Source organism: Chanodichthys erythropterus, chromosome 10, assembly GCF_024489055.1.
Source record: "Chanodichthys erythropterus isolate Z2021 chromosome 10, ASM2448905v1, whole genome shotgun sequence".
Lineage (NCBI taxonomy): Eukaryota > Metazoa > Chordata > Actinopteri > Cypriniformes > Xenocyprididae > Chanodichthys > Chanodichthys erythropterus.
In genome coordinates this window covers 58,564,940-58,709,118 of record NC_090230.1, presented here as the reverse complement: position 1 = coordinate 58,709,118, position 144,179 = coordinate 58,564,940, and the positions used below count along the sequence as shown (strand labels likewise).

Below are 144,179 nucleotides of genomic sequence, written 5' to 3'. Positions count from 1 at the left end.
CTGGTTGAAACTTTCTTCACATCCTGATAGCAGTCAATTGTAGAAGTGGTAGATTTTCATCCAATCTTTGCACTTGGTCCGAATGCAATCACATGTCCTCAGACTCGGATTTATGCATTTCTGTGTCAACACTATCAACGCCAAATCTTCAGCAATCAGGTGGTACAAGCAAGAGCTATGTAAGTTGTTTACATTCATATATTATTGTAATGTTATATGCTTTGAGACAAGAGTTAATTTAATAAGTCTCTCTTAATGCTTTGTTGACTCTACTCTGGCTGTGTGCGTTCATGTGTTTTGGAGGAGCCGTGGCTTTGGAGACAATCTTAAGGGAGGGTGGGATCATATGCTTTCAAAGCTAACTTTCTATTGCTAGCCTCTCTGACTGTAACGAAGGCAGGACTCAGAGTAAGATCCACATGCAAAGCTTTATTAAGACAGGCAGGATCGTAGTCAAAGTACAGGCAGTGGTCAAAAGGCAGGCAGCTATCAATCACAGAACAGGAGAACCAGACAGGGATCGGGAACAAGGACCGGAACAGACAGGGAAACAGGATAAACACTTGGAAATGCAACACTCAGGAAAACAAGACCTCGCAGTGAGGTGATGTGTGTATGAGTCTTTTATAGTCTGTGTAATGAGCTGCAGCTGGGTGTGGTGATTAGTGATTAGTGTGAAGTGTGTGCAGGTGACTGGGATGATGGGAAATGTAGTCCGGGAACTGACAGGAACTGGCAGTGATCATGACACTGACATTGCCTGCCTTACCTTAATTTTAATTGTATTTTAAATGAACTAAATTGCAATGTCACCATTACAGATATATTTAAATACATGACAAACGAGATTTAAATGACATAAAAGTATATTTTGGTTTACCATTAATTCTTTTTTTTTTTATTACATTAATCATTTATAATAAATAATGCAATATTCCAAATATTGATAAATGTTTAAATAATAATAAAATAATAAAAATAATTATTATTTTAGATTTCATAGTGACTTTGATATACATTTATACTATAATTTTAATTTCATTGCAAATAACACAAGTGTCTGAAAACATTACAAACATTACATTCTGTTCGTAGTGTATTCTTTTAAAGTACATTAATTCCATAAGTACTCTTTTTAAAAGTATGCTACAGTATGAACACGGCACACAAAGATCTTGGAAAAAAAGAAAGTGGATGAAACAAATCAGTGAAAAAGTTTCTGGCAAATTTCATCAGAGTTTTAACAGCATTTTTTCAATATTAAGTCAGAACATCATCATATGTGTGAATATACAAAATTTTATGCAATGGAAAATTTTGTGATATTGAATAAAAAATGATGGACAGAAACACCAAGATATCAAAACAATGCACATACAAAACTTCCACTCATATATTCCACTGGATACAGTTTTTGTTTGAAAACACTACATTCATATAAAAAACATCATGTGAAAGTAAAATTGTGTTTGGTATGAACAGCACTATCAATTCATGTGGAGTGACATGATCTTTTGTTACAATTTCAGTATAGTGTGTAGTCTGCATACACATTTACATAGTGTGCGGTTACGCAGTTTGTCTATATTTATTAAATTACATTTACTGTACCATTTGACAGACACTTAAAAGTGACTCACTGTGCATGGTATGCACTGTTTACAAGCTGTGTGGATTAATGTACAACCTAAAAACTTGAAAGTAAACTTTGTATGCTAATGTAACATGACATCAGACTGCGATGGTACTGGTGGTTAAAGATGTTGGCTGCTGCTCCAGCTGTGCCTGCAGAAAGTGAGCTGTAGATTTGATAGCATTTGCTTGATTGGTTGTTGAATGCTTCAGTGTCATTGCATGTGAATTAGTATGATTGTATACAAAATGTTTTGTATGTAGATCATGGGCTCAGGAAGTTTTGAAATAGTTGTCCTGGGAGGTTAAGTTACAACATGCATCAATCTACAGAGCCTAAGTTTGAGGTTTTGAATTTAAAGACCTTCTTATTTTTGATTAACCAAAGACGTCAAAACTTTGGAATGCCACAAAGTGGAAAAACTCACATGAGAGAAACTTGACAAAGGTAGTCTGCTTCTTAACAACTACCTGTTGACACCTTAATTATATCTGATTATTTCATGATCTGCAATCATTCAGTGAAACAGTTTTGAAAAAGAACAGATACAGTTGCTTCAATGGTTTTAGTTAAAGGTGAAGTGAGTCATTTTCGTTGTGTCATTTACTAGTTCCCTTTGGAATGGGAACTCGTGTTGTGTCCCCTAGAGCAGTGGTTCTCAAACTTTTTAGAGTGGCGTACCCCTGAAGGGATTACCATCCTTCTGCATACCCTTTCTATTCCACTTAGACTGCAGTCACACCTTTTCCATTAAGGGATAATATTTGCCCCCTAAATTGATTTTTCAGTGTGTATTTCGACCTTTATGAATAACTTTATAAAATAAATAATGTTTTAAATGAAAAATGTTCAATAGAGAAATATGCAATAATGGTAAAACGAAGTGATACTTTTAAATATTAAATTAAAACCGCCAGTAGGTGGCAGTAAGTCACTGTTTTTTGAGTGAGTCATCGAGTCATTCATTCAGTAACGAATCATGTGGCTGTGAATCTTTAAATCACTGACTCTCACAAGTCATTCAAAGCCATAGCCGCATTTGTGTGTTGTAGTTCTGCTGTGGTTTCAGTAATGTGTTTAAAATGTACGTTTTGTTTTTTGACCTGTTGTATAATAATGTTACGTTTGCAGTCATGTGGATATTTGGGAACAATTGCATTCTTGCTTGTCATCAACATTAAATACAAGAACTCACACAAGGTATGTTTTTGTATAGAAGAAAGTTTGAGTCTTAAATCAATATCAATCCACTATCTGTGTCTATTTTGTTCTTCATGCAAGTAAGTGCAAAATCACCACTTTTACAAAGGTGCATTGTCGAGAACGGCAGTTTTGACTGCAAAAGATAAAGTAATTTGATTAAATGTAATCGATTTACGACATTTTGCCAGTTAGGAATATATGCTCGGTTTTAATATTATTTTAAGGTATAGTGGAGTTAAATGAACTACTCAGCATTTTGATCGCATACCCCCTTTTGTCACCTCGCGTACCCCCAGGGGTACGCATACCCCAGTTTGAGAACCATTGCCCGAGAGGGCACTAATGGGGAGTGCCTCCGGCATGACAGGTGTCTGAAACATGAGTGTAAACATGACAATGAACCTGACATTAGCAGGCGGCAGCCCATGACATCACAACTGGTGCAACTGAGAGAATAAAAGGGCACCTGTGAAACACGTCATCTTCTTCTTGTCTTCAGGGGACCATTTGTGTGTATATGAGTAGGAGCATATGCATTTAGCTGAGAGAGCTGGATGCGAACATTGTGAGGATTTCTTAATGAAAGCTTCATTCGCACTGTCCCTATTCTCGAGAGATGTGGGACATGCATTTGAGTGGAAGGCTGCCTTCTATTCTAGTAAGCTGGATGCCCTAGGTATGATGCATTCACAAAACTGACTACAAGACACAGGAAATGATTTTTTTTCTCCTTTGGGATAGTAGTTAATATTTGCATAAGCATGTTTGGCTCTCGAGGGAGTTTAAGGCACTCATATACCTCTTTTCCAACAGCGTAAACCGGGTGCTAGTTCAGAGCTAGTGCTATTGCCAGTTCGGAGTTGGTTCAAAGAACTGGTTTGCCTTTCCATGGGCTAGAGAGCCAGCACAGAGGCTGCACAGAACTAGGTCTTACGTCACTGTATACGTCTCATCTTTCACATCAACCCAAAACACAAACACACCTAGCTTGTTTGAGATGCATCCGAGCCACACAGACCTATCGGTGCATGACACCAAAGCACAGTGAGAGCGATCCTAAAGCACAAGGAGTCATATGCCCTACGAATGCTCCCGCAGACCCACAGCACTCCGATGTCACGCCGATTGGTCCGCGCAGCTCCGATGCATCTCGAACAAGCCTTCCATCAACAGTGGCAGATGTTGCATTACTATTGATGCTCATGGCTTTGCGAACCTACATTGGCATCCAAACACAGCGAATCCAATTTGTGTAGACAGAGATTACAATCAAGCTTGTTTAGCTTGATTAGATGCTATTTCAAAAATGGTGGTCACAAGTTTCTTGTTGGTCACAGTAAACCTGCCCCCAGCCCCTGACGCAAGCGGTTCTTACTTCTAGACCAGCAATGTTTTGGTGCTTTGGGTGTCGAAAGACAAAGAACTGATTTGAAACTAGGCTCTGGCTCTGAACAAGTACTCAAACTGCGGAACTCAAACTGTGGAAAAGGTGTAATAGTGATGCATTTGCGTTTGTTATCGTGTGATAGAATCTGTCAGTTGAACTAGTGCGCTTGAGTTTAAATGTGTGCTTTTTGTGATGCGGTCGCAGTGAATGGTTCCACCTGGGCTTGACTCTCTTTTAAGGGATGAGAGTTGAGTGGCTGCACCCTGCGGTTTGGGTTCCGCGGCTGCAAATACGTTGAGGGGGGATTGAGCTTCAAGGTTGTAGGCAGAGCATGGATGAGTCAAACAGGAAGTTTTCCTTTTTTGCCTCCTTTTGTTGACTCAAATAGTATTATTTGTTCTGTGTTATGTGTTTAATTCTGACGACTTAAAGTGTTCTAGTTGTCATCATTATAACAATTAGAAATGTGTGATGCTGAGCTCCACCTGGATAGCAGTATCGAGTCGTTAGGCTTTCTGTAAGCCTCCTTGGTTAGCTGTCCTGTTCGTAGGACATAGGCCTCCTCTCAATTTAGAGAGTCGTAATGTGGAGATCTCTGTCCTCGGAGCTCAGCTGGGCAGTATGCCAGATTGCTAGGCTCTCTGTGAGCCTCTTTGGCTGCTGCCTTTACTGTAGTGGAGCATTGTTAGGCCTCCTCTCATTATAGAGGGTCATTCTTCTGAGCCCTCCACTCCCTAGCGCTCAGCCTGAATAGCAATTCCAAGTTGTAGGCTCTCTCAAGAGAGTCGTTATGCCACTGCCTCCATCCTCCAAGCTCAGCCAGGGGCTAAGTTGCTAGGCTCGCTGTAAGCCTCCTTGGCTACTGCGCTTAAATCAGAGCAATGCTAGGCCTCCTCTCGTTATAGAGAGTTGTTCTGTTAGAGGCCTCCTCTCCCCTGAGCTCTGACCGATATTGTGTCAAGCTGCTGGCACTATGATATAGCCTCATTGACAGGCGTAGGACGTAGTGCTGAGGCCTCCGTCCCATGAGCTCAGCCATAGGCTAAATGGTTAGGCTTTCTGTGAGACTCCTTGGCTACTGCCTTTACAGAGGAGCATGGCTCCCTATCGTTATAGAGGCATCCAGCTCCTTCAATTCAGCTAATGAAGCAAGTAATCCCTCAGCATGGCAGAGTAGGTATTTGTTCCCCATAGCATCGATCCGAGACTGTGATGATGTACATTGCAGGTGCCCTCTTATACACACACGATCCAGTAGCAACGTCATGGACTGTCATCTGCCAAATTAAATTGTTGTTTTGGCACACATGCTTTAGACACAAGTCACTCTGATGGCGCCCCCATAATGTCAATCAAAGACGCAGTGTCTCTTTCTTCTTCTCAGGGAACCATGGTTACAGTTTTCCATAGTTAGACATTCTTTAGATGTGGGCGTTACAGAAGGCCATCTGCTGTGCTTGCATGCATCACGTATGACATATATGTTTTTTTTTTTATTAACTACTTAACGAGTTTGTTTGCCCATATAATCTTTAGGATATTAGGTTAGCTAATTTGGCTTGCTGTCCACTGAGGAGGGGCTCGATGAAGCATCTTCAACTCGAGCTCTGATACACCCCCCAGTGAATAAATATAGGATGTGATTACATAGGGCAAGGTACCTGAAATGAAGGTGGAGTTTGGGGAGGTGGAGGGATGCTGAAACAGCTGAGACTGAAGAGAGGTAAGCAGCTGCTTATATACTCTGGCTGTTGATTGGAAGATTAGATGGGCTCGCTCCTCCCTAAATTACGTTTAGGAACTTCACTTAACGAGTTTGTTTGCCCATATAATCTTTAGGATATTAGGTTAGCTAATTTGGCTTGCTGTCCACTGAGGAGGGGCTCGATGAAGCATCTTCAACTCGAGCTCTGATACACCCCCAAAAAGTGCAGAATAAATTTGGGACAGCAAGTTGGATGGTGAAAATGCTTAAGGATTTAATGTATATGGGATACCCAGATGCTTAATGCTTGTTACCCCCCCAAAATGAGCGAAAGATTAAAGCGACATGAAGAATAGAGTTGAGGTGAGGAGTGGCACTAGTGTTTCCTATGCCGGAACACAAGGTGGTTGTGATTAATTGGCCTGGAGTCATGAATGAATACTGCTGCGGCAGTGATATTTAATGAGGCTCCTGTGGGAGCTGGGCTGGAACGCGTCGCCCTACTATGTCCACCATGTGGAGCTATGAGCAGGCTTCTGCTGCGGCAATGTTATTTAAGGAACTCTGTCGGGAGCTTGCGTTTATTGCTGCTGTGTGAGTTTGACTAGGATGCATCTCGCCGCTGCACTGCTGCGGCAGTGACTTCTAAAATTACTCCTGCGGGAGTGTTTTTTGGGACTGGAGGTTTGAGTACGTGGTTGGAGAACGTCCCGCCGCAACGTCTGCAACATGGGGGCCCATGAATTCAGAAGTACATGGGGCCCCCAGCTGCCAACAGGGGGGAAGGAGGTCCTCGTCCCAAAACGGGAAAACGGGCCACTGATATCCAGAGCGAACCTGCCTGCCGTAGAAAAAGGGAGCCTACGGTATATAGATAAAACGCAGAGCTACCGTCCTTCCAAGGTGGTTTGGATCACATAAGGACATGAGGGCCCACTGCAATCCTTATGGGACATACGATCCTTGGTACCTCCAGTCCGCTTGTTCAGATAGGAGGGCCCACACTGCGATCCGAACGGGAGGGCCTCCATGGTTAAGAACATGAAGAATCACACTGCGATTCAGAAAGGGAGAGCCCCCACGGCGCCTGAACGGAAGCTCACACTGCGATTCGACCGGGAGAGCTCCCGCTGCGTTTCGAAGGAGAGAGCCCCCGATAAAATAAACGGGAAGCTCACTCTGCAAGTCGAACGGGAGAGCCCACACTGCAAGTCGAACGGGAGAGCCTGCACAGTATCTGGACGGGGGAGCCCACACAGCAATTCGAATGGGAAAGCCCACTCCAGGAGTGGTAGCTAACACACATCCGAAAAGGGAGAGCTCTCACTGCATCCAGATGAATATGAGCCCTGCGGGGCTTGGTAAGCGGGGAGATGCAAAAATAGTAGGGAGAAGCGGGCCAGACTCAGAAAGATGCTAGTGTTTGTGATGTAGAACTGATCGAACATATGTTGTTTTAAAGGCGGGGCATCGACCGATCATTTTAATTTGGTGTTCGGATAGGCCCCTCTGGGCTGCTGTGATGGCTGCACCTTTGCAGAAAGATAAGAAAAATGGATGGTTACAAGGTTGTCTGGTGTTTGGCTGAGGGGGATTGGTTTTGTAAACCTTTGATGAGGAGGGATATCTGGGGACTTGAAGAGTCGGGGCACTGTTGGCCATGGATGAACTTGGAGAGCAATGTATGCCACTGAGGTAGATTTTGATTGTTCCTGAATTAAATTGGTATGATGGAGGTAAGAGATGAAGGATACTGAAAGGAGGGAAAACTCCTGGAAAGCTCTGTGGAAGTTTTTTGAAGGAACTCCAAGCTGTCCAGTAGGTTTGGAGTGTTCTGAGAGAAACGGCTTGCAGTATGGTATTTGTGGATGCGTTATGAAGAGGTCTTGAGGGAATGGACCAGACGAATGAGAGTTCTGAATCAGGAGGAATTGAAGTTGATTGGAGTCTGCTTCCAGAGCCAATGTTCTAAATTTGAAAAAGAAGATAAAACATCTGTGATTTTATTTTGGTGACCTGGGATATGTTCATCTATGATGATGAACTGGTAACAGGCGGAAATTCTAAGGGGCAATTAACATTTCGGAACCCCATAGATTGGCTGTTACTACTATGGGATACAGGTTTATGAGAATGATTGCTTGGTCTATGTTGTGGTGGTGGAGAATTCATCTAATTTGGTTACTCCAATTGGGCTTATGCGGAATAAGGTGGAGAATCAAAATGGGCCGATCATGAATCTGGAATCTAGTTCTTTTTGATGAGGCCTTCCACTATATCAGGTCCAGCTGTTGCAGATTATAAGTTATTGCAGATCAAGCTGGAGTCAGGTATACTTTCCAGACTGCGGCTGAAATGTTCTGTCAGGCCTGAAAAAGAACTGGTTGGAAATTGTCTGGATGGTGTCCATTTCACTAACTAACTGGGAAATAATGATTGAAGAAGAGAGAGGCTGCTCACTTAGCTGCAAAGCTTGAGGTAGATATAAAAATGACTGCTCCAAAGGAAGAAGATCAAATGTCTGCACCTGATGGAATTAGGGAACAGTTATGGGTTGAGAATGTTGGTTGTTCCATGTTAACTGCGTTGGGAGGAGCTGGAAGAGGGACTGCTGTTGCGAGAGAATGGGCTGGCAAGCGGCTCAGACCTGAAGAAGTGTTTGGTGTTGGAAAAAGATGGATGCTGGGAGGAGGGCTCCATTACTGACTAGTGTCCAAGATGGCTGAAGTGAGAGAAAGGGGTTGGTGGGCAAAAAGTGTGTTGAGATCATTTGCGGAGACAACCTCATGCTAGGATCTGTGCCAAGAAGAATGTTAGAAGAAATTGGGGAACAGAAGGGAGGGGAGGAATGAGGTAAGTTGTAAACGGATAGAGGGTGAGGGATGACTAGCGGAGGCAGCCTCACGCTAGGATCCGCTTCCTGGGTGAGCAAGAAGTAACCATCTGCGAGGGCATCCTGGCGCATGGGTTTATCATGATGAAGATTGAAAAAGAACTGAAAAAGCAGAAGTAATTAGTGATGTTACATATGAAACTGAAGCTTCAAATCTCATATCGAATACACAGCTCAATTATAATGAATGCATATGTTTTCAGAGGAGCGGTGATAAATGAAAGACGTCTCAACTATCTTTCCAGTCACATGAATGCCGTGCGTTTCAGAATGTTGAACCCAGACCACTACTCTACAGGTTTACGGAATTTAAAGTCCATTTACTAATATATATATATATATATATATATATTACATTACAGTACATTACATTACATTACATGATCGTACATTCTGCCATAAAGACAGTATAAAACCCTATCATAATTAGAGCATGATTTACTTGCATCAAACTCTGTTAGTATTTTTATTGTTATATTTAAGTTTATTGCAACACATTAGTATGGAAAATATATTATCAGAAATCTACACGTTTAACATTGCCAGGCTTTAATTTGCTTAATGGAATGACTGAGCTGTACATCTATATTCTTTGGCTGCACTGGCTGGTTTATGGCTGCTGTAAATGTATTTATTTTTAAAAGCTTCAAGATTCAAGAGGCTTCATTTCATAATCCATAGAAGGAAGTAAAGTGCGGGAGACAGGAGTAAGTTTGGATAGTTCTTGCCTGAGGAGTGGAGCTGCATATGGGAAGAGCTGGAAAAGCGGGACTGTTTTTGCGGCAGCTGTTGTTGATCGGGCGGAAAAACGGCGGACGAGGAAGTGCGTGCGGCAGCAACGGACTGTGGATTAGCGTGCTGTAAATGCACTGGTGTCAAAAGTATTCACATTCATTACTCAAGTAGAAGTATAGATACTAGGGTTTAAAAATACTTCTGTAGAAGTTGAAGTATCAACTCAAGCTTTTTACTCAAGTAAAAGTATAAAAGTACTGGTTTCAAAACTACTTAAAGTATAAAAGTAAAAGTAATGTAGGGGAAAAAATGCCATTAAGGACAAAAGCTTAGGCCGTGCCACAGGGGCCTATTGTGTACTCCACCTCCTCAAAAAAACATTTTTCTAAAGGCCATAATGACCATAATGTTATATTAAAATGTTAATGTTGAAAAATTTGGGATGCACTAGGCTACCCGTTTCAGCCGCATATATGTCCATTGAAAATGAACGCATTTTAGTACAATGCAAATACATTAAAGCACCATATATGTGTACTACTGACCATTAACATGGGTTTCATGGAGTGGAAGATATCATGACTAGTTGCCTATAAGTATTCTAATGGTGCAAAAAGTCAAAATTCAGAGACATTAATAACCTTTATTGGAATGTAAATGTACATCCAAGCTTAACTGCAGAAATTTGTGAGGGCAACGGACAAGAAAAATGCGGGTAGTTTTGGTGTACCCAGGGCAGGCTTAGTAACAATCAGGGCTTGACATTAACACCTGCCAGCTGTTTTCAGCTGTTTCAGTTCACACCGCACCAACAAACGCCAGCAAACTCTCTGTTGGAGTTTGTTGGATAGGTGTTGGCGTTGGTCGGAGTCTGTTTACCCGACTGAACATGTTTAAAGGTGCCATCGAATGTTTTTTTACAAGATGTAATATAAGTCTAAGGTGTCCCCTGAATGTGTCTGTGAAGTTTCAGCTCAAAATACTCCATAGATTTTTTTAATTAATTTTTTTAACTACCTATTTTGGGGCATCATTAAATATGAGCCGATTTATGCTACTGCCCCTTTAATTCTCATGCTCTCTGCCCCCAAGCTTGCGCTTTGCCTTAAACAGTACATAAACAAAGTTTACACCCTCAAATGGATCTTTACAAAGTGTTCGTCATGCATGCGGCATGTATGCGTCGGATTATGTGAGTATTGTATACTGTTATATTGTTTACATTCTGAATGAATTTGAGGCTGTGCTCTGTGGCTAACAGCTAATGCTACACTGTTGGAGAGATTTATAAAGAATGAAGTTGTGTTTATGAATTATACAGACTGCAAGTGTTTAAAAATGAAAATAACGACGGCTCTTGTCTCCGTGAATACAGTAAGAAACGATGGTAACTTTAACCACATTTAACAGTACATTAGCAACATGCTAACAAAACATTTAGAAATACAGTTTACAAATATCACTAAAAATATGATGTTATCATGAATCATGTCAGTTATTATTGTTCCATCTGCCATTTTTCTCTATTGTTCTTGCTTGCTTACCTAGTCTGATGGTTCGGTTGTGCTGCTCCAGACATTAATGCCTGCCCTTGTCTAATGCCTTTCATAATGTTGGGAACATGGGCGGGCATATGCAAATATTGGGGCGTACACCCCGACTGTTACATGACAGTGGGTGTTATGTTGAGATTCGCCTGTTCTTCGGAGGTCTTTTAAACAAATGAGATTTATATAAGAAGGAGGAAACAATGGAGTTTGAGACTCACTGTATGTCATTTCCATGTACTGAACTCTTGTCATTTAACTATGCCAAGATAAATTCAATTTTTGAATCTAGGGCACCTTTAATCGGCGTTTGTTTGGTCGTCTGAGCATCCAACAAACTCTGACGTAATCTGACCTGTTCACGAACCGTTGCCATGACGACGAGGCAAGCCCCCTTTAAAGACAGCTGTTTGATCGCGCCTGCGCCTCACGCGCACACAACAAAGCACTGGAAACGTGACATCGCAGCTTGTTCGTTATGAAAAATAAAATACAGTTTTAAAAAAAAAACATATAAAAGGTACAATAGTCTGTAGTGCAATCCGTGCCATTCAGCAAGAGCACTGCTCCACTTCACTGAAAGAGAGAGGTATACCATGAGAGCAATGCAGGTTTACCTTAAGTTTCGTTTTAATTAATTCGTTTTGGCTTGTTTAGTTACATGGTTGTATATGACTATGTGTCACATAAATAAAAGGGTCGCGCTTAAAAAAAAAAAAAAAAAAAGTTTAAAAACCGGTATACGATTTAAACGTCTCTCTATCGAACTAACATTACGTTACCTACCTTAATTTGCAGAGGACGAAGAGAAAGCACCCGTTTGATAGCCTAAATGTATGGAGGACCAGGGGTGCCACTTAAAAATAAAAAGAAGAATCAATTAATTAATTTAATAATTCAAACATAAAAATGTATATAAATGATTCACTTTTTATATGGGCAAATTAATAGACATATTTAAAGTTGTTTATTTAATTCCTGTTTTTAAATGTAGTTTAATAAAACAATAAAACAATAAATTTTAAAAATCTTTTTTGAATGTATAAATAAATAGACAAATTTGAAATTGGATATTTAATTCATTTTTTAAAACGTAGATCAATAAAACAATAAAAAGTTCATTAGTAAATCATTTTAAATGCGCATTTAAATCGCTTTTTTAAAAAGAATTTGGCAAATGCTTTTCTTTCTCTATTTACCAATTGCTTTTCTTTGTCGGTTTGCCAAATGCTTTTCTTTATCCATTTGTCAATCGAGTGGTAAAATGCCATTGGACAGTACACACGTGGGAGCAACCAATCAACTTTCGCCTCAATTTGAAGAGCCAATCCTCTCTCACTTGTAACACTCACTGTCATTGGACAGTTAGTACGGTGACCGGGAGGGGACATGTTCGGTTCATTTAGTTTTGTCGTGGCCACAACATATAAACTCGTGTGAACGTGATAATATGCCGTGGCCAAAGATTAATTCGTGGGAACGGCCACGAGATCGTTTTGTCGAGGTAACGACATCCTTATGTCGTGGCCACGCCATGTAAAGTCGTGGCCTCGAGATCATATGTTGAGGGAACGATATATTGTTCTCATGGCCACGAGTTAAATGTGTAAACAACCTGTGCAACCATAGCAAACTGGAATTATCACAAATGGACAATACCATAATAATATTTTTAATTAAGAAAAAGAACGGAATTAAGAAAATTATTATATTAACATAGTGCATATTATATTGTATTGCGCGCGATGTTGCAAACAGCATTCTTTTAAATCCATTCACTTATCGTTTATTTTTTATTTAATATTTTTATATTATTAGTTACATCTGTATATTCAGGGTGCGATTTGTGAAAAAACCGTAGGAGGTGGATGTTTTGAAAAGTTTTTTTTTTTTGTTTTGTTAAAAACCACAGTGGAGCTATATACTATTTTTGGCAGCTGTTACAGAAACATTTTTACAAAAAAATTCTGATTTAACTTTGAGATTTGAAGTATTAGATATAGCTTAGATATTTATATAGCTATGATAGAAATGCAAAATCAATCGGTAGTTATTAATAGAATAACGAGACACAACCCTTTACATTCAATCGCGTTTGGTCCCATTTATTTATACACGTTTACCTCAGATTTCATTAGATAGAATATAAGCTGTGCTGTACACAGAGTTTCATAATTTACCGAGGTCAGAAAATGTAGTTTACTAGGGGGGTACAGGGGCATGCTCCCCCGAGAAAATTTAGATTTCCCTGGTGTACATATGTGCATTTTTAAGACTTTTAAAGGCCAACAAATTGGATAACAATAGCTTTAAAACCATGTCAACAAATACATGCATGCACAGTTTTGAGGCAGCTTTAATCGCATGTGTGGTAATTTCATGACTTAACTTACAACAGAACACCGAAAGCCATTGCTCATAGTTTCTTTTGTGCTTTATTTATGCTATAATAAAGTAATTATGCAGCGCGCCGGCGCATTTGCTCATGCAATTTTTGAGTGCGCGCCACGAGCACAGTATAACGGCTGATTGGACAGTCGTGTTCATTTTTCTGAGTGTTTATTTTTCTTACTAACATCATCCGACCGCAGTTCACTGTTGTTCAGCTGAAGCTCACTCGTTGTCACCGGCACCTTTTCCGCGCTTGTTTGACTTGTCGGAATGCGCGTCTGAAAAGTGTCCCATTTGTTGTGGTGGTAAAGAGACAGTTCTATATAAACGCAGCGTTTTATTTTGCGATGTTTTAAAAAAAGATTTTTATTTTTGGTATTTTATATGCTCTTGGTGGTTTGTGGAGTAGCATCACCCAGGGGGGATATTTTTTTTTTATCCCCACCGGTCTGTTTTCTCTTGTAGCCCCTCGTGCCTGTGACAGCATTCGAATTAATTCAGAGTTTAAGTTTTAAAAATGTGTTACTATTTTAGAATATTTTGTTTATTATTTGTATATAACCTATGAAAGCTTTATTTATGATTTTATTTTATTTCTGTAGGCGCACGGGAATTTTACAAGATCATTTACGGGAATATTATTTATATATAGGCCTATATATATATATATATATATATATATATATATATATATACCACCCTTATTTTTCATTCTTAATTAGAAATATTATTATGGTATTGTCCATTTGTGATAATTCCAGGTTGCTATGTGCTATGGTAGCGCAGGTTGTTTACACAACTCGTGGCCATGAGAAATTATGTCGTTCCCTCAACATATGATCTCGAGGCCACGACATAAGGATGTCGTTACCTCGACAAAATGATCTTGTGGCCACAACTTATTATCACATTCCCACGAATTAATATCTTGTGGCCACGAGTTTATATGTTGTGGCCACGACAAAACTAAATGAACCGAACATGTCCCCTCCCGGTCACCGTACTAACTGTCCAATGACAGTGAGGGTTACAAGTGAGATAGGATTGGCTCTTCAAATTGAGGCGAAAGTTGATTGGTTGCTCCCACGTGTGTACTGTCCAATGGCATTTTACCACTCGATTGACAAATGGATAAAGAAAAGCATTTGGCAAACCGACAAAGAAAAGCAATTGGTAAATAGAGAAAGAAAAGCATTTGCCAAATTCTTTTTAAAAAAGCGATTTAAATGCGCATTTAAAATGATTTACTAATGAACTTTTTATTGTTTTATTGATCTACGTTTTAAAAAATGAATTAAATATCCCATTTCAAATTTGTCTATTTATTTATACATTCAAAAAAGATTTTTAAACGTTATTGTTTTATTAAACTACATTTAAAAACAGGAATTAAATAAACAACTTTAAATATGTCTATTAATTTGCCCATATAAAAAGTGATTCATTTATATACATTTTTATGTTTGAATTATTAAATTAATTAATTGATTCTTCTTTTTATTTTTAAGTGGCACCCCTGGTCCTCCATATAAATGAGCCAGTAGTGTAGAAATAATAACTTATAAGAAATCATCTTTTTTGAGCAATGCCCCCAACACTGACTATTACTATTATAATCTTGACATGACAACACGTGACGTTATATTCGGAGCTGTTCACGTCCTTTTGGTCCTTGGACTAGGAATTATGCGTTTCCATGACACCACTATCAACACCTAAATGAATCTACAGCGGTCAGGTGGAACATGTGGGAGATCTCAGAAAACTACCAGCTTACAAGCTGTAATTACGATCTCTACGAGGACGTGAACGCTTTTTACAAGCTCGAATCTCGTAACTACAGGAATTACAAGGCCGCGTGAACGCACCTTTTAGTCCTCCTTGCTGGAGTGTGACGTGATTTGATGTGCAGGTGTGATGGATTACGTACAAACCAATAGGGTGTCAGAATGGTACGTTATATGTTTTATCTTCTCATCCAACCACAATCAAATTCACTCTATCCGGATGGCGCGATTTATCTGGATAGTTTTTTTTTTTTTTTTTAAAGCCGGAATGAAAACAAGCCGAAATGAAATAAGAGTAACGAGGCTATTTTTAAAATGTAAGGAGTAGAAAGTACAGATAATTGCGTGAAAATGTAAGGAGTAGAAGTAAAAAGTAAGCTGAAAAATAATTACTCCAGTAAAGTATAGATACCCGAAATTTCTACTTAAGGTAACGAAGTATTTGTACTTCGTTACTTGACACCTCTGTGTAAATGTTTATGTTCAGGACATCAGGTCAGAAGAGAAACTTCTGAGTCTTGCTTTTATGATGCTGAAGTGTTTGTTGGCATGCTGGAACTGTTGTTAGAACTAAAGAAGATCGTAGAGTTTAGCTTTTGATGATCTGCGGGAGAAATTAATTCCAGAGCTGGAGAGGACTTGACGTAGGCTGTTGGCGGACCATTTGAAATGGGTAGAATCAGTGTATTAGCGGCGGTAGAATGAGGAGATGAAGTCTGTGAAGAAGACAGATGAGGCGCAGTTAAACGGGCGATCCTGAGCGTGGAGGAGAGAGTGGCTATCCGCAGCGTGGTCTTTATGAGCACTCAGAAAGAGCATCCGTGTTTGGATCTGTGAGATCCGATCTTACGCGAGATGTGACTGTTGGTGTCTCGGGGAAAGTTCGTCGTCTGAAGGGGGATGGTGGAATTTCCGTGGTGTTGGACATTGTTCAGTACGGCACTACCGGATGCTGAAACAGCTGAGACTGAAGAGAGGTAAGCAGCTGCTTATATACTCTGGCTGTTGATTGGAAGATTAGATGGGCTCGCTCCTCCCTAAATTACGTTTAGGAACTTCACTTATTGATACAACTTTAATTTATTATTAAAACTCTATTTTAATATACTTCACATGAGTTTATAGAAGTGGCTGTGTAAAATATACCCACATAGAGACAAATAGACAAGTATCTTACCTAGTTTCTGCAATTTGGCACTATTTATTAATTTTAATAATTAGGGTTGTTTTTGTCAGATATCATCCATATTGAAATGAAATGAAAGACAATCTCTGTGAAAGTATATGAAAGACTGGTATGCAAATGGTAGCTCAGGTAGGTCAAAAAACACACAAGGAGAAGTGTTAGTATAATAAAATATAGGCAATCACAGACATTCGCATTCAGATAGGATTAGATTTCTCAAAGGACTGTTAGTTTGCCAAAAAACAGTAAATAATTTGCCCTGCAATTTTTACTGAGGTTGTGTGAGAAAAACACAGACATGGCAGATTGGATTGGTTCCACCAGAAACCATCGACCATACGGCTTCTCTGGGCTCCTCATCAATCTGGCTCCGCCTTGGTCAGCCGTCGACCTGCCTGTGCCTTCGGTTTCATCTGGCTCCGGCTTTCCCACGGCTCTGCCTCCGTCCTCTGTCCCACCTGCTCAGCCTCTGTTCACTGGTTATCCGTCTCCACCTTGGACGCTCATCGCCGTGGCTCCACCTCAGTCTCCAGTACCATTGGTCTTGCGTGGACTCATCGACCTGTCAGCTCCACCAGGGTCTCCATCTTTGGTGGTGGTACTTTCGTCGGTCATCCCCAAGGTGCACCTCAAGTTGTCTACACCATGGCTCCTCCTGCCTTAGACTCCACCCTGGGGCCTCGTCCTGGCTGGCCTCTGGCTTTACATCTGGCTTCTCCTGCTCCAGGCTCGCCCTTGGCTCCTCCCACCCTCCACTCCCCATGGACTTATACTTTGGACTTGTTTTTATTTTTCCCCTCTCTAATTCCTCGCCCTCCTCCAGAGCCCCCTCCCTCCCTCCTCTATTGGACTCTATACGGCACGAGGCCACGCCTTCGCAGGGAGGGCGAACTGTTAGATGTATGCTCTGTCCTGTGTTTCTTAGTTTGACCTAGTTTTCCCCAGTCAGTTTGATTAGTCATTTCTTTCACCTGTGTTCTGTTAATTACCTGATTTGCTCCCTTGTTTGCTTCATGTATTTAGTCGCTGTGTTCTTCCTCAGTCTTGGTCCGTTCTCATCTATGTTATACGTGCTTGTGTTCTCCCTTTTCTGGATTTTGTTTATTAAATTCTATTTCTTGGACTATTCCTGTCGTGCGCTTCATTCTAAACACGCGTTCCGTGACGCAATGGGAGTCAAGCCCGTTTTCTCTTAACATCAACCATAGCAACAGTCACAAAAGTCATATCATAGATGGAGACGTCTGTAAAATCAAAAGACTTTTCTTTTTTTTTATTCAATAAGATTCCAAATGAGTTCATCCGTAAAATTTTCATTAACCGACAGCAGCTTTTATATCTGGGTGGAGAGCAGAGCATTTGAGTTGCGCGTGGAACACAGAACTGACAGCTCTAGTGGAGAACAGTGACTTTATCTAAAACCTTCAGATGACACACAGCTCATATCTGCGTTGATGTAAGTTACCGAAACCAAACATGAAAACCCGCTACACATGGTGAACTGTCACGTGTATGTTCTGTTTACCTCTATTCTGTCTTGTCTGCATTAGTCCTCATTAGTCATTATGGTTTCTAATTAAGTCTCGTCAGCTGTTCCCGTTTAGTAGTCATTATCTGTGTATTTAAGTTCCTGCCTGTTCTGTGTTCTTGGTCAGTCATGGTATATAATGTAAGATGTTACTGGTGTAACCCGTTATGCTCTTCTGTTGGATTAAATACTGTGTTTTCTGCTATTACCTACGTCATGAGTTTTCTAAGATACCAGAACCGTAACAGAATGACTGACCCTCAAATTGAGTAACGAAGATGGACTCACCAGCGCTGCGTTTCCTCCTCCTCTCGGAGAGCAGGCCATATTTGGAATACCTGGTCTGGACCCTCCGCCACGACGGCCTCTTTCCCTCAGCCAGCGAGCCTGAGCTTGTTTCAAGACCGGAGAACCGGAGCTCCTCGGCTCTGTCCCTGCCGCTCACACTGTGCGACTCATCCTCTTCGCCTCGGGCATCACCTCCATCAGCTTGGCTTGAGACCGAGTCCCCGCCTCCACTTCGGGCCTCCAGGCCCACGTCTCCATCTTGACCCGTCAGCCTGTCTCCATCGCTGTCTGTCCGGATGCTCTGCTTGGCTCACTCGTCACTCCAGGTCGGCCTCCGGCGATCGACGCCCAGCTTCCACTACGGACTTCCGGGATTCTCTTTATAGACTTTGTTACGGCGCGAGGACACGCCTTTCCGAGGGGGGGGGCGTAATGTCACGTGTATGTTCTGTTTACCTCTATTCTGTCTTGTCTGCATTAGTCCTCACTAGTCATTATGGTTTCTAATTAAGTCTCGTCAGCTGTTCCCGTTTAGTAGTCATTATCTGTGTATTTAAGTTCCTGCCTGTTCTGTGTTCTTGGTCAGTCATGGTGTATAATGTAAGATGTTACTGGTGTAACCTGTTATGCTCTTCTGTTGGATTAAAGACTGTGTTTTCTGCTTTTACCTACGTCGTGAGTTTTCTAAGATACCAGAACCGTAACATGAACATGTTTGTGCGTAACTAAGCAACATGTGAGGCTCTCACGACTGTATGACTTGACAGACAACAAGGCTAGTTGTCCAGTCCGATTCTTTTCACAAAAGGTTTTCCTAGAATGAAGTTGTGAGTACTGAAAATTTACAGGTGTGAGTTTGGTTATTGAATGTGGTTGTCACTCCCATAAATAACTGAATTTTGTGAGATTTCTCTAATGTCTTCCATGAAAACTAGTCCCGTCCAAATAGAGCTTTCCCAGCTTAATATGCAGACAGCTATAACTACAACATTCGTAGGATTTACCTGAAAAGTGTAAGCACTTTGACTCGGTGATGCTTCATTGAAACTTAATTGATTTAATTCATTGAAACTTAATTTAGTTCCGGCTGACCTAATTTATGTAGCCTAACAATCCTTTACGGATGTGAAAACATAAATTGATAATGTGTTATGTGTATGCCAGGTTAAAGAGATGCATTTTTAGTCTAGATTTAAACTGACAGAGTGTGTCTGCTTCCCAAACAATGCTAGGAAAATTGTCCAAAAGTTTGGGTGCCAAATAGGAGAAGGATCTGCATTATGCATATCATGTCACCTTTATGGTAACAGATTATTTAAACTCACCCCATTTAGATTTTCACTAAATATCCTACAACATATTTGATCAAATTCTGTGCTTTACATACTATATTATGAGTCACATCTTTCTATACAGCGCTGAATCCCACAACCTTATCATAATTATGAGTGACAGTAGAGGAGACCTTTATAAGGCTGTTATCACATATTCATTCAGCTGGCCCATACACCACTGTGACATGCTGAATTATTGCATGTGCCAAGATATGTGCTCAAACTCTGCCTTCTGGTTAAGCAAACTGCTCTGGCCTCCTGTTGCTAATATAACACCTGTGCTGGTTTTATGGGATGTTGATGAAAAACTGGAAAATGCAGAGTTCTCATTGGTACACAAAACAGCTTTTATTTGTTCAGCTGTGAAATAAGCCACTGCTACAGAAAGACACTATAGAGGATAAAGTTACAAAACTCTCTCTCTCTCTCTGTCTCTGTCTCTTTCTCTCTCTCTCTGTGTGTGTGTGTGTGTGTGTGTGTGTGTGCGTGCGTGCGTGTGTGTTGGTGTGGGTGTGGGTGTGTGTGTCTGTGGGTGGGTGTGTACATCACCATGCATGTATATTTGAGAATGGTCTTCTCTGGGAATGGAAGATTAAATCGCTTGAAAAGACTGTTACATCCACTACAAAATACAGCTCAGAAGAGAGCACACTGCTGTAGGATTACATTTACATTTCCCTTATAAAAATTCAGTGTTCTGGCAAACCCCTCAACTAAACTTGTGGTAAATTTCCTGCAAGCTCATATTTTCACATGCAAATAAGCTTTGTGTGGTAAAATGTTTGCAACAGTTTTGTGGCAAGCAGTGGTAACAAACCTTTGATGAGCACAAGTGCAATACAGGGTTACTGCATTAAATGCGCACATGTAAAAGTGTACCTAAAAAAAAAAATAAGTATATATTTTTTAAAAGGGTCATGAAACCCCAAAACACATTTTTTGAGATGTGAACAGATATGCTGCACATCACTGAAAACACTAAAATCACTCTTTAAATGTATTATTTATTTTATTTTTGCATTTTTCTGAGCAATTTCGTTCTTTCGCGTTGAAAAGCAAAGTTGAAGCAATGTCACGGTATCTTATGTAGAAGCGTGCCTCCGGAGTGTGTGATTGGCTGCTGGGGCTGGAGTGGTTCTGAGCACTTCTCTGCATTTATTCATGAGAATGAACTCTTTTATCCCAATCAATGTGCTGTATTATGCAAGAGATTGCATTACAGCGGAGAATTCAAACAGCATGTAACAACATGCGGAGCGCCCATAAGAGCGGTTACTGTGCAGAACGCTGCCATGAGTTTAACAACACTCGCAACGCAGATCAAAGATCATATACGGACTGGAGTAAGCATGTTTTTACGTTTTTATAGACATAACTAATAACTAATAAGTAAAAAGTAATAAGTATAATAAGTTCTCTGTTTAAAAGTATTCTAAAGTGTACTTTTTCACAAGGGGTTCCTCTTTTTGGTGCTGATTCAGGGCAATATTTGTTTAGATTATATCAGGCTGCACTATAGAATTAAAAAAAAAAAAAGATTAATTTTAATTAGTTTAATCAACTGACAGCCCTAAAAAATGAGTAATAATCTGCATTATCATGAGGAGGAACAGTCTGTATGTAGGTGTGCTGAACGTTGTTACAGGAAATGTCTGAGCAGTAATATATAGAATGTTTTTTCTAACCAGCATTTTTGCCTGAGCTTCTGAGGATGGCCGTGACTATCACATGAGCAAATGATAGCTCTCTTACAACTGTGCTTTAATCTGTAGTTACAGTAAATGCAAGAACAACCAGTGATACACCTGCCACTACTGAAACAAAACACTTTCATTGTGTGGAAACATTACCTTTATTTTCTTTATTATAAGATAAAAGTGTAACATTTTACTGGTATTACTTATTGGACTTGAAGAAAACTTTTTAGGGGTCTGAAGTCTTATAAAGTGTTCCTGTAGCTCAAACTGTAGAGCATGGCTCTAGCAATGTTAATTAAGGTTATGGGTTTGATTCCCAGGAAATGCATGTTCCAATAAAATGTATATTTTAGGGGATTTTCAAACTGATCTGTGGTGAAATTATATTGTATGCCACTTCTTTCTCAGATCGGCTTGGGATGGATTAAACGTAATGTTTTCTTGACTTGTTGGACACAATGTTGTGAGTATTTTTTCTCCTGTTTTTGAAAAGGTCACTATTTTTAAATCTTGTGGACACTCGTTTTAAGTTGTGTTCATGGAACTAGACATTATTTGAAACCGGAAGTATGTGACAGAGCTCAGTACAGACCACTGGAATTACAATGATTAGGATAAATTGGAATGCCCAACATCATTGCTTTAGTAAAGGGTTAGGGTCCCACCTTCTAAATAAAAGAGCCGATCACTATTTGATTTGATACTGCTTATTTGAAATGTGTTTATAGTTTTTGAGATTTAAGTATTAAGTATATATATAAGCATGCTTCCAAGATGGACTCCAGGTGAACTGACTTGCCTTGAAGGGGACTTTGGTCCAAGTAGTCCATTAGTAGGGTTGTGTCTGTATAATGTAACTGACTTTTCAGAATAAACAATCAAGTGACAACCTTTGTAGTGCTGCATAGAATTTTACAACTAGACCTGACAAAACATCTCCACCAACCAACAACCCATTGGTCGATTCGACCACTGAAAGTGTCTAGCAATATCTGGTTGTAATGTACTGTAATGTAAGTAAACAGGCATGCCATGTGTACTTCTGACGGTTTCTTCTTTCTATAATCTCTATTGTATATGTTTTTCTTTTATTCTGGCCACAGGCAATGTTTTCATGCTGCTATACATTTGCACCATTTGTGCAGCTACTGTAGATAATGATTAATAGAAAAGCATTGAGTAACACTTTAACACTTTATTTTGATGGTCCCCAACAGACATTCTACTGAAAGTAAAAGTAACTTCACAACTATGTGCCAACTTATTCTACTAACCCTAACACCTAACCCTAACCTAGCAGTCTACTAATGCTGTGATGAGAGTTAGTTGACATGTAGTTGAAAAGTTACATATAGCTAGTAGAATGTCTAAAGTTGACCTTTGAAATAAAGTGTAATCAAGCATTCATCCAGAAAACCATTCAGAAATGATAGCCTTTCCTGCATCGATATGACCACTCATTAAATCTCTGTCTTTCATTGCAGGATTTTGTGCTGCCCTAAGCAGCCTTTGTATTCTGTTGACTGCAAATCATCTAGAGGTTGGCAAAGTTTACTGCAGGGGAAAAAGGCCCTTTTCAAAGCCTCCTTTTGTCTTTTCCTTTCTTTCTCCTCCACGCCCAGCCTACACTCTCTCCTCCCTCCCCTGCCTTTCTTTCTCTGCCACACAAATCACAAAAAAAGTGGCAGCTTCAGGTCAGGTCATGTAAAACGAGCAGACATCAGTTTCTTCTTTGTCTTGGGGGAGAATACCACAGGTTGAGGGTACAGCTGCATTTGTGAGATAATGACCATTCATTGGCCTGAGGGTGATGCTATTGAACTACAGCAACTATACAATGTCTTAAGCCCGGGATACACTGCACGATTTTTGGCTGTCCCAGACAATAGATTGTCATCGTGAAACAATCGTGGCGATTTCTGTGATCGTGGCTCTTAATCGGTGGTCCTATGTCATATAGTGAGAGAGGTTCAAAGGATTTTCCAGTGTCAGAAATTCATCATGATCAACGCACAGTGTGTTTGCTGCTACGATCTACGTCTACTGACCAGCCAATAAAAATGCGACATGAAATCAACACGACATGGCGCTAAAACTGAAAACTGCCTAACTCAAGCTCTTTTCCCTTCTTCTTTCGCCGCTTCCTTTTTATTTTCAGCACACATAAAATCTACAACTGCAAAGTGTGATTCAACATGGTATTTTTGTTAACCATTAGCGCATGCTGATGACGTTTTATTCTTCTATAGAAACTTGCATCGTAGCCTATGAGTCAACAGGTACCCGAGTTCAATGGATCCATGTCGCACAGTGTGATTTGTAATGATCTTAAAGGATTGCGAAAATCCTTTAGAGTTGAGATCCCTCCTGAGGAAACTTTTAGAGTTCAGAAGCTTAGACTTATTGGAGACCTTGACTTTGTTTTAGATATTTCTCTTCAAATTTCTTATGAGAAATAAAAATGGAAATAAATTAGTCACTTGTTGACATAGACAGTAAGGGCATGGGTGTCCAGTCCTGCTTCTGGGGTCCACTTTCCTGCAGAAATTAGCTGGATGTTTTTAGTGATCTTGAAGACCTGGATTAGCTGGTTCAGGTGTGTTTAATTAGGGCTAGAGCTAAACTTGGTTATTCTTTATTTTGATGGTCCCCTTCAGGGTGTACTCACACTAGGCCATTTGAACCGTGCCAAAGCACCCAAACCCCAAAGTCTGGTTCGTTTGACTAGTGTGATCACACCGTATTGTGCCCTGGGCCACTTGAAGAGGTGGGCTTCAAACATCATCTGTTACTGCTTAGATCATACACTTTTCAATTAATTTCAGTATATTTAGGTTTATAACAGGTCTGGTTCTCACCTTACTGATGAACAGGAATTGTAGTTTGCAAGTAAAGTTGCAAAATCTTCCATCAACATCAGCTGCCTCTGTAATAATCTTCTGATTAGGCAGTTTATTAGAGATCGTAAATGACGTAAGCATGTTTTGGCCCGGAACGTTAAGTGCAATGGGAGTGCAGGCCAGCAGGTGGGGAGGGGGGAAAATTGCGCCAGGGCACTGTACAAGGCAACCGTGCCTGGTGCGAGTACACCCTCAGACATTCTGTTGACTATAAATGCTGTACCTACATGTCAAATAACTCTCCATAGAGTATTTGTAGAGTATTAGTAGACTCTAAGGGGTAGAGGTAGAATAAGGGGTTCAGGATAGAATAAGTTGAGATGTACTTGCAAAGTTACTTATAGTCAGTAGAATGTTTGTTGGGGGAGCATCATAATAAAGTGTTAACATATATTAAGCAGACTAAAACTCTAAAAGAGTTAGAGTTAGTTGACATGTAGGTGCAACATTACTTATAGTCAAAAGAATGTCTAAAGGGGACCATCAAAATAAAGTGTTACCTTAAACTCTGCTGGATAGTGGCCCTCCAGGAGTAGGACAGCCCTGAGTATGGGTATACAATTAATGGGGTTATAAATCAGGGACTGTATCCACAAAACATTTTATCTTACCACTAAGAGTTCTCCTAAATAGTTCAAAGTTATTAAATAGTATTAAATAGTTCTCCTAGTTCAAAGTTCTTAGCTAAGAGTTTTCTCTTAAAACCTATTCACAAAGCTGCTAAGACAAACTTTTACTAAGGAATAGACTGAAGTCTTAAGCTAAGAGTAAGGGCGGGGTTGACCTCGTTGCTATGGAGTAAACACACAGTGATTGGCTGATGGGGAAGGAGTCAGCGATTTAATCATAGAAATATTGTAGAATGTTTCCATATTAAAATAAAGGTTTTAAAACACAAATGTTGCCCTATTCAAAAAAAAATTTTTTTTTTTTTGTTTGTTTTTTTAATCGTCCGCCTCTTGGATGTCTGCATTTCAAGAGAATGCAAAATGCAAGCAACAAAGAGCCGACTCGCCTATAGTTACTTCGTCAGTTTTCTGTATCTCTCCACCACCCCGCTCCTCACTCTCGGCTGGGGATATGGGGAGAACTTTGGGCTTGGGCTGAATTCCAAGCTCGGCGCCCTCGATCCCCTTGGACAGCACACCAAATATGCTTAGCCTATTAATTCTTTTTTTTTTTTTTTTTACTCTATTCAATCATTTGTAAATGTTAAAACTCATGAAAACCACTGCCACATGTAATCGGACAATATTTTTTTATTTGTTAAAGATTTATTTTTGGCGTCTCATCGTAGATTCATATCTAGAAATCAAAATATATTACATTTATGAAGAAAAAGTTGAGCACCTAAGGCTCTATCGCTATCGCCTCAACATCTATCATTTTTATTTAAGAATGAGAAAGTTATTTCTAGACCTGAAAATGTCATGGACATTAATACAAAAAGGAATATAATGGAAATTTAATTTCTAAAATCATGTTTTTATGTCAAGCTTTAAAATATTTTAGCAGGTAGAAATTGCTGAGAAATTGTTATTTTTGAGGAACTATTATTAATTAAACATTTCTGTTTTTTTATCACAACTGTAAAATTAATGTAAATTAATTTATCATAAATTCATTGTTCCTGAACCCTGTGAACATCTGGAATTACAGAATTTAAATAACTTTAATTTTAATTATTTATTTTAATTCATTATAATTAGTTTATTTGATTGTTTTACTGAAGGCATAGTTTCTGTAAATACAAAATGACCAGCTCTGTCTTTACAGCAGGAGTACCAGAAATATCTTTGGAGGCCTATAAATGCTGTTTTGGACAGTGGAGAGCCTTCAAGTCAAGAAGGTTGAGAATCACTGCAATAGAACATCCAACCAATAATGCACTTTTCATATAGCATTTGCATGCGAGAACAAACAAATGTATGGAATCTGCTTATTATCAGACCATTCACGTAACTATGTTAGTGGGTCCACAAGCAAGTGGAGTTAGCATATAACAATCACACAAAAGAAGCACATCTTGAACATCAATGAAAAGCTTGGCTCAATCAATTAGTCATTGAAAAGGGAACAAGGACCCATGTGAAGCAGGTTGATTGAGGGGGTTAAAGAGGGTTACAGGGTGAGTGAACAGCACAAAGGAAAATAGGAATTCCGCCTTGATTTGTTTACCAAGATCAAATGTTGGGTTCAGACATATATTTAGTTCTATTAACTTGAACCCAGAGTGTCTCCAACTGAATTTAAAGGAGCAATTTACAGAAACACACAGATATATTTGCCAGTAGGTTAATACCCTGGGACATAGGAGATTCTTTGCTTTGAATCTTTGCAATAAATCCACACACAAAAATGTCCACAATGACACAAACCCTATCTGAAGACATGAGGATATGACTCTTTTGACTTAGGCCAGTAATTAAAAGCATAGCACCTTCCTAGAAACCACCCCATACATCATAGTAACCGCCTAGTTACCAATCAGAACACCTATGAGGTGTACCATATAGCTTACATGATAAAATTTTTGGTAATGCGTATGTAACTGTATGTCATTTATTTATTTGCCAAACAATGGTAATTTTCTTCAAATCTGCCAGTTACAGAAGGTTTCAAGTAAGCAGATCCACAACAGCTTTGGCGCCTATGCTCTGTATCGTCCAACTTCTCATTGATTTGTTGGCAAATGGGGGATTTCATGTACAGGGAAAGCTGTCCGCAAAATATTTGCTGTTGCTGCCAGATCTCGATCACTGAAAATCACATTATATTTGATACAAAACTAACTACACTAAATCAAATGGGAAAAAGTAATCATTTATCCACTCTCCATACCTGAGCAGAAGGTCATGGAAAAATATAGCCAACTGGAAGAATACATCCAAGAATACATCCCAGGTGTTCCAGCAAGGATACATTAGGCCATCAACCTCCACTGCTGCTTCCAGCTTCTTTTTCATTGCTAAAAGGAGGATTGAGGCCATATTGATTACTGGGCATTGAACAAGATCACAATCAAATTCAGGTATCCCCTTCCTCTCGTCCAAAGCAGCCTTGGAACATCTTCATGGTGCCTCTATCTTCACAAAGCTGGACCTCTGTAACACATACAACCTCATCCGGATACAAGAGGGGGATGAATGGAAAACAGCTTTTGTGACTCCTACATGCATGAGGTGTTTCGAGAGTTCCTCCACCTCAACTTTGTTAATAAAACATAATTTCAATTACTCAGTTAACAATCAAAGTGGTATCTGAGGCAATCTGAGACTGGCCAACCCCATCCACTATCAAATAGCTCCAGAGATTCCTTGGTTTCACAAACTTCTATCATTCCATCGATCATCCACTTACCTCACTACTCCTCTGCAAACCCAAGTCTCTGTCCTGGACCACCAAAACCGATAATGCCTTCAAGCAGCTGAAGCTGGCATTCAGCAGTGCACCATTCCTGACACACCCTGATCCATCTAAGCCCTTCATTGCAGAAGTGGATGCTTCTACCACCAAATTCGGAGCAGTGCATTCCCAGCAGCAGGTGAAGCCTCTAACACTGCATTTATGTGTCTTCTTCTCTCGCAAACTAAGTCTAGCGGAGAGGAATTATGGGGGCCACCATTGTCTGCTCTCCGACTAGGACTGTCTAAACGCTATTGTGCTACTTACGTGTGATTACTTACCTCTGTGTTGAAAATCACCGCTTGCCAATGATTTATACCAGTACGATATTATACTGTACCCACATTGGACCAACAATTTGGAAAATGGATGGATGAAAGACTCTGGCAGATGACTAGCAGATCAACGTGCTACCTCTTTTCTCTCTTATATGGTGGGGAATTAAATGAAATGAAATGTGGAAGATGTTAACCATGACAAAATGATTGTCAGGCCAGTTTGCATGCATGGAAACTGGCATGTAACTGCATGTGAGCATGTAAGACAGAGCATCCATTAAAGCCATGATTTTATGACATGATAGTATGTCCCAAAGCTTGTGTACACTTCTGTTACACACACAAATGGTTTTTGTTGTTGTTTGTTTTTTCACAAAATGAGTACATACTTTTAAGGTGTAGAATGTGAAATGTAAAGCAAGATAACCCAGGATTGTGTTAAAAATGACCAAGATTTATATTTTCTTTTATCTGTGTAGGCGAGATGACTTGTGGAGTTACACCCCACCACAAAGGCAAAATGTGGTGCATCTGCAGCTGCTGGTGCCCTACCATCAAAGAAGAAGAGGCTTTTAATTCCTCTTTTCCTTCACATGAGGGTAAATTTGACATGCTCTCTACAACTGCTTCTTACTTTTTTCAAGGTCATTTTGATGCTGTGTGTAATGTTGGGAGTCGTGATGACAAGGGGTAGGTCCAAATGCAGGTTTATTAGAATGAGCATAGTCGTACAAGCAAGGGTCAAACACCAGCAAACAGAAACATAAGGGCAAGGCAGAAGAGTAATCCGAGTCACAGGCAAAAGTCAAGACAGGCAGCAAACAATCATCAAACAAGGGATAAAAAGTTCAGGGTCAAAAACAAGGCAAGGCTAGGAACTTGGAACAAGGATTAACATGGAAAACATACGACTAAACAATACTCAGCCCTGTGTGTGTGTCTGGGTGCAGCTTATAAAGGGTCCACTAATGGGAAACAGGCATGAGTGTGTGATTGGTTCCTAGATGGGGAATAATGGGAAATGTAGTCCAGAGTGATGTAGTTCCACCCCCCACCAGCTTCCAGATGCTCCCAAAACAGTATCACCCCGGAGGATGGTGGAGCAGAAGGGGAGGAGGGATGGAGGGCCAGGACCATGTGGTGGGACAAGGACTGAAGGCAGAAACAGGATCGAGGGCTGAGACAGGAGCGGACTCGTGGGCTTAGACAGAAACCCCTCTGGGTTCGGGACAGAGACAGAAGCCCCCTCAGAGCTCGGGGTGGAGACTGGAGCCCCCTCTGGGCTCGGGGCAGAGACTGGAGCCGACTTGGCAACTGAAGCAGAGTCTGTAGACACTGGTGAAGCGGCCATCTTGTCCGTAGACACTGGTGAAGTAGCCATCTTGTCCGTAGACACTGGCGGAGGAGCCATCTTGTCCATAGACACTGACGGAGGTGCCATCTTGTCTGTAGACACTGGCGGAGAGGCCATCTTGTCCGTAGACAATGACTTGATGGTCATGACGGGATGAAACTCTGAACATTCAGCGGAGACGTGACGTGACTCTGGACAATCAGCGGAGATGTGACGTGACTCTGGACGTAACTCTGAACGATCAGCGGAGACGTGACGTGATTCTGGACGATCAGCGGAGAAGTGACGTGACTCTGGGCGATCAGTGGAGACGTGACGTGGCTCTGGAAGATCAGAGGAGATGTGACGTGGCTCTGGACAATCAGCGGAGACGTGACAGGGCTCTGGAAGATCAGTGAAGACGTGACAGGGTTCTGGAAGATCAGTGAAGACATGACAGGGCTCTGGAATAGATTCATGGGCAGGAGCGGATTTAAGGACTGGAGTGGGCTCATGGGCTGGAATCGATGTGTGAGCAGCCTATACACACCAGATGGCTGTGACCATAATGGCCAGCGCTGCAATCTCTCCAGGCTCAGGAATGGTAGCCATCTCGTCGGAAGGCTCAGGAGGATCATCTGTGACTTGACTTGACTCAGGAAGATCAACTGTGACTTGACTAGGTTCAGGAAGATCAACTGCGACTTGACTAGGTTCAGGAAGATCAACTGCGACTTGACTAGGTTCAGGAAGATCAACTGTGACTTGACTAGGTTCAGGAAGATCAACTGTGACTTGACTTGACTCTGGGAGATCAACTGTGACTTGACTAGGTTCAGGAAGATCAACTGTGACTTGACTAGGTTCAGGAAGATCAACTGTGACTTGACTAGGTTCAGGAAGATCAACTGTGACTTGACTTGACTCTGGGAGATCAACTGTGACTTGACTAGGTTCAGGAAGATCAACTGTGACTTGACTAGGTTCAGGAAGATCAACTGTGACTTGACTTGACTCAGGAATATCAACTGTGACTTGACTAGGTTCAAGAATGGCAACCATCTTAGCTGAGGGCTCAAACGTGGCAGCCATCTTAGCTGAGGGCTCAGACATGGCAATTGCAGGGCAGGAAGAGGCATAAAGCACAGGGCTAGTAATCTTTAAAACAGTACATGCTGGTAATAAAGATGGGCCAAGCTCCGCTCCAAAAACAAGGCAAGGCTAGGAGCTAGGAACTAGGAACAAGGATTAACACAGAAAACATACGACTAAACAATACTCAGCCCTGTGTGTGTGTCTGGGTGCAGCTTATAAAGGGTCCACTGATGGGGTGCGAGTGTGTGATAGGTTGCTAGATGGGGAATTATGGGGAAAGTAGTCACGAGTGATGTATAACTGTGTTTGCAATGAAATGGTGATACATAATACGTATACATGGATGCGTAACACTGTGGATGTTGCTGGGCAACCATCCCCCCATGAGGCTCATACTGTTTTTTAACAGCTGGGGTTCTAGTGGGGATTCGATTCAGTCAGGACTAACTCTGTCCTCCTCAGATGACACTCCAGATGGCAGTTGCTCACTTGGGACTAAACAACTCACCTGCACAACCAGCCCTGTCCAAAATCATTTTTAGGAAGTTTTCAGCTGGATCTTCTTTTGATATGCCACCATAAAAGGATTTTGTAGCAGAATAGTGGTGTCACCTGATAAGGACCTACGGGGCAATGTGTGTTACTCCAGTGCCCAATGACTTGTTACTGAAAAAATCAATATAAGCAAACAATATGTCAATAACTCCTCACCCTTACCAGCACATTGGAGTCAGCAAATATTGACCCCTCAGTTTTACAATTGCTCCAAACTGCTTTTCTTACTATGGGCTATGTCACCTGTGAACTGGGTGCTCTTACCGCCACGTTTCTGCCAAGTGTGGTTCACCCAGGCGGAACTACCTGAGGATTGTAAGAATTTTCTACAAGCACTCTCAAACATTCCTGGACACCTCTTTGCACCTAATGTTCCAGAACATCTGGAAAAAAGGGCAAAGTTGTCTGAGGCCACTCATCAAATGACATAGGTACCATGCATACATGCCTTTAGGGTACAGAAGTTTGTCATTTCTTCGCAATGCCAGAGCAACGATTCCACAGTGTCCCCATGCTGCTGTGGACACTCAGGTTTCTGACCTCTTTGTAGCTGCTAGGGGGTCTATGTCAGCAAATTGTTGCCTGATTCCATTGCAATTGATTACTTACGATGAAATAACTCTGGACTCCTGTTCAATGTTTGTCACCCTATCACAGTGGTTCCCAACCACATTCCTGGAGTACCCCCAACACTGCACATTTTGCATGTCTCCTTGATCAAGCACACCTGAATCAAATCATCAATTCATTAGCAGAGACTCCAAGACCAGAAATGGGTGTGTCAGACAAAGGAGACATGGAAAATGTGCAGTGTTGGGGGTACTCCAGGAATGTGGTTGGGAACCACTGCCCTATCACATGATTCGGTAGACAATATTCTACAGCTCCTTGCCATACTGAGTGTTGTTAAAACTCTTTTGGATGCTGACTGCCAACACTTCTGTGATTCCACTGGGCTTGCTCCATCTCAGGCCTTTCCAGTGCTGGAAAAACAGTTTGAGGTTGAACCCCACCAGACAACATTGTCAGCTGACTGTTGTCTCACACCGTTGTGTTTAGGCATTAATACAATATAATTGCTGGTAATTTTCTTGTTGGCCATTGGTCTCCAGTTTAGTCCAGGGACCACATCAGCCTACTAGAGTTGAGTGTGGTTTTCCTAGCTCAACATTATTTCTTGCCGGTTCTGGCAGGCCGTCATGTGCTCAGTCTGACAAAACTTTGACGGTGTTTCACCTGAACCATTAAGGTGGCACAGATTTGCTCAAATCCCTGCATCTCACTCACAAGATTCTCACTTGGTCTCTTCCTCAACTAGCATCACTGAGGACAGTTCACAGGTAGCAGGCAACCACTCACTGTCACTTGTAGTTTGTGAGAACAGACACATCCAGCCTGTTGGGGCAGGATGCTCTTTCTCACAAGTGGCCAAACTGATGGCCAGCCAGGCCTTAGTTTCTCATGCTTCTGAGACTATTGGTGGGCAGGCCATGGTAGCTTCTGCTCTGGAAGGATCTGTTATCACAGATGGATGGCACTGTTTGACACATGGATCCAGCCTGCCTACAGCTTGGGTGTGGCCTTTGGGTCCAACACTCTCTTAACTGATTGTGAACCTGGGGGCTGCTATATCAAAACAGAGATTGTCACATTGGATTGTGGAGGTGATCACTTTGACATACAAGAAAGCTCAAAAGCTTTTGCCAGGAGGTATCTCTTGTCATTTCAATAAGGGCTGTGTATACATCTTGGGCTGCTTTTAGAGGAGTCTCTATGGCGGTTATCTGTGCAGCTGCTACTTGGGCTTCTCCATGTAATTTTGCCCACTTCTCTAAGTTCAACATTGCTACCCTTCTTCCTGTCAGTTCAGCGGTTCTTCAGGAGCAACCTTGGCTGAATTCCAAATGGCACACTTCTATGCACTTTTGGTCTTGTGGACTTACATTAGCAACACACTGTGGTCTCGTGGACTTAACGGACATGCGCACGTGGCAGCCATTGTAAGTCCACAAGACCAAAAGTGCATAGAAGTGTGCCAAAAAAGAAAAAGTATACTTCAGTAACAGTAGTAAACTTTAAGTGCACAACTAGTTCACAGCTACGTTTCTCACTTGTACTGCATCTGTACTAGAAGTAAACTTATAAGTATACTAGTGTATACTTTTCATGAATTCTTTTTTTATCAACACTTGAATGTGGGTGTTTAATTTTAAAAAAGAGACAACATTTTAAACAAAAAGCTGAGAAAATTGCATTTTTGTCAAAGACTATGTCTGGATGGGATTTAGAACGATGATCAAAACAAAGATGGAGTAGATCCAGTCCATCAACACCCCCAAAGCTTCACAGTCCTATAGTTCGTCCTAGGTCAACATTTCATTCGGTAAGGTTAGGCAGTTTTGATTTACATGCTATTAAATGATTGCGTTATTTTACATTTGCGTGATTGTTTCATCTTCTACTTCTGCTGTGTTTTGATCTGGAGATTCTGTACTCTTTCAGAATATGCGTCATAGCGCCCCCTACTGTATAACAGTAAGAACACTGATAGCCTGAAAATTCTGTCAATGGTGGGGAAAGAGTTAAGCTGCCAGAATCCTAACAAGGACAAGAACTCGAGAGCATATCACTCCTATCTTGGAGTCCCTACATTGGCTTCCCGTCAGGTTTCGAATAGATTTTAAAATTCTCATGTTGACTTATAAGGCCTTACATGGCTTAGCCCCACACTATTTATCTGAGCTTTTAACAGTTTACACTCCCAGGCGTGAGCTCCGTTCTTCGGAGTTAGGCATCCTGACCGTTCCCACTACTTGCATGCGCTCTATGGGTGACAGGGCTTTCTTTTCCTTTGATCCAAAACTGGAACTCTCTCCCCTGTGATATTAGACATGCAAACTCTCTTAGTGCTTTTAAAGTTTCTCTTAAAACTTATTTCTTTAGACTGGCTTATATGTAATCTTTTTTTTTTATTTATTTTCTTATTTTGTATTGACTGTTTTTTAACTTTGTACTATGTGTAAAGCGCTTTGAGAATATCCTTTTAAAGGTGCTATATAAAATAAAGTTTATTATTATTATTGTTAAGCAAATTTGAAGTAAATTCCTATGTACACTACAAGTGGACTAGCCTACACAAAAATTCAGACACTCAGAATCAGGAATATATATATATTACCAATATTTTCAAACAAATGTAATACAATGTTTATAATAATGTTCATAAGTACGTAAAATGATGGGAAAAAAGTATTTAATAGGCTACTTATGCAAAAGATTAAACGTAACTACAAGCCAAGTATACTTAGAATGCTTAATTATACTTTTAAGTATATTTCAATCAATCAAAAGATTGAGTACTAGTATAGGCAAAATATACTTTAATAGTCTTTTCTGTCAGTATAAGTCAAGTATACTTATGTGCAATTTTAAGTATATTTCTGAGAAGTACATAAAAAGTAGACTGAAAGTATACTTTATTTTTTTTTTTAGTTTAAAAAAAGTATACTAATAGTAAACTTCAGTAAACTTCTTATTCATGAGGGTAAGCACCGCCTCTGGAGGTCATCCGAAATTCACAGAACCACAGTTACAGAAAAAAGTTCCCAACAGATTTTGCTCAGATTCAAGTTGGTGGCTGCGCTGACCAGCAAATAGCTGCTTGGTTTAAAAGTGACTTCCCATGTGAGCTGTGCTTCATACATCTCTACATTATTAACAATAGGCAATGGACCTTTTTTAAAGTGGTCGAACATTTAGTATTCCTTTAGTTTAGATGTACATCAAGACTTCTGCCCCACTGAAATCTGACTTGAACAGTAAGTGAGGTACGTTGAAAGTCACTTGAGAGATCAAAGTTCTTGTTCAACCTCAAATCTGAAACTCATATGGCAAATAAATAACATAAACATTTCCTTGATAGTGACCTATCGATGTGCATGACCTTGTACAGATAAGAGTGGGCTGTGGAGGGATGTATTAATGAGAAGAGGATGTGTGCTACATCCACCAGCAGGACTTCCCTCCACACACTTCCTGATCAGGAGTTTTCCCCGTTTCACTTGGCAGACACTCTAGAAGCTTTTTTGTGATGCTCATCCAAAAACGCCCCAGTAGTGCTGGCACTGCCATTTCAAAAAATGCTTAGAGAGGGAATATCAAAGTCATTTCTGAAAAAAACAACCCTGGTCAGATGCAAAACACTGGAACATTCCTTGTTCTCTCATGTTCTATTTTACATCTGAGAAACCCCAAGGTTATTTTAATAGTATAATGCATAATTACAAATATATTTAAATGACATACACATTTCAATGGAAATTACCTTACCATAAATGTAATTACATTTTTAAAAAATAATTTAGCATAAATTAAATAATTTTGATAATTATTTTATTTAACTATTTTTTAAAAATTACTTAAATTTGCTAAAGGGCTACTTAAGTGGCTCTTTTGTTGAACTAATAGCATTTAATATAAATTTAATTTTCATTTCAGTTGGAAAAATAGGACATTGTTTTATATTATAGCAAATTCTTTTATCTAATATATTTTAAAGTATATATTTTCAAAGTATGCTAAAGTACTTCTTTGTCATTAGGGACACTGTCATTAGTTGTCATTAGTTGTCTATTTTCATATATTATCATCATTATTTATTTATTTATATATTTGTTTGTTTGTTATTATTTAGAAAGTCAGTTTCACAATCTCATCATGTAAATATTTCTGACACATGATGAATGTCCATTAGAATGGAAAAAGGCACATAAGTTTTATCACATAACACTATTAAAAACCTTCTGAATGTCCATAAATGCATGTACTGTATACCCACTGTACTGTCTCTGCTCCTCCCATCCCCCTAAAATTCACCCACCCTGCTCTGTCTGGCATCTGGGAGAAGCCAGACATCTCCCACACAACTGACATTCCCATTTCAAATTCCAAGGAACAAAAGAGGCTGCCTACAGCCGGCACAGACAAACAGCCGGCCTGCAGTGCTCCAGTGGACACAGGGCCCTTGGCAGAAAGCCACTCACTGTAAAGAGGGAAAGAAATAGATCCCCCTTTTTGACAAAATGAAGAGAACAGGGGTGAGTACCCCCACCTCTTTAAAGGAATGTGTTAATAATTCACTTCATAAAGATGAAAGGGCCTTTGATATGACAAGGAGGGGGGAAAAACATTAACATATCTCAAAGTCTCTTTCCAGTGCATAGTGCTTATACAGTTGTAAGGATCAGTCCATTGAAGGTGAGCTTGATGAACCCATGTGCAGTTTATTATAATCCAGAAATGAACAAACAAAGCAACCATTTGACTAGAATATGAACAGACTTGACAATGAGCAGACTTGACTTGACTTGACTTGACCATGACACTCACCAACAGCAGGGTTACATTATCAATACACGGCAAAATAACATGGAAGACAATGGCTTTAATGGTGCATTCACGCGGCCTCACTGCGGTAATTCCTGTAGTGACGAGATTCTAGCTTGTAAAAAGTGTTCACGTCCTCATAGAGCTCGTAATTACAGCTTGTAAGCTGGGTGTTTTCTGAAAGCTCCCACATGTACCACGTGGCCACTGTACCACCTGACCGCTGTAGATTCATAGGCGTTGATAGTGGTGCCATGGAAACGCATAATTCCCAGTCCAAGGACATGAACAGCTCTGAATATAACGTCACGTATTGTTATCTCAAGATTCCGGTAAATACGAGATGGCGTGAATGCAGCATAAATACAAGAACTTAGTGAACACGTGACTAAGACAACCAATGGGCAAGTGACACAAGGGACAAGGGAACCAATGACAGAACAGAACTGAAAACCACATGACCATAAACAACCAATCAGAACATGACACATAGACTAAGGGAGCACATGAGGAGCAAGGGAAGCATGACACAAACAAGCAACATAAATAAAACTACAAAAAAAAGACACCCAAAACAAGACATCCCCTCTAAGGGCGGCTCCCAATGCCCAACAATAACCAAAACAAGGCATTAAGTCCAGGAGGGTGGTGGAGCGGAGGTGGTCTTGGGGGAGGGATGCTGGGCCAGGGCCGTGCAGGGGGACAGGACCTGGACCACGGCATGACAATGGCAGACCAGGTCCGTGGAGCATGGGAGGACCTGGGCCTTGGAGCATGGGAAGACTTGGACTTTGGAGCATGGGTGGACCTGGTCCGTGGAGCATGGGCGGACTTGGACCTTGGAGCATAGAGTCCCGGTGCACTGGAGGACCTGTGCCGTGGTGCAGTGGTGGACGAAGCCGCAGGAGCGTGGTACCTATAGCCCCCCCAAATCTCCAGGGGAAACTTGGGCAGACATGATGGAAGGGGGCTCTGGCGTAGCAGCCGTGGCATGACGAGGCTCTGTAATGGCGGCCATCTTGGGACAAGACTCTGGAATGGCGGCCATCTTGGGACGAGGCTCTGGAATGGTGGCCATATTGTGAAGAGTCTCTGATGTGGAGGCCATGCAGTGAACAGGCCTGGCATCCCAGGCATGGCGTGAACAGGCCCTGGTGTGGCAGTTGTGGCGTGCACAACTCCAGACATTACAGATGGGGTGTGGATACACTCTGGTATGGATGGTACTGTGGGATTGTGGGGCTCCTCATCCACAAAACCCACAGTAAATAATAAGCCACTCAAAAGAAGGGTGTGATCAAAATCAATTCTTCCCCCTGGCAGCTGTGAACGTATGGGTTCATTCAGACCCATACGAAAAATGTCTTTTAGAGCTATATCATTAAATTCTACATAGCTGCACAATCCACAAAATTTCTCCACATAGTCCTCAATGGCCTGGTTCCCCTGGCGCAAATGTAGCAGGGCAACTGCTGGGTTCATTGTAGCAGGTCGTGTATTCTGTAACGATCAGTCCACTGAAGGCGAGCTTGATGAACCCATGTGCAGTTTATTATAATCCAGAAGTGCACAAACAAACAAAGCAACCATTTAACTAGAATATGAGCAATATGACTTGACAATGAGCAGACTTGACTTGACTTGACTACAAAATAAAAGACATGAACCATGACACCCAAAACAAGTTCTAGTTACTATTTGTTCAAAAATGCTCACAATAACGTCAATGTTGTTCACACTCATTTTATAGCCAGCGTATCTCCATTAAAAAATAGCAAAATTATATGTTGTTTATATATTATATGAATGTTCATATCGTGCTTCTCTTCTCTTCTCTTCTCTTCTCTTCTCTTCTTTTTTTCTTTTTTTTTTTTGACAGTGACATCATTTTTCGGTACTTTCTGTTATTCTTTGATTTCATCTGTTTATATAAGAATGTTTATTCACCATAATTGCTCGAACTTCCAGTGAGCTCATAAAGGCGGGTTGAGGTAACTTCAGCCATGATACAGTTTCACAAATATCAAAGACCTCTTAGCCCATTATACACACAGACCAGTGCTGAAATTGTGAATAAAATACTGAATAATACGTTTTATTTAAGGCTGCATAGCCATGTCAAAATATAACATCTATTGACATTTGACATGATTGGCCTTTATTTATTTGCTTGTGTATTTCGCCATCTGCTGGACCAAAGGTGGTTATGCGGTTTCTAAGATGCACTAAAGCGTTCAGTGTAGTTAAATGTCAGCTAAAGTGGCAATAACCTTTACGTAAATAATTCATTTTTGACTTTTGCTGTTGTTGTTGTTGTTGTTGTTTGTATCCAGTTACCTTATAAACATGTACAGAGAACATTACTATGTTTAATGAGCTCAGAATTTATTTGACCTTGCACCATCTTAGTACCATTAGGCTTATTATATTAAGATGGTGTATGGTCAAATAAATTCTCATTATAAAAACACATAATACAGCCTAAATCTACAAATAAAAAAAAAATAAAACTCTCTCTCTCTCTCTCTCTCTCTCTCTCTCTCTTCTGGAACGCCCCCTTCCACTAGCAGAATGCAGCTGCTGCTGTTATGAATGAAACATTTCATTCTATTCATTGACGTCACTATCCGAGAGTCTGATTAGAATCACAATTGAATTGGCACCCTGTCAAAAACGGGCTTTATTCTACATGTGACTGATTCTTAAAGAGAATTATGATGTGGAGGTCGTGAGATATTTGAGTTCATCTCTGGAATCAGTGCTTGTAGGCATGGACTCACTGCTGCACAGTGACTGCTTCTCATGATGTCCTCTAGGGTTCCCATGGTGACAGGCTGCATGATACATATGAATGAAATGAAAATATGTGTGAAGGACTTATATGGTGATTCTGTTTTAACAAGATCATAATAGGTTTAGCTTTGACATGAAGACCTGACAAATTCATGAAATTACTACAATGGCACAATACATAGAATAGAATAGAATAGAATAGAATAGAATAGAATAGAATAACAGAAGATTGTAAAAAAATAACATGGGACATATAATAAAGTAATATAGAACATAGTAGAGAACAACAGAATAGAACAGAATAAGTAATGTGACTCCAGTGGTTTAACCTCAAATTTATTTGCGCAAAAAACCCATATAATTTACCACTTTATTTACAAAATATTATCTTCAACACCCGTTCACCAGAGCACCACGATGTGTTGACGCGAGAGCAGACGTTGTTTCATGAACGCTCATCGGTAAGAGCTAAATTATATTGTTTTTTGCGCAAACAAAGCACCCACTTTCATAAAATTTAGGTCAAAACCACTGGAGTCACATGGATTACTTTAATAATGTCTTCACTACCTTTCTGGGGCTTGAAAGTTGTATGTGTGGGCTGTGGAGGGATGGAAAGATTTCATTAAAAAAAATGTCATTTGTGTTCCGTAGATAAACGAAAGTCTTAAGAGTTTAGAACTACATGAGGGTGAGGAATTGATGACAGAATTTTCTTTATGGGGTGAACTAACCCATTAAAGGAATAACCGATTTAGTGAAGAACACGCGGCAGTACGCTACTGTCTCTACCGCGTTCAATGTTCTCTGAACACGGCAACACTAGTAATGCCACCAGGCTTCTGCTTCTGCACATGCTCAGTGTGTTTCCCCATCACATCACGCAAAATCAAACGGAGCAGCCTTTCCAGCCGCCTCCAGGAACCGATGCTCACGCATCTGCGACACCTGCAGACGCGCTCTCAGCCTCTCCTGTCCCAGCAGCCGTTTTCTCTTTCCGTGTCTATCGCTCTCTCCTTTTTTGCTGTCTCCATGCGAGATTTTTGAGTCGTTGTTTGCGGACAGTGCTGGAATCAGGAGCGGAGGGACATCATCATGTCGTGGGCACTAGAGGGATTTCTCTGAAAGCTGCATTTGACAATGGAGTTCAACTCTTCATCCGTATTTGAGCAGCACAAAGGTAAAGCACTGCACACACACATACACACACATGTACACACATACACACACGAGCTGATAACAAGGAGGTGGTAGTGCCGCTGCCACTGTTGCCATGGTAATGCTTATCAGCGGGCTTTGCCATAGCCCATCATTTGTTTGGGTTGCCATCTGTTTGTGTGTAGGACTGAAGGTAACCTACCAGATTAAAGAGTACTAGCGAATATGACTATATTGATTTGTAAAACATGGGGTGAGGGCCACCATCTAACCCTAGGGTTTTCTGTTGTAGTCTAATGAAGTCTCTGGTAGAAGCTCTGTCAGCGGATCTTCTGCGTTGTTATGTATGTACACCCAACAAGCACCCTAGACAATATATATAAGCCCAAAGGAACATAATTTGATTTCTCAAGTGGTTGTTCAAGCCATAATGATTTCTCAGTATGTTTAATTTCATCAACATTCTCTCCATATCTCCTTAGTTCATTAATTTTCCAGTTGTTGACAACAGAAAGAGTACTGAGCTCATTTGGGAAGAATTTAGAGAGAAATGTTTTGAGTTTATATTAATATTTCACACTTTTGATTTCAGCTCTACAGAAAAAAACTGGAGTGACATTTGAAAAGCAAAATTCTCCATTTGCTGTCTCTATAATCTCATTGGTTTCTAGGAGAAACATCTGATAGATCTTAATTCTATTCTATAGAAAATCCCATAACTTCAAACACCTGCTTCTCTCTGCCTCGGACAAGTCAATGATAAGCAAGACCTAAAGGTTCTTGTGGCATTGACAACTTCCACTTATTCTTCTGTAAAGCAGACCTGAAATGTTCAAGAAAAAATGTTTCCGTATATACAGCATTTTATTTACACCCAGCAGATGTTATTTAGTGATCCGTTTCATACGTTTTCCTCTCAGAAGCTGCTGAGGAGGTTGATCTGAATGTGGTGTACCAGGCGGCAGCAAACGGCGACGTCAACACGCTGACCGCCACCATACGAGAGGACCCGTCCATCCTGGAGTGCTGTGATGGCGAAGGTATTCTTTCACCCAACATTCTGCACTACATTTTAACCATATTTCAGAGAAGTAATTATGAATGACATATGAGTATATACTTTGTCCAACTTAAGCAGGTCAAAAAGCACTTAAAAGTTAATTTTATACAAATTATATATAATTCCAGTTCCAACATGCAGTTAAGTATCCGAAAACTTCACATTCCGTTTACAATTAAGTATATTACTTAAGTTTATTATTACCGTACTAAGTACTCTTTTAAAAGTACGATAAAGTGTACTGCCTTCTTGTTGATGCATCACACCTGTCCTGACACTAAAGGCTGCGGTATTTCAGATGCAAGTTGACAATTGTGATTGTGTTATTAGTGGTGTTTGCCAAATTAAAGGGATAGTTCACCCAAAAATGAAAATTTGATGTTTATCTGCTTACCCCCAGTGCATCCAAGATGTAGGTGACATTTTTTCTTCAGTCGATCACAAATGATGATTTTTATATGCAACCGCTGCCCTCTGTCAGTCAAATAATGGCGGTTGATGGGAACTTCATCTATAAGAGTGAATAAACCTTGCTTAGACAAATCCAAATTAAACCCTGCGGCTCGTGACGACACATTATTTTATTCTTATCTTATTTAAGACACGAAACGATCGGTTTGTGAGAGAAACCGAAAAGTATTTATATCATTTTTTTACCTCTAATACACCACTATGTCCAACTCCGTTCAGGACTCCTTTAGTGATGTCTGATCGCACTCTGTCAACGGCAGTGATGTCTCGCACATATACTTCAATGAGTGTCAGACATCACTGCCGTTGACAGAGTGCGATCAGACATCACTAAAGGAGTCCTGAACGGAGTTGGACATAGTGGTGTATTAGAAGTAAAAAATGATATAAATACTTTTCGGTTTCTCTCACAAACCGATCGTTTCGTGTCTTAGGACATTAATGTGTCGTCACGAGCCGCAGGGTTTTATTTGGATTTGTCTAAGCAAGGTTTATTCACTCTTATAGATGAAGTTCCCATCTACTGCTATTATTTGACTGACAGACGGCAGCGGTTGCAGTTAAAAATCATCATTTGTGATCGACTGAAGAAAAAAAGTCACCTACATCTTGGATGCACTGGGGGTAAGCAGATAAACATCAAATTTTCATTTTTGGGTGAACTATCCCTTTAACTATCTAGGGCTGTCAACTTTAGTCGTTTAGTCGACTAATCGGTCGATGCCGTTTTGGTCGACTGACATTCTCATTGGTCGACCAGTTGCAAATTTTTTTTTTTTTTTTTTTTTTACCAATAAAGAAATTTTCATTGATTTACTCCTTGATATTTATTCCTTTTATTAGCAGTTATATATTACTGTATTCTAAATATAATTAGCCTATGTTTTATACCAAACTTTAAATGCTTTAATTTAGGCTATTTTATAACGGCGCCGTAGTTAAGCGCACCACGTGAACACTCGGGAACCGCACCTGTGGCTGGCTGCACTGCTGCTTCGCGCTCCTTAAGGAATATAGGTAGTTCATTCAGTTAGAACGCTACTTGTTTTGGGCTTTAGTCGAAAAAATGTCCAAGAAATGTAAATCTTTTGTTTGGCTGCATTTTACAAAAAAATACGACAAGACTGTGGAGTGCAAGCTATGCAGCCTAAAGCTAACTTACCATAGCTCAACGACCAATATGACCTTTCACCTAAAAGCGGTAAGCGAGATATAAATGTGTCAGACAGCTTTGCTATGTCTAATGTCGAAAAGTTTATATATTTTATTGGTTATGTACTAGGCGTATCCACAGGCCATGCCACAGGCGTTTGTTTGTGTTTGTTTTAAAACGCCTAGATCGTTTGGACAAAAGTTAACCCATAGCTTTGAAAGTAAAGAAGAATATACAGCCTGTATAATCGAGAGCTTTTGTTAGGATTTTTCATTATTTGGCAGTTTTAGCAGTTATATTTTTTGTAGCGTGTGGTGTGGTCAGGTGCGCGATTGTGACGGTCACTATAGACCTAGGACAGAACTCCTCACTTTGCAGTTTAAAAAATAACCTAATTTCCAAAGAATTGTATTATTATTATAGTTTTATGTATTATTGATGTTTTTCGTTGTTGTTTTATAAATGCTCTATTATAATTGTTTAATAAATGTTCAATCAAAAAAGTCTTTTTTTTTTTTTTTTTTTTTTTTAGTCGACTGATCGTTGCGCAGGACAGGACTTTGGTCGACTAAGCATTTCTTTGGTTGACTACAGCCCTATAACTATCACTGTTGCTCATAGCTAGGGTTACCAATTTGAACAAACCCTAACCCTAAGTTTTAAACTTTAATTAAAGGCTATTCAGATGAGATACATCAAATTATGAAGAATGTTGAGGAGAGGTGAGCTTTACATTGGTGTAATATTTAGAAACCTAAATGTGATTGAGGGTGGGATGTTTTGCTGTGCCAAGCAACCACTTAGCAAAGCCTGGCAGCCATCCACAACCCTAATTAGAAAAAGGTATTTCGTCATTCAAAATTTGAAAACCTTTGATCATTGTCATATAATCCGCATATTCAACAAAGCTGAGACAGAAATAAGCCATCAACATAAACAGATTACAGAAGGGCTGACCTACATTTTAATTTTAATGAAAACCATTGTTGAGTGTTTCTGACTGCTTATGTCTCGACGACAGGCTCCACACCTCTGATGCATGCTGTGTCTGGGAGACAGGTTGATACTGTGAAACTGCTGCTGAAGATGGGAGCTTCTATCAACACACAAGATGCCTGTGGACGGACGTCCCTCTCTCTAGCGACATACCTTGTATGAAAACACTCTCAGGATCACTGATTAGCTGGATTCCTTTAAAGAGGCCATATTATGCCATTTTACAAAGTCTTGTTTTTTTTTTTGGGCTCTACTAGAATAAGTTTTCATTGTTGAATGTTTAAAAAAAACACTCTTCCCAGTCTTAGTTCCTGTCACTATGAAGCCCCTCCTTCCGAAAAGCGCACTGTGCTTTGATTGGTCGACTAGACCAGTGTGTTGTGATTGGTCAACCGCTTCAGGCACGTTTGGGAAATGCCACACCCCTTACTATACTGTTGGGTAGAAGTCTGCTGTGGAGCTTGCTTCAGTGCGGGCTCGGCAAAAGTGTGCATCGAGGGCGCATATTGACCGCAAACTTGCAAGAACCCTTCTGAAACATAAAATGACAAATGGGACACCCTACGGTCTTGTGGACTTAATAATCACATGCACGCGGCGGCCATTGTAAGTACACAAGACCGTAAGTTGGGTTGGTAATTGAAAAACGATTCCAATTCTGGAATACTTGTTATAAAATTAAAATTTCAATTACTTTTATCGATTTCATTTCTGTGCATTTTAATATGACTTTATACCATCCGTGCTCAAGAAGACCTGTGCACTGAATTCTGCACTGTGTGCTGCAAACACATCCAAAGCAGGCATACAGAAAAAAGGAATTTTAATGTAATGTTAAACCATTCAAGTGCAAGAAGACTTGTGCGTTGTTTTCTGTGGTGTGCTCAAATCCAAAACGTGTGCACAGAAAGCCACCTCTCATACTGTATAGTGCACAATACCGAACTGAGTTCTCTTAAGCCCAAAGTATACTTCGGCCATCCGCATCCATGCACCGCCCGCATGACGTAATTTATGTCATCAGGAGGGTCGTAGACGTGCGCACACCCCATCCGCTTGCAAGCCGATTTTTGAGACCGCGCGGACGGTCCGTGTACAACAGCGCAGGTGCGAGTGACTTGAGCACTTGAAAACAGCAGTCCACTATGTAGTGTGCGTCTTTATGTGCTCACAGCCATGCTTACTTTGAAAGGCTCACATCCTTAACTGTTTGTGTGACGCAGCAGAACCCAGAAAATGAAGTACATCCGGGCCTTTACGTGTCTTTTTAACGGACAAGTTTACACAAAAATATATGTCAATATATTCTCGTAAACAGTCGGTTATGTCTTAAGTGAACGTAAACCGTTGACAAAGAAAGCGCATAACAGTATATTGGATCCCTGCAGCTCTTAAAGTGACAGCAGCCTAATAGTCCTGCTGTTGTCTTTATAATAATGTTAATCAAACAACAAAAGACAAAGAAAATTCACTCGCTATTGTGTAGTGTTATTTTATATTTGATTACAGTTTCTGTACCTGAATACCTGAAAATCTTAAAACACCATTTATTTTGATCGTATCTTTGTTCAGTTGTATTTATTTGTGAGACTGCTAATGTTTATTTGTTCTTTTTTAATTACTGAGTGTTTACTTGTCTTTAATAATGCTTGAAATTTATATTAGTTAGGCTAGTTGTTTTTGCTATGATATTTTTAAACCATAGGTAAAAGTTCCTTGTTTAAGTGTTCTTTAGTCTCTTTAGCCTCTTTAGCCTCTTTAGCCTCATGGTATTCAGCTACAATGAAATGTTTTGCAATAAATTTAGAATGAGTGTAAATGATAGAGTAAGTTGAGTAAGTTGGCCTGTAACGTGTCCGTTCCTGCAAGAAAACTCAAGTTTCAAACACACTGTTTGATCAGGGTTGGATCTGAACTCAAGCACCCCTGATATAGAGAATAACTCCATTTGGAGTGACTTTTTGCTTTGTAACTTTGCAGACCTATTTCATTATCAAACAGCAACATTACACACTAAAGAACACTGAACATGCGAAAAAGCATAATAGGTCCTCTTTAAAAACGTACATTTCTAACTTGTTTGTGTGCACTGTTTATGAACTGTCATGTACGAAGTTGCAGTGACCTTCATTACTTTGATTTAAATGGTTGTTTATTGTTTGAATGACTTTTACTGGAATTTGAGCTGGTGGTTTTTATCTTCTGCAGGGTTGGCTGGAAGGCTGTGTGTGTTTGCTTCGGAACGGGGCAAAACAAAACATTCCAGATAAGAACGGACGCTTGCCAATTCATGCTGCTACTGCTGAAACTGACTTCAGGTAATGAGGAGAATAAGTAGAATTTTGTTATTGCAAATAGGTTATTGAAACAAGAAGTAGTGAGTTTTACAGCAAAATTACCATAAACACAAAAACGTTACATTGTCCACCCTGCATTATTTTGTAATGAAATCATTGCAGAATTGTGTTACACATGTTACACAGCAAAGCCATTTCCATTTTCTTTAATCAGTTATCTTCATCAGTTGACTTTTGGAATTCAACCCATGTCAGCTATCAATTTGTGTGAACAACAATAGATGCAGTGTAGTGAAACTCACTCCTTCTTACTGTCCATTTAGCAGAAAACTTGCTGTGCATTTGTCAAATGACGAGAGGGAAATTAGAAAACAGATTTCAGAGATGGAAAGCAAATCTCACCCAATAAATTTGACAACATCGATCAATAAACTTAAAATGTACTGGAAATATCTGAGTTAAGACAAGATAATAAGATATGTTGTTAAAATCAACCTGAAACCAAAAATCAACCCTATTAATTTTCTTAATGCACATTCCTTGATTAAAAAAATTGGAAAAATTGAAATTTTCTTTAAAATAATATTTATAATTGTCACATTGTTGTGTTTAGGTTCATTGTCATGTTCTGTTTAGTTTTCACTTCTCATGTATTTGCCTGAGTTCTTGTTGATTGTTTGTTGTTATGGTTTCTGATTAGTTCACACCTGTTTCCTGTTCCATTGCTGTTCCACTCCTGATTTAGAAAATCAACTTCTGTTGTACATTTTTTTTTTTCTGATTGGTTATCTGGTTTGTGTTCTATTATGGAATTAAAATGATGCATGCAGCATTTATGGAATAATAAACATGCTGTGTTTGTTTGCTTAAGGCTCATGGCTGTGCTGCTACAGCAGTCAACACTGTGTGAAATCAATCATCAAGACAATGAGGTGAGTCAGAGCAGGTGTACTCAGTCATTTGACTTTTAGCTTTGTAAAACAGAAGTGTGCTTAATTATATTGAATGTGCGCTTGTAGAGTACTTTAAATCTTAAAAAATGTATATATTATTTAAAAAAACTACTTGCAGGTAATATATATTATTGAAATAAAAGTCCACTTAAATGTACTTAAAGAGAATACACTTTCATGACTGTTTCTTAACACACTTAACATGTTCATGGGACATGTTCACTTCACTTAGTTTTGTCATAGCCATGACACATTAACTCTTGGGAACATGATAAGTCTGTGGCGGTGTCTCCATCTTAGGATGATCGCTGTCCTCTACTGATACTGAAATTAATACCGATACCTGCACCTTTTGTTTTGTTTTTGCCTTTAAATTAAATATTCACATTCTCCATGGCATTGTTTGCATGGAAGAGAAGCTATTTTATTATGGTAGAAATGTCCAAATAAAAATGTGTTCAACAAGCTGACAGAATTTGACCCATTTCTTCGTTGGAAACGTTTAAATGTAACTGAACTTTGATTGTTGTCATAGTAAATACTTACTTTCCCATGGCCATGCTGGGGAATCAGAGATTCTGTGTCGCATTCAGAGGACAGACACTGACACTTTGGTTTTTAAATATTTATTTCAACACATGACAACCAAAATCAAATCCCTGTGAACAGTTTTGCAGTGGCTATGTGCAAGTTTTGATAATTCACAAGCAGACAAACTGTGAGAGTCATACTCGCAAAGGTAATTTCAAACCAAACAAAATACAAAACTTTCAAAAACACTCAGCAATGTGATTATTTGATTGATTAATTTTTGAGTAATAGGCAGTGGGTTTAATCAGTGACATTATTAATAGATTTGCTATCTGACATCATCTCGCCATCCCCTCAACCTGCTTCCCTTAGTGTTTTTACACGTAGAAAAAGCGTTTTCTCCCTGAATGTTGATCTGAGTTACTATGGAGGTTCTGATGCTGCCTGAATGACCTACAATATTGACATTTTTCACAATTACTACAGAAACACTGCCTTAAAGGGGGACTCAGTAGTATTTCAAAAACACTCTTTGGAAGTTAGTCTGGCTGATACCAACAACAAACGTCTAAATAATCAGCATTAGGGGGCGTATGGCGGTCAAGGAGAGAGAACGAGCAAGAGGGAGATTTGAAAATAATAAGAAAAAAAAACTGCAAAATGAGAGATGGGACAAGAGCTCAAAAGAATATCACTGGAATAAAGGTTTATGACTGGGCAAAACGCTTTAGGAACCGCTTTTATATTAGAAAATCTTTCAAGCGCTGGAGAGAGCTAAGTGGGAAGGCTTGAAAACAGACGCGGAGGCTGCTTTGATCCCGCTCGTGAGTAACACTGGGTTTTGATTGTCTGGAGCTGCTGTTCTGTTTACGACTAACAACGATCACTTTGTATTTACTCTTGTGTACTGTATGTTCATTTTTTGTGCTTCCTTGTCATTCATTCATCAACTGCGCTTTATTTTTTGTGAAGCATTTTTTTGTACGTCAGCTGTGATAAACTTGGATTGCGTGTGTAACAGATAGTCAGAGTTGTGCAGGAAAACTACTGCACACTGACGACCGCTAGAGAATGAGGTGTTTAGCGTTATTGAATACTCACTCACTCGGAGCAGGGTGGTTAGGATTGGAGAGTGAGTTTTGGAGGTGGAGCAATGAAGAGAGGGGTGGGTTTGTTTGGGTTGATTTCAAATATCAACAATGTTTTACAGCCATAGACTGCAAAGAAATATGGACGTAGCGTCAGTGAGGTCACCCATAGAGTTCTGAACAGCAGTTTTGACGCGTAAATGAGGCCGCGGCCATCTTAGCTGCGCGTCACCGCACGTCACTCCCGGATAACTGAAAATGGGCAAAGAGGCAGGGAGGTGGTTTGAGCTGATGTGACTGGTTGATGAAACCACGCCCGCCTAGCTCGACGTGACCATGTTAGCAAGCAAAGGAGCTATCTATCTAGATACTATCTAAATTATTAATGAAGCTAAGTTTTATCGACAGAAAGTTCTAAAGGTTTACTGTCAATTTACTGTGTTTTTTTAAGATATAGATGCTCCAACACCAGTAATTTGTGTTGGGTGTGCAAATAACAACATGGAAAATCAAATGGGACTTCATACCTTTATTCACATTTCTTCTGAATGATCTGCTCTCTGTCATCGTTCTTCAAGAAAGGATGCAATCTGAGCATCGTATCTAACAAACAAATCAGCCTGTGTCCAAAGTATATATATATTTTTTAAATAGTGCACTAGTTTTAGTTATAATATCCAAGCAGTGCTGTCAGAGTTGTATATCCTCCTGGTATTGTCATTGTAGTAAATCTCGCAATCAAAACTTTCAGCCAATGCCACGATCCAACAACGTGTGTCTGTGTCTCTTCCCCATGCACGCACACAGACACACATCAGTCTCGAATATTATGCAGCAAGCCATATTTTATAATTGTATAAAATAATCGAGAAAAATAAGCACAAAATGGCTGATATGCCAAATTCAGCGGCAGCTGAGGTAACATGACGGCTCACAAACAGCAGCGCAATCTACCTGTCACTCAAGTGACCACGCCCTTAATTATGCAGAACTTTTACGGCTTAATATAATTTAAACGGATAAGTTATAAAAAAATTTACCCCCCTCAGAGTTGTCATGAAGGGCATAAATAGCAGTATAGACCAAAACCACAATTTGAACCAACTTGTAAACATGTTTTTTTCTGCTATAAACTTGGCCAATTTAACATGGGACTCTATGAGATTCTGCTCTCTTTTGGAGCCTGTCCCTAGCGGCCAGTCGATGAATCGCAGTTTAAGTTACTTACGTATTGGCTTCACGAGACAAAGGGGGAGGTTGCCGCTTGTTTACAGCGTAGTTCAAATTCTACTTACAGCACCTTTAATACGGTGTCTAAACAAGACAGTTACCCAGAACTCAGCACACCGTGACGTCAGCTTCACATTCTCTATAGGTACCATTGTGCGCAATACAATATAATAGGCAATATGTTAATTTAATCATTTGTTAATTCCACACTTATTCTTAATTAAAAATAAATAATTTTAAAGGCCTATTCATTTATGACAATTCCAGGCTGCTATGGTAGCGTAGGTTGTTTACGCATTTAAAGGGTTAGTTCACCCAAAAATGAAAATAATGTCATTTATTACTCACCCTCATGCCGTTCCACACACGTAAGATTTTCGTTAATCTTCGGAACACAAATTAAGATATTTTTGTTGAAATCCGATGGCTCAGTGAGGCCTTCATAGCCAGCAATGACATGTCCTCTCTCAAGATCCATTAATGTACTAAAAACATATTTAAATTAGTTCATGTGAGTACAGTGGTTCAATATTAACATTATAAAGTGACAAGAATATTTTTGGTGCACCAAAAAAACAAAATAACGACTTATATAGTGATTTCAAAACACCGCTTCAGGAAGCTTCGGAGCATAATGAATCAGTGTATCGAATCATGATTCGGATCGTGTGTCAAACTGCCAAACTGCTGAAATCACGTGACTTTGGTGCTCCAAACCGCTGATTTGACATCTAATCTAAGTTATATTATTAACCTTACTTAACCTACATGTTATAAGTTAAACAGATGTTATATAAAACTTATCTTATCAACATTTGGAAATTGTTTTTGTGTTCATTGAGATATTGTTTAAAATGTTACTTTTTAAAGGGGGTGTACTCATTTACTGTACGCTAAGCACTGTATGGACATGATATAATTTCTTTAGCAGAAAAATATATCTTGAAAGTACAGCGGGACCAATTAGAGAGCAGATAGCTCCATATGCTTTCAAATCGCTCTCAAGATACTTTGATGTCATACACCGCAGTGTATCGCCGCAGTCGAACACACTGTCATAAAAGTAACGTTCTATAATAGGCTTCTATTTCTTTATTTTTGATTGTAGGGTGACCGACATTAATGACCTGGATTAATATTGCCAGGTTTCATGAGAATCACCCTATAAAAAATAAATAAATAAATGTTTGCCTATGGTCATACTTATAAGTTTTCATACAATTTTATTCATTTGTAAAAATCATGGTTATTGTATCATGCTGTACTGTCATTTTGTCCTTTTAGATAACAGTAGGTTTGTTATATTTTTGCAGTTTTTCATTTGTTATCTGATGCTCCATTTGCTACTATAGAGTAAGAGCCATGAGCACTTGTGTAATCTGTGTAACCATCTGATTGTGCTTTGGCAGGGAATGACAGCTCTTCACTGGGCTTCTTTCCATAACCGACCAGAGCATGTGCAGGCCCTGCTGCAGAAAGGAGCTGACCCGACGCTTGTGGACAAAGACTTTAAAACAGCACTTCATTGGGCTGTGCAGGTACAAATCATAAACAAAGACTTGAGTCTTGAGTCTTACTAAAGTATGGTTTTCTGGGGCCGGATTCACAAAAATCTTCTTAAGAAAGAAGTTAAGAAAATTCTTAAGATAAATTCTAAGAAGTTCGTAAGAATGTGCAACTCTGAAAAGTTCTCAAATATTTTCTTAAGAACACCTTAATTTTTTTCTTAAGAAAGTTAAGAATGTTTTTTGATTGAAAGGTGAATATTGCTGAAGACTTGCAGAATGAAAAACACCTCAAAGTTTTTTTGCACTCCCTGCAGATTACCGTAGATATCGTAATAAACACGCAGACTATATCGTACATCTGGCTTGATGGGAGTTAATCGCTCAGCCTTATGTTTTTAAAGCACCTTGTCAAGTTAAAATAGTTATTTTAAAAGAGCCTGTCTAAATGCAGCAGTCTTTCCCATTTATTTGCACTCCCTCTCTCTCTTGACTGAATGTGTCCTTTATCTGTGCTCTGCCTCGCTAGTTCTAATTTAAGTGAACGCATCATGTATAGATGCAAATGATCAATCGGTGCCACTTCAGACATGTTACTTGTCCACATACGGTACTAGTAGTAATATGAATTATATTTAGCTAGCTAGTGTTATGTTGTAATGGTTAATATTTGAAAAAACTGAATAAATTCATAAAAAATCTTACATTTGGGTATTTAAGACAGTTTGGAGGTTATTCTAATTTTAAAAAGTAATTCACAATGATAAATGATAAAAACATTCTTTTTGGGAAAATTAATACTTCTTAAATTTTATCTTAACAATCTTAAGGAAAAACGATAAGAAAATACTTATGAAAAGTTTTTGGAAACAAAATATTCTTTTTTCTTGAGTAAGAAAATAAGAAATTGGCAAAGAATGTTTTGTGAATCTTGCCGCTGGTTATGTGTTATATTGTATTGGTATACTATAGCAAACTAATTCATACTGTTTTATACATTATATATTTAGATCTATATAAATACATAATTAATACATATTAGTATTTTTATTTCCTTGTAAGGTAGACATGTCATGTTTCATCAGGCAATTTAATACTGTATATGTCTTAAACATTTATTGTAAAATATGGTTTATGTATGTACATAGCAAGTTGATTATTAATTTATATGTCTCATTGTTTTTTAACTATGTGGCAGAGTGGCAGCCAGTTAATGTGTTCCCTCATTCTTGACCATAATCTGGGCTCCTCTGTGATCAATTATGATGACGAAAATGGGAAGACCTGCGTTCACATTGCCGCTGCTGCAGGTTTCAGTGACATCATCTATGAACTGTCTCGAATTCCTGAGACCAACTTGCAAGCTTTAGACGTGGATGAACGGTACAGTAAACATGTTGTGTGACATGTGAGTGGAGTGTCACATCAGTTTTTAAGCATGTCTGTGTTCATATGGAGTGTTTACCAGTGTTTTTGTTTACCAGACGGACTACGGCAAAAATTGGTTTTGCTTGCAATGTTTAACAGAGAATTTTCGCAATTGGTTTGGAGGACATTATCAATACATGTACTTTTTAAACAATATCTCAATGAACACAAAAACAATTTCTAAAATGTTGACAAGACTAAGTTTAAAGGGATAGTTCACCCTAAATTGAAAATTGTCAACATTTACTCACCCTCATGTTGTTCCAAACCTGTATAAATTTATTTGTTCTGTTGAACACAAAGGTATATATTTTGAAGAATGCGTTAAACTGAGCAGTTTTGGGGCACCATTGACTTCTGTAGTAGTTTTTATCCTACTATGGAAGTCAATGGTGCCCCAAAGTGGCCTAGTTACAAACTTTCTTCAAAATATCTTCCTTTGTGATCAACAGAACAAAGAAATTTGGGTGATGCAAAAATTAGTACACCCCGCAACAAAAACTACTACATCTAGTACAGTACTTTGTATGGACTCCATGATTTTTAATGACAGCACCAAGTCTTCTAGGCATGGAATGAACAAGTTGGTGACATTTTGCAACGTCTATCTTTTTCCATTCTTCAAGAATGACCTCTTTTAGAGACTGGATGCTGGATGGAGAGTGATGTTCAACTTGTCTCTTCAGAATTCCCCATAGGTGTTCAATTGGGTTCAGTTCAGGAACCACTGAATCAGTTTCATCCTGTTCTTCTTCAGAAATCCAACAGTGGTCTCAGATGTGTGTTTAGGATCATTGTCATGTTGGAAAAGTACACAAAGACCAAGGGCACAGAGTGATGGTAGCATCTTCTCTTTCAGTATAGAGCAGTACATCTGTGAATTCAACAGTGAATTCATGAATTCATGAATACCAGGCAGAGCTGGAGAGTGATAGCAGGCACCAAGAGTGGGTGGGGCAGATGAAGGCTCCTACCTCATAGCTCAAAGGCAAAATGGTATCAGGAAGTGGGAGAGAGCATCTGGTTTGGTATTTTTGCAGCCGGACGATTAGTCAAGTCAAACATCCACATCAAATTGCCCATAGGTCCTGCCTCAAATATAGTCTTTTGGCTGACCTGATGTATTTGATGTTCCTGTGATTGGTCCACACCACAGATGGGACCACAGACCCTTACGGCTAATGGCGCCACTCACTCAAAGCCAGCCAAAGACTCCTTGGTGCTTACACTGCATTTTTGTTCTGTGGGGGACAGACGATGGGAGGAGTAGTGGAATTGGTCACCTTACTATCCTCTGGGAACCTCTGACAGAAAACTGACCCAACTACTACATACCTCTAACACATCCACTTCTACAATGAACTGCCTTCCAGGCTTAGTAGTCCTCAAGACAGTGGCCAAAGTAAGTGTGCCTTAAGACTGGGCAGAGACGACGACTGGAAGGAATTGATGATAAAAGTTGTCAAAGCCAAGGCCATATTCAAAATCCCTGGGGAGTTGTTAAATGCCATCTTCCAACTCTTTTTGCCTTCTCTAAACAAGACCAGACCAAGCATTATGGAGGTGTTGTTTCATGAATTACCTTGCCACTGCAAGATCTTGAAGGCTAATGACATGAGAGGTAGGGGTACCTGTTCTTAACAGTTCAGGCCCCAATAATCAGTGCAGGGCTGTGAGGAGCCACCCTTCTTCTTCACAAAACAGATAAACCTATTCTGAAATGTTTGTTCCTGGAAGAAAAGTCAGTACTACAATGGAGGCATTTCAGGGAGTTCAGAAACTGTGTTTACTGATATATAAATTAACTCCCTTTGGAGGGTCTTTGCTTTGGATCTTTGCAGATCTTTTTCATGCTCAAACAGCAACATTACATATAAACGAAAGCTAATAATAGGACCCCTTTAGTAAGCATAGTGCACTTTTATTATAAACACTCTTTTTCAAAAGTTACAGTATAGTTAGCTGACAATACTTCACTTTTAGAACACGATACTGATGGATAACAGTGGCAGTTCCTGAGTCGTACTTATTATAATGATGTCATATTCTTAACTATGAGCCCAACACCCCCATGTTCTTTGTTATTATACAACATAATATCTGTTTTTCTGTCAGGACCCCTCTTCACTGGGCTGCTGCAGCAGGTAAAGATGACTGTGTGCAGGTATTGTTGGAGCTGGGAGTGGAGCCCAACCCTCGAGATATTAATGAGAATACGCCTCTCACATACGCAATGTACTGTGGTCATACTGCATGCATTAAACTCCTCTCCACTGAAAACAGGTTTGTCATTTTGATTTTTCTTCAAATTTTGTTCAGTTTTTTTGGAAATAAAAAAATTGTCAATTGGCACTTATCTGTTGGGTACATATTGACATATCTGTGACTTTTTAGATCGTAAGAAGCAATGCCCCCTTAATGTCAATAACTAGCTACTCCCCATTAGCATTAGTAATTGCAAAAAAACACTCCCTGTAGTAGAGTTTCACACCAGTGTTGAGGAATTGGCAAAACAATTTTAGCGAAACTTCCCCCACAAGTTTATTGAAAATTTAGGCAAAAGCACATAGAAGGCAGATCCCCAGTCTTAGAGACAGAATCAAAACCAGTAGTTGACTGGAGGTGGAGACAAATGGGAAACAACTGACGGCGCGAGAGCCAGGAGAACAGTCCATAAGACAACCAATCCAAATAGCCAGGCCAGTGTCACATCAAAAGAATGGCAGTGTGTCATAACCAGGGAGAGCACTCTGAATACCAGGCAGAGCTGGAGAGTGATAGCAGGCACCAAGAGTGGGTGGGGCAGATGAAGGCTCCCACCTCATAGCTCAAAGGCAAAATGGTATCAGGAAGTGGGAGAGAGCATCTTGTTTGGTATTTTTGCAGCCGGATGATTAGTCACGTCAAAGACACACATCAAATTGCCCATAGGTCCTGCCTCAGATGTAGTCTTTTGGCTGACCTGATGCATTTGATTCTCCTGTGACTGGTCCACACCACAGATGGGACTACAGACCCTTACAACTAATAAAGTTAATAAACTTGGTGCTTACACTGCATTTTTGTTCTGTGGGGGACAGACGGTGGGAGGAGTAGAGGAATTGGTCACCTTACTATCCTCTGGGAACCTCTGACAGAAAACTGACCCAACTACTACATACCTCTAACACATCCACTTCTACAGTGAACTGCTTTCCAGGCTTAGTAGTCCTCAAGAAAGTGGCCAAAGTAAGTGTGCCTTAAGTCTGGGCGGAGACGACGACTGGAAGGAAGTGATGATACAGTTAGCCTGCTATGCGGCCAAGAGAGCAGGGACAGGCCAGGATTGGACAGAACAGTGGTCAGAGAAGACAAACTGAGTAGTGGTTTGAGGAGAACCAGTGGAGAACAGGCCAGGAGACCAGTGTTAGCTTATAGATATACACGTTAGCTAATGATATATAACACTGTGCTCAGATCACAATATTGTACAGTACAGACTCCTTGATTTTAGCAATCCTACAAGATTATTACAAATCACACTGTGCGGCATGGATCTATTAAACTTGGGTGCGACAAGCATGTAGATTATTTCTATAGAAGAATAAATGTCATCAGCATGTGCTAGTGGTAAACAAAAAACAAAAAAAGTTTTAGTGTCATCTCACGTTGATTTCATATCGCATTTTTATTGGGTGGTCAGTACATGTAGGTCGTAGCAGCAAACACACTGCGCAATGATTATGCTGAATTTCTGACACTCAGAAAATTATCATAGGCTATCTTTGGTTGCAAGACTGTGACAACGGCTGTCTTTGAACATCTCTTACTGTATGACACATAGGACCACCGATTAGGAGCCATGATCACAGAAATCGACACAATTGATTCACAATGCCAATCTTTCTTCTGGGACAGCCGAAACTTGTGCAGTGTGTCCCGGGCTTAAGGCTAAAGCAGTATACTCTACACACAATCTATCATATGCACGCTGCTTGTGTGGATGCAGTCAGTTTTGACCACAAAAGGTGAGGTAATTAGATTGGATACATAGTCATGTATTTACGCCATACTGCCTGTTACTAACTGAACTATATCCTCGGTTTTAATGTTATTTTAAGGTGGGGTAGAATTAACTGAACATGCATTTTGTTCGCATACCCCCTCTGTCACATACCCCAGTTTGGGAACCACTGCTCTAGACAATGTTCTGCTGGGAAACCTTGGGTCCTGGCATTCATATGGATATTACTTTGACACATACTACCTACCTTGTTGTAGACCATGTACACCCCTTCATGGCAATAGTGTTCCCTGATGAGGCTTCTGTGGCCTCTTCCAGCAGGATAATGTACTCTGCCACACTGCAAAAATGGTTTGTGAATGGTTTGAGGAACATGACAAAAAGGTGTTGCCTTGGCCAGATTCCCCAGATCTCAAACTGATTTGAGTATCTTTGGGATGTGCTGGCCCATCAATCCGATGATCCGACTGATCAGTCAGTGTATGATTATTACTATATGTAATAGATGTAATGACATACCCAGTTTGCCTCTTGAGAGACAGTGACAGTTAATAGGTCATCATTTCACTGACACTTCATTATAAATGGAACAAAAATGTGACTTCAAGTGTGTTTTACATGCTTTCTTATCAGTGTAATGATATATTGCAGTCAACACTTTTTTGTTTATGTCTCATGAAATATGGAGCATAAAAATAAGAAGTATACTTTGTTCTTGTATCATTCAGATGTAAAATGCGTTGAGAGTTCCCATAAAGTATTTATAAACTAAAGATGGCCATACTTTTTTTACAGGTCTGATTCAAGCAGGCCAATGCATGCTCAAAACAGTGACCCTTGTATACGCAAGGAGGGGAAATTTCGCATGCTGAATCACATCTTCTGCAAGAAGAAAAAAGAACTGCATCCTTCTCAGCAGATAGACTTGAGTCAAGAATGTCAGCTCAAAGAAGAGACGTCTGAGGTGGACGACATCATTACTATGTTCGACTGTGTTGTTGAACCATTAGCCAGAGATGAGAGTGAAAACAGCTCTACTGTCAGAAAACGAAATAATGCATCTGAGAAAGCCCACCTCATTGAGGACACATCCAGCAAAGACTTCATAAGTCTCCCACCCATACGCACTCAGAGTCTTCCTCCAATCACTCTAGGTAAGTCTTTGCTGGCAAATTCTCAGACTTTGGCCCACAAGACCAGTGGAGGTCATGTGGTAGGACATTTAGCACACAGGTCGCAGAAAAGCAAGAGCGAGCATGACCTTTTTGATGGTAAAACTAAAGACCAAGCTTTTGGGCATGCATGGAAGACTGAATCCAGTCAGATACTGACTCACAAAGCATGGATCTCAGCTCCATCTGAAAGACTGCTTGACAAGCTGCTGCATGGAACTTCAAGTCCTTTAGACGTACTGTGCTCAAATCACTCACCGTACATACAGAGAAATGACCAAGGTAAGGTATTCCATATTGGCACTTAGGTGATTCTTCAGTTAGATAAACTAAAACAGTCAAAAATGTTCATTCATTTTAAAGCTGCCAACTGTAACTGTTCAAAATTTACAAAATTTATAAAATGAGCAAGAACATCATGAATCCATTTTCCAAACCGTGTTTTTTTTCGTACACCTATAATAAGTGTTTATATGTGGACTATTTTAGACTGGTTGGGTTGCCACTGCTGTGGAGTAGCCCATTACCTGTGTGACTCATCATAGACATAGACTCAACATAGAGAGTAGTTCCGCCTATAAGGTTCTTCTACAAGATGCATGCAGTTTTGTTTATTAACCGCTAGAAAATTATTTTTCCTAGTTTTTTACACATTTTGCATGTAGATGAGGCTTTACATGTCACAATATCACCCTGTTTGGACATAATGAATATGTAATATGGTGCATATATTTAGCTAAATGAGTTCATTTTTCTAGCTGACTAACGAATTTATGGTCACTGAATATATTTGTTCTGAGGTAAATGTGACGTTAGGCTACGTTACATTGTTTACAAGCTATTTTATTAATGTCTTTCCGCGGTTGAAACACTGATTGAGCTATTACACAAGACTATACGGATTTCAGTAAGTTGTACTGTATCTTTTAACATACCTTTAGATGTTCATTCATGTTTATTTCGCACTGTAACTGGTATTAAAGCGGAGGAGAGGATCAGTTCACGTGCGCTTCACGAGCTGCCGCTTCTTTTGAACTGAGGCGCTACAGCGATCTGTCACGCCTCATTAAACAATGCAGTATTTTTTTTTTTTTTATTTCTTAGTAAAATCAGCAGAATGTAAAATATGAGTTTTCTCAGTGTGTTCCACACCATCGGCTAAAGTTGGTCCTCGTTGGCTTTTTTTTTGGCTGATTCGACATGTTGAATCGGCGTTAGATCTCGTCGGCCTGATTATTCTGACTGGCTGTTCAGCTACTGCCACCTGCTGGTATGGAAAGGCATTTCATCTTACGCAGGTGCAGAACGGACGTGCTACTTGGCCGTCGGCTGTAGAGTTGGTGGCGGTTTGGTGTGTCAGGGCAACATTGGACCCAAACGCTGCCGACTTGAGCCAACCCCGCAGTCTGCTTTTGTCGCCACTAGTTCATTGGCGTCGGCTTGTTGTGTTCTGGGCTTTAAACAGATAAAACATAACCCGGATGGTACTTTACATGTGATTAGTATGTTAGTCAACACATCAAAATATACTTCTTTAAAGCACGCAAATGAATTGTTAAAACAATTATATAACGTACTTTTTTTCATCAACATTTTTACAGTTTAAAATGTACTTTTAAGTTTTGCACTACAAGTACATGCTTTATCATATGAAACATTATTTTAATAAGTTTAAATTTTCAAGATTTCAAGTAGTCAAGTGTCTCTGACTGAAGAACCACCCAGATATAAAATAGTGAATTAGTCTTGCCGTTTTTTGTGTTTTCTTTAAACAGCTCAAAATCATCTTTTACCCCTGAGGGTTAGAGAAACTGCTCTCACACGCAACAGTCTTGCTCCCATCCGAGACCACTGTACTCACAGATGTAAGTCTAATCCTTATGCCCTAATATAATATTTTCATGGTTCATAAGACTCTTTGTAATGCAATACCATGTTCATGATGCTAAAAAAGCTGAATTATTAGACTATTACGGAGTGTTATAGCACACATAAAAGTCTCTGTAAAAATGTAAAAGATTTGTGATAAGCAATTTTTAAGTAAGAAAGTAAAAATTGGTTTGAAAGTAAAACATCAGTTTTGAATTGCAATGATGTTAATGAGTTAAACAATGCTGTAGTATGAAATAGCAGGTTCTATTGATTAATTTGATAGATAACATCCACAAAAGTTTTTCATCTAAATGTTTGAAATAAAAATAGAAATATCACGGCTGACCAGACATCATATATTTACCCGGTATTTGTTTTTTTGCTGTAGCCTACATGTTTATTATTAAAATGGTTACAATTTGAAGTTTAAACAAAATGTGTAAACACTTCAAGATCTTTCTTGCATAACAAACATATACTGTATTAGAATCAAATATGATGCACCCCTGGTATTTTTGCTGAACATGAGCATCGTTCACATCTTCGGTTTAACAAAACCACCTTTCATGTCGTCCACAGTTTCCTTACCACCGGACCAGGTCTCCCAGGGAGTGAAGAAGTCAAAATCCTCTCTAGGAGCGAGTCTGGCAGTACTTCCACCTCCGTTTGCATCCAAACTGCATCGATCCGGCATTCCCCAAAGCCAGTCGCTCGGTTCCTTCCCAACTCCACTGACAGGAGAACCGTTACGGAACATTCAAGTTCTTCCAGCCATTCCGCCACAAAGAAAACGCAGCCCATCTCCTCTCACGACCCAGAGGCCGGAGAATTACTCTGAGAGCAGAAACTAATAGAAATTTGCCTAAAATAAGCAAACAATTGAAAATTGTAATACTGTTCAGCTTTTCATGGGTCGTTTGGATTCATTTCAATCACGAGGACACTGAAGTATCACTGTTTGATAAAATTACTGAGTCTTAACAGGTTATTTTTTCATACGATTTTACAGCTATGACCTTTTTCTATGGTATGCATATGGTTGAACTTTTAAATGTAAACACATGCTTTAAGCTTATTGTTTACTGTTATTAATAAAGGAAACTGTTGAAGTATCAAATAGCAATAACTTATATCAGTATGATAATAGGGTCTTAATTTGATACTTTTAAAATTAAAGGATTCGTTTACCCAAAAATGAAAATAATGTCATTAATTACTCACCCTCATATGATTCTACACCCGTATAACCTTTGTTCATCTTCGGAACACAATTTAAGATATTTCTGATGAAATCCGATGGCTCAGTGAGGCCTTTGTCAGCAATGCCACTGAACCCTCTCAAGATCCAGAAAGGTACTCAAAACATATTAAAACAGTTCATGTGAGTATTCTCGTCGCTTTATAATATTAAGGTAGAACCACTGAACTCACATGATCTGTTTTAAATATTGAGTACCTTTCTGGATCTTGAGAGGTTCGGTGCCATTGCTGAGCCTCACTGAGCAAAAAAAATCTTCATTTGTGTTCTGAAGGTCTTACGGGTGTGGAACGACATGAGGGTGAGTAATAAATGACATTATTTTCATTTTTGGGTGAACTAACTCTTTAAGGCATTAAAATAGTCTTAAATGCATAATATTAAATGAAATGTTGTACGAGAGTATACAGCACTCTTTGGCATACAATAACATATGGTTGTTTCTGTGCTGTATTCGGTTGTTAAGTCTGACGTCACTCGGCAGCGCTTCCGGGTCCAAACGCTCTTATCTCATACCACAAGAAAACAACAAATGGTGCTAATATACACACACAATGTGGTGTAATACTACAAAAAATATATAATTATAACCTTTATCTCCATACCAAAATCCCAGATGGCCAGACAATAATTCTTTTATAAATCGTTAAAATATTAATGTCTGTGACGCTGTGAGCACGGAGACTGTTGTGTAGACTGTAAGTATTTAAAATGTTTAACTTTTTAAAATGTTTGATGTTTATTATGAATAAATAGCGCTCATAAACGGCCATCGACGGCATTCTCAAGTGAAACGAGTCAAGGCTTGGACCCGGAAACGGCGTTCCTTACGTCCCGCCCCAAACTCATGCCATTGATTGTATCAGAAGTTGACCCCACACAAAAATAGAAATGCTCTGAAATCATCAGCACTCTTCCGGAAATCAAAATACTAATGGTTTACTTATGGTTGCCTGCGCACATTAAACTGGGTTGGGAGAGAGTGATCTGTTAATTGATTTAAAACATTTAGTCACGATTCATCTCATATAACAGTTAATGCATTCAGTTCCTTTTAAAGAGAGTCAGTTCTAGATGAGTCTGCGCTGTTCTTGGGTTTTAGGGGACGTGCTCTGACTCAACCCAATCCCAGCAGTAACCCTAGCCTTACTCTTACAGGGCCTTAACACTCCACCCCATCCTGACACCAACCAAAAAGGCCCAAATAAAACAAGATCAAATCAGATTTTCTTAATAATTGTTCAAGAGATATAGTTTTGTTTTTTTTTTCCTGCATTTTAAGCCACACAATTTCTTTGTAAGAGGGAATTAAAAACATTCTCCACTTTGACTGATATTTTGCATTTATGTATTTGACAGATGGTCTTATCCCTGGCAACTTTCATTCAGGTTCACATTTTATCAGTTCAGTTCATTCATTCCCTGGGAATCAAACCCATGACTTTAGCATTGCTAGCGCCATTTTATACTAGAGCTTTAAATGAATAGGCCTACATAAATTAATAAGGCATGTTCTTATTGTGGATTTATATTAAAAATATTTACAAATTGCTATATTATATATATATAGGTTTATATATTTTGCTCTCTTCAGCAGTCCTCTTTAGCTTCAAGCAGCAGTGTTTTGTGTAAATGTGTTTAAATTATTCATATTGCTCACAATGATCTCTTCATCATCAGCTAAGTGTTAACCCTCAGCAATCACGTTTCACATAGAAGAAGAAGAAGAAGAAGAAGAAGATTTATTTATATAGCGCCCTTCCATAGCTCAAGGTTGCTTCACCTAGTGCTATGCAATACATTTGCACATCCACAATACAAACACATAAGGCCAGATTTAGCCACATTATCCAAAATACATATTGAAAAGATATGTTTTTAGCTGAGTCTTGAAGGTAAGCAAAGATGATATATTACGAAGTGTAAGAGGTAGCGAATTCCATAATTTAGGAGCATTAACACTAAATGACCTACCACAGTGGACAGCCGAAAACGAGGAATGGACAAAAGACCAAGCTCAGATCTGAGGGACCGGGTAGGAGTAGAGTAGGTCAGACAGATATGGAGGCGCATAACATTTAATGCCTTAAATGTTAGAAATAATATCTTAAAGTGAATATGTGATGCCACAGGTAGCCAGTGAAGATCATGCAGTAGAGGAGTAATGTGAGCAGAACACCTGGTAGAAGTGAGAACTCTTGCTGCTGAGTTTTGAACATGCTATAACCTTGCTATGAGTTTTTAGGCAGACCAAGAAATAGAGCATTGCAATAATCCAGACGTGATGTGATCAATGCATGAATTAACATTTCAGCATCAGCTAAAGTGAGAGAAGATCGAAGACGTGCAATATTACGAAGATGGAAAAAAAGAGTTTTTAACCACAGAAGAAATATGAGAGGCAAAAGATAGAGATGAGTCAAATAAGACACCAAGATTACAGACAGATGAAGAAGGCTTAACATGAACCCCATCAATTTTAAAGGACAGGTCCATCCTTTTGACTAAGGTATCAGAGCCAATCATCAATATTTCAGTTTTGTTATTATTTAAAGAAAATTCAAGGACATCCAATGCTTGATATCCCTGATGCAGTAAGGGAGTCAGGTATGGATAGCCTATCAGAGCTGGTGGTAAGGTAGATTTGAATGTCATCAGCATAGCAATGAAATTGAAGTCCATGCATGCATATGATGTCACCAAGTGGAGAAATATAAATGATAAACAGAAGTGGACCCAGAACTGAACCTTAAGGAACACCCTGTGAGACCGGAGCAGTGGCAGATTTATACCCTTGTATGGTGACATACTATTTTCTGTCGCTGATGTAGAGGTGAGAGATGAGTATTTCATGGCAGACCGTCAAATGCAGAGCTTAGATCGAGAAGAATCAGGATGTTTATTAACCCAGAATCCATGGACAGAAGAATGTCATTAACCACACGAAGAGCAGTTTCAGTGCTATGTGAAGAGTGAAATCCTGACTGAAAAGGTTCTGAAAAGATCTCAATTGTGAAGCCACAACTTTTTCAAGAATTTTACTTAAGAATGGTAAATTTGAGATTGGCCTGTAATTATTCATGTTTAGATGGTCAAGGTTTTTTAAGAATGGGGGTCACTGCAGCCATTTTTAATTCTGCTGGAACAATGGCAGATGCTAAACTACAGTTTATGTGTTATGAAAGGTTCAATCTCCGGAACACACATCTTAAGCAAAACAGTAGGTGGAATTGTAGAATTAGAAGGCAGGATGTAGAATTAAAGGCAGGATGTAAAATTAGACTTCACAATTAGATCACTTATGGCAGCAGAAGTAGTGAGAGTAAAAGCAGAGAGAGAGGTTGTTGAGTGAGCTGAGTCAGCTGACATCAAGTGAACGTTCAGTTACAATGTAACCTTTGTTCTCTCAGTGAAGAGACTATCTCTCCATACATATTCCATATGTATGGGAATTTGATTCTCCATATTTGGTCACGTGGATACTCTTTAAGACAATCCGGCTGTGCTGGTCACACCCTAATTAGTGCCCTATAAAACACTCATCGTGGCGTGTACTCATTGCTATCCTTTGATAGGAACTTGTCCCAGAGCAGCCTCAAGGTGGAGAGATAGTCTCTTCACTCAGAGTACAAAGGTTACATCGTAACCGAATGTTCTGTATCGTATCGAGACTATCTCTCCTCATTACATATTCCATATGTATGGTAAACTCTGTAAGACACCCCGCGAAGGGACGGTGCAGCGACCAATGAACTATTTACAATATTTACATATTTACAAACTTGAGCCAGGTGCCAATGCTACCAAAGGCTCACCTCCGCTGACTTATTGAGGAATGGAGGGCAGAGACTTTGCTAATGCACAAATGACTATTCATCTGGACCTTAAGACCAGTTTAGATGGAATGTTCCTTTCTAGTTGCTCCCAGCACCAACTCCCCAAAGGAGGGGCTAGCTGCAACATTCAGTCTATAAAACTTAGTAAAAGTGGATGGAGAAGGCCACGTGGCTGCCTCACAGATTTCCTTCAAAGAGGCTCCCCACCACAAAGCCCACGAGGTAGCAACGCTTCGAGTTGAGTGTGCCCTCAGTCCTGGCAATGATGGTCCATCCGTTTCCTTGTAAGCCTTCTGGATTGTTTCTACAACCCAATGTGGGTTGATAGTCGATAGTGGCTTGCCTTGACACTCTGGTTTAAAACATACAAACATCTGATCCGTTTGTCTAACTGCTTTAGTCCACTGTAAATATATAGACAGCGTCCTCAATGGGCAAATTAGTGACTTCCTTCTTCCCGTTTCCTCGTGTTCTTGTGGGAGACAGAGTGTGTGAAGTTCGACGGACTGGTTCAGGTGTAGATCAGAAAGCACTTTAGGCAGAAAAGCTGGGTTGGGTCGCAATATAACTCCTGTACCCTCTGGCATAAATCTACAGCAGCTTTCATGCACTGATAGCACATGGAGTTCCCCAATCCTTTTGGCAGAGGTTATTGCCAGGAGGAAGGCAGTCTTTAAGGACAGCCATTTTAGGTCTGCCAATTCAAGGGGCTCAAATGGGGGTTGCTGAAGTACCCTTAGGACTCGATCTAAGTCACACTGAGGTACAACACGCCTAGTACTGCTTGTTGTACATCTTAGCGCACCTTTGAGGAATTGAGAAATTAGGCTAACACGGCTCTCTGATAGTTTGTAATTCCCCACTCGAGCAGCCTTAATTGCAGCCATGATACCTCTGAGAGTGGAAGCCGATTTGCCTGCATCCAACTGTTCCTGCAGAAACTGTAGGATATCACGGGATGTAGATGTGGAAGGATTTATATTGTGCCCCTCGCACCAGGATTGAAACATACCCCATCTAAATGAATAGGCTGCCCTTGTAGAGGGAGCACGAGCTTCTTCCAGTGTCTTAACCACTCTGTCTAATAATCCCATAGCAATTGACCCAGCCAAAGCTTGAGACCCTGAGGGAAGGGGTGGAACAATTTGCCCTGTGCCTGAGATAGTAAATCCCTTTTTACCATCAGATTTTACAATAAGTGAGCATTTATTCACAGGTGATATAGATGTAGGAAAACTAAAACTGAAGTTTGTGATCTGAAAAAGCAAAATCAGTTCCACTAACAAGAATATTATATACAGTAAGCCAGATGTACATATAAGATCCAATATATGACCCCTGGAGTGAGTAGCAAAAGTTACATATTGAGTTAGACTGAAACAATCCAGAACAGACATCAGTTTGTTGCATTGTACAGTGTTCATGTGTTCAGTGTTCAGTGTCCTTGAACTGGGAATTATGCGTTTCCATGGCAGCACTATCGACGCCTAAATGAATCTACAGTGGTCAGGTGTTACAGTGCTTTCAGGAAACTCCCAACTTACAAGCTGTAATTACAGGGCTCTCAAGTTTTGGAGACAGGCAAGTTCAGACACTCATGAAAAACTGATGCTGATTATCTGATTATCTAACAGCAGTCAAGTTGTCATTGTTTGTGTCAAACAAGCTGTGAATTTGTTGTAACATTAAAATAGATCATGACTTACTCTGTGCTCAAAGTGATGCTCAGAGCTCCAGTGTTTTCCTATGTGGGTGAACGAGGATGATGGTGAACAATTCCAGGATATGCTTTTTTTTTTTTTTTTCATTGGTTGTTGCGTTAAATCTTACCCAGATACAAAAGTGCTATTTTCTGATTGGCTATTGAGACACACTTGATTCCTTCCCGGTTCCAGAGATACATTTTGTGCGCTGCGGCATATTAAATGTATGATAAATAGTTTTTCTGCGTGAGAAATGCAATGTGTGGCAGGAGTGCGTGACAAAAGACCGAAATGCGTGACACTTGAGAGCCCATTACGAGCTCTACGAGGACGTGAACGCTTTTTACAAGCTAGAATCTCGTAACTACAGAAATTACGAGGCCACGTGAACGCACCTTTAACTTGTGCAGCGATGGGTGGAAACAAACATACCTCTACTAATATTTTTTTTTAAGTTGAAGTGACATCCAATAATTTCCTCAGTGCATAATTTACATTGCACAGACATATTCTCCATCTGTAAATGTTAGAAAGTCGAGAAATATTTCCATTTTGCAGTCAGGCGTGGACAAGCCTTCAGCAAGCACAAACTTCCATGAACAAGCGCCATCGCGTGCATGCGCACCAAACAGACGGAGTTAAATCTGAGTAAAAAACAATTTGCTAAAAATATTTGTTGTTGATTTTTTTTTTTTTTTTTTTTTTTTTTGGCGAACATAATAATTATGCCATATGTAGAATTTCGAACCTACAAACCTTTTTAGATCCCAGCCCTAAGGTATGCTTTAAATACGCAATGTTACATGTTTTAGATAAGCAGTAAAGATACATTATTATATCACTTGTTAAATGGTTATTTAACAATTAGCCTATTCATTCCTGCATTTCTACATTTTTTGTAGATAACTGGATTCTCTTACGCGTTTTTCAAATGTAATTAAAGGTAGAACCAGGGTGTTAAGGTGCGTTCACGTGGCCTCGTAATTCCTGTAGTTACAAGATTAGCTTGTAAAAAGCGTTCACGTCCTCGTAGAGCTCGTAATTACAGCTTGTAAGCTGGGAGTTTTCTGAAAGCTCCCAGATGTACCCACGTGGCCGCTGTACCACCTGACCGCTGTAGATTGATTTATTAGGCGTTGATAGTGGTGCCATGGAAACGCATAATCCCCTATGATAATTCCCAGTCCAAGGACCAAAAGGACGTGAACAGCTCCGAATATAACGTCACGTGTTGTCATTTCAAGATTCCGGTAAATACGAGGTGACGTGAATGCAGCATCAACCAATAAAACGGCTTCAACACCCCCCCATTTCTGCTCTCTTATGTCTGCATTCAAGTGCTCAAGTCAGTTTTGTAACAGGAATATCGCAAGAGTAGCAAAAGTCAAAGCGCCAGGAACTGAACTTGTACTGCCAGATCTGAGAGGTTGTAAGCGCCGACTTGAAGCTGTACAGCAAAACTGAAGTAAGGTGCAAAAGTAAATATTTCTCACACATTTTTGTCTGTCATTTAACAGCGCAAAGTTGATTCTGTGCTAATTTTAATCTAATATTTGTTGTTTTTTTTTAAAGTGTTGTAGATTTTAGTAGCAAATGAGAATTGCTATAATTGAATATATTTTGAGTTTTTCAATAATGGAACAATATGTAAAAGTATGGTATTTTGGGTGAAAAAAGTGCCTCCTGCTGTTGGGGCAAAAGGCAATAATTAACATGATAAACAGCTGACTGACTCTTCCATTTGTTGACTTGACATGGTTGGGTAAATAATATCATATATTAAATTGGGTGTCCACCTTAGAGATAATCACAATATTTATAATGAAACCATCATATTTAAAATCGTATCATATAATAAAATATCATTTATTGTTACTACTGTAAATCTATATTAAATTATTATGGGATCTCCTTCAATGCTTTCAGAATCTTTGGTTTCTAAAAATAATTTTGTTTGGAGCCACCTTCTTGACCTAAAGTTGTGAAAACATGTAGTTTAACCTCTTATAAAGACTTACATTATAAGGATATGAAATGTATTAAATAGTAGATATGACCACTATCTGTATTCACTATCTATATCTTTTGATGTCCATCTTTTCTCAGATACCAGTCTTGATGTGACAATGGACACTTTACATAATTTCTTCTTACTCTTGATGTTTATGCATTATGCAGTAGGTAAGTCATGTCACCAGTCATTTACTCCCAATTAACAGTTTCTTAATTGTTCTCTTGTGATACTCAATTTAGTGTTTTGTCCACACAGGTTCCAATAGTACCTGTCTAAAAATTCTTCCAGACTCCATGAGTAGCATTCCTGTTGAGGTGGGAAAGAACTTCACAGCGACATGTCACCTGCTGGAGGGATCTGGTTACACCCCAGATGACATTGAATGCGTTTTAGGAAACCTCAGCATTCCAAAGCAGTATTATCATAAAATAAATGAAACGTCCGTCAGTGTTACTGTTAAAGTCAACAGCAACAAGAAAAGTTGGTTGATTTGCAAAGCCAGCAGGAAGCCCTTGTCGAACCAAAGTCCCTGTACCTATGGAATCTCACTCGATGCAGGATGTGAGTATCTTCTCACCACAATCACATCATGTGTTACTTTCTAATTAAAAGGCTGGAATTCTTCCACACACCAGCTGTTTTATTTTTTTATATATTGTCCCCTAAATGGTGAAGGGACAAAAATGAGGAAAAGTTATATGTCAATGCTTTTGCGTTCTCTCGCAAAACTTTTGAGTTCTTTTCTGGGTGAACGCAAAGTAATTGCAGTGTATTCCAAAACATTTGTGTCAGGAAAAGACTGACATTTCAGATGTTAAAAGCTTCCCCTCTGCCTTAGATTTAAAATTTCATTAGTGCTCAAGTTCAATTTCAAATAAAGTATTTTTTCTTCTAATCCAATAATCGGTTATCTGATGTCATACCTGCCAAGACAATCTGAAAAACCCTTATTTGAATTAAATGAGATTCAAGAATGTTTTCAGCAAAAAAACTGAATCATGAAATTTTCATTGAATTTTTTTACACAGAAAGCTAATGTATGGCTTCAGAATATTTGGTTAATAATGACAAGTTTCAGTTATCTATTTGTTTATAAAATATGTAGGAGAAAAGCAGCCCTTCTGTTGTAGGAAATGCCAGAAATGTTTTTCTCTTTAAAATGTTCTCATTATTTAAAAGCTAATGTATTATTTACCAAAGAGGAATTTCAACTTCAAGAAACTTCATTATGTATTTATTGTTTTTCTGTTTATAACCTCCAGACCCTCCGCTGAAACCGGAGAATCTGACGTGCGTTGCTGTGCAGGAGGGCACGGATATTTCCTCTGACTTAAAATGCAGTTGGGAATCAGAATCACGGGATCCGCTGCTTGACACCGCTTACACCCTTTATGCTACAATATGTCTGTAAGAGTATCTTTTATGCCTGATAACACTATCATTTTTACACATTTTTGTTTTTGGGTTTGTTATTGTCAAATGACTCAAAATGAAAGACTGGAGTGTCAATTACTTCCTCTTCTTTGTCTTTTTATAGAACTAACTCAACTTATACCGCCACTTGTAAACAGCGTCTTGCAAAAAACTGCGTTGTCAACCTGGACACTTTTCCATTTTCTTTGGATGTGACAGTGTGGGTTGAAGCGAAGAACGCGCTGGGGTCAGTGCGGTCAGACAAACTTCTGTGCAATGATGCTTTGAATTTTGGTATGATTTCAGCTTTTGCATTAGGAAAGAATTCATTTAACACTATATGGATGCATAACTTCAATTATCTTCTGTTTCGTACAACTGCTTTTTAGTGAAACCCAATCCACCATTGGATGTCCAAGTTCTTGCAGAAGTTAACTTCTCCACATCTCTCATGGTTACTTGGAAACATCCCATTGACAGGACCATGATGAAACTCTCGTATGTCATCAGATACCGCCAAGTAGACTCTGATGTTTGGACCGAGGTACAAAAAAGCAATTCAGATTTTAAAATTGTCAAGACAAAAATTATGATTTTTTTTATGTGAATAATGATTGTTAGTGAAACTTGGATGTGATCTGATGCAGTCTATGTTCTTTTGTTTTGACCTATTTATTTACCTTCCAAAACATTTCATTATGGTTCATTGGGGGTTTTCTTATTTCAAACAATGCAGTACAAGCTTGAATTATTTTAATCTTGCTTTGCATTTAGTTCTCACATCAAGTCACATCCTCTTTTATTCATGAATTTGATTCCTCTTTTAGGTGCCTGAGAGCTTCATCCAACCGCACACGGAGTCGTTTAGACTGCAGTCGCTGGAGCCTTACACTGAATATGTGGTACAGATGCGATGCATTCAAGAACGGCATCAAAGCTACTGGAGTAAATGGAGTGCTTCTGCTACAGTTCGCACTGCAGAAGCCAGTATGACCTGTATTATTCCTAAAATGATTGAATTTCTCTGAAGTAGTTGTTTGTATTTGTACAGCCAAAAGAAGGATCCCAGAATTGTGTAATAAAAAAAAATATTCCTAAACTCTGAGGATGACTTCAGAACAAGTTGTGAGGAAGCTACTTTGAAAATGTAGCTTGCTAAAGTAGCTACATGTAATAATTTTCATGCATTAATCGCTTTTTATTGCCAATGTATGAACAACTTGTAACTTAAAAAGGGGCTGATTTTTATGTGAAGGACTCGAGCTGTTTTTGCCGGGAAAATTAGAAGGATGTGACGTTTATGCTCCCAAAAGCCTCTCTTCCGACACATTAAATCAATGCTTATACAATATTATGTATTGTATAATGCTGAAAGAGCCATTCTGTACTGTACTGTAATGTCAATGTGTCATGAAAACAAAAGGGATTAATTCAAACTATAGTCTCACATAGCCAGATCTATATAGTCTCAAATATACTTTATAATCAAACTATCATAACAGTGTAACTTTAATGACCTCATTTACATATTCAACATAAACAATTTTAAAGTAAGAAAGTACAAATTGGTTTGAAAGTAAAACTACTACATCTGCAACAACTGAGAGAGAGGCTAATTAGAGTATGTTGATTGTATTTGTTTCATATTTACCAGGCACAGTATTTGCTGTCTACATGTTTATTATTAAAATTAGAAGTTTAAACAAAATGTGTTAAATACTTCAAGATCTTTCTTGCATGACAAACATATACTGTAGTAGAATGAAATATGGTACACTCCTGGTATTTTTGCTAAACATGAGCATTGTTCACACCTTCGGTTTAATAAAACCAGTTTTCATGTCGTCCACAGTTTCTGCACCACCCGACCAGGTCTCCCAGGGAGTGAAGAAGTGAAAATCCTCTCTAGGACTGCATCAATCCAGCATTCCCCAAAGTCAGTCGCAAAGGCCACAAAATCAGTCTGAGAGCAGAAAATGATGGAAATTTCCCTGAAATAAGCAACCAATTGAAAATTGTAACAGTGTTCAGCTTCTCATGGTTCATTTGGATTCATTTCAATCACGAGTTTGATTGATTAGTCTTAACAGGTTATTTTTTCATACTATTTTACAACTATGACCTTTTTCTATGGTATGCATATGGTTGAACTTTTAACTGTAAACATATGCTTTTTGTTTACTGTTCTTAATAAAGGAAATTGTTGAAGTATTGAATAGCAATAACTTGTATGTTATTGTATGTCAGTATGATAATTGTCACACAATGGAAGGGATCGGATGGGTGAGTTGTAGAAAAGTGTTTACTGAAACAGAACTGGAACAGGAGAGGCGGGGGGCTCTCTAATAATATAAAAAAGGGGTGTATTGAAAAAAAGAATTGATAGAAAGTATGAAGCATAAAAGATTTTTAGACAATTTGAGGCATATCACTTTGCTTAACCCTTTGAAGCGTACGATCACGCCGGTGTGATCGGTCTTGGCTGGTCCCAGGAGCGTACGATCACACCGGTGTGATTAGAATGTTCAGCGCATAATGTGATCAACTGCCAAATTCAAATGTGCATGCGCGCTTTGGCTGGCGCTAAACCAGAGATGGATGGCGGTTGGAACGAGCAGGCGCTCATCACCACCTATCGACAAGGTCTGGATCCCAGGGTGCGGTTGCATCTCGCTGCATACGAGGCCTCCATCCGCTTTGGCACTCGTATGCAGTTGTGTATCGAAGAACACCAGGGCCAGCCACTGTTTCACACCCTCCTCCGTCGGTCCGAACCCATCAGCCTTCCAGAACCAGCCAACGAGCCCATGCAAGTGGAGAACTCAAGACTCTCATCGACTGAACGCCAACTCTGCCTGTATTGTGGTGCTCCTGGGCATGTGATATCCGCATGCCCAATCCGTCCTCCTCGCCCCACGGTGAGTGCCATCTTTCCATCCATTAAGAAGATGAAACCACTCACTACTGTTGTAAATCTTACTGCCGCTAATATATCTATTCCAGTGGTGGCACTCCTCGATTCAGGGTCAGCAGGAAACTTCATCTCCAGCGCCCTCTGTCGACAACTCCAGCTCAAGACCTCGCCCTCTCTGACCATCTACCAGATTCACTCCATCACGGGCAAACCCCTGAGCCGAAGAAAGGTCAGTTGTTGCGTTGGTCCCCTCCAACTAAGAGTCGGAGAACTACATCACGAAGACATACACCTGCTGGTTCTGGAGAAATCCACCTCTGACGTGGTTCTAGGGCACCCATGGTTGGAGCAGCACAACCCTACCATCTCTTGGACCACCGGTGAGATCCTGAAGTGGGGCGTAAGTTGTTTCTCCAACTGTTTCTCTGATTTTCCAGTTCTCAAGTCTCCTCGTTCCAAAGACATCTCCATCTGTGCAACCTCCATCGAAAGCCCGGTTGAGAAGCGTTCTGTGGACATGCCATCCTGTTACGTCCCCTTCAGTGACGTCTTCTGCCCACAAAGAGCTTCCAAGCTGCCTTCACAACGGCCATGGGACTGTGCCATCGATCTGCTTCTGGGTGAGCCAGTGCCCAGGGGAAAGATCTCCTTCGTCACGCCCAACGGCCACTATGAATACCTTGTGATACCGTATGGCCTGGTCAACGCCCCCTCCATATTCCAGGATTTCATCCATGAGGTGCTCCGGGAGTTTCTCCATAAGTTTGTCCTGGTCTACATAGATGACATTTTGATCTACTCCCGGAGCCTGGCCGAACATCACCACCACGTTGCGGACGTCCTCCAATGCCTAAGACAATTCCACCTCTTCCTGAAGGCAGAAAAGTGCTCATTTCACCAACCCTCTGTACACTTCCTTGGATACATCATCGATCACAGTGGCATCCAGATGGACGAGGGGAAGGTGGAAGCTATCAAGACCTGGCCCATTCCCTCCACCATAAAAGAACTCCAACGCTTCCTTGGTTTTGCAAACTTCTACCGCCGCTTCATCAAGAATTACAGCTCCATCGTTCATCCACTCACCAACCTGTTCTGAAACCAGCCCAAGTCTCTGTCCTGGAACCCAGCCACCACCAATGCCTTCGAGACCCTCAAAGAAGCCTTCACCACCGCTCCCGTCCTCGTCCATCCCAATCCAGACATGCCCTTAATAGTGGACGTGGACGCCTCCACCACAGGAGTGGGAGCGGTATTGTCTCAGCAGCAGGGGACACCAAGTAGGCTCCATCCATGCGCCTTCTTCTCCCGCAAGCTCAACCCAGCGGAGGTCAACTACGACATAGGAAACCGCAAGCTCTTGGCCGTCAAGTTGGCCCTGGAAGAATGGAGGCATTGGCTGGAGGGACCAAAAACACCCCTTCATGGTCCTTACTGACCATAAAAACCTAGAATATCTTAGAGTGGCTAAAAGACTGAATCCCCGATAAGCACGCTGGGCTATGTTCTTCTCCCGCTTTGATTTTTCCATCACCTATCGCCCAGGTTCCAAAAATGTCAAAGCAGATGCCCTATCTCGTCTCCATGCTGAAGAAAAGAACGAAGAACCTGAAACCATTCTCCTCGAGTTAATCTTTGTGAGCCCCATCGCCTGGTCAGAAGAGACCATACCCTACTCTAATGTCTCCACTAATACTCCGCCGGGTTGCCCACCAGGCTTGCTCTACATCACCCGGACACGACGCACTCCACTCATCCACTCTACCCACACGTCACTTGGCACTGGCCACCCGGGGGTCAATGAAACCCTCTCGCTGCTAAAGGAGCACTTCTGATGGCCAAACATGGCAGCTGATGTCAGAAGGTACGTGCAGGGCTGTAGGGAGTGCGCCATCTCCAAGAGCCCCCGCCATCTTCCAGCCGGCAAGCTCAATCCTCTGCCCGTTCCTGATCGACCCTGGTCACACCTAGGGGTGGACTTCATCACCGACTTACCAGCATCAAATGGCTATACCTGCATCCTCGTAATTGTAGACCGCTTCTCCAAATCATGTCGCCTGATTCCCCTGAGAGGTTTACCTACCGCCATGGAAACTGCCGAACTCATGTTTAATCACGTGTTCCGATACTACGGTATTCCCGAAGATATCGTCTCAGACAGAGGACCTCAGTTTATCTCCCGGGTATGGAAGGCGTTCCTATCCCTCCTAGGTGTGATCGTAAGTCTCTCATCTGGCTACCATCCTCAGTTGAACGGGCAGATGGAGAGGAAAATTCAGGAGATCGGTCGTGACCTTCGTCGCTCCACCGCTCCCTCCCACCAACTGGGACAGAAGGTCTGGCTGTCAACACGGGACATCAGACTGCATCAGCCCTGCAGGAAGCTGAGTCCCAGGTTCATTGGCCCATTCACGATCACCAAGCAGATCAACCCCGTCACGTATCAGCTCCAACTTCCTCCACAATACCAGATTCACCCCACTTTCCATGTTTCTCTTCTTAAGCCTCACCACCCTTCTGTTTCTGTCTCCACAGAGCCTGACGTGGCAGCTGCCGAACCCCCCCCTTCTACTCATCCTGGAGGATGGTGCAGCCTAGGAGGTTCATGAGATCTTGGACTCCCGGTGCTGTGGTTGTCTACTTGAGTATCTGGTGGACTGGGAAGGCTATGGCCCCGAGGAAGGCTATGGCCCGCTCTTGGGTCCTCAGAAATGACATCCTCGATCCCAATCTTCTCCAAACATTCCATGCCAGCCACCCTGACAGACCTGCCCCATGCGGAGGAGGACGACCACCACGACGTCGGGGTCCTCAGCCCTCAGGAGCGGGCCGTGGGAGGGGGGGTACTGTCACAGACACACCAGGCTCCACCATCAGCCAATCACAGTGCACCCAATCACCGGAATACTGATCACCGCCACCTGCACCTCATCAGCACCTCATCACTCACAGTATAAAGAACACTCACACACACCACAGTGTCCGGTCTCGTTTGCATCCAGACTTACCTTCATGCTTACTACACGGACTCCTAGTGATCTACTTACCTGTCTCCAATGTCTCCAATTCTCCTCGTGTGTATCTCCTTCTGTGTTTGAGTGTTCTCCGTCTCCATCGTCCAAGTCTCTCCAGCGTCATCCAAGATCTCCTTATCTATAACCACGTAAAGGACAGTATCACCATTCTGATATCCATTCATCATCACTGCTTAGGCTTCACTCACCTGCACTGCCGTCATACTCTGTTGATATCAATAAACATCCTTGTTGTGAATTCCTGTCTCCGTCTCTTCTGTTGTAACACACTGTTCCTAAAAAAATGAAAACCAATTTCCACTAGCCTTAAATGCTCTAAAGCCTTGGGGTTACATTTGAACCTAAAAAAAAAGAAAAAAAAGTGAAATGTTAACATTACATGACTTCCCTTTACAGTCATTATTTAAAATACATATTAAGAGGCAGGGATGGGCAGTATTTATGATACAAATTTCAAATACGTATTTCAAATACAAAATAGTATTTTGTAATTTGTATTTGATAGGGTTGATGAAAATGGCTTTGTATTTTTAAAATACTGTAAAATACTTCAAGTCTACATGATGACATCATAAAATTGCGGCTTCTGATTGGTGCCTGCTCAGTAGTTTGCAGAGACTTGTTGAGATCAGAACAGAAAATTGATCCATATGGAAGAAGGTGGTCAAGGTAAGAAACGTTCAGGCTGCCAGCTTTCCATCAATTTTTTGCATAAATTACTATCATTTTTAACAGTTCATGTTAAGTTTTGTTGTTCCGTTTTAGTAGCCTAGGCTAAACAGTTTACTAATTTAAATAATATTCTTGAAAACAGTTATACCAAGCAGCAGCCCCCTATATTTATGATTAACAATCAAATGATTAATTAGTTAGAAAAAAGTTGCTATGAATAAAGGTGCCATCAGTTGTCATCTTATGAATGACTTGTTTATCATTGAGTCAGTGTTGCTAATGCAAAGTAGGCCCTTTGTTTCCAAACACCAAGAAACTAAATTAGGAAACTGTTGGTTACTTTAAAACTAGCCTTCATCTGGGAGATCACAGGGATAAGTTATTATTGCATCTGTTAAAGCCACGATATGTAAATTTTCACCCTAGAAGTCGCTTATTCAAAGCAAAGGCGTAGCTTGATGACGCCTTGATTTCACGGAATCATGGGAGGTGTTGTCTTCACTTCTACAGTGGGTGGAAAATAATCGGGACGAGACAGAAATTATGTTCATAGATGAGATTATTAACATTACTTTAGTATGATGCAGAGCAGGGCGAGTGATGTGAGAGCATTAACGAGGCCGCTGGAGTGATTGCTAATGAGAGATTTTATTATGTCACAGTCTCTTCTCTGCTTCTGCTTCTTCCGCTCAAGCGTATGTGAGGTAAATCAACGCTGTTTATCATATTAGATACATTTGTGTAACGAGGTCAGTAGATGTGGGAAGAAGGAGGCGGGAACCGGCGAACATTCAACAAAACTTTAATCTCAAAATAAACAAACAACAAAACGAAAGTAATGCCAGCAGACCCTCGCGGACGTCTGCCGGCCACACAAACATAATAAAACATAAAATAAAGTCCAGCCCTGGTCCTCTCTCGTCCTTCACTGTAGTCGCTCCTCCTTTTATGCTCCCGGAGCTCCTCCGTGAGGGACTCGAGGCCGGTGCGCCTCCCAGGTGAAGCTCATTAACACTCGCGCCACCGGCCTCGCGCCGTTCCCTCACGGCTCTCGCCCGCCCTGGTCGCCACAATTTGTGTGTTGAAAGTTGTTATAGTGCTACCCTGTGCGTTTGCTCGGCAGCTGTTGCACACTGCAGTAAGATAGAATGATATTAGCCATGGTAAAACATGGTACTCGCCGTAAATCAAGAAAACAAGATTCAAATAAAAAGACTTAATGTGTTGAGCCATATAACATGAGTAGTTTTCTGTTAATGAATGTATCCAAACAGTTGCTCATCTGTCTAATAAAACACATAATATACTAAAGTGTCTTTGATGTTTCCATGGTTTCTACAAAATAAAACCAGTAATGATGTCATTGATAGGCGACGCACGGACACGGTCTGTGTCCTGGTTAGAATTGCCTATTTCTGTGGATTTCCTTTTGGGATAATGTAAGTACACAAGTCAACATATATAAAAGTTGTTATATATAAAACATAAAATTGTTCTAGCGGTTTTTGTACATTTTCATCCAAAATCCTACATATTGTGCCTTTAACTGGTTGCATATGTCAGATTTATTGCATGACTCAGGCAAAGAAAAACTGTTGCTATCAAACATTGTTTACTTAATCAACTGAGTCATGGTGAAGGAACCGATCAAATAGGTCAATTGATGGAAGGTTTGCAAATCCATTTCATGCTCCCTTGTAAAAGTATTTTGTAGTATTTTTAAAATACAAAAATATACATTTTGATGTATTTTTGCCCAACCCTGTCAAGAGGGAAGTTAAATATTTGGGGATTAATATTTCTAAAGATAGAGAAATAATGGAGAGTAAAAATGTGTTGAATAACATAGATAATTGTAATACTAAACAGATGGCTGCAGAGGGATCTTTCAATCTTTGGAAGAGTTCTTTTGTCTACAATAGATAGTTTGTCCAGATTAATCTACCCAGCTTTCTCCTTGCCCATATCGACACAAATGATTAAATTAATAAATAAGGTGAATTTCAAATTTATTTAGAGGAATTAATGTCACTACATAAGAAAGGTGTTAAAGTACAGAGGAGGTCAGTGACACAGGTAAGGTTAATGATGTTTATTGAACAACCGGAGCAAGTGCAGGTGAGTGAATCCAGATAAAGTTCATGATAGGTGATTACTGGAATACTGTTACTTGTTTCTTCTAGGAGTCGTGGATGGCAGATGATCTTTGGAGCTGAAGACACACAGATACATTCACGGAAGACAGGAGAACACAGAGGATCTAGGAGACACACTGGAGACGTTCAAGGAGTCCGTAAGGTAAGTGTGGCGGGGGGGGCGTGGTTTAGCGGGGTCTGCGGCAGGAGGGAGTGTCTGGGGATGTGCGGTGATTGAACGGGTTGAATGTAAATCACGAACACCTGTTTCTCGTTCCAGTAACTGGCGTGGAGACAGGATAAAACGCCAGGAGAAGCAGGAGCGTGTGAGAGAGAGAGGGACTGCTGACAGTCGGACTAAGTGAGCTGTGCTCGTGTCGTGGAGTGAAGCCCGTCCTTGGATGTGGAATTATTGAGTGTGCGTTGCACCGTCTTTTTGTTTATGTGTTTGATATTTTTCTCTGGTGAGAATAAAGACTGTCAGCAGCCCAAAGCCGATCCCTGTCCTCTTCCTTCCCATTACACAAAGAACCTTCGTTACAGTAAGCATTCAGGTAAGTATGCGTTAATGAGACCGGACAATGACTGTGTGGCTGTGAGTGTCTTTTCTAGTGCTGCTGGTTGGGATGGTGATGAGTGACAGTGTGCGTGATCAGTACTCTGGCGAGGGGGTGCGTTGTGATTGGGTGAGTGATGAGCCTGGCATGTCTGTGACAAAATGATGATATCCTTTATTCAAAATAGTCACTCTTTTTGGTTTATTTTCCCCAGTGTGATTTTTAGCAAACTTTTTTTTTTTTTTTTTTTTTACATTGTGACTTTGAGTGTACCTCATTACCAGTTAAACTTTCACCTTTCATCAGCAAGTGCTGCTCTATTGGAAACTGTAGCGTCTGGACCAATCAGGCACACAAAATGATTCAATATTGTTGTGTTATATCAAGAAAATGCAATTACCCTGCCTCCTTAAGATTTTGGATGTATGTTGCTACACATTTGGCCAATGTATTAAATATTAGGCATTGCTTACAATATTATTGTTATTTATATTGGTTTGTTTCTTAGAAATGCATTATACTGTATGGCCAGAGATGTACAGTTATTGTTAGATATGTGTGTGTGCCTGTCCATGAGGAGGAGGATCAGAGCTGGACTGCAGCACACAGAAGTGTGTGCGGTTCTGTGTGTATGTGCTCAAGGACATTGAGAACTGTGGTTCTACTCCTAGAACCTTATAAGGACATCAGCCATCTTGGCTCAGTTTACTGGAGTTCAAGGACACAAAAGCCTGACAGCTTGCACCTGCGAGGCCTTGAGAAGTGTCTGGAAACTTTGGGAAAGTTACAACGTATGTCAATCAAGAAGATAACGTAACGTCTGTGATAAACAACACGAGTATAAAAGACTGATGAGCTGATTGCCTCTTGGGATACTGATACGTCAGTACCCCCGACGCCTAGAAGCCCAGAGCTGAGGACAAGAAAACCCAAGCTGAACATGGGAAGCCCAGAGCTGACTACACCTTTGACTCAATAGAGTGATTACTGTATTTTATACTTTAATGATGAAGTTTTATTTGCCTTTACATTTTTGTTTATTATAAAAAGAAAAGTAACCAATTAAAATAAATTTAATTGATTACAAATGTTGCCTATCTTAGCTTGATTTATAGCGTTTTAAGACTTTGAACAAGAACATACCAGAGGAGTCTTCTGACCAAATTGTAAGTAATTTAAAATGCTTATAATTTAGGCCAGACTCGACTTACTTTACCTAACCTGAGAATAATAAATAATAAGGTTAAAAGGTGTTAAGATCAAAATATACACCGCAAAACAATATATTTAATGAATTACCTATGAACTCACTTTGTCAAAGTTTTGTGAACCCATCCCCCTAAAACTGCAACCAGCACACAGGCCAACCTAGGTGTCCTGTTACAGATATATGGTACTTTTATGATCTGGAAGAATGCTGTAGAGACTAGTGACTCATTCTTCCTGAGAAGGACAAATAAACTCTCTTAATCCTATGTATTCTCTATATAACCACTTGGGAAATGTATAAACATGTATCCAATTTTCCCATCTCATGACTTTCCTTTTATAGGCTTTATTCTATGTATTAATTCTCTCTTTTGAACTATTTTGGTATTAATGTTCCATAGTTGCAAATGTATAGTTGACTGAGATCACATTGGCAGCATGTTTGGTATCTACGGACTCCAACTTTCATTTCCTATTTGGTAATTTATGTTATATGTTACTAACTCTGTGACACATTAGTATTATAAGAATCTAGAGGGTTATTTTCTCATTCATCCAATCCAGTGTCTTATGCTAATATCTTGCTACAGAACAAAGACTCATAAAACTTCCCTCCGAGGGGGCAACTCCTTATTGGCTCATACACCTTAAGAGGGTGTGACATCTTCACCCCTTATATTCACTGATCACAAGATCAAACCCCTCTTCCTTCTCTTCTTTTTTTTTTTACTGACAAATGCTGACGTCAAGATGACGCTTTAAGAAGCTAGAAGCTTCTAAGGAACCCCAAGCTTGTGCCAGGCCTCGGCCTAGACCTTCCATTCACCAAAGATCCTCTGAATACAGCCGGTTCTCTTTCGTCAAGAAAATATCAGCAAAGATTCAACGGGAGCCTCCACCAATTGTATCAGGACAGTTTTAATTCAACTTGGAGAGACATGCATCAAACTTAGTCTCATTATCGGATACATTGAGTATCCTTACCCCTTTTAAAGAAGGGCCTGTTAAAACTAAACTGATGGTTTGCTAAAGGCTGCTGATCTACTGATGTCAAACAATGCTGTAACCTCTTGCTTCCTGTACTCTGCTTTAGCTCTCTCTCTCTCTCTCTCTCTCTCTCTCTCTCTCTCTCTCTCGGTAAACTGTATGCATGTATGTGTGTAAATGTTAGAGTAGTTTAAGTGTTTAGTCTAGTTAATAAAGTCTCGTTCATGTCACATGTAAAGTTGTCTGTGTTTTGTGCTCATATGGAGTCCCTATTCATGTCGATCCTGACTACAGGCTGTTAACCTGGAAATGAACATTTCTTAGAATTAATAAACAATTAACACTGTGTGTTAATTGGACAACAGGTTAATTGATTGTAATATTAATTGTATTACATTAAGTTAATTTTATTAACTGATTCAAATATTAATAATTAATAATAACTAGTTATGATTAATTATTCATATTTATTTTGAGCTAATTTGCTACAAAACTATTGTTTAAACATAACTTCACACCTCACAACACTCCAGTTTGGAATAACAGATAAGGTTTCTCAGAAAATCTGTATATTTTGAGGAATGGAAATCCAAAGGGATTTGGGCGGTTGCGCATGGAAATATGTTTCTGTATCCACCTTATTCCAGCGCCCCTGACGCTTTGCGCGAATTATGTGTGTAACTTCCATTTATCTGTAAACAGTCAGTGAAAGGCTCACATTATGAACGCAATAATGCGTTTTTTTTTAAATATGGGTACAATGAGATTACATTATTCTACTCACCCTTCAACCAACGAACATTAAAAGGACATTTAAAAGTGTAAAAGCATCAGCAAGGTACTTTCAACCAATCATGAAAAAGCACGATTCTTTCCACAGTATAAACGGACGGGTAAAATACAACTATGGTGATATATCTGTATTATGTAATATACGTTGAAAAAATGTTCATGAACTTCAGCATTGCGTGATACTATTTCAAAGTGAGGCTTTGAGGAGAAAAACGAGAGATTCTTTGTTCATACCAGTGAATTATTAATGGGATATATCGTAAATTATATCAGGAGAACAGACCACAAATGTGCAGTATATATGTTGTCCTTTTTCATACTATTACAGCGGTATGCAAAGGGAGAAAAGAAAATAATCACGAAGATAGAAAGCAGCAACTATTCCTTTCAGTCTTTTTGAATGGAAGTTCTCCAAACTGGAAGTGCAACACATAATTCGAAACGTAGGAGTCAGGAATAAGGTGGATAGGGAATTTGAGAAATTCCAACAACTTCAACTGGAGTCGCCTCTGGAAGGGGATGGATTCGGTTCTGACCAAAAGTCAATCAGCCATAGGTCCTTCATAAGCTCTGGAGAGGACTTAGGCATGGCGGCCATTTTGACCGAGGGCTCAGGCGTGGCAGCGGCCATCTCAGGACGGGATACTGGACTGGAGGCCATCTCAGGACAAGGTTCAGGAATGGCGGCCATCTCGGGACAAGGCTCGGTAACGGCGGTCATCTCAGGACAAGAATCTGGAATGGCGTTGGCCATGACAGGAAGAGATTCTGGAAGGGCAGCCATCTTAGGACGGGATACTGGACTGGACAAGGGTGACTGTGGTTGAGTGGTGGTGGTGTCTTCATCCTCGCCGACTGTGAGGGAAGAACCACTCAACCACTGCACATAATCAATATACTGTGATGGGACAGCTTGAGGAACTCCTCTGCATACTCCTCGATTGAGGGTCCATCCTGAAAGAGGGTGAGCAGCTGTTCAGCTGGATTTAAAGGGGTGAGGAGAATGCCCATATTAGTTTCTAAAGGTCTGGTCTTCTGTCACACAATGGAAGGGATCAGACGGGGAAGTCGTAGAAAACAGTGTTTATTGAAACATAACTGGAACATGAGTATAGAAATGGTCTCTCTTGCAGATGCATGAAACAGTAGTAGACGAAGGGCAGATGATGGATGGCAGATTACTGAAGACAGGTAAGGATTCCAATGAACAGGCAAGTAGCAGGTAAGGGGTCTATTGTGTCTCACAAGGGCGTATTGACAAGACCAGACGGGGAGTGCAGAAGAAGTGAGTCTTTTTAGAAAGTGCAGGTGATGATGTGCAGGTGCAGGGAATCCATGTAACGAGGAGATGAGCTGACTAGGTGCAGGTGTGGATCAGGAGGGATGCTGGGAAATGTAGTGCGGGGAAGGTGACTGAGCTGGTGGCTGACAATAATAGGGTCTTAATTTGATACTTTTAAAATTAAGGCCTTAAAATAGTCTTATATGCATAATAATATTAAATTAAATGTTGTAAGAGGGTATACAGGACTCTTTGGCATACAATAACATCGAGGCTAAGCGTATCCCATCATGCATTATGTTTGGGAACTCACATGCCCTGAAATTGCGAGATGTAAAGGAAAACATTCGACTGTAAATTAAATTAATTATATATTACATATAATTTGGTAGTAAAATATAAAGTATTGCACATTTTAATTGATGCAAAGATGAGTAGACAATGACAAACAACAAAATGTACAAAATGTATTTTGTACAACAATTGCAACTGCTTTGTATCACTTAAAGAAGTCAAGTCAAGTCACCTTTATTTATATAGCGCTTTTTACAATGCAGATTGTGTCAAAGCAGCTTTACAGTGATAATTGGTATATAATTTTGGCTGCACAGCAGCTCTTTAAGAAAAGGGTGTCAATGCAGGCAGATCAAAGCACTGTTAAATATCAAATGACAAGTGTCCCCAACTAAGCAAGCCAAAAGGCAACAGCGGCAAGGAACCCAAACTCCAACAGGTGACATCAGGTGGCAAACAGGTGTTAAAATGGAGAAAAAAAACCTTAGGAGAAACTAGGCTTGTCGGAGGGCCAGTTCTCCTCTGGCGAACAGTGCTTTGTTACGATTCAGGTAGCTATAATAAGTCTGATGGGATCACAACATTCAAAGTATTTATTCCAGTTCCAACCAGTTGAGGATCATATTCATCACGCTGGTGTGGATGGTTTGTTGAGGAACTGTGCCACTGGCTGTTGTGTCAATGAGGTCTTTACAGTGGATGATCTCTGCTGATACTTCAGGGCTGTGTTGCGGTCGTGTCAAGGTGCAGGTCTTCAATCTCACCTGGATACGGCCCGGATCCGGTTGACTACGGTAAACCTTGGGATAAACAAAGAAACTAATATTAGTGTATATGACATTCTTCTTCTGATGTAATGAGTACATCTGGTGTTATAGGAAGTGTTCCTGGTTCCGGCTGACCTAATTTATGCAGCCTAACAATCCTTTAATGGATTTGAAAGTGTCGATAATGTGTTATGTGTATGCCAGGTTAAAGAGATGCGTTTTTAGTCTAGATTTAAACTGACAGAGTGTGTCTGCTTCCCAAACAACGCTAGGAAGATTGTTCCAGAGTTTAGGTGCCAAATAGGAGAAGGATCTACCGCCTGTGGTTGATTTCGATATTCTAGATATTATCAGCTGGCCTGAATTCTGAGATTGCAATAGACATGAAGGACTATAATGCTCTAAGAGGTTGCTCAGGTACTTGGGGGCTAAACCATTTAGTGCTTTGTATGTAATTAGCAAGATTTTAAAATCTATACATGGGTTTCATGTGACGTCACTGTATTCTATTGCCGCCATATTTGGGACCGGTCACAGCTGCGCGCCCTGTTAAAGTCTATGGTGACAGCAGCTACAACTACCAGAGGACGGCAAACGAAATGCTCTCAGAAGGTTCACAAGTTTATAATATATCTTGGATATGTGGTGCTGTTAGCTGTTTCAACAGTCGTCAGAACTACAAATTTATTTGATCCCAAAGTAGTTAGATCGGCAGAATTATTGGCTTCATTCAGAAGGGACCACACCACTGGCAGCCAAACAGCAATGCACAACATCAATAACTGCTGGGACTGTCATTTACATAACATTATAACGAGAACACTATTGTAATAAAATGTTGGGAATTCTCTGTGTTGTTGTTTCAGCGTGTTGTTGTGGGAAGAGCGCGTCGACTGAGTTTGATTACATTGATTACATAACTTGTTCAAACTTCACTTGTGCATTCGCATCATTTTGTACAGATAAAACTTATTAATTTTATTAAGTATAAATATCTGATTATTCTCATAAAGGATGTGTTTCGTTGAGGTAAATAACCCACAGAGCTGATGATCATCTATAGCTTCAGCGCGAGCGCTCAAAAAGTAAGACAAAACATGGTAACACTTTACAATAACAGTACATGAATAACCATGAACTAATACATAAATTAATAGTTACTTCAACATGAACTCATGATTAGTTAAGATATGAACTAATGAAGAGTGATCCTTAACTACGACAGGAGTCATAAGGATTCATGCATGAAAACAGCAACCTTAACTACGCGTTAATACATGTTTGTTAATTAATGCATTAATTAACATTTAGGGGTAAACTAAATAAATCAGCCTCCATAAGAGTAAACAAGAAGTACTCTGAATTTGAATTAAACGTGATTTAATACTGTCATAATTTACACTGTAATATCATAATCTGCCATCTGCAGCTTTGTGACAAATAATTGCAATGGCACATGATTATTTAGCCATTAATTACATAGATCTGTCTAATCAAATGTGGAAAATAGACTAACTACCACTAATAAATTTAATTTGATCTAAACTGTTTTCTGATTTTTATAGTTCATTTACATTTAGTCATAGCTAAATAGACATAGGCCTAGTTTATTCCCGGAACTAAAGTATGTAGGGTTTGTTTCTGGCGGGACCCTCATTAGTGGCGCACGCTAGGTGTTCTCTTGGCGCGTTTGTTGTGTTGCTGGCATTTTAAACTAATAAATGTTGACTGCTTTGGTAAGCCGAATTAATAATTAAAGACATATTTACATGTATGTTTTATTGGGGTTTTCAGGAGGTTATGTGCAGTTATTAACTGTATTTGTATTTTTGTCGTTTAAATGTATATGCTTTGATTAGCATTAGCTTGTGGACGCTCGCGATTTTACATGTAAATGTGCCTTATGTGTGTCTTTACAGGTATGTTTATGGCTTGCTTTCAAGTCCATATATGTTTAATTATATAAATAAAAGTAAAATACAAATACTTTTTATTTTAGTTTTTTTTTTTTGTACCGGGGTGTAAAGGAATAAGGATGGCACTCTATAGTGTTTATTCATGTATTAGTTAATGATGTGTGATATGTGCATCATGCCATGACTTTACTTGAGGGGGCACAATCATAATTAACTCATTATTAACTGAGCATATACTAACATCAACTAATGGTTTGTTAATGTATACTTATGTCATGACTTTACTTGAGGGGGCACAATCATAATTAACTCATTATTAACTAAGCATATACTAACATCAACTAATGGTTGGTTAATGTATACTTATGTCATGACTTTACTTGAGGGGGCACAATAATAATTAATTCACTGTTAACTACTTACCAAATTCAGCTCATGATTATCATTAACTTACTATCAAATACACTTGTACTAACACAACTATATAAGTATTCAGCCCAGTTAAGTGATGTTGTGTGACTTTTCAAAAAGTCAGAGAATGGAGGTACAGTATGATCACGGCCTGCGTCTGGATGGAGAGTGAACTTCTGATTCTGATCCCAGCAAACGTTCCCTGACCTTAGTTCATGTTTCCTGTTTGGTTATTTTTTTGGGAACCGATTCCTCAGGAACTGATGTAAGTCACAGTAGTTTAGTTTGATAGGAAAGAATATCACAAAAAATGTTAAGACCTTTTAAGATAAATAGTGTATTTAGTATTTTATATGTTTGATAAGGAGGATAAGTGAAAATAATGGCAAACCAATCCTGTGCCTTTCAGTGATGTTTATAATGAAGCTGCTGATGTCAGTAGTTTAAATTCTGACAATAATAAATTGTTTAAATTTATTTCAAAGTCCAAATATGTATTATTCCTTCTTATAGAGACTGTTTGATTTAGTTTACCCTAAATGTTAATTAATGCATTAATTATCAAACATGTATTAACGCGTAGTTAAGGTTGCTGTTTTCATGCATGAATCCCTATGACTCCTGTCGTAGTTAAGGATCACTCTTCATTAGTTTATATCTTAACTAATCATGAGTTCATGTTGAAGTAACTATTAACTCAGGTATTAGTTCATGGTTATTCATGTACTGTTATTGTAAAGTGTTACCCAAAACATTAATATGATTGGGACTGTCTTCTTCTTATACATGATATTATAATCGTATATACTTGTAAAATAACGTTGAGAACTGTTTGGGCTTATTTGCTGTGTTTCGGAGTTTCAATGACCTTACTTCAAGTTCATCTGTGCATGATTTGGTGCAAATACTAGTGGTAATATTATTTTTATTTTGTATTAATATCTGGAATATTTTATATAGGATGTGTTCCGATGAGTTAATTAACTTTCAGTTTATGGGTTTTTTATTCTCTTCAGCTTCAGCGTGCGCAGCACAAACAGCAATGATTAAGTCATTAAAATAAAACTTTAATATTTCTTTTAGAAAATGAATGCATTATTTTTAATAACTAGCTCTTATATTGTTCTAGTATTATTTTCATCAACACATAGTTTGATTAATAATAAGGATCATGAACAATAACAGATTTTTTGTTCATCCTGTAACAACACGCCGAAACACAGCAATTAGAATTCACAATATTTTCAAATAAATTTGTAGTTCTGACGACTGTTGAAACGGCTAACAGCACCACATATCCCAGATATATTATAAACTTGTTGTGAACCTTCTGAGAGCGTTTTGTTGGCCTTCCTCTGGTAGTTGTAGCTGCTGTCACCATAGACTTAAACAGGGCGCGCAGCTGCGACCGGTCCCAAATATGGCGGCGGGCATAGCGGAAGTGACGTCTTTGAAACCCATGTATAAAATGTTTAACAGGAAGCCAATGCAGTGTTGACAGAACTGGGCGAATATGGTCATACTTCCTAGTTCTAGCAAGAACTATAAGAGCAAATCATTAGTAACTCTAATGAGAGCAGTCTCAGTACTATGGTACGGTCTAAATCCTGACTGGAAATCCTCACAGATACTATTTCTTTCTAAAAAGGAACGTAGTTGTAATGATACTGATGGAGTATTTTATCCATCCAATAGAAAACAATTGTAGAATTTGCTTGCTTAAAAGCTAGGACTGTTTTGATACAATGTTTCATTTGGCCAATGGGAAAAGGGTTGACCATCAATTGGCAGAAGGCCATGAGAGATTAAGGTAAAAGATGTACAGTAGTTGGCATTTGGCCACCCTTACTAAGAAAATTGTCTCTTACATAAGCAACACCTGAAGTTTTGATTGATGAAATGACTATGGCAGAAAGGTCGGGGAGTACATGGGAAGGAGGTGTGAGAGCCCATATGGAAAAGTTTTGTTAAAAACATCTGTGATTCTTATATGTTCTAACAGAATATTATAAGGGACATATATGCTGCAAAAAACGCATATACAAATTGCATAATATTTATGTATTTCAATCCTATATGTCATATATGTCCAAGTTATAACTAAAGTCTTACAGATTTTCATGATGTAAAAACAGGTAAATAATACAAATTTAATAGGCCTATGAATAGTGCATCAGTATAAGGCTGTACTTCACTCATGCCTTCGCTCTTATCTTGTCCTAAGTGGAGCCCTACGCCTGTCAATCACAGTCATATAATGTATAATCATAGACTTTCAATCTCAGATGAAACACATATAAACTATACGCAAGCAAATATATTAATTTCAAAATTAACATTTTAATTACAAAACTAATTAATTAAATTAACATTTTAACGTGGGATGACACTTGGTGACTTTAGTCGCATTAGCTAGCCTATGTGAACACAAAAATCATGGACATGATTCAGATATTTTAAAGGGTCAGGGAAAAAGTCACACTTGGCTCCTTTGTGGCCAAATGACCACCATAGGAAATTAATGGGAAATACAAAAACACACAAAAACTCTGAGAATCTTTTGGTGGTACAAACTACAAATCAACCATTGTACAGAAAAAGTGCACAGCAATGAAGGGGTCACACTCTAAAATATCAAAACAGTGTGCAAAACAGACACATTACACCAGTGTGACTATAAAACAGAGCAAGTTTTTGCAAATGTGAAATATCAAGAAAATCAAGAATTCAGCCACTATGCAGGAAAAAACAGCAAGGAAGACATTTACAAGCACAAATGAACTACACTCTAAAAAATGCTGGGTTAAAAACAACCCAAGTTGGGTTGAAAATGGACAAACCCAGTGGTAGGGTTAAATGTTTGCCCAACCTGCTGGGTAGTTTTATTTAACTCAACTATGGTTTAAAAATGACTGTATTGCTTAATTAAAATTAACCCAAAGTATGTTGGAAATGAACATTTATTAATGTTCAATGAATAATTATTAAACAATAAACATTTATTAAATTGCTTATTAATACATTTATATTAATAAACTATTAAACTATTAAATTTATATTAATAAAATATTAAAGCTTACTAATCAACATTCATTCTCTGCATCTGGTTTTTAATTTCCCAACTATTTTGGGTTCATTTTGAGAAGGAGGTCTCTGCGGAACAAAAAGGGGCTGTTCCCAACTTTGGGGTGTTGTCACACGGAAATAGGTGTTTTTCAACCTCTTTACCTGATTTGCTCAAATCGAGTGGGATATTTCCGCAAAAACAAAAAGAGATATGTAAAGGTATATGAATGTAAGTGTATTGTTTAAGTTGTTTAACAGTTGTTTAATGTTTCTTTTGTGTGAATATGCTTGCTAGCTCGTTGTAAAAAGCTCCAAGCAATCTTCCACTCACTTCTAGCGATAACTATTATTAGCTAACATTCGCTATTCTATTTGATGTATATGTTAGTCACTTGATTTAGTTTTGCAGTTAGGTTGTGGCTACAGTCTGTGGTCAATAAAATGATTATAAAGTTTAAAGTCTTCAGAATCATAATTTCAGGTTAACACTTTTTTTTTTTTTTTTTTTTAAGTTTACACAAGGTCAGTAAGTCAGTAGTCTTGATGCATATAAAGCTTATACACGCTGAGGCAGTCATGTGTTTCTGTGGTTGATAGCCTATAAAAAACAAACACTGTCTAGCCTACGTATTCTCTCTGCTTGTCTGTTATAGTGCAGTGGTTATGTCATTTTAATATTATATAATACTATATAGCTTTTATGACGCAGGTATTATGTACGTGAAATTTGGCATGCGAGAGATTAAATAAAATAGGCTGTTGATCGCGTGCCTGCTCTTCTGCGTTATTCATATTGAAGAGCATTAAACAAGACTTGTAGCACAAGAAGGATCTAGCCTTAAGAAACTATTTGAGGTGAAAAAGGTGAGGTGAAAAAATACCGTAGTAATTTATAGTACGTACTATAGTGTTTTTGAACCATACTTGAATTAATTTGTTGTGGTAATTCTAAAGGCTATTGCTGTGTTAATATAACAACTATAGTAATTAACAAATTACGTTACCCAATACTGTACTATGTTTTCTTTAAACTATATTATACTACAGTACACGCAGTTAACTATAGTACAAACTAAAGTAGCCTACTACAGCCTATGCTGTATGCTGTAGCAATAATTAACAAGTGTTGTAAATACTATAATATACAGTATATTTACTGGTTCAAAAACACTATTTACTATAATTACTATAGTATTCTTACACCCCATGTCCAACCAAATGACGCCGATTGGATAAGTTCAGACAAATGACTATTTGTCTATGTAAAATATATAGCCATTGTGACAAAATTACATCCCGTGTCATTATAATTCGTAGGCTAGTTTATGCAAAATAATAATAATAAAATAAATAAATAACTAGCACTAAAAAAAACGGAGTAGGCTAATAAAACTTGCATAAATCATATATATTTCGCCCTCTCGAGCTATAAGCTACAGGTCCTGTAAAATAGTTCATACTCTTCAAAATAAATGAATGTATTATAGTAAAATGTTTCCATATATCTAGGCAGGCACTCGGGAAAAGGGAAAAACGCATAGTTTCCCTGTCACGGAAGTCAAGCATGCAGCAATATTTTATTTATTTTTCATTATCTCGACACAATTGTTTCTCGGGATTTAAACATTAAAAAAGTAGTTGTAATCATAAGAAAACAAGAAAAAAAAATAATGATGAATGGCCTTTCGTACTTTAAAAAAAAACGCATATCCCGGCTTCCGTACTTTTTTGGTTGGATCGTTATAGACATCATATAGGTAGACGCCCTATTGGCCGCTGGGCGCTGAGATTTGCGGCCGCCATCTTAGACCGGTCGTACTCCTAAGCTGCGTCCCAATTCGCCTACTTATACTACGCCCTAAAAGCATTTACTGTTTTTGTAAAGAAAAAGTACATTTTTGAGTGTGTAGCAGAAGAGTAGACAAGCTTTGGGACATACTACCTCGTCATAAATGCGTCTTTAACGGACGTTCTGTCGCTTATTTACGCAACCTATAACTGTTTAAACTACCCTGTCAATCATCTTGTCACAGTTAAAATCCTCCACATTGAATTAAATTTATTTTCCTACCGTTTCGGAGAGAAATGTAGTTGCACGTTGATCTGCCAGTCATGGGTCTTTCATGCAGAGAATTCTCATCATCTTTGCATAATGATGCATTTAAAAGTTAATGACCAAACGCATCGTTATAAAAGTTCACAATGCTGTTGCAGATGAAATATAATGTGGATAACATTTAATAAATATCTTTCGTCAGGTTATATTGATTATTAATTATTCAAGCCCCTTTATCTTAACCGCTCTGCTTAACCGTCGGACCTCGCAAGTGTTTTCCACATAACTTACTAAGTTATTCAGATCAGAAAGACGTTCGAAAGCACCTGTTAGAATGCGCTCAATGCACGAAACTTACTTTTAGCGTTAGTTAACGTTAAGTGCCTATTACCAACACAATCCAATCTGAAGTTATACATACATTGTTCGACCGGACATAACTGTTATTTGTGTTTGCGCACGTGATATCAGGAAGCAACAATACACACATGACGGCAAAGCGAGTTACCCCTCCCACTTCTGCTAGTATTACTGAGATATCTTATTTTACTGCAACTATCTGTTTCTGCTTCTTTATCAAATGTATAGTGTGTTATTTATAAATTACCTTATATCCTGCATCACATATTTTGATTTTGGACGTCTGGTCACTTTATATCTTATATCAGAATATTATAACTGTTAAGCCTACTATGAATATTAAAATACACTGAACAATGTGTCCTGTATCATAGCTAAATCGATGACCTTTGCAGCAAAAAACCCCGCGTCAAAATCCGTTAGGTATTCAGCAAGATATGATTAATTAAATGCGCTTGACAGCTCATTGCACCTGTCAAACAAGTTACACGGAGTGGAGCTGGCGACCGGTCCAAGATGGCGGCTCCACGGCTCGTCCGTGCCAATAGGCAGTAGCGTTCGATAGGGCGTCTACCTATATGATGTCTATGGTTATAAACACCTCTCTCAGTTAGTAAACACCCCAAAATTGGGAGACGCCCCTCTTTTATTCCGCAGAGACCTATACTTGTTCATTTTAAGATAGCCATATAGCAATTCTTAAAAAATAGTTGGTTAATTGGTGTAACCCGGGTAACCTATGCTACCAGCAAAGAGAAAAAAGTTAAGAAAAGGAAACAAAATCTAGAAGAAAAAGAGATTCATCCAATCACTGATCGTGCTGCAGTGAGAGACACCCCTAAGAGCCAATAGTAGCGGTGCATTCATAAGTCCCGCCCACTGGTCGCGCCGGCGCTGCTTTCAGCGTGAGCAGATGAGAGCGAGTCAGAGCAGATCAGCACAGACGGATCAGACAGTTTCTCCAGAACATCCATTGATCTAACTGGAAATGTGATTGAGTGCACTGAAAGTGGAGCTTTTGAAGTCGATGCGTCAGCCTGAAGTGTTGTCGCCGGAGACAGAGAAGAGAGAGACGTAGCGGATCTCAGCGTTTTGAAGCACTGTGAGTAATCTTCCTGGTGTGAATAAAGATATGATTCTGTTCTGCTTTAGTGAGCGAAATTTCAGATATTAATCCGAATATAATGTAAATAACATGTCGAAGTTTCTAAAATGATTAATTCTGAGCCGTTTTGAGTAAGTTACGGTAGGCCGCGTGCACACCGCGCGAGCTGAACTGATTAGCACATGGGCTAAAGCTAACACGCGTAAACATGATAATTGTGTCATGAAATGAGATAAAGAGTGATATATGAGTGTCGGTGTGCATAATTGTGGACACAGTCCAGTCATTTTATATATTCATCTGTTTACATTTATTGAGGTAAGAAGACCAATATCTAAGAAAATGAATGCGTATCATTTCCATCTCTTGTTTCTTGTTCCTTGACAGACCCAAAGGAAAAGGACAGTGATTCCCAAACCACAGAGAAATGAATGACTGTTGATGAGTATCAAGCACAACCTCAACAGAGACTCGGAAGAGGCTGAAATAATGGAGGAAAACAGAAAAATTGAGAAATGACAACAAAAAAGTAAGAAAAAATGCACATATTAGTTATTTTACTGTTTGGTGAATCAGCAGCCAGCTATCAAACTGTTTGGTGGTTTATTTTAGTAGTTTTTTTTTCTGTCTTTACACTTAAAACTTTTAAATTATTGTAGAACTGCTATTGTTTCAATATTATTATTCAACTTGCTATGTAAAGTTAAGACAAAGAACTTAAAAATGTATATGACAAGAAAACCTGAAAGTTATCCAACCTCTAACATCTGGCATGATGGCTTTGAAAATGCATCACTAACATTAAATTCATTAGCTTAAATGACCATATGTACACATAGGAGGTAGCCGAGTTGGTAAATAGGTGTAATGGCGGGCGTACACGGTGCGATTTTTGCTGTCGTACGAATTCGCATGCGATATTTATTTATTTTATTTTTTTTCTCCATCGTGTGGTAATCGTGTATACTCGTGTGGTCGCAGCTCGTATCATGTGCGAGGAATTACGAGCCGAGCAGAGTGCCTTACGAGCACCTCCCGATCATTTTTAAACATGTCAAAAAAGTTTGTGAGCTATCGGTTTGAATTCGTGACGTGTGCGGTTGAACGAGCAGATTTGTTGATCTATCTGGAGTTGACCAATCACGAACTAGGAAAACCATAGAAGAAGAAAGACGAAGATGGCAGCGCCACGGCGAATGTGGACTACTGACAAAGAGGATAAACTCGCTGAACTCTGGCAGGAACAGCGAGCGCTTTATGATGTTTCTAGCAGTGTGTACCATGACCGGGTCATTCGTGATGATATTTTACAGCAGATCGCCCAAGAGCTACAGTTATCAGGTGAGATGCTACCTGTTGTTAGCTACAGTTATGCAATGCTAGCTATAGTATACAACTAGGCTTTTTAATTCTCTCTCTCTCACACACACACACTCATGCGCATATATGGTTTAAAGGCACTCTCCATAGACGTAACGGTTTTCTGTACTGTACAAACTGTATATTCTATCCCCATACACTACCTGTACCCATCACAGAAAACTGCATGTTTAAAATTTCAATTAAACACCGTTTAGTATGTTTTTTTTTTTTTTAAGCCATTTGGTTTACGAGGGCACAGCACATGTTCTCATAAACCATGTTTACGTTGTAATACCCAAGTCATTCTAGACATTTGTGTCCCCATAAGCCATATACAAGAACACACACACACACTAGGGTGACCAAACGTCCCAGTTTCCTGTTACTGAAAAAGAACCTATATGTGTAGGAAACAGTCATGGCTCATATAAATATTTTATATGCAGTTATGAAAGAGGGAGAGCAGTTGTGTTTAACTGTAATATGTATAAACAGTATATTGTACCTTTCTCTCATATGTCAGTATAAGGGTAATAAAAAATCTGGTCACCCTAAATACACAGAGACAGCATAGTTACACATAATAATGTAACGTTGCTTTTTTTTCTGGTATTGTTTATACAGTTCAAGATGTCCAAACGAGAATGGCCACGCTCAGGACACAATTTGGAAAACTTATAAAAGAAAAAGCAAGTGGTAGTGGCTTTAAACAGCCAACAGCAAGGCAGAAGTGGATATTACAACACTTGCAGTTCCTGAAGCCCTTTGTCTTGCAGAGAGCAAGTCAATGTAGTTTGGAAGTAAGTAGATTTACTAGGGAGAGAGAAAAATGCGAGGGAAAAATAAATAGCAAGGGATAAAGATATATAGATGAGGGTTACAGGAGGACAGAGTAGGATCATTTAAGAACATAGTGTGAACAGGGAAGGCAGTTTTTATTTTCCTGGTTTACATTTGAATTGTTGCATCTTTTACAGCTTGAAGATGAAACTAGTGCTCAAGGAGGAGCAGGCAGTGATATGGAAAATGACACTGATCTGTCACCTGGTTTAGAGTGGAGTTCTTGTGACACACCTGTTGAAAAGGAACAACTTGCCTCTGGACCACATGCCTCTGGACCACCTGCCTTTGGAAATCGTCGTGCCAAGTACAGGCTTCAAAAAAATGACAGCATCGAGCAACAACTTTCAATACTCAATAAGGTTGCAGACCAAATTTCTAATAGAGAGGAAAAAGGGGAGTATTCCTTTGGGAAACAGGTTGGGGAGGAACTTAGGCGAATTAAAAACCCTGCCCTAGTACTGAGATTAAAAAGAGCTATAATGTCTCAGATTTATGATGCTCAAGAAAGTGAAATTTCTGTGCATCCTATGCAAACTCATCCAGGCTTCCCCATGTCTGGAAGTTACTTTTCTCCCCATCCTACATACATTCCTAATCCACCATCTGCAGCATCCACACCCACCCCACCCCCATGCCCTTCAATATCCCAGCCAAATTACACATTAATGCATCAGATAGAAGATACAGGGCGCAATCAGCTACAAGAGCTGTAATTGTATAATTTTTTTGCCATTATTTTGGCAAGAGTACTGTTCAAAGATGCTGTGAGCAACACAGAAAGAAACACAGAATGCTTAACTTTTGATTGGTGTAATTTTATTTAGTTTTGATTGGGATTTTTGTGTTTGAATTATTGCTATCTGTGATCTTTAATATTTTATGTTTCACTCGTTCAAAATGTTCAACATGTTAACGTTTTGTAACATGTTTGTTTTAAGGAACATGCTGCTACTAAAACAATGCTGCTAATAACTAAGAAATAAAAAATAATAGTGAAAACATAGACAAGGAAGTGCTTTTTTTTTTTTTTTTTTGCTTATCCATTAGGCATACTGATCTTGCCATGGTACACAGCCAGATGGGGAGACAAAGTATTCTTTGAGATGGTCACGTTGCTCTTTGGCAGCTATTGTTGGATTTTTCCCTCCTCCCATGTTAACTGACTGCAGGGTTATCTCTTGTCTCCATGCCCCATTGTGGAGCTGATGGTTCTCATCCTCCCAGTCAGTGTATCCATGTGGAAGGTAGGCATCTGACTGCTTGTGACGTAAGAAATTGTGCAGGCACAGTGCAGCCAAAGTGACTGTATCTGCTTTGTCAGGATTGAGGCAGATGGTTGTGTGGAAGACCCTGAAGCGGTTTGCGAGAATTCCGAAAGCATTTTCCACAACACGCCTTGCACGAGATAGCCTATAGTTGAAAATGCGTTGTTCAGGCTGTAGTCTTCTGTGAGGGTAAGGCTTCAGCAGGTCATTTCTTAGTGGGTAAGCTTCATCTCCCACAAAACAATATGGCATGATGATGTTGGTGTTTGGTAGAGCCTCAGCAGGAGGAAGGTTTAATTTTCTGTCATCCAAGGCAACTCGCAAATCAGACTGTGCAAATAAACCTGCGTCTGAAACTCTGCCTTGAACTCCCACATTTGTATAGAGAAATCTGTAATTGGCATCTACTACAGCCATCAACAGGATAGAAAACCTGGACTTGTAATTGTAGAACGTGCTGCCGCTATTGGCTGGTGGTTGAATGAAAATATGTTTCCCATCGATTGCCCCAAGGCAATGAGGAAATTGCCACTTCATGTCAAACTGTTCAGCAGTTTTCCGCCACTGTTCTTCAGAAGTTGGTGTCTGTAAACATGACAGTACCACATTAAGAATGCACCGCTCAATTGAGATGCTATCAGTATGACAATGCTTAATATAATGTTTTGTTAACATAAGTTAATGCATTGGCTAACATGAACTAACAGTGAAACTTTTTTAAAGCGTTTGTTAACTTTTCTTAATGTTACTAAAGATGAAATTATATATTTTTTGGTGTGTGTTAGATCATAGTGCATAAAAGTTGACAAATACAACTTTAATGGATTTTAATGTCTCAGTAAATCTTAAAACCAATATTAACAACTTAATATATGTTATGTTAAAGTGTTTTTTATTGTTAGTTCATGTTAACTTAAAATGTTAACTACTGTTGTAGACTGTATGGAACCTAATGTGTTACCCTTAAAATAAGTGTAACAGTGTAATAGGATATATATATATATATATATATATATATATATATATATATATATATATATATATATATATATATATATATATATATATATATATAAAATATATAAAATATATAAAATATATTTTAAAAAAGTGCTCTTTCATTTGTGAAAATAGTCAAAATAATCTGGCAATACTATTTTCTTTTTTGCATATGATTGCAAACCTTCAAATAATCCGCCTTCAAAGTGTGGTGTAGGGCTTCACAAGTTTCTTCCACAATTTTGCCAATGGTTGTGCTTCCCATGCGAAACTTAAAGCCAAGTGATTTAAAAGACTCGCCTACAATGAATAAACATGAGTAAAGAGCATTTGTCTTTATATGGGCGAAGCAATGCTAATTAATTTATACAGCACATTTCTTTCACAGAATGATAGTCAATTTTAGTCTCTCTCTCTCTCTCTCACTCACTCACTCACTCACTCACTCACTTTCACTTACACATATATATTATATATGACTTACCTGTGGCCAGAAACCTTAATGTCACTGACAGTCTCTCTTTGGCACTGATGCTCCTCCTCATGACTGTGTCTGTTCTGGTGATCAAAGGTTCAACCATGGCCAGTAACTCATAAAACTCCTACAGTCACCCGTAAAATCTCTCTGAAGCCTGTCATGTCATTCATCTGTAGAATAATTTAATCAAGTACACATATTGTATTTTATTTAAGTCTATTTACAATGCATTTCTACTGTACTGATGTAAGCATATAGCAAAAGGCCTGAAGGCAGTTTTCTGCATCATGTTGATTCTGCATCACTGCTCTCCCACAATACAATATTTATTCCTTATATAAAACATTTGGCCTGTAAAAATAGTATTTATACAATTATAATACCTAGATTATCCAGCAATTACATATATAAAAAACGATGTTACCGTATGCACAAACTTGCGTGACACGCTATGTTTATATACTTTCCCATATCTTCCACGACCACATCAAAGCATGCGCACACAGATAGACTTACCTCAAGCTGTTTTTGGAGAACAGAAAGTCCATGCTTTTGTCTGCTCTTCAGCCAAACTCTTTGCCATGCCCTTCTTTTTTTCTTTTTTATTCCTTCGCAAGCCATTGCTGCCACAAAAAAAGCAATCTCTTCCTCTGACTCCATGTTTTTGGTGCGGAACTCAGAAATCGGCAGGTCGTAAAATTGTGCCGTATATCACCACGTCCGTACGATTTTCAGATTACTCACTCGTGACGTGTGCGTGGCCATACGAAATTCCGACCATCCGAATTCGCACCGTGTACGCCCGCCTTAAGAGATTGCTTTATCATATTTTATTTTGCTATATCTTTGTTGCTAGAGCTACCAAATCTGATAAATGAAGTGAAGATGGCCCTGAAGTCTCAGTGTTCGTCAGCATCAGTCTCATGACTTGGAAGATGGGACAGGATTTGCCACAGAGTAATTACAGAGCCCTTCCAACAGAACAGGTAGTGTACTCGTTTATCTAGTCAATGAAGTGCTGAAACCCTGTTGTTGTTATTATTACTATATTCAAAGTGATCCAGTTGGAGTAAGTTTAGGTTAAAGGATTCGTTGTTTGAAATGAAAATTAGCCCCAGCTTTACTTACCCTCAAGCCATTCTTGGTGTATATGACTTTCTTCTTTCTGATGAACACAATCTGAGAAATATTAATAAATATTCTGACGCATCCAAGCTTTATAATGGCAGTGAACGGGATCAATGAGTATAAGCTGAAAAGAGTGCCTCCATACATCATAAACATACTCCACACGGCTCCAGTGGTTAATAAAGACCTTCTGAAGCAAAGCGATGCGTTTGTGTAAGAAAAATATATTTAACAAGTTATGAAGTAAAATATTTAGCTTCCGCCAGACCACAATCCATATTCAAGTTATGAAGAAAGTGTAAATTGTGATCATGTCAGTTACACTTTTTCTGTAAGTTTAATAGGGAAGGTGTAGGACGTAGCCTAAGCTTTGTGAGCTGCAAGAGTTTTACACTTTCTTTGTACGTTGAATACGGAAGGCGGAAGCTAGATATTTTACTTCATAACTTGTTTAAATATGGATATTTTTTTACATAAACGTATAGCTTCGATTCAGAAGGCCTTTTTTTAACCCCCTGGAGTCGTGTGGAGTATGGATGGATGTGGATGGAAGCACTTTCTGCAGCCTTACAGTCATTGATCACTATTACTGCCATTATAAATGCGTCAGGATATTTATAATATTTCTCAGATCATGTTCATCAGAATAAATAAAGTCATATACACCTAGGATGGCTTGAGGGTGAGTAAAGCTTGGGATAATTTTAATTTCAAAGTGAAATAATCTTTTAAGTGTCTTGCTCAGTGCCACAATAGTGGCAATTCCTGTCAAACTCACAACTTTTTGGTTCCATTGGGAAGTCCAGATCCCCAAACATGCTGCTGTTGATTTGTCTAACTTAATATGTAGTCATGGACTGTGGGCCACTTTGCTTCCTAACATCAGCAATGTTTTGCCTTTTTTTTTTGTTTGTCTCACAGGAGCAACGCTGCAGAAAGTTTCCTCATGTGGTGACCGCCAGCATTGGTACAGCAAATAATGCCAAACTTACTGAAATTAGAGGGAAGAATACACAAAAACATCTGAAAACCTTAATGGTGTTTGATGATTGATAGCCATGACAGTGTGTTCAAGGTATTTTGTTGTTGTTGTTGTTGTTGGGGTTTGTGTGTTGTTTGATATCAAGTTTTAATTTTAAATTACTCTTGTGGAGTATAATTTGATTTTCTTGTTGATTGTGTTGAAATAAAAGTATTTCTAATGTAAATTTGTGCAAGTAATTGACTGAAATCATATGATTTGTATATGCAGAGATATTGTAATATTTTATGAAATCATGTAAGATAATTATGTAGAGATATGAGGAATTAGGTGGAAGCATATAAAATCTGTATAAAATTCATATGAGCAAATGATGCAAAATTTTAATAAATCCTATGTGACTTGCATATGATTCAATCAAGAATTTTAAATGATTTGTATAGGAAATTTACTGACATTCATACACATTTTCTACTAAAGATATATGGTTGCTGTATATGAAACATACAGGTTTTTTTCATATGGGAGGAGAGCCCCCATAGATGATATCATGGAAAATAACTCTAAGAGCGAATATTACCAGCCAATGATATTACTTTGGTGTGTTTTTTAAGAGATAAGAAAAATGAATAAAACTGTGCCCCAGCTAAGGGAGCCTCAGATGCGGAGCTGGCATCTCACTTTGTTGATGTATCACATTTAAGGCCATTTTACCCACACATTGCATCAAGTAAAACGGCATATCAATCAATTCCGTTATATCTTTGATTAGTTGAGAATCATTGTTACGTCCCCATCTAGTCTAGGGTTTAAGGAACAGGTAACGGAATAAATATGGTGTGATGTGTGGAGGCAGCAAGGTGCAATTCCCAACACCAGGGCTTTAACAAAGACCAAAGGCAACTCAATATCAAAATAAACATGTTAATTTATTGTACAGATGTGGGAGGATTAAGGCTTCAAGAGGGGGCAAGGCCAAAATAACAAACATAAACCCTGAGTCGGGAAAAGAAACCTCGCAATGCAGCCTCCACACACACACTGCTCTCTTTGTGCAATGGTGCTGCTTAAATCCCCACAGCTTCCTCTCCTCCTCCAATCACATCAGATCACCAATCACTGGAGTCAGGTGGCAGCCGTTTACTTCCTGCTTATGGAAGTAGAGAGAGAGGGAAAACAGGGAGAAAGGGGAAAAAAACAAACAAAACAAAAACATACGTCCTTGGACGTAACAATCATCTTTATAAAAGTTTGGTTAAAAAAAAAAAAATCCTGAACCCTAAAAATTGATTTGTAAATGGCATGTATATTGTTTTTGCCTATACATGTCATTTCATGTCTTTTTATTGTTTTTAAACAACCGAGTCCTGGTGTCCACTACAGAGGACTTACTGTAGCATAACATATGAATAAAATATATTTAAAAAAAAAAAATCCCCATTTGTTTATCACGCTCAGAACAATGTCATGACATGAAAAATACTAAATTCAAACATCCTTTCGTTTTTTCGGGCTCTCAGTAGGAAACATTACATTGTCCATCTGATCCAAATATGTATAGGCCTATTATTAATTTTCATTCCACAAAAACACTCAATTTAATTGCAATTCAGTTGTCTCCTGTCTTTCTCAAACAATATTTAAGTTATTAACAGTTTAACTCTGCGCTGTCATGTGCCAATTCAGGACTGAAATATTACAGAGGTAGAAACCACATCAAATGTAGGGTGAATGAAGGGTGATTGGGACACAAGGTCAGATGGGAATTTATTTTCTCACCTGATGAGTGAAAAAAAAGCCTTTTTTTGCTGAGGCCTAGCTGTGAGACCGCATAATTAAAATGGGATGCCCTCATTGGTCTAACATCATGTAAGTGGGCGGGATATGCATCAAACAGGAAGTTGACCGTGAAATGCATGAACTGAGGAAAATGACATACGCTTTTGGTAGTTTTAATAATAATAAGGTCTTAAAATTGTCATAGCTACTACAAACGTTTGATAGAAACATGAATATGATGCACTACTGCTACAAAATCAGTAAAAACAATTGTTAATATCATGTTTCTATTTACAGAATTAGGTTGTTTTTATTTTGTCCCATCCACCCAAACACAAAATGTATAATTTTGGGTGATTGGGACAGTGCTTAAATGCTTTGCTAATTAAGAAACTTATTAGCCTTGCAATAGAGAACCATTGTTTATGCTCTATATGCTCTATATTCTGAAAATAGAAACATTATAGTTAAACTCTTTTTATTTTTATTTTTTATTTATTTTTATTTTTTACTGATTGCAGTAATAATTTTACTGTTGCAGTAATGAAAGGTTTGACTTTTGGACTTCAAACCTTCTTTTGATGGATTTCAAATAAATAAAGTTGAACAAACATAAACATGGACTCTTAATGATGATGAACAGAAAAGGAAATATTGCATATAAAATGATATCAAAGTATGAACTGTGCAATACAGTAAATATGCTTAAACTACCCTAAATCAATGGAAAGACGTGCTGTCCCAATCACCCAAACGTTACCAAACAAATGGTTTTGCTCAGTTTGCAGAAAAGTGTATGTCGCACATCCTTTCATTATAATATACCATCGTTTCCTCCTCAAATGGATAGTTAACATCTTCAGTATTACAGAAATGTATCATGTGTTGAGCTGATGTTTTTCATTTAAGACAAATTCAAAAACTGTCCCAATCACCCTTTTAATTCACCCTAGTAAATACATAAAAAAAAAAAATGAATAAACGGTTAAAAGAAAAAAAAAAAGTTAACTTTCAGTTTAGCGATTGTTTCCTTGAACATTTTTTGTTACTTCCCCAACATTCGTTTTATTTATTAAATTATTTATCTTCCTCGCACATTTAATTCATCGTGTATTTATTTATGCAGGAATGTGTGGAATTATTTACACATTTATTTATTTATTTATGTACAATTTTGTGGATTTATTTATTATGGTATTTATATATTTATTGTTTTTGCAGGTTTCGTCTTCCGTAAAAGATATGGATATGATTGTAAAATACATGATGAACGTCATCCTCCACTCCTTCATTAGTAAAACCATAAATGGGCTTTATTTTGATGACGCATTAGTGATACTGAAAGCTGATTGGCTTGATGGTTATATATGCGGAAAAGAGCCAATTTAATCAATCTCTAGAGTTTATAAGATGTCCGATGTATCCTCCCTTGTGCCTTTTTACACGCATTTTGGACAGAAGCAATGGCTACACGATCCATTAGACTGTAAGTGCCTTAATTGCGAAGTGGACGCTTTCGCTCAATTATGAATAGGCTAATGCAGATTCTGGACACGAATATTTCCCAGGATTTTAATAATAATAATAATAACAACAACAATAACTGTTCAGAAAGAATAAAAATTATATTTATTAAAGAAAACGTCCAAATTAAGTTTGAAACTGTCAATAAATGTGTTCCGATTCGACGTGCGCTCACGCGCTCTTCTCATGTGCACGCGCTTGCATGCGATGAGTTGCTATAGCGACGCGTGTTATGGTTATGAATTGTGACTGAATATATACACTCGAACCGATCACTGTCTGTTGGTTGAGAGACGAGGCGAATTTACAGACTTTTGCAGAGTATTTTCTGTGCGAATCTTGTGACTTTGAAGCTGTTGGAGGATTTCTGAGAAGAGACTTTTATTCTAGAAGACATCGCAGGATATATCCTTTTTATATAAAGTTATATTTTTGAAAGAGTTCCTATTATTTTTGAGGATACTTTTAGTTTATTGTTCTTCTCTTAGTTTAGAAGGAGCTTGTTTTTATTTCATTTTTTTTTTTTATTAATTTTTGTTTTGTTTTATTTTTTTATTTTCTGTGGAGGAGTATTTCTGAGGAGATTTGTATTTTACTGTATTGCATTTTGTATTGTATTTTGTATAGTTTTTATTACAGATTGCAGGAAGATGTCGATGGCTCACGTGATGGGTGAAAGAGGAGGCGAGTGCTTTAGTTTTTCACTTGTTTATGGTATGGTATGATGTACAATGATTGCCTACATTAATGTGAAAAAAATTGTGCCAGGTAACCCATTTGATCCCCCAAGTGACCAGATGAATTTGATTCCTTGCATATGAAATAAACGCTTCAATCTGAGTAACTAAAGTAACAATTTGTAATTGACCCACTGACATTGATTATTGATACAACATAACTAACTATGTGATGTTTGGAGACCCAGTTCTGATGATCAGGAGCCGCTGCCAGACCCGACCCAGGCACAGAGCCAGGAGCTTCCTGGATATTTAACACCTCTGTCTTCTGAGTCGGCTGTTTCTATGTCCGCAGGTCAGGCTGTCAGGTCCGCCGACAGCTTCGATGGATGGCTGTGCCCTCCGCTGCCAGGTCAAGTTCCTGTCGAGCCAAAGAAGACGTTACGTGGCCTAACTGCCCAGGGTGCCACGGAGGCTTCTCCTGTGAGCGAGAGCTCAACAGGTGAGATTGAAATAAGGCCGGGCGGTGTAAAGTGGACAGATCAATGGTAATTGCACTGTCTGACACACACCTGAAACACGCACACAGAAATCTTCTTCTCAGACGTCATTCTATCGTTGCTTAATTTGATGTCAGAGATGTTTCTAATAGTTGTGTTTTCAATTGTTTTCTTCATTTCAGAAAAACCTACAGAACGCAGGAAGAGGAAACAAATTCGTTCTTTCCTCAACAGGCCGTGGAAGATCTGGAGCCAGAGTCTGATCCCGAGCCACCGTCACCTCCACCAGATCTGGAGTCAGAGTCTGATCCCGAGCCACCGTCACCTCCACCAGATCCGGAGCCAGAGTCTGATCCCGAGCCACCGTCACCTGCTCCAGATCTGGAGTCAGAGTCTGATCCCGAGCCACCGTCACCTGCTCCAGATCACTCCGGCGTCAAGCCAATTAATGGTAAGTCGGCAGTGGTTATTTCTCCAACGTTATTTTGTCCGTTTTATTTTCCCCATTTTAATATGATTTTTTCGACACAACCAGCACTGATATTTTTTAAATAAAACAGTTGTTTTTCTTCCTTTCAGAAAAACCTACAGAACGCAGGAAGAGGAAAAGAATTCGTTCTTTCCTCAACAGGCTGTGGAAGGCGATGAAGCGTCCTTTCCGGTGCTGTTGCCCCTGTAGTGATGTGGATGTTGTGGAGCCTTTTGTCCCTCCACCAGATCTGGAGCCAGAGCCTGATCCCGAGCCACCGTCACCTGCTCCAGATCTGGAGCCAGAGCCTGATCCCGAGCACTGCTCCAGATCTGGAGCCAGAGCCTGATCCCGAGCCACCGTCACCTGCTCCAGATCTGGAGCCAGAGCCTGATCCCGAGCCACCGTCACCTGCTCCAGATCTGGAGCCAGAGTCTGATCCCGAGCCACCGTCACCAGAGCCTGATACCTTATATTGTTTTTCAGAGTCCTTTGAGTCTCTGTATAACGTGGGAGAGATGCTTGGATCCGGAGCATTTGGCAGGGTGTACGAGGGAACGCGCAAATTTGATGGCAAAAAGGTAAATCTTAATTTTGCTCTTGCATGCATCAAAACATATTTAAAACAATTTACACCGATGGTTTAATACTTAGTGCAAGATCAAGTGCTTGAATACTGTTACTGTTTTGATTTTTGTTGTTGCTGTTTGTTTGTTTTTTGCAGGTTGCCATCAAGCAGATGCTCAAGATTGACAACGATCGTTATCTTCATATTGTAAGTTGGCCAAAGCCTGAATATGTATTTAGTTGTTTAAGTGCAGATTACTGTAGTTGATACACCCGTAGGAAGCATCAGGTGTGAATGTGATTGACAAATAAGCCTAGAGGCACCAAATAACTTTGAGCTGAAAAGCCTCTTTTGAACGTATCTAAAAAGATCAAAGAAAAGTACATTTAAAAATGACATGTTTTCTTCCGATTTTTACCCAGCTAACCTTCTGTCTACTGCTTTTCTCTAGCCTGGGCACCCCAAACCTCTCGTTACCGAAGTGGCGCTGCTGCTGCTGATGAGGCGAGAACCCATATGCCCCTACGTCATACATCTATACGAGTGGTTTGAACATCCTCAAACGTTCACTCTCGTTATGGAGTACCCGGAACCCTGCGAGAGCCTGCATGACTTCATCACCCGTAACCCTCGACTGTGTGAACCAGCCGCACAGATCATCGTGCTACAGGCTATGATGGCGCTACTACACTGCATCGAGCGTGGTGTTTTTCACCATGACATCCATGCTCAGAATTTCCTGTGGAACAAAGACACGTTTCGTCTCAAGCTGATAGACTTTGGCTGCGGTCAGCTATTTAGTAGTGATGGCTACGAGAGCAAAATATACATCGGTGAGTATTTTGGGAGTGTGGAAACCTGAATGTAGTGACTTACTAATTATTTGTTGCTTTAAAATGTGCAAATGTCTTGCTTACAGGAGCACCGCTTTACTGCCCACCTGAAGTCCTGACCGAACCTCGCTTCCACGCCGTCCCAACAAATGTCTGGGCCCTAGGAGTCTTGTTGTATAAGATGGTGAACGGATGTCTTCCTTTTCGCAGTAGAAGAGAAATCACACAGGCCAAAATTACATTCCATAACTCCACATTATCCGAAGGTGAGTGAATAATATTGAGAACACTGATAAACACGCACGAAGCAAAGGCTCTGTACAGAAACAGTTAAAGGTGAAGTATGTAAGATTTTTTTATAACTATAGCCCAACGTATAGCGAGAGTTTGGGAAGGGGCCTTTTGAAAATATGCTTTATTTTTAAGAAACGACATACTTCACTTTTCAAGTAAAAATAAGGAACATTTTAGATGCTATTTTCATAGATGCCAAGTCACATGGTCACGACTAACCAGCTCTCTCCTGCACAGAATGTGCAGATCTGATTAGCCAGTGCCTAGCCCGGGATCCCACTAAACGGCCGACGTTAGAGCAGATGTTTCAGCATGAATGGATTACAAGTGATCTAGATTGGGGAAGTTCAAGAGATTCAATCCATCTGTGATTTCAGGTGTGAGGAAGTGTAACAGACAGAGTAGGATTATTATCATGTGTCTTCAATTCTGGATCATTTGCAGTGAGGTGTTCGTTGTAATGTTCTTGTTACAGTCAAGTCAAGCTCATTTATATAGCGCTTTATACAATACAGATTGTTTCAAAGCGGCTTTGTGCTAATAAACAGGAAAATAACAGAATCAGTGATGCAAACAGAAAATATAAAATTGTTCATGAGTTGACTTGTTCATATGATCTTTGTATATTGGACAGGAAATGACATACTTGCTGTCCTTGGTGGAAGACTTGACCCGAGGCCTGAAGTCCAACCCCAACCCGACAGGGAACTCGGAGCCCGTCCACGTCTGAGCGAGAACACGAGAGACTGCGAGACTGGAACCAAATCATCAAGTCATCACAGCCACATTTGCTTTGTTTTCAAATGAATTTTTGCTTTGTTTTTTAAAAAGTCAAGACACCTCATCTTTATTTATATAGCGCCTCGTATATGACCAATCTGTACATATGTATATATCATTTTTGAATTAAAGAAATGTTTTTTTTAAACAGTCTCGGCCTAGGAGGAACCTTTGAAGTGAAAAGGCAAAGACCTTTTTTGTGCTTCCCAAAATAAAACTAAATAAAAATGTAAATAAAACTCTACATGATATCAAATGTTTGGAGGTTTCACCATGACAACAAGAACTCTGACAGTAATTTAGTGATCAAATTTAGCACTCTTAAATATGATCAAAATGTTGTAATCATAATAACTAAACCTCAAATTGTCATAAATCAACATCTCCGTAAAATGTTATGGAGTTTCTAATAGAAATATGACTTTCTGTAACAAAACAGGGCGTTGATTTTGTACAATCGTGTTTACCCAACATCAGGCATTTTGGGAGACACAACAAGTGAATAGGGAAATTAAATATCAATATTCTCATGAAATATCAGACATTATTATGAAAATGTTGCCAATTATTGCTCCCATTATTACACTTCTTTTTTCATTACATGTTGCCCCAAGAACACATTCATATGCAAATTTGATACAGTATATAGATACAATGTATCACATTTAAGGCCATTTTACCCACACATTGCATCAAGTAAAACGGCATATCAATCAATTCCGTTATATCTTTGATTAGTTGAGAATCATTGTTATGTCCCCATCTAGTCTAGGGTTTAAGGAACAGGTAACGGAATAAATATGGTGTGATGTGTGGAGGCAGCAAGGTGCAATTCCCAACACCAGGGCTTTAACAAAGACCAAAGGCAACTCAATATCAAAATAAACATGTTAATTTATTGTACAGATGTGGGAGGATTAAGGCTTCAAGAGGGGGCAAGGCCAAAATAACAAACATAAACCCTGAGTCGGGAAAAGAAACCTCGCAATGCAGCCTCCACACACACACTGCTCTCTTTGTGCAATGGTGCTGCTTAAATCCCCACAGCTTCCTCTCCTCCTCCAATCACATCAGATCACCAATCACTGGAGTCAGGTGGCAGCCGTTTACTTCCTGCTTATGGAAGTAGAGAGAGAGGGAAAACAGGGAGAAAGGGGAAAAAAACAAACAAAACAAAAACATACGTCCTTGGACGTAACAATCATCTTTATAAAAGTTTGGTTTAAAAAAAAATCCTGAACCCTAAAAATTGATTTGTAAATGGCATGTATATTGTTTTTGCCTATACATGTCATTTCATGTCTTTTTATTGTTTTTAAACAACCGAGTCCTGGTGTCCACTACAGAGGACTTACTGTAGCATAACATATGAATAAAATATATTTAAAAAAAAAAATCCCCATTTGTTTATCACGCTCTGAACAATGTCATGACATGAAAAATACTAAATTCAAACAACCTTTCGTTTTTTCGGGCTCTCAGTAGGAAACATTACATTGTCCATCTGATCCAAATATGTATAGGCCTATTATTAATTTTCATTCCACAAAAACACTCAATTTAATTGCAATTCAGTTGTCTCCTGTCTTTCTCAAACAATATTTAAGTTATTAACAGTTTAACTCTGCGCTGTCATGTGCCAATTCAGGACTGAAATATTACAGAGGTAGAAACCACATCAAATGTAGGGTGAATGAAGGGTGATTGGGACACAAGGTCAGATGGGAATTTATTTTCTCACCTGATGAGTGAAAAAAAAGCCTTTTTTTGCTGAGGCCTAGCTGTGAGACCGCATAATTAAAATGGGATGCCCTCATTGGTCTAACATCATGTAAGTGGGCGGGATATGCATCAAACAGGAAGTTGACCGTGAAATGCATGAACTGAGGAAAATGACATACGCTTTTGGTAGTTTTAATAATAATAAGGTCTTAAAATTGTCATAGCTACTACAAACGTTTGATAGAAACATGAATATGATGCACTACTGCTACAAAATCAGTAAAAACAATTGTTAATATCATGTTTCTATTTTCAGAATTAGGTTGTTTTTATTTTGTCCCATCCACCCAAACACAAAATGTATAATTTTGGGTGATTGGGACAGTGCTTAAATGCTTTGCTAATTAAGAAACTTATTAGCCTTGCAATAGAGAACCATTGTTTATGCTCTATATGCTCTATATTCTGAAAATAGAAACATTATAGTTAAACTCTTTTTATTTTTATTTTTTATTTATTTTTATTTTTTACTGATTGCAGTAATAATTTTACTGTTGCAGTAATGAAAGGTTTGACTTTTGGACTTCAAACCTTCTTTTGATGGATTTCAAATAAATAAAGTTGAACAAACATAAACATGGACTCTTAATGATGATGAACAGAAAAGGAAATATTGCATATAAAATGATATCAAAGTATGAACTGTGCAATACAGTAAATATGCTTAAACTACCCTAAATCAATGGAAAGACGTGCTGTCCCAATCACCCAAACGTTACCAAACAAATGGTTTTGCTCAGTTTGCAGAAAAGTGTATGTCGCACATCCTTTCATTATAATATACCATCGTTTCCTCCTCAAATGGATAGTTAACATCTTCAGTATTACAGAAATGTATCATGTGTTGAGCTGATGTTTTTCATTTAAGACAAATTCAAAAACTGTCCCAATCACCCTTTTAATTCACCCTAGTAAATACATAAAAAAAAAAAAATGAATAAACGGTTAAAAGAAAAAAAAAAAGTTAACTTTCAGTTTAGCGATTGTTTCCTTGAACATTTTTTGTTACTTCCCCAACATTCGTTTTATTTATTAAATTATTTATCTTCCTCGCACATTTAATTCATCGTGTATTTATTTATGCAGGAATGTGTGGAATTATTTACACATTTATTTATTTATTTATGTACAATTTTGTGGATTTATTTATTATGGTATTTATATATTTATTGTTTTTGCAGGTTTCGTCTTCCGTAAAAGATATGGATATGATTGTAAAATACATGATGAACGTCATCCTCCACTCCTTCATTAGTAAAACCATAAATGGGCTTTATTTTGATGACGCATTAGTGATACTGAAAGCTGATTGGCTTGATGGTTATATATGCGGAAAAGAGCCAATTTAATCAATCTCTAGAGTTTATAAGATGTCCGATGTATCCTCCCTTGTGCCTTTTTACACGCATTTTGGACAGAAGCAATGGCTACACGATCCATTAGACTGTAAGTGCCTTAATTGCGAAGTGGACGCTTTCGCTCAATTATGAATAGGCTAATGCAGATTCTGGACACGAATATTTCCCAGGATTTTAATAATAATAATAATAACAACAACAATAACTGTTCAGAAAGAATAAAAATTATATTTATTAAAGAAAACGTCCAAATTAAGTTTGAAACTGTCAATAAATGTGTTCCGATTCGACGTGCGCTCACGCGCTCTTCTCATGTGCACGCGCTTGCATGCGATGAGTTGCTATAGCGACGCGTGTTATGGTTATGAATTCTGACTGAATATATACACTCGAACCGATCACTGTCTGTTGGTTGAGAGACGAGGCGAATTTACAGACTTTTGCAGAGTATTTTCTGTGCGAATCTTGTGACTTTGAAGCTGTTGGAGGATTTCTGAGAAGAGACTTTTATTCTAGAAGACATCGCAGGATATATCCTTTTTATATAAAGTTATATTTTTGAAAGAGTTCCTATTATTTTTGAGGATACTTTTAGTTTATTGTTCTTCTCTTAGTTTAGAAGGAGCTTGTTTTTATTTCATTTTTTTTTTTTTTATTAATTTTTGTTTTGTTTTATTTTTTTATTTTCTGTGGAGGAGTATTTCTGAGGAGATTTGTATTTTACTGTATTGCATTTTGTATTGTATTTTGTATAGTTTTTATTACAGATTGCAGGAAGATGTCGATGGCTCACGTGATGGGTGAAAGAGGAGGCGAGTGCTTTAGTTTTTCACTTGTTTATGGTATGGTATGATGTACAATGATTGCCTACATTAATGTGAAAAAAATTGTGCCAGGTAACCCATTTGATCCCCCAAGTGACCAGATGAATTTGATTCCTTGCATATGAAATAAACGCTTCAATCTGAGTAACTAAAGTAACAATTTGTAATTGACCCACTGACATTGATTATTGATACAACATAACTAACTATGTGATGTTTGGAGACCCAGTTCTGATGATCAGGAGCCGCTGCCAGACCCGACCCAGGCACAGAGCCAGGAGCTTCCTGGATATTTAACACCTCTGTCTTCTGAGTCGGCTGTTTCTATGTCCGCAGGTCAGGCTGTCAGGTCCGCCGACAGCTTCGATGGATGGCTGTGCCCTCCGCTGCCAGGTCAAGTTCCTGTCGAGCCAAAGAAGACGTTACGTGGCCTAACTGCCCAGGGTGCCACGGAGGCTTCTCCTGTGAGCGAGAGCTCAACAGGTGAGATTGAAATAAGGCCGGGCGGTGTAAAGTGGACAGATCAATGGTAATTGCACTGTCTGACACACACCTGAAACACGCACACAGAAATCTTCTTCTCAGACGTCATTCTATCGTTGCTTAATTTGATGTCAGAGATGTTTCTAATAGTTGTGTTTTCAATTGTTTTCTTCATTTCAGAAAAACCTACAGAACGCAGGAAGAGGAAACAAATTCGTTCTTTCCTCAACAGGCCGTGGAAGGCCGTGGAAGATCTGGAGCCAGAGTCTGATCCCGAGCCACCGTCACCTCCACCAGATCTGGAGTCAGAGTCTGATCCCGAGCCACCGTCACCTCCACCAGATCCGGAGCCAGAGTCTGATCCCGAGCCACCGTCACCTGCTCCAGATCTGGAGCCAGAGTCTGATCCCGAGCCACCGTCACCTGCTCCAGATCACTCCGGCGTCAAGCCAATTAATGGTAAGTCGGCAGTGGTTATTTCTCCAACGTTATTTTGTCAGTTTTATTTTCCCCATTTTAATATGATTTTTTCGACACAACCAGCACTGATATTTTTTAAATAAAACAGTTGTTTTTCTTCCTTTCAGAAAAACCTACAGAACGCAGGAAGAGGAAAAGAATTCGTTCTTTCCTCAACAGGCTGTGGAAGGCGATGAAGAGTCCTTTCCGGTGCTGTTGCCCCTGTAGTGATGTGGATGTTGTGGAGCCTTTTGTCCCTCCACCAGATCTGGAGCCAGAGCCTGATCCCGAGCCACCGTCACCTGCTCCAGATCTGGAGCCAGAGCCTGATCCCGAGCCACCGTCACCTGCTCCAGATCTGGAGCCAGAGTCTGATCCCGAGCCACCGTCACCTGCTCCAGATCTGGAGCCAGAGCCTGATCCCGAGCCACCGTCACCAGAGCCTGATACCTTATATTGTTTTTCAGAGTCCTTTGAGTCTCTGTATAACGTGGGAGAGATGCTTGGATCCGGAGCATTTGGCAGGGTGTACGAGGGAACGCGCAAATTTGATGGCAAAAAGGTAAATCGTAATTTTGCTCTTGCATGCATCAAAACATATTTAAAACAATTTACACCGATGGTTTAATACTTAGTGCAAGATCAAGTGCTTGAATACTGTTACTGTTTTGATTTTTGTTGTTGCTGTTTGTTTGTTTTTTGCAGGTTGCCATCAAGCAGATGCTCAAGATTGACAACGATCGTTATCTTCATATTGTAAGTTGGCCAAAGCCTGAATATGTATTTAGTTGTTTAAGTGCAGATTACTGTAGTTGATACACCCGTAGGAAGCATCAGGTGTGAATGTGATTGACAAATAAGCCTAGAGGCACCAAATAACTTTGAGCTGAAAAGCCTCTTTTGAACGTATCTAAAAAGATCAAAGAAAAGTACATTTAAAAATGACATGTTTTCTTCCGATTTTTACCCAGCTAACCTTCTGTCTACTGCTTTTCTCTAGCCTGGGCACCCCAAACCTCTCGTTACCGAAGTGGCGCTGCTGCTGCTGATGAGGCGAGAACCCATATGCCCCTACGTCATACATCTATACGAGTGGTTTGAACATCCTCAAACGTTCACTCTCGTTATGGAGTACCCGGAACCCTGCGAGAGCCTGCATGACTTCATCACCCGTAACCCTCGACTGTGTGAACCAGCCGCACAGATCATCGTGCTACAGGCTATGATGGCGCTACTACACTGCATCGAGCGTGGTGTTTTTCACCATGACATCCATGCTCAGAATTTCCTGTGGAACAAAGACACGTTTCGTCTCAAGCTGATAGACTTTGGCTGCGGTCAGCTATTTAGTAGTGATGGCTACGAGAGCAAAATATACATCGGTGAGTATTTTGGGAGTGTGGAAACCTGAATGTAGTGACTTACTAATTATTTGTTGCTTTAAAATGTGCAAATGTCTTGCTTACAGGAGCACCGCTTTACTGCCCACCTGAAGTCCTGACCGAACCTCGCTTCCACGCCGTCCCAACAAATGTCTGGGCCCTAGGAGTCTTGTTGTATAAGATGGTGAACGGATGTCTTCCTTTTCGCAGTAGAAGAGAAATCACACAGGCCAAAATTACATTCCATAACTCCACATTATCCGAAGGTGAGTGAATAATATTGAGAACACTGATAAACACGCACGAAGCAAAGGCTCTGTACAGAAACAGTTAAAGGTGAAGTATGTAAGATTTTTTTATAACTATAGCCCAACGTATAGCGAGAGTTTGGGAAGGGGCCTTTTGAAAATATGCTTTATTTTTAAGAAACGACATACTTCACTTTTCAAGTAAAAATAAGGAACATTTTAGATGCTATTTTCATAGATGCCAAGTCACATGGTCACGACTAACCAGCTCTCTCCTGCACAGAATGTGCAGATCTGATTAGCCAGTGCCTAGCCCGGGATCCCACTAAACGGCCGACGTTAGAGCAGATGTTTCAGCATGAATGGATTACAAGTGATCTAGATTGGGGAAGTTCAAGAGATTCAATCCATCTGTGATTTCAGGTGTGAGGAAGTGTAACAGACAGAGTAGGATTATTATCATGTGTCTTCAATTCTGGATCATTTGCAGTGAGGTGTTCGTTGTAATGTTCTTGTTACAGTCAAGTCAAGCTCATTTATATAGCGCTTTATACAATACAGATTGTTTCAAAGCGGCTTTGTGCTAATAAACAGGAAAATAACAGAATCAGTGATGCAAACAGAAAATATAAAATTGTTCATGAGTTGACTTGTTCATATGATCTTTGTATATTGGACAGGAAATGACATACTTGCTGTCCTTGGTGGAAGACTTGACCCGAGGCCTGAAGTCCAACCCCAACCCGACAGGGAACTCGGAGCCCGTCCACGTCTGAGCGCGAACACGAGAGACTGCGAGACTGGAACCAAATCATCAAGTCATCACAGCCACATTTGCTTTGTTTTCAAATGAATTTTTGCTTTGTTTTTTAAAAAGTCAAGACACCTCATCTTTATTTATATAGCGCCTCGTATATGACCAATCTGTACATATGTGTATATCATTTTTGAATTAAAGAAATGTTTTTTTTAAACAGTCTCGGCCTAGGAGGAACCTTTGAAGTGAAAAGGCAAAGACCTTTTTTGTGCTTCCCAAAATAAAACTAAATAAAAATGTAAATAAAACTCTACATGATATCAAATGTTTGGAGGTTTCACCATGACAACAAGAACTCTGACAGTAATTTAGTGATCAAATTTAGCACTCTTAAATATGATCAAAATGTTGTAATCATAATAACTAAACCTCAAATTGTCATAAATCAACATCTCCGTAAAATGTTATGGAGTTTCTAATAGAAATATGACTTTCTGTAACAAAACAGGGCGTTGATTTTGTACAATCGTGTTTACCCAACATCAGGCATTTTGGGAGACACAACAAGTGAATAGGGAAATTAAATATCAATATTCTCATGAAATATCAGACATTATTATGAAAATGTTGCCAATTATTGCTCCCATTATTACACTTCTTTTTTCATTACATGTTGCCCCAAGAACACATTCATATGCAAATTTGATACAGTATATAGATACAATGTATCACATTTAAGGCCATTTTACCCACACATTGCATCAAGTAAAACGGCATATCAATCAATTCCGTTATATCTTTGATTAGTTGAGAATCATTGTTACGTCCCCATCTAGTCTAGGGTTTAAGGAACAGGTAACGGAATAAATATGGTGTGATGTGTGGAGGCAGCAAGGTGCAATTCCCAACACCAGGGCTTTAACAAAGACCAAAGGCAACTCAATATCAAAATAAACATGTTAATTTATTGTACAGATGTGGGAGGATTAAGGCTTCAAGAGGGGGCAAGGCCAAAATAACAAACATAAACCCTGAGTCGGGAAAAGAAACCTCGCAATGCAGCCTCCACACACACACTGCTCTCTTTGTGCAATGGTGCTGCTTAAATCCCCACAGCTTCCTCTCCTCCTCCAATCACATCAGATCACCAATCACTGGAGTCAGGTGGCAGCCGTTTACTTCCTGCTTATGGAAGTAGAGAGAGAGGGAAAACAGGGAGAAAGGGGAAAAAAACAAACAAAACAAAAACATACGTCCTTGGACGTAACAATCATCTTTATAAAAGTTTGGTTAAAAAAAAAAATCCTGAACCCTAAAAATTGATTTGTAAATGGCATGTATATTGTTTTTGCCTATACATGTCATTTCATGTCTTTTTATTGTTTTTAAACAACCGAGTCCTGGTGTCCACTACAGAGTACATACTGTAGCATAACATATGAATAAAATATATTAAAAAAAAAAAACAAACAAAAAAAATCCCCATTTGTTTATCACGCTCTGAACAATGTCATGACATGAAAAATACTAAATTCAAACCTTTCGTTTTTTCGGGCTCTCAGTAGGAAACATTACATTGTCCATCTGATCCAAATATGTATAGGCCTATTATTAATTTTCATTCCACAAAAACACTCAATTTAATTGCAATTCAGTTGTCTCCTGTCTTTCTCAAACAATATTTAAGTTATTAACAGTTTAACTCTGCGCTGTCATGTGCCAATTCAGGACTGAAATATTACAGAGGTAGAAACCACATCAAATGTAGGGTGAATGAAGGGTGATTGGGACACAAGGTCAGATGGGAATTTATTTTCTCACCTGATGAGTGAAAAAAAAGCCTTTTTTTGCTGAGGCCTAGCTGTGAGACCGCATAATTAAAATGGGATGCCCTCATTGGTCTAACATCATGTAAGTGGGCGGGATATGCATCAAACAGGAAGTTGACCATGAAATGCATGAACTGAGGAAAATGACATACGCTTTTGGTAGTTTTAATAATAATAAGGTCTTAAAATTGTCATAGCTACTACAAACGTTTGATAGAAACATGAATATGATGCACTACTGCTACAAAATCAGTAAAAACAATTGTTAATATCATGTTTCTATTTTCAGAATTAGGTTGTTTTTATTTTGTCCCATCCACCCAAACACAAAATGTATAATTTTGGGTGATTGGGACAGTGCTTAAATGCTTTGCTAATTAAGAAACTTATTAGCCTTGCAATAGAGAACCATTGTTTATGCTCTATATGCTCTATATTCTGAAAATAGAAACATTATAGTTAAACTCTTTTTATTTTTATTTTTTATTTATTTTTATTTTTTACTGATTGCAGTAATAATTTTACTGTTGCAGTAATGAAAGGTTTGACTTTTGGACTTCAAACCTTCTTTTGATGGATTTCAAATAAATAAAGTTGAACAAACATAAACATGGACTCTTAATGATGATGAACAGAAAAGGAAATATTGCATATAAAATGATATCAAAGTATGAACTGTGCAATACAGTAAATATGCTTAAACTACCCTAAATCAATGGAAAGACGTGCTGTCCCAATCACCCAAACGTTACCAAACAAATGGTTTTGCTCAGTTTGCAGAAAAGTGTATGTCGCACATCCTTTCATTATAATATACCATCGTTTCCTCCTCAAATGGATAGTTAACATCTTCAGTATTACAGAAATGTATCATGTGTTGAGCTGATGTTTTTCATTTAAGACAAATTCAAAAACTGTCCCAATCACCCTTTTAATTCACCCTAGTAAATACATAAAAAAAAAAATGAATAAACGGTTAAAAGAAAAAAAAAAAGTTAACTTTCAGTTTAGCGATTGTTTCCTTGAACATTTTTTGTTACTTCCCCAACATTCGTTTTATTTATTAAATTATTTATCTTCCTCGCACATTTAATTCATCGTGTATTTATTTATGCAGGAATGTGTGGAATTATTTACACATTTATTTATTTATTTATGTACAATTTTGTGGATTTATTTATTATGGTATTTATATATTTATTGTTTTTGCAGGTTTCGTCTTCCGTAAAAGATATGGATATGATTGTAAAATACATGATGAACGTCATCCTCCACTCCTTCATTAGTAAAACCATAAATGGGCTTTATTTTGATGACGCATTAGTGATACTGAAAGCTGATTGGCTTGATGGTTATATATGCGGAAAAGAGCCAATTTAATCAATCTCTAGAGTTTATAAGATGTCCGATGTATCCTCCCTTGTGCCTTTTTACACGCATTTTGGACAGAAGCAATGGCTACACGATCCATTAGACTGTAAGTGCCTTAATTGCGAAGTGGACGCTTTCGCTCAATTATGAATAGGCTAATGCAGATTCTGGACACGAATATTTCCCAGGATTTTAATAATAATAACAACAACAATAACTGTTCAGAAAGAATAAAAATTATATTTATTAAAGAAAACGTCCAAATTAAGTTTGAAACTGTCAATAAATGTGTTCCGATTCGACGTGCGCTCACGCGCTCTTCTCATGTGCACGCGCTTGCATGCGATGAGTTGCTATAGCGACGCGTGTTATGGTTATGAATTGTGACTGAATATATACACTCGAACCGATCACTGTCTGTTGGTTGAGAGACGAGGCGAATTTACAGACTTTTGCAGAGTATTTTCTGTGCGAATCTTGTGACTTTGAAGCTGTTGGAGGATTTCTGAGAAGAGACTTTTATTCTAGAAGACATCGCAGGATATATCCTTTTTATATAAAGTTATATTTTTGAAAGAGTTCCTATTATTTTTGAGGATACTTTTAGTTTATTGTTCTTCTCTTAGTTTAGAAGGAGCTTGTTTTTATTTCATTTTTTTTTTTTTATTAATTTTTGTTTTGTTTTATTTTTTTATTTTCTGTGGAGGAGTATTTCTGAGGAGATTTGTATTTTACTGTATTGCATTTTGTATTGTATTTTGTATAGTTTTTATTACAGATTGCAGGAAGATGTCGATGGCTCACGTGATGGGTGAAAGAGGAGGCGAGTGCTTTAGTTTTTCACTTGTTTATGGTATGGTATGATGTACAATGATTGCCTACATTAATGTGAAAAAAATTGTGCCAGGTAACCCATTTGATCCCCCAAGTGACCAGATGAATTTGATTCCTTGCATATGAAATAAACGCTTCAATCTGAGTAACTAAAGTAACAATTTGTAATTGACCCACTGACATTGATTATTGATACAACATAACTAACTATGTGATGTTTGGAGACCCAGTTCTGATGATCAGGAGCCGCTGCCAGACCCGACCCAGGCACAGAGCCAGGAGCTTCCTGGATATTTAACACCTCTGTCTTCTGAGTCGGCTGTTTCTATGTCCGCAGGTCAGGCTGTCAGGTCCGCCGACAGCTTCGATGGATGGCTGTGCCCTCCGCTGCCAGGTCAAGTTCCTGTCGAGCCAAAGAAGACGTTACGTGGCCTAACTGCCCAGGGTGCCACGGAGGCTTCTCCTGTGAGCGAGAGCTCAACAGGTGAGATTGAAATAAGGCCAGGCGGTGTAAAGTGGACAGATCAATGGTAATTGCACTGTCTGACACACACCTGAAACACGCACACAGAAATCCTCTTCTCAGACGTCATTCTATCGTTGCTTAATTTGATGTCAGAGATGTTTCTAATAGTTGTGTTTTCAATTGTTTTCTTCATTTCAGAAAAACCTACAGAACGCAGGAAGAGGAAACAAATTCGTTCTTTCCTCAACAGGCCGTGGAAGGCCGTGGAAGATCTGGAGCCAGAGTCTGATCCCGAGCCACCGTCACCTCCACCAGATCCGGAGCCAGAGTCTGATCCCGAGCCACCGTCACCTCCACCAGATCCGGAGCCAGAGTCTGATCCCGAGCCACCGTCACCTGCTCCAGATCACTCCGGCGTCAAGCCAATTAATGGTAAGTCGGCAGTGGTTATTTCTCCAACGTTATTTTGTCAGTTTTATTTTCCCCATTTTAATATGATTTTTTCGACACAACCAGCACTGATATTTTTTAAATAAAACAGTTGTTTTTCTTCCTTTCAGAAAAACCTACAGAACGCAGGAAGAGGAAAAGAATTCGTTCTTTCCTCAACAGGCTGTGGAAGGCGATGAAGAGTCCTTTCCGGTGCTGTTGCCCCTGTAGTGATGTGGATGTTGTGGAGCCTTTTGTCCCTCCACCAGATCTGGAGCCAGAGCCTGATCCCGAGCCACCGTCACCTGCTCCAGATCTGGAGCCAGAGCCTGATCCCGAGCCACCGTCACCTGCTCCAGATCTGGAGCCAGAGTCTGATCCCGAGCCACCGTCACCAGAGCCTGATACCTTATATTGTTTTTCAGAGTCCTTTGAGTCTCTGTATAACGTGGGAGAGATGCTTGGATCCGGAGCATTTGGCAGGGTGTACGAGGGAACGCGCAAATTTGATGGCAAAAAGGTAAATCGTAATTTTGCTCTTGCATGCATCAAAACATATTTAAAACAATTTACACCGATGGTTTAATACTTAGTGCAAGATCAAGTGCTTGAATACTGTTACTGTTTTGATTTTTGTTGTTGTTGTTTGTTTGTTTTTTGCAGGTTGCCATCAAGCAGATGCTCAAGATTGACAACGATCGTTATCTTCATATTGTAAGTTGGCCAAAGCCTGAATATGTATTTAGTTGTTTAAGTGCAGATTACTGTAGTTGATACACCCGTAGGAAGCATCAGGTGTGAATGTGATTGACAAATAAGCCTAGAGGCACCAAATAACTTTGAGCTGAAAAGCCTCTTTTGAACGTATCTAAAAAGATCAAAGAAAAGTACATTTAAAAATGACATGTTTTCTTCCGATTTTTACCCAGCTAACCTTCTGTCTACTGCTTTTCTCTAGCCTGGGCACCCCAAACCTCTCGTTACCGAAGTGGCGCTGCTGCTGCTGATGAGGCGAGAACCCATATGCCCCTACGTCATACATCTATACGAGTGGTTTGAACATCCTCAAACGTTCACTCTCGTTATGGAGTACCCGGAACCCTGCGAGAGCCTGCATGACTTCATCACCCGTAACCCTCGACTGTGTGAACCAGCCGCACAGATCATCGTGCTACAGGCTATGATGGCGCTACTACACTGCATCGAGCGTGGTGTTTTTCACCATGACATCCATGCTCAGAATTTCCTGTGGAACAAAGACACGTTTCGTCTCAAGCTGATAGACTTTGGCTGCGGTCAGCTATTTAGTAGTGATGGCTACGAGAGCAAAATATACATCGGTGAGTATTTTGGGAGTGTGGAAACCTGAATGTAGTGACTTACTAATTATTTGTTGCTTTAAAATGTGCAAATGTCTTGCTTACAGGAGCACCGCTTTACTGCCCACCTGAAGTCCTGACCGAACCTCGCTTCCACGCCGTCCCAACAAATGTCTGGGCCCTAGGAGTCTTGTTGTATAAGATGGTGAACGGATGTCTTCCTTTTCGCAGTAGAAGAGAAATCACACAGGCCAAAATTACATTCCATAACTCCACATTATCCGAAGGTGAGTGAATAATATTGAGAACACTGATAAACACGCACGAAGCAAAGGCTCTGTACAGAAACAGTTAAAGGTGAAGTATGTAAGATTTTTTTATAACTATAGCCCAACGTATAGCGAGAGTTTGGGAAGGGGCCTTTTGAAAATATGCTTTATTTTTAAGAAACGACATACTTCACTTTTCAAGTAAAAATAAGGAACATTTTAGATGCTATTTTCATAGATGCCAAGTCACATGGTCACGACTAACCAGCTCTCTCCTGCACAGAATGTGCAGATCTGATTAGCCAGTGCCTAGCCCGGGATCCCACTAAACGGCCGACGTTAGAGCAGATGTTTCAGCATGAATGGATTACAAGTGATCTAGATTGGGGAAGTTCAAGAGATTCAATCCATCTGTGATTTCAGGTGTGAGGAAGTGTAACAGACAGAGTAGGATTATTATCATGTGTCTTCAATTCTGGATCATTTGCAGTGAGGTGTTCGTTGTAATGTTCTTGTTACAGTCAAGTCAAGCTCATTTATATAGCGCTTTATACAATACAGATTGTTTCAAAGCGGCTTTGTGCTAATAAACAGGAAAATAACAGAATCAGTGATGCAAACAGAAAATATAAAATTGTTCATGAGTTGACTTGTTCATATGATCTTTGTATATTGGACAGGAAATGACATACTTGCTGTCCTTGGTGGAAGACTTGACCCGAGGCCTGAAGTCCAACCCCAACCCGACAGGGAACTCGGAGCCCGTCCACGTCTGAGCGAGAACACGAGAGACTGCGAGACTGGAACCAAATCATCAAGTCATCACAGCCACATTTGCTTTGTTTTCAAATGAATTTTTGCTTTGTTTTTTAAAAAGTCAAGACACCTCATCTTTATTTATATAGCGCCTCGTATATGACCAATCTGTACATATGTATATATCATTTTTGAATTAAAGAAATGTTTTTTTTAAACAGTCTCGGCCTAGGAGGAACCTTTGAAGTGAAAAGGCAAAGACCTTTTTTGTGCTTCCCAAAATAAAACTAAATAAAAATGTAAATAAAACTCTACATGATATCAAATGTTTGGAGGTTTCACCATGACAACAAGAACTCTGACAGTAATTTAGTGATCAAATTTAGCACTCTTAAATATGATCAAAATGTTGTAATCATAATAACTAAACCTCAAATTGTCATAAATCAACATCTCCGTAAAATGTTATGGAGTTTCTAATAGAAATATGACTTTCTGTAACAAAACAGGGCGTTGATTTTGTACAATCGTGTTTACCCAACATCAGGCATTTTGGGAGACACAACAAGTGAATAGGGAAATTAAATATCAATATTCTCATGAAATATCAGACATTATTATGAAAATGTTGCCAATTATTGCTCCCATTATTACACTTCTTTTTTCATTACATGTTGCCCCAAGAACACATTCATATGCAAATTTGATACAGTATATAGATACAATGTATCACATTTAAGGCCATTTTACCCACACATTGCATCAAGTAAAACGGCATATCAATCAATTCCGTTATATCTTTGATTAGTTGAGAATCATTGTTATGTCCCCATCTAGTCTAGGGTTTAAGGAACAGGTAACGGAATAAATATGGTGTGATGTGTGGAGGCAGCAAGGTGCAATTCCCAACACCAGGGCTTTAACAAAGACCAAAGGCAACTCAATATCAAAATAAACATGTTAATTTATTGTACAGATGTGGGAGGATTAAGGCTTCAAGAGGGGGCAAGGCCAAAATAACAAACATAAACCCTGAGTCGGGAAAAGAAACCTCGCAATGCAGCCTCCACACACACACTGCTCTCTTTGTGCAATGGTGCTGCTTAAATCCCCACAGCTTCCTCTCCTCCTCCAATCACATCAGATCACCAATCACTGGAGTCAGGTGGCAGCCGTTTACTTCCTGCTTATGGAAGTAGAGAGAGAGGGAAAACAGGGAGAAAGGGGAAAAAAACAAACAAAACAAAAACATACGTCCTTGGACGTAACAATCATCTTTATAAAAGTTTGGTTAAAAAAAAAAATCCTGAACCCTAAAAATTGATTTGTAAATGGCATGTATATTGTTTTTGCCTATACATGTCATTTCATGTCTTTTTATTGTTTTTAAACAACCGAGTCCTGGTGTCCACTACAGAGGACTTACTGTAGCATAACATATGAATAAAATATATTTAAAAAAAAAAAATCCCCATTTGTTTATCACGCTCAGAACAATGTCATGACATGAAAAATACTAAATTCAAACAACCTTTGGTTTTTTCGGGCTCTCAGTAGGAAACATTACATTGTCCATCTGATCCAAATATGTATAGGCCTATTATTAATTTTCATTCCACAAAAACACTCAATTTAATTGCAATTCAGTTGTCTCCTGTCTTTCTCAAACAATATTTAAGTTATTAACAGTTTAACTCTGCGCTGTCATGTGCCAATTCAGGACTGAAATATTACAGAGGTAGAAACCACATCAAATGTAGGGTGAATGAAGGGTGATTGGGACACAAGGTCAGATGGGAATTTATTTTCTCACCTGATGAGTGAAAAAAAAGCCTTTTTTTGCTGAGGCCTAGCTGTGAGACCGCATAATTAAAATGGGATGCCCTCATTGGTCTAACATCATGTAAGTGGGCGGGATATGCATCAAACAGGAAGTTGACCGTGAAATGCATGAACTGAGGAAAATGACATACGCTTTTGGTAGTTTTAATAATAATAAGGTCTTAAAATTGTCATAGCTACTACAAACGTTTGATAGAAACATGAATATGATGCACTACTGCTACAAAATCAGTAAAAACAATTGTTAATATCATGTTTCTATTTTCAGAATTAGGTTGTTTTTATTTTGTCCCATCCACCCAAACACAAAATGTATAATTTTGGGTGATTGGGACAGTGCTTAAATGCTTTGCTAATTAAGAAACTTATTAGCCTTGCAATAGAGAACCATTGTTTATGCTCTATATGCTCTATATTCTGAAAATAGAAACATTATAGTTAAACTCTTTTTATTTTTATTTTTTATTTATTTTTATTTTTTACTGATTGCAGTAATAATTTTACTGTTGCAGTAATGAAAGGTTTGACTTTTGGACTTCAAACCTTCTTTTGATGGATTTCAAATAAATAAAGTTGAACAAACATAAACATGGACTCTTAATGATGATGAACAGAAAAGGAAATATTGCATATAAAATGATATCAAAGTATGAACTGTGCAATACAGTAAATATGCTTAAACTACCCTAAATCAATGGAAAGACGTGCTGTCCCAATCACCCAAACGTTACCAAACAAATGGTTTTGCTCAGTTTGCAGAAAAGTGTATGTCGCACATCCTTTCATTATAATATACCATCGTTTCCTCCTCAAATGGATAGTTAACATCTTCAGTATTACAGAAATGTATCATGTGTTGAGCTGATGTTTTTCATTTAAGACAAATTCAAAAACTGTCCCAATCACCCTTTTAATTCACCCTAGTAAATACATAAAAAAAAAAAATGAATAAACGGTTAAAAGAAAAAAAAAGTTAACTTTCAGTTTAGCGATTGTTTCCTTGAACATTTTTTGTTACTTCCCCAACATTCGTTTTATTTATTAAATTATTTATCTTCCTCGCACATTTAATTCATCGTGTATTTATTTATGCAGGAATGTGTGGAATTATTTACACATTTATTTATTTATTTATGTACAATTTTGTGGATTTATTTATTATGGTATTTATATATTTATTGTTTTTGCAGGTTTCGTCTTCCGTAAAAGATATGGATATGATTGTAAAATACATGATGAACGTCATCCTCCACTCCTTCATTAGTAAAACCATAAATGGGCTTTATTTTGATGACGCATTAGTGATACTGAAAGCTGATTGGCTTGATGGTTATATATGCGGAAAAGAGCCAATTTAATCAATCTCTAGAGTTTATAAGATGTCCGATGTATCCTCCCTTGTGCCTTTTTACACGCATTTTGGACAGAAGCAATGGCTACACGATCCATTAGACTGTAAGTGCCTTAATTGCGAAGTGGACGCTTTCGCTCAATTATGAATAGGCTAATGCAGATTCTGGACACGAATATTTCCCAGGATTTTAATAATAATAATAATAACAACAACAATAACTGTTCAGAAAGAATAAAAATTATATTTATTAAAGAAAACGTCCAAATTAAGTTTGAAACTGTCAATAAATGTGTTCCGATTCGACGTGCGCTCACGCGCTCTTCTCATGTGCACGCGCTTGCATGCGATGAGTTGCTATAGCGACGCGTGTTATGGTTATGAATTCTGACTGAATATATACACTCGAACCGATCACTGTCTGTTGGTTGAGAGACGAGGCGAATTTACAGACTTTTGCAGAGTATTTTCTGTGCGAATCTTGTGACTTTGAAGCTGTTGGAGGATTTCTGAGAAGAGACTTTTATTCTAGAAGACATCGCAGGATATATCCTTTTTATATAAAGTTATATTTTTGAAAGAGTTCCTATTATTTTTGAGGATACTTTTAGTTTATTGTTCTTCTCTTAGTTTAGAAGGAGCTTGTTTTTATTTCATTTTTTTTTTTTAATTAATTTTTGTTTTGTTTTATTTTTTTATTTTCTGTGGAGGAGTATTTCTGAGGAGATTTGTATTTTACTGTATTGCATTTTGTATTGTATTTTGTATAGTTTTTATTACAGATTGCAGGAAGATGTCGATGGCTCACGTGATGGGTGAAAGAGGAGGCGAGTGCTTTAGTTTTTCACTTGTTTATGGTATGGTATGATGTACAATGATTGCCTACATTAATGTGAAAAAAATTGTGCCAGGTAACCCATTTGATCCCCCAAGTGACCAGATGAATTTGATTCCTTGCATATGAAATAAACGCTTCAATCTGAGTAACTAAAGTAACAATTTGTAATTGACCCACTGACATTGATTATTGATACAACATAACTAACTATGTGATGTTTGGAGACCCAGTTCTGATGATCAGGAGCCGCTGCCAGACCCGACCCAGGCACAGAGCCAGGAGCTTCCTGGATATTTAACACCTCTGTCTTCTGAGTCGGCTGTTTCTATGTCCGCAGGTCAGGCTGTCAGGTCCGCCGACAGCTTCGATGGATGGCTGTGCCCTCCGCTGCCAGGTCAAGTTCCTGTCGAGCCAAAGAAGACGTTACGTGGCCTAACTGCCCAGGGTGCCACGGAGGCTTCTCCTGTGAGCGAGAGCTCAACAGGTGAGATTGAAATAAGGGCGGGGCGGTGTAAAGTGGACAGATCAATGGTAATTGCACTGTCTGACACACACCTGAAACACGCACACAGAAATCTTCTTCTCAGACGTCATTCTATCGTTGCTTAATTTGATGTCAGAGATGTTTCTAATAGTTGTGTTTTCAATTGTTTTCTTCATTTCAGAAAAACCTACAGAACGCAGGAAGAGGAAACAAATTCGTTCTTTCCTCAACAGGCCGTGGAAGGCCGTGGAAGATCTGGAGCCAGAGTCTGATCCCGAGCCACCGTCACCTCCACCAGATCTGGAGTCAGAGTCTGATCCCGAGCCACCGTCACCTCCACCAGATCCGGAGCCAGAGTCTGATCCCGAGCCACCGTCACCTGCTCCAGATCCGGAGCCAGAGTCTGATCCCGAGCCACCGTCACCTGCTCCAGATCACTCCGGCGTCAAGCCAATTAATGGTAAGTCGGCAGTGGTTATTTCTCCAACGTTATTTTGTCAGTTTTATTTTCCCCATTTTAATATGATTTTTTCGACACAACCAGCACTGATATTTTTTAAATAAAACAGTTGTTTTTCTTCCTTTCAGAAAAACCTACAGAACGCAGGAAGAGGAAAAGAATTCGTTCTTTCCTCAACAGGCTGTGGAAGGCGATGAAGAGTCCTTTCCGGTGCTGTTGCCCCTGTAGTGATGTGGATGTTGTGGAGCCTTTTGTCCCTCCACCAGATCTGGAGCCAGAGCCTGATCCCGAGCCACCGTCACCTGCTCCAGATCTGGAGCCAGAGCCTGATCCCGAGCCACCGTCACCTGCTCCAGATCTGGAGCCAGAGCCTGATCCCGAGCCACCGTCACCTGCTCCAGATCTGGAGCCAGAGTCTGATCCCGAGCCACCGTCACCAGAGCCTGATACCTTATATTGTTTTTCAGAGTCCTTTGAGTCTCTGTATAACGTGGGAGAGATGCTTGGATCCGGAGCATTTGGCAGGGTGTACGAGGGAACGCGCAAATTTGATGGCAAAAAGGTAAATCGTAATTTTGCTCTTGCATGCATCAAAACATATTTAAAACAATTTACACCGATGGTTTAATACTTAGTGCAAGATCAAGTGCTTGAATACTGTTACTGTTTTGATTTTTGTTGTTGTTGTTTGTTTGTTTTTTGCAGGTTGCCATCAAGCAGATGCTCAAGATTGACAACGATCGTTATCTTCATATTGTAAGTTGGCCAAAGCCTGAATATGTATTTAGTTGTTTAAGTGCAGATTACTGTAGTTGATACACCCGTAGGAAGCATCAGGTGTGAATGTGATTGACAAATAAGCCTAGAGGCACCAAATAACTTTGAGCTGAAAAGCCTCTTTTGAACGTATCTAAAAAGATCAAAGAAAAGTACATTTAAAAATGACATGTTTTCTTCCGATTTTTACCCAGCTAACCTTCTGTCTACTGCTTTTCTCTAGCCTGGGCACCCCAAACCTCTCGTTACCGAAGTGGCGCTGCTGCTGCTGATGAGGCGAGAACCCATATGCCCCTACGTCATACATCTATACGAGTGGTTTGAACATCCTCAAACGTTCACTCTCGTTATGGAGTACCCGGAACCCTGCGAGAGCCTGCATGACTTCATCACCCGTAACCCTCGACTGTGTGAACCAGCCGCACAGATCATCGTGCTACAGGCTATGATGGCGCTACTACACTGCATCGAGCGTGGTGTTTTTCACCATGACATCCATGCTCAGAATTTCCTGTGGAACAAAGACACGTTTCGTCTCAAGCTGATAGACTTTGGCTGCGGTCAGCTATTTAGTAGTGATGGCTACGAGAGCAAAATATACATCGGTGAGTATTTTGGGAGTGTGGAAACCTGAATGTAGTGACTTACTAATTATTTGTTGCTTTAAAATGTGCAAATGTCTTGCTTACAGGAGCACCGCTTTACTGCCCACCTGAAGTCCTGACCGAACCTCGCTTCCACGCCGTCCCAACAAATGTCTGGGCCCTAGGAGTCTTGTTGTATAAGATGGTGAACGGATGTCTTCCTTTTCGCAGTAGAAGAGAAATCACACAGGCCAAAATTACATTCCATAACTCCACATTATCCGAAGGTGAGTGAATAATATTGAGAACACTGATAAACACGCACGAAGCAAAGGCTCTGTACAGAAACAGTTAAAGGTGAAGTATGTAAGATTTTTTTATAACTATAGCCCAACGTATAGCGAGAGTTTGGGAAGGGGCCTTTTGAAAATATGCTTTATTTTTAAGAAACGACATACTTCACTTTTCAAGTAAAAATAAGGAACATTTTAGATGCTATTTTCATAGATGCCAAGTCACATGGTCACGACTAACCAGCTCTCTCCTGCACAGAATGTGCAGATCTGATTAGCCAGTGCCTAGCCCGGGATCCCACTAAACGGCCGACGTTAGAGCAGATGTTTCAGCATGAATGGATTACAAGTGATCTAGATTGGGGAAGTTCAAGAGATTCAATCCATCTGTGATTTCAGGTGTGAGGAAGTGTAACAGACAGAGTAGGATTATTATCATGTGTCTTCAATTCTGGATCATTTGCAGTGAGGTGTTCGTTGTAATGTTCTTGTTACAGTCAAGTCAAGCTCATTTATATAGCGCTTTATACAATACAGATTGTTTCAAAGCGGCTTTGTGCTAATAAACAGGAAAATAACAGAATCAGTGATGCAAACAGAAAATATAAAATTGTTCATGAGTTGACTTGTTCATATGATCTTTGTATATTGGACAGGAAATGACATACTTGCTGTCCTTGGTGGAAGACTTGACCCGAGGCCTGAAGTCCAACCCCAACCCGACAGGGAACTCGGAGCCCGTCCACGTCTGAGCGAGAACACGAGAGACTGCGAGACTGGAACCAAATCATCAAGTCATCACAGCCACATTTGCTTTGTTTTCAAATGAATTTTTGCTTTGTTTTTTAAAAAGTCAAGACACCTCATCTTTATTTATATAGCGCCTCGTATATGACCAATCTGTACATATGTATATATCATTTTTGAATTAAAGAAATGTTTTTTTTAAACAGTCTCGGCCTAGGAGGAACCTTTGAAGTGAAAAGGCAAAGACCTTTTTTGTGCTTCCCAAAATAAAACTAAATAAAAATGTAAATAAAACTCTACATGATATCAAATGTTTGGAGGTTTCACCATGACAACAAGAACTCTGACAGTAATTTAGTGATCAAATTTAGCACTCTTAAATATGATCAAAATGTTGTAATCATAATAACTAAACCTCAAATTGTCATAAATCAACATCTCCGTAAAATGTTATGGAGTTTCTAATAGAAATATGACTTTCTGTAACAAAACAGGGCGTTGATTTTGTACAATCGTGTTTACCCAACATCAGGCATTTTGGGAGACACAACAAGTGAATAGGGAAATTAAATATCAATATTCTCATGAAATATCAGACATTATTATGAAAATGTTGCCAATTATTGCTCCCATTATTACACTTCTTTTTTCATTACATGTTGCCCCAAGAACACATTCATATGCAAATTTGATACAGTATATAGATACAATGTATCACATTTAAGGCCATTTTACCCACACATTGCATCAAGTAAAACGGCATATCAATCAATTCCGTTATATCTTTGATTAGTTGAGAATCATTGTTACGTCCCCATCTAGTCTAGGGTTTAAGGAACAGGTAACGGAATAAATATGGTGTGATGTGTGGAGGCAGCAAGGTGCAATTCCCAACACCAGGGCTTTAACAAAGACCAAAGGCAACTCAATATCAAAATAAACATGTTAATTTATTGTACAGATGTGGGAGGATTAAGGCTTCAAGAGGGGGCAAGGCCAAAATAACAAACATAAACCCTGAGTCGGGAAAAGAAACCTCGCAATGCAGCCTCCACACACACACTGCTCTCTTTGTGCAATGGTGCTGCTTAAATCCCCACAGCTTCCTCTCCTCCTCCAATCACATCAGATCACCAATCACTGGAGTCAGGTGGCAGCCGTTTACTTCCTGCTTATGGAAGTAGAGAGAGAGGGAAAACAGGGAGAAAGGGGAAAAAAACAAACAAAACAAAAACATACGTCCTTGGACGTAACAATCATCTTTATAAAAGTTTGGTTAAAAAAAAATCCTGAACCCTAAAAATTGATTTGTAAATGGCATGTATATTGTTTTTGCCTATACATGTCATTTCATGTCTTTTTATTGTTTTTAAACAACCGAGTCCTGGTGTCCACTACAGAGGACTTACTGTAGCATAACATATGAATAAAATATATTTAAAAAAAAAAATCCCCATTTGTTTATCACGCTCTGAACAATGTCATGACATGAAAAATACTAAATTCAAACAACCTTTCGTTTTTTCGGGCTCTCAGTAGGAAACATTACATTGTCCATCTGATCCAAATATGTATAGGCCTATTATTAATTTTCATTCCACAAAAACACTCAATTTAATTGCAATTCAGTTGTCTCCTGTCTTTCTCAAACAATATTTAAGTTATTAACAGTTTAACTCTGCGCTGTCATGTGCCAATTCAGGACTGAAATATTACAGAGGTAGAAACCACATCAAATGTAGGGTGAATGAAGGGTGATTGGGACACAAGGTCAGATGGGAATTTATTTTCTCACCTGATGAGTGAAAAAAAAGCCTTTTTTTGCTGAGGCCTAGCTGTGAGACCGCATAATTAAAATGGGATGCCCTCATTGGTCTAACATCATGTAAGTGGGCGGGATATGCATCAAACAGGAAGTTGACCATGAAATGCATGAACTGAGGAAAATGACATACGCTTTTGGTAGTTTTAATAATAATAAGGTCTTAAAATTGTCATAGCTACTACAAACGTTTGATAGAAACATGAATATGATGCACTACTGCTACAAAATCAGTAAAAACAATTGTTAATATCATGTTTCTATTTTCAGAATTAGGTTGTTTTTATTTTGTCCCATCCACCCAAACACAAAATGTATAATTTTGGGTGATTGGGACAGTGCTTAAATGCTTTGCTAATTAAGAAACTTATTAGCCTTGCAATAGAGAACCATTGTTTATGCTCTATATGCTCTATATTCTGAAAATAGAAACATTATAGTTAAACTCTTTTTATTTTTATTTTTTATTTATTTTTATTTTTTACTGATTGCAGTAATAATTTTACTGTTGCAGTAATGAAAGGTTTGACTTTTGGACTTCAAACCTTCTTTTGATGGATTTCAAATAAATAAAGTTGAACAAACATAAACATGGACTCTTAATGATGATGAACAGAAAAGGAAATATTGCATATAAAATGATATCAAAGTATGAACTGTGCAATACAGTAAATATGCTTAAACTACCCTAAATCAATGGAAAGACGTGCTGTCCCAATCACCCAAACGTTACCAAACAAATGGTTTTGCTCAGTTTGCAGAAAAGTGTATGTCGCACATCCTTTCATTATAATATACCATCGTTTCCTCCTCAAATGGATAGTTAACATCTTCAGTATTACAGAAATGTATCATGTGTTGAGCTGATGTTTTTCATTTAAGACAAATTCAAAAACTGTCCCAATCACCCTTTTAATTCACCCTAGTAAATACATAAAAAAAAAAAATGAATAAACGGTTAAAAGAAAAAAAAAGTTAACTTTCAGTTTAGCGATTGTTTCCTTGAACATTTTTTGTTACTTCCCCAACATTCGTTTTATTTATTAAATTATTTATCTTCCTCGCACATTTAATTCATCGTGTATTTATTTATGCAGGAATGTGTGGAATTATTTACACATTTATTTATTTATTTATGTACAATTTTGTGGATTTATTTATTATGGTATTTATATATTTATTGTTTTTGCAGGTTTCGTCTTCCGTAAAAGATATGGATATGATTGTAAAATACATGATGAACGTCATCCTCCACTCCTTCATTAGTAAAACCATAAATGGGCTTTATTTTGATGACGCATTAGTGATACTGAAAGCTGATTGGCTTGATGGTTATATATGCGGAAAAGAGCCAATTTAATCAATCTCTAGAGTTTATAAGATGTCCGATGTATCCTCCCTTGTGCCTTTTTACACGCATTTTGGACAGAAGCAATGGCTACACGATCCATTAGACTGTAAGTGCCTTAATTGCGAAGTGGACGCTTTCGCTCAATTATGAATAGGCTAATGCAGATTCTGGACACGAATATTTCCCAGGATTTTAATAATAATAATAATAACAACAACAATAACTGTTCAGAAAGAATAAAAATTATATTTATTAAAGAAAACGTCCAAATTAAGTTTGAAACTGTCAATAAATGTGTTCCGATTCGACGTGCGCTCACGCGCTCTTCTCATGTGCACGCGCTTGCATGCGATGAGTTGCTATAGCGACGCGTGTTATGGTTATGAATTCTGACTGAATATATACACTCGAACCGATCACTGTCTGTTGGTTGAGAGACGAGGCGAATTTACAGACTTTTGCAGAGTATTTTCTGTGCGAATCTTGTGACTTTGAAGCTGTTGGAGGATTTCTGAGAAGAGACTTTTATTCTAGAAGACATCGCAGGATATATCCTTTTTATATAAAGTTATATTTTTGAAAGAGTTCCTATTATTTTTGAGGATACTTTTAGTTTATTGTTCTTCTCTTAGTTTAGAAGGAGCTTGTTTTTATTTCATTTTTTTTTTTTTATTAATTTTTGTTTTGTTTTATTTTTTATTTTTTTCTGTGGAGGAGTATTTCTGAGGAGATTTGTATTTTACTGTATTGCATTTTGTATTGTATTTTGTATAGTTTTTATTACAGATTGCAGGAAGATGTCGATGGCTCACGTGATGGGTGAAAGAGGAGGCGAGTGCTTTAGTTTTTCACTTGTTTATGGTATGGTATGATGTACAATGATTGCCTACATTAATGTGAAAAAAATTGTGCCAGGTAACCCATTTGATCCCCCAAGTGACCAGATGAATTTGATTCCTTGCATATGAAATAAACGCTTCAATCTGAGTAACTAAAGTAACAATTTGTAATTGACCCACTGACATTGATTATTGATACAACATAACTAACTATGTGATGTTTGGAGACCCAGTTCTGATGATCAGGAGCCGCTGCCAGACCCGACCCAGGCACAGAGCCAGGAGCTTCCTGGATATTTAACACCTCTGTCTTCTGAGTCGGCTGTTTCTATGTCCGCAGGTCAGGCTGTCAGGTCCGCCGACAGCTTCGATGGATGGCTGTGCCCTCCGCTGCCAGGTCAAGTTCCTGTCGAGCCAAAGAAGACGTTACGTGGCCTAACTGCCCAGGGTGCCACGGAGGCTTCTCCTGTGAGCGAGAGCTCAACAGGTGAGATTGAAATAAGGCCGGGCGGTGTAAAGTGGACAGATCAATGGTAATTGCACTGTCTGACACACACCTGAAACACGCACACAGAAATCCTCTTCTCAGACGTCATTCTATCGTTGCTTAATTTGATGTCAGAGATGTTTCTAATAGTTGTGTTTTCAATTGTTTTCTTCATTTCAGAAAAACCTACAGAACGCAGGAAGAGGAAACAAATTCGTTCTTTCCTCAACAGGCCGTGGAAGGCCGTGGAAGATCTGGAGCCAGAGTCTGATCCCGAGCCACCGTCACCTCCACCAGATCTGGAGTCAGAGTCTGATCCCGAGCCACCGTCACCTCCACCAGATCCGGAGCCAGAGTCTGATCCCGAGCCACCGTCACCTGCTCCAGATCTGGAGCCAGAGTCTGATCCCGAGCCACCGTCACCTGCTCCAGATCACTCCGGCGTCAAGCCAATTAATGGTAAGTCGGCAGTGGTTATTTCTCCAACGTTATTTTGTCAGTTTTATTTTCCCCATTTTAATATGATTTTTTCGACACAACCAGCACTGATATTTTTTAAATAAAACAGTTGTTTTTCTTCCTTTCAGAAAAACCTACAGAACGCAGGAAGAGGAAAAGAATTCGTTCTTTCCTCAACAGGCTGTGGAAGGCGATGAAGAGTCCTTTCCGGTGCTGTTGCCCCTGTAGTGATGTGGATGTTGTGGAGCCTTTTGTCCCTCCACCAGATCTGGAGCCAGAGCCTGATCCCGAGCCACCGTCACCTGCTCCAGATCTGGAGCCAGAGCCTGATCCCGAGCCACCGTCACCTGCTCCAGATCTGGAGCCAGAGTCTGATCCCGAGCCACCGTCACCAGAGCCTGATACCTTATATTGTTTTTCAGAGTCCTTTGAGTCTCTGTATAACGTGGGAGAGATGCTTGGATCCGGAGCATTTGGCAGGGTGTACGAGGGAACGCGCAAATTTGATGGCAAAAAGGTAAATCGTAATTTTGCTCTTGCATGCATCAAAACATATTTAAAACAATTTACACCGATGGTTTAATACTTAGTGCAAGATCAAGTGCTTGAATACTGTTACTGTTTTGATTTTTGTTGTTGCTGTTTGTTTGTTTTTTGCAGGTTGCCATCAAGCAGATGCTCAAGATTGACAACGATCGTTATCTTCATATTGTAAGTTGGCCAAAGCCTGAATATGTATTTAGTTGTTTAAGTGCAGATTACTGTAGTTGATACACCCGTAGGAAGCATCAGGTGTGAATGTGATTGACAAATAAGCCTAGAGGCACCAAATAACTTTGAGCTGAAAAGCCTCTTTTGAACGTATCTAAAAAGATCAAAGAAAAGTACATTTAAAAATGACATGTTTTCTTCCGATTTTTACCCAGCTAACCTTCTGTCTACTGCTTTTCTCTAGCCTGGGCACCCCAAACCTCTCGTTACCGAAGTGGCGCTGCTGCTGCTGATGAGGCGAGAACCCATATGCCCCTACGTCATACATCTATACGAGTGGTTTGAACATCCTCAAACGTTCACTCTCGTTATGGAGTACCCGGAACCCTGCGAGAGCCTGCATGACTTCATCACCCGTAACCCTCGACTGTGTGAACCAGCCGCACAGATCATCGTGCTACAGGCTATGATGGCGCTACTACACTGCATCGAGCGTGGTGTTTTTCACCATGACATCCATGCTCAGAATTTCCTGTGGAACAAAGACACGTTTCGTCTCAAGCTGATAGACTTTGGCTGCGGTCAGCTATTTAGTAGTGATGGCTACGAGAGCAAAATATACATCGGTGAGTATTTTGGGAGTGTGGAAACCTGAATGTAGTGACTTACTAATTATTTGTTGCTTTAAAATGTGCAAATGTCTTGCTTACAGGAGCACCGCTTTACTGCCCACCTGAAGTCCTGACCGAACCTCGCTTCCACGCCGTCCCAACAAATGTCTGGGCCCTAGGAGTCTTGTTGTATAAGATGGTGAACGGATGTCTTCCTTTTCGCAGTAGAAGAGAAATCACACAGGCCAAAATTACATTCCATAACTCCACATTATCCGAAGGTGAGTGAATAATATTGAGAACACTGATAAACACGCACGAAGCAAAGGCTCTGTACAGAAACAGTTAAAGGTGAAGTATGTAAGATTTTTTTATAACTATAGCCCAACGTATAGCGAGAGTTTGGGAAGGGGCCTTTTGAAAATATGCTTTATTTTTAAGAAACGACATACTTCACTTTTCAAGTAAAAATAAGGAACATTTTAGATGCTATTTTCATAGATGCCAAGTCACATGGTCACGACTAACCAGCTCTCTCCTGCACAGAATGTGCAGATCTGATTAGCCAGTGCCTAGCCCGGGATCCCACTAAACGGCCGACGTTAGAGCAGATGTTTCAGCATGAATGGATTACAAGTGATCTAGATTGGGGAAGTTCAAGAGATTCAATCCATCTGTGATTTCAGGTGTGAGGAAGTGTAACAGACAGAGTAGGATTATTATCATGTGTCTTCAATTCTGGATCATTTGCAGTGAGGTGTTCGTTGTAATGTTCTTGTTACAGTCAAGTCAAGCTCATTTATATAGCGCTTTATACAATACAGATTGTTTCAAAGCGGCTTTGTGCTAATAAACAGGAAAATAACAGAATCAGTGATGCAAACAGAAAATATAAAATTGTTCATGAGTTGACTTGTTCATATGATCTTTGTATATTGGACAGGAAATGACATACTTGCTGTCCTTGGTGGAAGACTTGACCCGAGGCCTGAAGTCCAACCCCAACCCGACAGGGAACTCGGAGCCCGTCCACGTCTGAGCGAGAACACGAGAGACTGCGAGACTGGAACCAAATCATCAAGTCATCACAGCCACATTTGCTTTGTTTTCAAATGAATTTTTGCTTTGTTTTTTAAAAAGTCAAGACACCTCATCTTTATTTATATAGCGCCTCGTATATGACCAATCTGTACATATGTATATATCATTTTTGAATTAAAGAAATGTTTTTTTTAAACAGTCTCGGCCTAGGAGGAACCTTTGAAGTGAAAAGGCAAAGACCTTTTTTGTGCTTCCCAAAATAAAACTAAATAAAAATGTAAATAAAACTCTACATGATATCAAATGTTTGGAGGTTTCACCATGACAACAAGAACTCTGACAGTAATTTAGTGATCAAATTTAGCACTCTTAAATATGATCAAAATGTTGTAATCATAATAACTAAACCTCAAATTGTCATAAATCAACATCTCCGTAAAATGTTATGGAGTTTCTAATAGAAATATGACTTTCTGTAACAAAACAGGGCGTTGATTTTGTACAATCGTGTTTACCCAACATCAGGCATTTTGGGAGACACAACAAGTGAATAGGGAAATTAAATATCAATATTCTCATGAAATATCAGACATTATTATGAAAATGTTGCCAATTATTGCTCCCATTATTACACTTCTTTTTTCATTACATGTTGCCCCAAGAACACATTCATATGCAAATTTGATACAGTATATAGATACAATGTATCACATTTAAGGCCATTTTACCCACACATTGCATCAAGTAAAACGGCATATCAATCAATTCCGTTATATCTTTGATTAGTTGAGAATCATTGTTACGTCCCCATCTAGTCTAGGGTTTAAGGAACAGGTAACGGAATAAATATGGTGTGATGTGTGGAGGCAGCAAGGTGCAATTCCCAACACCAGGGCTTTAACAAAGACCAAAGGCAACTCAATATCAAAATAAACATGTTAATTTATTGTACAGATGTGGGAGGATTAAGGCTTCAAGAGGGGGCAAGGCCAAAATAACAAACATAAACCCTGAGTCGGGAAAAGAAACCTCGCAATGCAGCCTCCACACACACACTGCTCTCTTTGTGCAATGGTGCTGCTTAAATCCCCACAGCTTCCTCTCCTCCTCCAATCACATCAGATCACCAATCACTGGAGTCAGGTGGCAGCCGTTTACTTCCTGCTTATGGAAGTAGAGAGAGAGGGAAAACAGGGAGAAAGGGGAAAAAAACAAACAAAACAAAAACATACGTCCTTGGACGTAACAATCATCTTTATAAAAGTTTGGTTAAAAAAAAATCCTGAACCCTAAAAATTGATTTGTAAATGGCATGTATATTGTTTTTGCCTATACATGTCATTTCATGTCTTTTTATTGTTTTTAAACAACCGAGTCCTGGTGTCCACTACAGAGGACTTACTGTAGCATAACATATGAATAAAATATATTTAAAAAAAAAAAATCCCCATTTGTTTATCACGCTCTGAACAATGTCATGACATGAAAAATACTAAATTCAAACAACCTTTCGTTTTTTCGGGCTCTCAGTAGGAAACATTACATTGTCCATCTGATCCAAATATGTATAGGCCTATTATTAATTTTCATTCCACAAAAACACTCAATTTAATTGCAATTCAGTTGTCTCCTGTCTTTCTCAAACAATATTTAAGTTATTAACAGTTTAACTCTGCGCTGTCATGTGCCAATTCAGGACTGAAATATTACAGAGGTAGAAACCACATCAAATGTAGGGTGAATGAAGGGTGATTGGGACACAAGGTCAGATGGGAATTTATTTTCTCACCTGATGAGTGAAAAAAAAGCCTTTTTTTGCTGAGGCCTAGCTGTGAGACCGCATAATTAAAATGGGATGCCCTCATTGGTCTAACATCATGTAAGTGGGCGGGATATGCATCAAACAGGAAGTTGACCGTGAAATGCATGAACTGAGGAAAATGACATACGCTTTTGGTAGTTTTAATAATAATAAGGTCTTAAAATTGTCATAGCTACTACAAACGTTTGATAGAAACATGAATATGATGCACTACTGCTACAAAATCAGTAAAAACAATTGTTAATATCATGTTTCTATTTTCAGAATTAGGTTGTTTTTATTTTGTCCCATCCACCCAAACACAAAATGTATAATTTTGGGTGATTGGGACAGTGCTTAAATGCTTTGCTAATTAAGAAACTTATTAGCCTTGCAATAGAGAACCATTGTTTATGCTCTATATGCTCTATATTCTGAAAATAGAAACATTATAGTTAAACTCTTTTTATTTTTATTTTTTATTTATTTTTATTTTTTACTGATTGCAGTAATAATTTTACTGTTGCAGTAATGAAAGGTTTGACTTTTGGACTTCAAACCTTCTTTTGATGGATTTCAAATAAATAAAGTTGAACAAACATAAACATGGACTCTTAATGATGATGAACAGAAAAGGAAATATTGCATATAAAATGATATCAAAGTATGAACTGTGCAATACAGTAAATATGCTTAAACTACCCTAAATCAATGGAAAGACGTGCTGTCCCAATCACCCAAACGTTACCAAACAAATGGTTTTGCTCAGTTTGCAGAAAAGTGTATGTCGCACATCCTTTCATTATAATATACCATCGTTTCCTCCTCAAATGGATAGTTAACATCTTCAGTATTACAGAAATGTATCATGTGTTGAGCTGATGTTTTTCATTTAAGACAAATTCAAAAACTGTCCCAATCACCCTTTTAATTCACCCTAGTAAATACATAAAAAAAAAAAATGAATAAACGGTTAAAAGAAAAAAAAAGTTAACTTTCAGTTTAGCGATTGTTTCCTTGAACATTTTTTGTTACTTCCCCAACATTCGTTTTATTTATTAAATTATTTATCTTCCTCGCACATTTAATTCATCGTGTATTTATTTATGCAGGAATGTGTGGAATTATTTACACATTTATTTATTTATTTATGTACAATTTTGTGGATTTATTTATTATGGTATTTATATATTTATTGTTTTTGCAGGTTTCGTCTTCCGTAAAAGATATGGATATGATTGTAAAATACATGATGAACGTCATCCTCCACTCCTTCATTAGTAAAACCATAAATGGGCTTTATTTTGATGACGCATTAGTGATACTGAAAGCTGATTGGCTTGATGGTTATATATGCGGAAAAGAGCCAATTTAATCAATCTCTAGAGTTTATAAGATGTCCGATGTATCCTCCCTTGTGCCTTTTTACACGCATTTTGGACAGAAGCAATGGCTACACGATCCATTAGACTGTAAGTGCCTTAATTGCGAAGTGGACGCTTTCGCTCAATTATGAATAGGCTAATGCAGATTCTGGACACGAATATTTCCCAGGATTTTAATAATAATAATAATAACAACAACAATAACTGTTCAGAAAGAATAAAAATTATATTTATTAAAGAAAACGTCCAAATTAAGTTTGAAACTGTCAATAAATGTGTTCCGATTCGACGTGCGCTCACGCGCTCTTCTCATGTGCACGCGCTTGCATGCGATGAGTTGCTATAGCGACGCGTGTTATGGTTATGAATTCTGACTGAATATATACACTCGAACCGATCACTGTCTGTTGGTTGAGAGACGAGGCGAATTTACAGACTTTTGCAGAGTATTTTCTGTGCGAATCTTGTGACTTTGAAGCTGTTGGAGGATTTCTGAGAAGAGACTTTTATTCTAGAAGACATCGCAGGATATATCCTTTTTATATAAAGTTATATTTTTGAAAGAGTTCCTATTATTTTTGAGGATACTTTTAGTTTATTGTTCTTCTCTTAGTTTAGAAGGAGCTTGTTTTTATTTCATTTTTTTTTTTTTATTAATTTTTGTTTTGTTTTATTTTTTTTTTTTCTGTGGAGGAGTATTTCTGAGGAGATTTGTATTTTACTGTATTGCATTTTGTATTGTATTTTGTATAGTTTTTATTACAGATTGCAGGAAGATGTCGATGGCTCACGTGATGGGTGAAAGAGGAGGCGAGTGCTTTAGTTTTTCACTTGTTTATGGTATGGTATGATGTACAATGATTGCCTACATTAATGTGAAAAAAATTGTGCCAGGTAACCCATTTGATCCCCCAAGTGACCAGATGAATTTGATTCCTTGCATATGAAATAAACGCTTCAATCTGAGTAACTAAAGTAACAATTTGTAATTGACCCACTGACATTGATTATTGATACAACATAACTAACTATGTGATGTTTGGAGACCCAGTTCTGATGATCAGGAGCCGCTGCCAGACCCGACCCAGGCACAGAGCCAGGAGCTTCCTGGATATTTAACACCTCTGTCTTCTGAGTCGGCTGTTTCTATGTCCGCAGGTCAGGCTGTCAGGTCCGCCGACAGCTTCGATGGATGGCTGTGCCCTCCGCTGCCAGGTCAAGTTCCTGTCGAGCCAAAGAAGACGTTACGTGGCCTAACTGCCCAGGGTGCCACGGAGGCTTCTCCTGTGAGCGAGAGCTCAACAGGTGAGATTGAAATAAGGCTGGGCGGTGTAAAGTGGACAGGTCAATGGTAATTGCACTGTCTGACACACACCTGAAACACGCACACAGAAATCCTCTTCTCAGACGTCATTCTATCGTTGCTTAATTTGATGTCAGAGATGTTTCTAATAGTTGTGTTTTCAATTGTTTTCTTCATTTCAGAAAAACCTACAGAACGCAGGAAGAGGAAACAAATTCGTTCTTTCCTCAACAGGCCGTGGAAGGCCGTGGAAGATCTGGAGCCAGAGTCTGATCCCGAGCCACCGTCACCTCCACCAGATCTGGAGTCAGAGTCTGATCCCGAGCCACCGTCACCTCCACCAGATCCGGAGCCAGAGTCTGATCCCGAGCCACCGTCACCTGCTCCAGATCTGGAGCCAGAGTCTGATCCCGAGCCACCGTCACCTGCTCCAGATCACTCCGGCGTCAAGCCAATTAATGGTAAGTCGGCAGTGGTTATTTCTCCAACGTTATTTTGTCAGTTTTATTTTCCCCATTTTAATATGATTTTTTCGACACAACCAGCACTGATATTTTTTAAATAAAACAGTTGTTTTTCTTCCTTTCAGAAAAACCTACAGAACGCAGGAAGAGGAAAAGAATTCGTTCTTTCCTCAACAGGCTGTGGAAGGCGATGAAGAGTCCTTTCCGGTGCTGTTGCCCCTGTAGTGATGTGGATGTTGTGGAGCCTTTTGTCCCTCCACCAGATCTGGAGCCAGAGCCTGATCCCGAGCCACCGTCACCTGCTCCAGATCTGGAGCCAGAGCCTGATCCCGAGCCACCGTCACCTGCTCCAGATCTGGAGCCAGAGCCTGATCCCGAGCCACCGTCACCTGCTCCAGATCTGGAGCCAGAGTCTGATCCCGAGCCACCGTCACCAGAGCCTGATACCTTATATTGTTTTTCAGAGTCCTTTGAGTCTCTGTATAACGTGGGAGAGATGCTTGGATCCGGAGCATTTGGCAGGGTGTACGAGGGAACGCGCAAATTTGATGGCAAAAAGGTAAATCTTAATTTTGCTCTTGCATGCATCAAAACATATTTAAAACAATTTACACCGATGGTTTAATACTTAGTGCAAGATCAAGTGCTTGAATACTGTTACTGTTTTGATTTTTGTTGTTGCTGTTTGTTTGTTTTTTGCAGGTTGCCATCAAGCAGATGCTCAAGATTGACAACGATCGTTATCTTCATATTGTAAGTTGGCCAAAGCCTGAATATGTATTTAGTTGTTTAAGTGCAGATTACTGTAGTTGATACACCCGTAGGAAGCATCAGGTGTGAATGTGATTGACAAATAAGCCTAGAGGCACCAAATAACTTTGAGCTGAAAAGCCTCTTTTGAACGTATCTAAAAAGATCAAAGAAAAGTACATTTAAAAATGACATGTTTTCTTCCGATTTTTACCCAGCTAACCTTCTGTCTACTGCTTTTCTCTAGCCTGGGCACCCCAAACCTCTCGTTACCGAAGTGGCGCTGCTGCTGCTGATGAGGCGAGAACCCATATGCCCCTACGTCATACATCTATACGAGTGGTTTGAACATCCTCAAACGTTCACTCTCGTTATGGAGTACCCGGAACCCTGCGAGAGCCTGCATGACTTCATCACCCGTAACCCTCGACTGTGTGAACCAGCCGCACAGATCATCGTGCTACAGGCTATGATGGCGCTACTACACTGCATCGAGCGTGGTGTTTTTCACCATGACATCCATGCTCAGAATTTCCTGTGGAACAAAGACACGTTTCGTCTCAAGCTGATAGACTTTGGCTGCGGTCAGCTATTTAGTAGTGATGGCTACGAGAGCAAAATATACATCGGTGAGTATTTTGGGAGTGTGGAAACCTGAATGTAGTGACTTACTAATTATTTGTTGCTTTAAAATGTGCAAATGTCTTGCTTACAGGAGCACCGCTTTACTGCCCACCTGAAGTCCTGACCGAACCTCGCTTCCACGCCGTCCCAACAAATGTCTGGGCCCTAGGAGTCTTGTTGTATAAGATGGTGAACGGATGTCTTCCTTTTCGCAGTAGAAGAGAAATCACACAGGCCAAAATTACATTCCATAACTCCACATTATCCGAAGGTGAGTGAATAATATTGAGAACACTGATAAACACGCACGAAGCAAAGGCTCTGTACAGAAACAGTTAAAGGTGAAGTATG

At 39.2% G+C, this 144,179-nt stretch overlaps 2 protein-coding genes and 1 long non-coding RNA gene across 6 annotated transcripts; all 3 read left to right on the top strand.

The window, feature by feature from the left end:
* The first annotated feature begins 40,117 nt into the window (after positions 1 to 40,117).
* ankrd55 (ankyrin repeat domain 55) lies at positions 40,118 to 60,901 on the top strand. 2 transcript variants are annotated; one of them, XM_067395725.1, is made up of 11 exons: positions 40,118 to 40,238; positions 41,137 to 41,256; positions 43,922 to 44,052; positions 46,105 to 46,214; positions 47,065 to 47,125; positions 51,405 to 51,533; positions 52,699 to 52,883; positions 55,044 to 55,211; positions 57,727 to 58,385; positions 59,879 to 59,968; positions 60,555 to 60,901. In XM_067395725.1, the coding sequence occupies exons 1-11, from the start codon at positions 40,199 to 40,201 to the stop codon at positions 60,824 to 60,826; spliced, it is 1,965 nt and encodes a 654-aa protein (XP_067251826.1). In that variant the 5' UTR covers positions 40,118 to 40,198; the 3' UTR covers positions 60,827 to 60,901. The 2 variants fall into 2 exon arrangements, with proteins under 2 accessions (XP_067251826.1, XP_067251827.1); XM_067395726.1 differs by lacking the exons at positions 40,118 to 40,238; positions 41,137 to 41,256 and adding an exon at positions 42,574 to 42,948.
* A 7,197-nt stretch (positions 60,902 to 68,098) lies between these two features.
* On the top strand, positions 68,099 to 72,237 carry il6st (interleukin 6 cytokine family signal transduce). Of its 3 annotated transcripts, none has more exons than XM_067398379.1 (8): positions 68,099 to 68,237; positions 68,879 to 68,953; positions 69,042 to 69,347; positions 70,049 to 70,193; positions 70,324 to 70,493; positions 70,589 to 70,743; positions 71,027 to 71,186; positions 72,052 to 72,237. In XM_067398379.1, the coding sequence occupies exons 2-8, from the start codon at positions 68,899 to 68,901 to the stop codon at positions 72,093 to 72,095; spliced, it is 1,035 nt and encodes a 344-aa protein (XP_067254480.1). In that variant the 5' UTR covers positions 68,099 to 68,237; positions 68,879 to 68,898; the 3' UTR covers positions 72,096 to 72,237. The 3 variants fall into 3 exon arrangements, with proteins under 3 accessions (XP_067254480.1, XP_067254481.1, XP_067254482.1); XM_067398380.1 differs by having other exon boundaries at positions 68,127 to 68,250; XM_067398381.1 differs by having other exon boundaries at positions 68,187 to 68,242.
* Positions 72,238 to 94,844: 22,607 nt separating this feature from the next.
* LOC137027543 (uncharacterized) lies at positions 94,845 to 101,216 on the top strand. Its single transcript, XR_010896051.1, has 4 exons — positions 94,845 to 95,098; positions 96,097 to 96,321; positions 99,561 to 99,690; positions 100,754 to 101,216. It is a non-coding gene; the product is annotated as an uncharacterized lncRNA (long non-coding RNA).
* The last annotated feature ends 42,963 nt before the right edge of the window (positions 101,217 to 144,179 follow it).

Excerpts from the sequence above, each read along its gene's own strand:
- ankrd55 (XM_067395725.1), top strand. The coding sequence starts at position 40,199 with ATGGAGTTCAACTCTTCATCCGTATTTGAGCAGCACAAAG. Across the intron at positions 41,257-43,921 it reads GGAGTGCTGTGATGGCGAAG|GCTCCACACCTCTGATGCAT; the intron begins GTATTCTTTCAC and ends TCTCGACGACAG. Across the intron at positions 58,386-59,878 it reads CATACAGAGAAATGACCAAG|CTCAAAATCATCTTTTACCC; the intron begins GTAAGGTATTCC and ends TTCTTTAAACAG.
- il6st (XM_067398379.1), top strand. The coding sequence starts at position 68,899 with ATGGACACTTTACATAATTTCTTCTTACTCTTGATGTTTATGCATTAT. Across the intron at positions 68,954-69,041 it reads GTTTATGCATTATGCAGTAG|GTTCCAATAGTACCTGTCTA; the intron begins GTAAGTCATGTC and ends TTGTCCACACAG. Across the intron at positions 69,348-70,048 it reads AATCTCACTCGATGCAGGAT|ACCCTCCGCTGAAACCGGAG; the intron begins GTGAGTATCTTC and ends TATAACCTCCAG.